This window comes from Diadema antillarum, unplaced genomic scaffold (assembly GCF_040938485.1).
Source record: "Diadema antillarum isolate AM-2024a unplaced genomic scaffold, OU_Dant_1.0 seq00001354_RagTag, whole genome shotgun sequence".
Lineage (NCBI taxonomy): Eukaryota > Metazoa > Echinodermata > Echinoidea > Diadematoida > Diadematidae > Diadema > Diadema antillarum.
In genome coordinates this window covers 601,683-712,173 of record NW_027272118.1, presented here as the reverse complement: position 1 = coordinate 712,173, position 110,491 = coordinate 601,683, and the positions used below count along the sequence as shown (strand labels likewise).

Sequence of the window (110,491 nt, the reverse complement as noted above, 5' to 3'; positions counted from 1 at the left end):
AAAAAAGGTATTCAGTCTTCTGTATTGATGATTATTTTGTCAATTAGTGGTTTTTGTGGAGTTTCAGATAGTGATAAAAAGTATGGATGATAAGTGCAGCGATAATTCCTATAGTTAGTTCAAAGCTGTGTTACAGATGTTTGATACATACATTTAGCATTGTGTGTGTGTATATACGTGTGTATACAGGTTGGCCATATGACACATGCTAGACAATTACTCTTAATTGATTAGCAAACGTGATCAGCTATGGAACTGAATATGGTACTAATGTATGATGTTAATGATTCTGATTAAACTGTGACGAGTTTAAAGGGATAGCGTAACTGTGTGTAAAAATAAGGCAATTATAAGGATATTTTAGGGCAATTTGATAACCATGCCTATAATAATTTCATACAGGTACTAATGCCTGCCTCATATTCAAATGATAGATCGTCATGTCAATAGCAAACTGACAACGTACGATGAATGTGTTATATATTGAACAACTGTCTTTCAAGTCCATAACGTTCCCCATATTTTCCCGTCGAGACGTGTCGCCGAGTGGTTAAAGGCGACGTCTCAGAGACGTGAGGTTGCGGGTTCGAACCCCACAAGATCACGAAACAAAATAATTAGCTACTTTACTGTTTTTTTTTCTTCAATTTTGTATTACATATTCGTCCATGTAGAAATCACGTTCGTATATAAACGCACCTATACACACACACAGACACACACACACGCCATATCCCTCTTTTTTGTGTGTTGGAGACCACATTGCTTCGACTGCAGCAACATTTTGCAGGTTGACTTTGTCAAACCGATCATAGTATGTAATGACGACGACTGAGGTGTTGTACTTTGAACAATTTTCTTTCAAGACCATGTCATTGTTTTGTAATTTGATGACGTCATTACACTGAAAATTGTGATTAAAGGCAAGGTATCAAAACCAGCCGATTATAGGTTTTATGTCTGCGGGACGTATTTTTCCCAAGTTGCCAGAAATGGCATAGCGACCTCAGTCGTTACAAGGCCGCTTTTCCGTCTAGCAATGCAATAGATGTTCACACGGCCACGTTAGTTGAGTGGGCATTGACTTTCCCCCCGTTATATCTATACAATGTTGTTGTTTTTTTGTCTTACCATTTCCGTGGATGACCCGTGGTCGAGTGGTTACAGATACGGTTTCGCATGCACGCTCAATATAACTTCAAGGTGCCTATATCACATTCTTTTCTTTGTCGATCACAGATGACTGTCATCTCATGACCACAAGCGTATCACCTAACTCGTCCTCAATGTGACGAGTTTTCATGTCTCGTTCTTCTTTCTTTCTGGACAATTTTGTGTCATCAATATCTCAAGAATGACATTACGGAATAACATGACATTTTCAGGGAACATGTCTCATGACAAAATCTAGCCACAATAAGGTTTTCATGACAGTAACATATCTATGACGTCATCTAGGCGCCATTTTGTGATTTTCGGACCATGTTACATGATCGATCATAACTTCATATCTAAAGGTCATGTCTGTATCATTTTCGGCGGACATTAAGTTCAGGTCACGCTCTATCATACATTTTAATGCTAATTACCTAAGACATTATTACGCGCGCGTCAAACTTTTAAAAGGCTCAAAACAACTTACCAATGGGAAATCTCGAAGTTTCAGACAATTTTAAGCGTTTCGCGCGTTCGCGTCCGTCCGCACATTTTCGCGCGTAGTGCGCGTAAGCAAACTGAAAATGCACATTTTTTGACAGATTTGGATTCCTGATACATTAAGTAACAATATCCATTGATTTCCGATCAATTTTGACCTATAACAAAGGAATGCGTTGGCGTCAAAGTTGAAATTTCGTGTGCGCGTCTTTGTGCAAATATAGCGAAAAACATGTCTTTGTTTATTTCGCCATAGCTCTTTAAAACGTCTGGTTACCCTATGTTTTTATTGCATATTACAAAAACATATGAATTGGAAATAACGTTTCAAGTATTAATATTTCCATAATTACATTATGACGTCATCATATCATCATCTGAAATCAAAAAAGTGGAATTAATTTTTTTGAGGTACTGTTTCTGACATTCATTTGCTCGTATCTCTGTTGTTTAAGCTCAATATTATCCCAAATTCAGATATGTTGTACTTTGAACATTTGCCTTTCAGGTCCATGTCATGGTTTTGAAATTTAATGACGTCATCATACCTTAAATTGTGATTAAAGGTAAAGATGCAAAATCGGACAAGTTTACGTGTAATGTCTATGGGAGGGGATCTTTTTTAAAACCATGCATTGACTTGACAACGTTTAAGCACCTTTATCTCAGCTGATTCTGCTTCATTTCCTCTGAAACTTAAGTATGTTGTAGCTGAGACAATAAGCTGCAATAATCATGCATTTTCTTCTTCGAAATCTCCTCATCAGGTTGACAATTTTGCAGTTTAAAACTGAAAATGAGAATGGAATGTGGACAAAACGATTCCCGATTCAGCTTTCACATACATAAGTTTACGTTCCTCATATTTTCTCGCCGAGACGTATGGCCGAGTGGTTAAAGGCGACGTCTCAGAGACGTGAAGTTGCGGGTTCGAACCCCACAAGATCACGAAACAAAATACTTAGCTATTTTACTTTTTTTTTTCAATTTTGTATCACATATTCGTCCATGTAGAAATCACGTTCGTATATAAACGCACCTATACACACACACAGACACACAGACACACACCATATCCCTCTTTTTTGTGTTGGAGACCACATTGCTTCGACTGCTGCAAAATTTTGCAGGCTGACTTTGTCAAACCGATCATAGTATGTAATGACGACGACGGAGGTGTTGTACTTTGAACAATTGTCTTTCAAGACCATGTCATTGTTTTGTACTTTGATGACGTCATCACATTGAAAATTGTGATTAAAGGCAAGGTATCAAAACCAGCCGATTATAGGCTTTATGTCTACGGCGCGTATTTTTCCCAAGTTGCCAGAAATGGCATAGCGACATCAGTCGTTACAAGGCCGCATTTCTGTCTAGCAATGCAATACATGTTCACGCAGCCACGATTGTTGAGTGGGCATTGACTTTTCCCCCTGTAATATCTATACATTTCTTTTTTCCCTTACCATTTCCGGGGATGTCCCGTGGCCGAGTGGTTAGAGAAACGGTTTTGCATGCACGCTCAATATAACTTCAAGGTGCCTATATCACATTCTTTTCTTTGTCGATCACAGATGACCGACACCTGATGACCCCAAGCGTATCACCTAACTCGTCAGCGTGACGAGTTTCATATCTCGTTATTCTTCTTTCTTTCTGGCACATTTTGTGTCGTGAATATCTCAACATTGACATGACGGAATAACATGACATTTTCAGTCAACATGTCTCATGACAATATCTAGCCACAATAAGGTTTTCATGACAGTAACATATCTATGACGTCATCTAGGCGCCATTTTGTGATTTTCGGACCATGTTACATGATCGATCATAACTTCATAACTAAAGGTCATTTCTGTATCATTTTCGTTGGACATAAAGTTCAGGTCACGCTCTATCTTACTTTTTAATGCTAATTACCTAGGACATCATTACGCGCGCATTAGCGCGCGTCAAAGTTTTTAAATGCTTAAAACGACTTCCCAATGGGAAATCTCGAAGTTTCAGACAATTTTAAGCGTTCCGCGCGTTCGCGTCCGTCCGCGCATTTCCGCGCGCAGTGCGCGTAAGCAACATGAAAATGCACATTTTTTGACAGATTTGGATTCCTGATACATTAAGTAACAATATCCATTGATTTCCGATCAATTTCGACCTATAACAAAGGAATGCGCTGGCGTCAAAGTTGAAATTTCGTGTGCGCGTCTATGTGGAAATATAGCGAAAAACATGTCTTTGTTTATTTCGCCACAGCTCTTTAAAACGTCGGGTGACCCTATGTTTTTATTGCATATTACAAAAGCATATGAATTGAAAATAACGTTTCAAGTACCAATATTTCCCTAAATACATTATGACGTCATCATATCATCATCTGAAATCAAAAAAGTGGAATTAATTTTTTTGAGGTACTGTTTCTGACATTCATTTGCTCGTATCTCTGTTGTTTAAGCTCAATATTATCCCAAATTCAGATATGTTGTACTTTGAACATTTGCCTTTCAAGTCCAAGTCATGGTTTGAAATTTGATGACGTCATCATACCTTAAATTGTGATTAAAGGTAAAGACGCAAAATCGGACAAGTTTACGTGTTATGTCTATGGGAGGTGATTTTTTTTAACCATGCATTGACTTGACAACGTTCAAGCACCTTTATCTCAGCTGATTTTGCTTCATTTCCTCTGAAACTTAAGTATGTTGTAGCTGAGACAATAAGCTTCAGTAATCATGCATTTTATTTTTTGAAATCTCATCATCAGGTTGACAATTTTGCAGTTTAAAACTGAAAATGAGAATGGAATGTGGACAAAACGATTCCCGATTCATCTTTCACATACATAAGTTTACGTTCCTCATATTTTCTCGCCTAGACGTATGGCCGAGTGGTTAAAGGCGACGTCTCAGAGACGTGAGGTTGCGGGTTCGAACCCCACAAGATCACGAAACAAAATACTTAGCTATTTTACTTTTTTTCTTCAATTTTGTATTACATATTCGTCCATGTAGAAATCACGTTCGTATATAAACGCACCTATACACACACACATAAACACACACGCACACCATATCCCTCTTTTTTGTGTTGGAGACCACATTGCTTCGACTGCTGCAAAAATTTTGCAGGCTGACTTTGTCAAACCGATTAAAGTTTGTAATGACGACGACGGAGGTGTTGTACTTTGAACAATTGTCTTTCAAGACCATGTCATTGTTTTGTACTTTGATGACGTCATCACACTGGAAATTGTGATTAAAGGCAAGGTATCAAAACCAGTCGATTATAGGTTTTATGTCTACGGCGCGTATTTTTTCCAAGTTGCCAGAAATGGCATAGCGACATCAGTCGTTACAAGGCCGCATTTCCGTCTAGCAATGCAATACATGTTCACGCGGCCACGATTGTTGAGTGGGCATTGACTTTTTCCCCGTGTAATATCTGTACATTTCTTTTTTGCCTTACCATTTCCGTGATTGTCCCGTGGCCGAGTGGTTAGAGAAACGGTTTCGCATGCACGCTCAATATAACTTCAAGGTGCCTATATCACATTCTTTTCTTTGTCGATCACAGATGACCGACATCTGATGACCTCAAGCGTATCACCTAACTCGTCAGCGTGACGAGTTTCATATCTCGTTCTTCTTTCTTTCTGGACAATTTTGTGTCATCAATATCTCAAGAATGACATTACGGAATAACATGACATTTTCAGGGAACATGTCTCATGACAATATCTAGCCACAATAAGGTTTTCATGACAGTAACATATCTATGACGTCGTCTAGGCGCCATTTTGTGATTTTTGGACCATGTTACATGATCGATCATAACTTCATAACTAAAGGTCATTTCTGTATCATTTTTTGTGGACATAAAGTTCAGGTCACGTTCTATCTTACTTCTTTTGATGCTAATTACCTAGGACATCATTAAGTGCGCGTAAGCGCGCGTCAAAATTTTAAAAGGCTCAAAACAACTTTCCAATGGGAAATCTCGAAGTTTCAGACAATTTTATGCGTTTCAAACAATTTTGCGCGTGCGCGTCCGTCCGCGCATTTTCGCGCGCACAGCGCGTCAGCAACATGAAAATACACTTTTTTTGACAGATTTGGATTCCTGATACTTTGAGCAACAATATCCATTGATTTCTAATCGATTCCTACAAATAACAAAGCAATGCACTTGCGTCAAAGTTCAAATTTCGCCTGCGCGTCTATGTGCAAATATAGTGAAAAAACATGTCTTTGTTTATTTCGCCATAGCTCTTTAAAACGTCAGGTGACCCTATGTTTTTATTGCATATTACAAAAGCATATAAATTGGACTTGACGTTTCAAGTATCATTATTTCCATAATTACATTATGACGTCATCATATCGTCATCTGAAATCAAAAAAGTGGAATTAATTTTTTTGAGGTACTGTTTCTGACATTCATTTGCTCGTATCTCTGTTGTTTAAGCTCAATATTATCCCAAATTCAGATATGTTGTACTTTGAACATTTGCCTTTCAAGTCCAAGTCATGGTTTGAAATTTGATGACGTCATCATACCTTAAATTGTGATTAAAGGTAAAGACGCAAAATCGGACAAGTTTACGTGTTATGTCTATGGGAGGTGATTTTTTTTAACCATGCATTGACTTGACAACGTTCAAGCACCTTTATCTCAGCTGATTTTGCTTCATTTCCTCTGAAACTTAAGTATGTTGTAGCTGAGACAATAAGCTTCAGTAATCATGCATTTTATTTTTTGAAATCTCATCATCAGGTTGACAATTTTGCAGTTTAAAACTGAAAATGAGAATGGAATGTGGACAAAACGATTCCCGATTCATCTTTCACATACATAAGTTTACGTTCCTCATATTTTCTCGCCTAGACGTATGGCCGAGTGGTTAAAGGCGACGTCTCAGAGACGTGAGGTTGCGGGTTCGAACCCCACAAGATCACGAAACAAAATACTTAGCTATTTTACTTTTTTTCTTCAATTTTGTATTACATATTCGTCCATGTAGAAATCACGTTCGTATATAAACGCACCTATACACACACACATAAACACACACGCACACCATATCCCTCTTTTTTGTGTTGGAGACCACATTGCTTCGACTGCTGCAAAAATTTTGCAGGCTGACTTTGTCAAACCGATTAAAGTTTGTAATGACGACGACGGAGGTGTTGTACTTTGAACAATTGTCTTTCAAGACCATGTCATTGTTTTGTACTTTGATGACGTCATCACACTGGAAATTGTGATTAAAGGCAAGGTATCAAAACCAGTCGATTATAGGTTTTATGTCTACGGCGCGTATTTTTTCCAAGTTGCCAGAAATGGCATAGCGACATCAGTCGTTACAAGGCCGCATTTCCGTCTAGCAATGCAATACATGTTCACGCGGCCACGATTGTTGAGTGGGCATTGACTTTTTCCCCGTGTAATATCTGTACATTTCTTTTTTGCCTTACCATTTCCGTGATTGTCCCGTGGCCGAGTGGTTAGAGAAACGGTTTCGCATGCACGCTCAATATAACTTCAAGGTGCCTATATCACATTCTTTTCTTTGTCGATCACAGATGACCGACATCTGATGACCTCAAGCGTATCACCTAACTCGTCAGCGTGACGAGTTTCATATCTCGTTCTTCTTTCTTTCTGGACAATTTTGTGTCATCAATATCTCAAGAATGACATTACGGAATAACATGACATTTTCAGGGAACATGTCTCATGACAATATCTAGCCACAATAAGGTTTTCATGACAGTAACATATCTATGACGTCGTCTAGGCGCCATTTTGTGATTTTTGGACCATGTTACATGATCGATCATAACTTCATAACTAAAGGTCATTTCTGTATCATTTTTTGTGGACATAAAGTTCAGGTCACGTTCTATCTTACTTCTTTTGATGCTAATTACCTAGGACATCATTAAGTGCGCGTAAGCGCGCGTCAAAATTTTAAAAGGCTCAAAACAACTTTCCAATGGGAAATCTCGAAGTTTCAGACAATTTTATGCGTTTCAAACAATTTTGCGCGTGCGCGTCCGTCCGCGCATTTTCGCGCGCACAGCGCGTCAGCAACATGAAAATACACTTTTTTTGACAGATTTGGATTCCTGATACTTTGAGCAACAATATCCATTGATTTCTAATCGATTCCTACAAATAACAAAGCAATGCACTTGCGTCAAAGTTCAAATTTCGCCTGCGCGTCTATGTGCAAATATAGTGAAAAAACATGTCTTTGTTTATTTCGCCATAGCTCTTTAAAACGTCAGGTGACCCTATGTTTTTATTGCATATTACAAAAGCATATAAATTGGACTTGACGTTTCAAGTATCATTATTTCCATAATTACATTATGACGTCATCATATCGTCATCTGAAATCAAAAAAGTGGAATTAATTTTTTTGAGGTACTGTTTCTGACATTCATTTGCTCGTATCTCTGTTGTTTAAGCTCAATATTATCCCAAATTCAGATATGTTGTACTTTGAACATTTGCCTTTCAAGTCCATGTCATGGTTTTGAAATTTGATGACGTCATCATGCTTTAAATTGTGTTTAAAGGTAAAGACGCAAAATCGGACAAGTTTACGTGTATTGTCTATGGGAGGTGATTTTTTTAGAAACCATGCATTGACTTGACAACGTTTAAGCACCTTTATCTCAGCTGATTTTGCTTCATTTCCTCTGAAACTTATTTATGTTGTAGATGTGACAATAAGCTGCAGTAATCATGCATTTTATTCTTTGAAATCTCCTCATGAGGTTGACAATTTTGCAATTTAAAACTGAAAATGAGAATGGAATGCGGACCAAACGATTCGTGATTCATCTTTCACGTACATAAGCTTACGTTCCTCTAATTTTCTCGTCGAGACGTATGGCCGAGTGGTTAGAGGCGTCGTCTTAGAAACGTGAGGTTGCACACGTACGGGTTCGATCCTCACAAGAGCACGAAAGAAAATAATAATTTTTTTTAAACTTTTTTTCTTCAATGGAGTACTACACCTTCGTCCATGTAGAAATCACGTTTGCATGTAAACACACCTATACGCACACACTCACACAGTATACCTTTGTTTTGCGTTGGAGACTGCATTACTTCGTCTGCTGCAAAATTATAGTTTTGCAGGTTGGGCTTTTCAAACTGATACAGTATACTGTAACAAAATGAAATTTGTTCATATCAATTCAGTAACACAATGTAGTCGTGGTTACTTTGTGCTGATTTATACATGTAACAAGCTACACATTGTAAAAAAGGTATTCAGTCTTCTGTATTGATGATTATTTGTCAATTAGTGGTTTTTGTGCAGTTTCAGATAGTGATAAAAAGTATGGATGATAAGTGCAGCGATAATTCCTATAGTTAGTTCAAAGCTGTGTTACAGATGTTTGATACATACATTTAGCATTGTGTGTGTGTATATACGTGTGTATACAGGTTGGCCATATGACACATTCTAGACAATTACTCTTAATTGATTAGCAAACGTGATCAGCTATGGAACTGAATATGGTACTAATGTATGATGTTAATGATTCTAATTAAACTGTGACGAGTTTAAAGGGATAGCGTAACTGTGTGTAAAAATAAGGCAATTATAAGGATATTTTAGGGCAATTTGATAACCATGCCTATAATAATTTCATACAGGTACTAATGCCTCCCTCATATTCATGTGATAGATCGTCATGTCAATAGCAAACTGACAACTTATGATGAATGTGTTATATATTGAACAACTGTCTTTCAAGTCCATAACGTTCCCCATATTTTCCCGTCGAGACGTGTCGCCGAGTGGTTAAAGGCGACGTCTCAGAGACGTGAGGTTGCGGGTTCGAACCTCACAAGATCACGAAACAAAATACTTAGCTACTTTACTGTTTTTTTTTCTTCAATTTTGTATTACATATTCGTCCATGTAGAAATCACGTTCGTATATAAACGCACCTATACACACACACAGACACACACACACGCCATATCCCTCTTTTTTGTGTGTTGGAGACCACATTGCTTCGACTGCAGCAAAATTTTGCAGGTTGACTTTGTCAAACCGATCATAGTATGTAATGACGACGACTGAGGTGTTGTACTTTGAACAATTTTCTTTCAAGACCATGTCATTGTTTTGTAATTTGATGACGTCATTACACTGAAAATTGTGATTAAAGGCAAGGTATCAAAACCAGCCGATTATAGGTTTTATGTCTGCGGGACGTATTTTTCCCAAGTTGCCAGAAATGGTATAGCGACCTCAGTCGTTACAAGGCCGCTTTTCCGTCTAGCAATGCAATAGATGTTCACACGGCCGCGTTAGTTGAGTGGGCATTGACTTTCCCCCCGTTATATCTATACATTGTTGTTGTTTTTCTGTCTTACAATTTCCGTGGATGACCCGTGGCCGAGTGGTTACAGAAACGGTTTCGCATGCACGCTCAATATAACTTCAAGGTGCCTATATCACATTCTTTTCTTTGTCGATCACAGATGACTGTCATCTGATGACCACAAGCGTATCACCTAACTCGTCCTCAATGTGACGAGTTTTCATGTCTCGTTCTTCTTTCTTTCTGCCACATTTTGTGTCGTCAATATCTCAACAATGACATTACGGAATAACATGACATTTTCAGGGAACATGTCTCATGACAAAATCTAGCCACAATAAGGTTTTCATGACAGTAACATATCTATGACGTCATCTAGGCGCCATTTTGTGATTTTCGGACCTTGTCACATGATCGATCATAACTTCATAACTGGATATCATTTCTGTATCATTTTCGGTGGACATAAAGTTCAGGTCACGCTCTATCTTACTTTTTAACGCCAGATACCCAGGTCTTCATTACGCACGCATTTGCGCGCGTCAAAATTTTAACTCTTAATGTGCCAGGCCCAAAACCCCTAACGTGCCAGAGGTTTTTACCTAACGCCAGAACGTTTCGAGACTGGACTGACAATGAAATTTAAAACCGCCATATCTCTGAAACTATTGACTGTTTTGAATTGAGTTCTACACAACATATATCAAGAAATGTTTGCTCTTTCGTGTCATGCAGTCAGTTTGCCACAATATCTATCTGAATCTGAAATATTGCAGAAATATTTGATACATCAAAAAAAAATATTAGAATTTTTTGTGTAGTATGGAAAAAAAGAGTCAGTCTTGTTTTTTCTTCAATGGAACGCTCCCTTGACTCTGTGAGAAAGTTTTAGAGCAACATTTCCTCTTTCAAATGATAACAAATTTGCCTTCTAGAATTGTATGATTCCAAAGATACTAGCAGTTTATTTTGTCTTGGCAATTTCTATTTCTGCCTAAGTAATTCATTCCCAAATCTGAGTCCTTTAGTCCCAGATCCTGTATTTGAAACTAAAGTAATTGTCCCGGACCCTGGAATAGTGTCTTTTGTCCACCTGAGAAGGAAGAACCTGCTAATCCTCCTTTTGTCTACGCGGACCGCGGGCGGGCGTACTCTATTGAAATCGGCAGGCCTTTGTCCACGCGCAATTCCTACGCTAGCGTGGGGATGATTAGTGACGTTCACCAAAACAAAAGGATGAAAGACTTGACCGACGAATGAAAGCTGACCCTCTTTGAGGGACAAAATCAAAGCAGCTTCCCGCAGGACAGCGTCCAAGCGGAACAATGCGAGTGGAACCGCATAGACAATACACGCAGAGTCAATAGCATACACACGCGTGGTTTACCTATGAGTCTTTTGATCCATACACATCTCGCAGAGGTTGCGCCCGCTGCGGATTTTCCCGATGTGAGAAAAATACATCTAGCTGAAAAATCGTGTATTTACTCAAAATTTTCCAATGTAAGCATGTTCATATTTTCAGTGGAAACGATGGCTATGCTAATCAGCTACCAGTACATATCATTGGCAGTTGCTTGGTGTAACACATTACGGTACCACAAGAACTTAAATGATCAATGCTTTTCTCGCTGTTCTTAGTCGCCGATCGGCGACCATGGCACGTCAGGACTAAGGTCGCCGTTCGGCGACCATGGCACGTTAAGAGTTAAAAGGCTCAAAACGACTTCCCAATGGGAAATCTCGAAGTTTCAGACAATTTTAAGCGTTTCAAACATTTTCTCGCGTGCGCGTCCGTCCGCGCAATTTCGCGCGCAGAGGGCGTAACTAACATGAAAATGCAATTTTTTTGACCGATTTGGATTTCTGATACTTTGAGTAACAATATTCATTGATTTCCGATCGATTTTGACCTATAACAAAGGAATGCACTGGCGTCAAAGTTGAAATTCCGCGCGCGCGTCTTTCTGCAAATATAGTGAAAAAACATGTCTTTGTTTATTTCGCCATAGCTCTTTAAATCGTCCATTGACCCTATATTTCTATTGCATATTACAAAAGCATATGAATTGGAAATAACGTTTCAAGTACCAATATTGCCAGGAAAACTCATGACGTCATCATATCATCATCTGAAATCAAAAAAGTGGAATTAATTTTTTTGAGGTACTCTTTCTGACATTCATTTGCTCGTATCTCTATTGTTTAAGCTTAATATTACCTCAAATTCAGATATGTTTTGCTTTGAACATTTGCCTTTCAAGTCCATGTCATGGTTTTAAAATTTGATGACGTCATCATACTTTAAATTGTGATTAAAAGTAAAGACACAAAATCGGACAAGTTTACGTGTTATGTCTATGGGAGGTGATTTTTTTAAAAACCATGCATTGACTTGACAACGTTTAAGCACCTTTATCTCAGCTGATTTTGCTCCATTTCCTCTGAAACTTTAGTATGTTGTAGCTGAAACAATAAGCTGCAGTAATCATGCATTTTATTCTTTGAAATCTCCTCATCAGGTTGACAATTTTGCAATTTAAAACTGAAAATGAGAATGGAATGCGGACGAAACGATTCCTGATTCATCTTTCACGTACATAAGTTTACGTTCCTCTAATTTTCTCGTCGAGACGTATGGCCGAGTGGTTAGAGGTGTCGTCACAGAAACGTGAGGTTGCACACGTACGGGTTCGAACCTGACAAGAGCACGAAAGAAAATAATATTTTTTTTTTTACTTTTTTTCTTCAATGGAGTACTACACCGTAGTCCATGTAGAAGTCACGTTCGCATGTAAACACACCTATACGCACACACTCACACAGTATCCCTTTGTTTATCGTTGGAGACTGCATTGCTTCGACTGCTGCAAAATATTGCAGGCTGGGCTTTTCAAGCTGATCATGGTATATTGTAACAAAATGAAATTTGTTCATATCAATTCAGTAACACAATGTAGTCGTGGTTACTTTGTGCTGATTTTATACATGTAAGAAGCTATACATTGTAAAAAAAGGTATTTGAATTGTTCCTTTAAGTCAGTCTTCTGTATTGATGATTATTTGTCAATTAGTGGTTTTTGTGGAGTTTCAGATAATGATAAAAAGTATGTATGATAAGTGCAGCGATACTTTCTACAGTTAGTTCAAAGTTGTGTTACAGAGGTTTGATACATACATTTAGCATTGTGTTTGTGTGTCCACGTGTGTATACAGGTTGGCCATATGGCACATTCTAGACAATAAATCTTAATTAATTAGCAAACGCGATCAGCTATGGAACTGAATATGGTACTAATGTATGATGTTCATGATTCTCATTAAACTGTGACGAGTTTAAAGAGATAGCTTAACTGTGTGTAAAAATAAAGCAATAATAAGGAAATTTTAAGGGAATTTGATAACCATGCCTATAATAATTTCATACAGGTACTAATAGCTGCCTCATACTCGTGTGATTGATCGTCATGTCTATAGCAAACTGACAACGTACGATTAATATATTATACATTAAACAACTGTCTTTCAAATCCATATCGATGTTTTCTAGTTTGATGACGTCATCATACTTTAAATTGTGATAAAAGTAAAGACTCAAAATCGGAGAAGTTTACGTGTTATGCCTATGGGAGGTGATTTTTTTTTAAACCATGCATTGACTTGACAACGTTTAAGCACCTCTATCTCAGCTGATTTTGCTTCATTTCCTCTGAAACTTTAGTATGTTGTAGCTGAGACAATAAGCTGCAGTAATCATGCATTTTATTCTTTGAAATCTCCTCATCAGATTGACAATTTTGCAGTTTAAAACTGAAAATGAAAATGGAATGTGGACAAAACGATTCCTCATGTATCTTTCACATACATAAGTTTACGTTCCCCATATTTTCTCGTCGAGACGTATGGCCGAGTGGCTAAAGGCGACGTCTCAGAGACGTAAGGTTGCGGGTTGGAACCCCACAAGATCACGAAACAAAATACTTACCTATTTTACTTTTTTTTTTCTTCAATTTTGTATTACATATTCGTCCATGTAGAAATCACGTACGTATATAAACGCACCTATACACACACACAGACACACACACACACGCCATATCCCTCTTTTTTGTGTGTTGGAGACCACATTGCTTCGACTGCAGCACAATTTTGCAGGTTCACTTTGTCAAACCAATCATAGTATGTAATGACGACGACTGAGGTGTTGTACTTTGAACAATTGTCTTTCAAGACGATGTCATTGTTTTGTAATTTGATGACGTCATTACACTGAAAATTGTGATTAAAGGCAAGGTATCCAAACCAGCCGATTATAGGTTTGATGTCTGCGGGACGTATTTTTCCCAAGTTGCCAGAAATGGCATAGCGACCTCAGTCGTTACAAGGCCGCTTTTCCGTCTAGCAATGCAATAGATGTTCACACGGCCACGTTGGTTGAGTGGGCATTGACTTTCCCCCTGTTATATCTATACATTGTTTTTTTTTTTTGTCTTACCATTTCCGTGGATGACCCGTGGCCGAGTGGTTACAGAAACGGTTTCGCATGTACGCTCAATATAACTTCAAGGTGCCTATATCACATTCTTTTCTTTGTCGATCACAGATGACTGTCATCTGATGACCACAAGCGTATCACCTAACTCGTCCTCAATGTGACGAGTTTTCATGTCTCGTTGTAATTAATATCTAGGAGGTAGTCTTGCTTATACAGTTGACTCCAGTTATAACGAATTCATATTTCGTTTTAACCGAACAAATAAACAACAGCAACAACAATAAATAATAATGACAATAATGATAATAATAATAATAATAATGATAATAATAATAATAATAATTGTCATAATCATAATAATAATGAATCCCGAATCTTTACTGAATCGTTGTAACCAGAATTTCGTTATATCCGTGTTCATTATAACGGGAGTGCACTGTATGCATCAAAACACATTATACGTGCCGAAGTGATTTCAGGAAACATCACGTGTGTTTCTGCCGGAATATTAGGTGGGAATTAACTAATAATATCACGGACTAGATGGGCAATGGTTTTTTTTAGATCTAGAAAAGGGGCAATCGGCTAAGGACCTTATGGGAGCAGGGAAGACATGGATTCTATACTCAAAGTGTCACAAAATTAGAAAAAAAAAACAGGCCGTAAACAAATCTTGGTTCTCAGTTTGCAATAACTTCTGTGTGTTGTCTGACATTGGCAAATTTATTATTTCAAAACACGCTCTGTCTCACAGGCAAACCATAAAATTGTTTAACATATATGCTTTGCATGAAATTCTAAGTTATTTCATTTGTGGAATTCCCAGACTTATCGCAATAAGAATTTGCATTGTGAAGGTCTTTATTAGAAAAGCAAATTTTCTAGGGCTTGAATTTGCTTGACGTTGGTTAAGACGGCTGATACAGTACAACATGTACTACTTTTAATGCAGACGAAATGTTACACCTGTTTCCATTTTTTAAATGGTTATTCTACACAATATGAAACTATTAAACTTAATCAATACTGTATTACAAGTATTCATTATCCGTCTTTATGTATTCTTTTGTTTGTATGTGTTTCATCTCTGCAAAATTCTATACTCTGCCAGGTGGTTGTTTTATGCATATAAAACTATACGCAGGGCCCCTTGGTAGTAGCATTTAGCAAACTGAAAAGGCCACCCTGCTTAAAGAAGATTGAATAAAAAACACAACTAAATAGATAAGTAAAATCATACATACATGATACATACATACATACATAAACCTTCGGAATACGGAGTATCGAACAGTAACCGTATATTTCACAGCTCTACGTGTAGGGCCTATAACAGGCATTCCCAAAACGAATAACACATTCATTACGTGTCATTATGTTTTATTATGTATTCAACGTGCATTATTAAATACAATCATGACAATGTCCTCTTATGACTTTATCAATTTATACACAATATAAGTCTGATTGAAAGCAAAGAGCAAGTAGCATACATAATAGGCCTATACATTGTATCTGTATAACTGCACTATTTTTTCGTAATTGCATTAGCGACAGTTCCTCATAACGAAAATAATCTTTGTGTTGCATCTTCCGGTAACTAATCAGGGCCATGTTGTATAAAACTTTCTTCGAAATCAAGCATAAGTCCAAATCAAGCATAAGAATCAAACATAACTAGGATCAAACATAAAACCGCTTGCATTGGATTTGATAAAGTTAAACTTAAGTCAGGTTTGATTTCTAGCCGATGATAAGTGTGGAGGATCCTAAATGCGGCACGTAATCCTGGTTTTTTACGTTTAATTTTTATTTTCGAATTCAACCATAGCTTTTTATGTATCTTAAGTTGATAAAAGACAAGTTATAATTGATTGAGGCACGAAATTATGTTTGATATAAAAAAGTTTACATGTTCGATTTTTTAACTTATGTTTGATCTTAAAGATTATATACAATAGGGCCCGTGGTACTTTCTAACAAACAGTGAGTTATGTATCCACTTATTCCAATACCCATCAATCCCATTAGAAAACAAACAAAAAACAAACTCTGACACCGAAACTCAACCGAGATATAATGCAATTGTGGGTGAAATAACGCAATACAAGTAGTGTTTTCATAAAAGATTCTATAAAGCATACAGGAGATTTTAGGAAATACATAGTGTACGTATAGTACACATAGCTGCAGAACATAGTATAAGGTGCAGAGTTCTCATCTAGTTGCCATGTGAGGCGCATAACAGGGAAATATTAAGATAATGATTACCTGTCACATTACTTTACTACGATAAGATATACAGTGATTAATCGTAGGTTGCTTTTTTAAGGAACATGTTAAGTTTGCATGAAAAATGGTTAGAAACTATGTTTATCCCGTACATGCAATTTGGTCTACATTTTTTATCATTATCATTACTATCAAACAGCAGTTTGCAGTTTATGAAACATAGCACCAATTATTTCGCGAGACCTGTCATTATACTTTATTTTTGGTAGGCCCATCATTATATCTTTAATTGTTTCCTTTGGTACCTCAACATTAAACTATCACGACATCCTCATTCGTCCAATTTTAGGCATGCTCAGTAAGTATATTATCCGTCGTATATAGTCATGGTATTCGTTATTTTGATATATCTTCATTGAGAAATATGGCAATTAGATAAATGAAATGACATAGCATTATGACAAGCGGCACGAGATCACTGAAAAAAAAAACCCATAAATATTAATATGACTTACACGGGTGTAATTATATTACATGCAGACAGCAGTACACACCACTTAAAGGAGACCTCCGGATGATTTTCAGACTTTAACATTTGAACATCTCAAAATTGGTTATATTGGTTACAGAGTTTCAGAACTTATAGTGATTGGGATGAGGAATAAGAATGATTTCAAAATTCATAACAAATCACAATGAACATGGGTGATGATATGGCAGCCTCACATAAGAACGCATGAGTGGGGACTCATTAAGAAAGTAAAACAAAAGAAGAAAGCATGCATAATACACAGGTGAACTTGTTACGCAATCGGCGGGTTGTAATGGAATCACATTGCTATATTTCTGAAATATGTGAGACTCCTATGGCCCCTCAGCTTTGGAACAATCTACCTGAATGTACAAAACAAACAGATTCAATAGAAAAAATTAAGTCCAAGTTAAAAACTCATTTGTTTATTGAATAGTCTCGTGTTTCATATTGAACCATCTCTGAAACTGTACCTTCTTCCTTTCCTATGTTTTTGCTAGCGTTTAGAGACACTTAATGTGAGATTAGTGCGCTGTATAAGTATATTGTAAATCATTATCATTACTATCTTCATCCTAATTGTTCACCGTATGTGGTTTTTGGTTTTTTTTTCAGATTATAGGTTTACCAGCTCAAGGACCACAATAAACCCAACAAATATACTCTATATATCGATTTTACTATACATGATGTGAAATTAAGAAGAAAAAAATCGTTTGTACTTTCCCTTGAAACAAGTCTCTCTTAATGCCCACCTCTGTGCCATTTCTATGGGGTATGCAGTGGCGGATCCAAAAGAAATAAAAATGAAAATGGGGGCGTGTGCCCCTTTTGATTTTGTAAAGGCGCCCCCCCTTTTTTTTTTAAAGTAATTCCTGGATCCGCCCCTGGTATGACAGGTTAAGGGTTACCTAATGGTTGCAATCGAGAGAGGCTTGCTGCCTGTTGGCTCACATTCGTTCATAATAATATTGATAGCCATCAGAGGACCTCATGTTACTCATTATTAGGAATTATCATTATTATTATTATCATTATTAGAAATATTAGCACTGTCAAGAATAGAATTAAGCTATTAAGATATCAAAATGTACTACAAACATACTCAAACTGGCTCTAGCGTTGAAATAACAACTAAATTCTAACTTACAAGGCATGCAAGAAGACATCTTCGAAAAGTGGACATCCACAGGACTGGACGTCGGAAGGAACGGGCTAGCCGTCGTGCCCGACATCGTCAAAATCATCATCGTCATTACTACCATGTAGATGCGTTTATCGTAGATACTTAATTTACAGTCTTTACTACCGATTTTCTAACTTGAGATAGGTACAGGCATGTTATCAGGCTGTAATCTGATTAAGTGGACGGAGTCTCTCCCTGTCTGTCTGAAAGCAATTTCCTAATTAATTAACTCCTCTGAATGATTATCCTTCTGCAAAGGACAGAGATGTCAGATCGATGAGGTGGGTGCTTAGGATGCTGACTTTTGTCACTAATATTGGTAGAAAATGAATACCATACAGTCGCCATGAGAATTAGACTTGCACTCTTCGGTCGATGTAATGACAAGTTTGAATTTCAGAGAGATTCAAGAAAACTAGTGAAAATAAAGCAGGCAGCAATGGTGAGGTACTTATAGTGCTGCATTTTGATGACATGTGAAGGTGTGTATAGTCTTTAAGTATCTGCAATCACTACTCATCAAGGACAGTTCAATTTCTCTCCATTAAGTCATTCATGCCAAAGGTTATTTTTTTCTTAATTACACTTTCATATAAGAGTAAGTGCTTGTGCTGCCGCCCTGTATGCCGCTTTGGTTTGACTATGGAGCTAGTATAATTATAGGTCCATGGTTTGACCAAAGAGGCATGCCAGGCGAACAGCTCGCCTACTGTACATGTATTCAGCGGCGTATCTAGGGAACACTGCGCCCGGGGCAAGCGCGAAAATCGCGCTCCTATATTTCTGAAAAAGTTAGTGTTCAACCCCAACCCCATCCCGGTAGGGACTTTAGAAAAGTCCACATGATATTCTTTTTCAAGCTCTTAAAAGGGGTCTTTTGAGGGTGATTTTTAATGTAATAAATTTAGATGAATTTTGGCGAGCGAGCGTAGCGAGCGAGCAGAAAATTTTTGTATATTTTGGCATCATCATCACGTTTTGTTCTCATCTTTGTCTTCTTTTTGGGGGGGATAAATTTTGGCGAGCGAGCGCAGCGAGTGAGCCGAAAATTTGTGTATTTCAGCTTACAAAAAATGGAATTCTTGTCATTTTTTGGCTGATTAACTCTTACATTTCTAATCAAGATATATAGTGACGGCCTTGGGCCTATAGATAACGATTTATACTAACAAACTGAAGAATTGAAAAAATACTCCAAATTAGTAGCCACGAGTGAGCCGAAATGTGCATATTTCCGCGCCATCATCACGTTTTGTTCTCATTTTTTTATATAAATTTTGGCGAGCGAGCAGAAAATTTTTGTATTTCAGCTTACAAAAATGGAATTCTTGTCATTTTTTGCTTATTAAATCTTACAATTCTAATCAAGATAATAGTGACGACCTTACAGATAACGATCTATACCAACAAATTGAGGACTTGAACAAAACAAACTCTACGCGCTAGTGAGCCGAAATTTGTACAATTCCGCGTCATCATTACGTTTTGTTCTTATCTTGTTTGATTCGGGTTTTTTTTGCGCCCCCCCCCCATAATTATGTTCGACACCTTTGGCGCTCTCGTTTGATCCAATGGGCGATCGCTTCTGAACGAAAGAAATAAAATTGCAGCCGGTGCTCCGTGTAACATTTTGCCTCCCCTCCCCCGGTCCGGTCGAAGTTTTTTTTTTCCTTCTTCTTTTTTTTTTCTTCGTTTTTTTTTTCCCGTTTTTTCGTTTTCGGCGCCCCCAAAGAGTGGCGCCCGGGGCACGTGCCCCCCTTGCCCCCCCCCCCCCCCCCCTAGATACGCCACTGCATGTATTCCTCTTTGGTTTGACACTGTTTGACTGACCATGGGCCTACACACACGTGGACATTTATCGCTCGTTAATTAATTCGTGCACCTGTTTCTGTCAAAAGCGTCAAAAAACATTTTGAACGTGTTTTCCTGCTTTGACCCAGTATTGTCCACCGACAGCCAGCCTGGATGAAAACAAGATGGCGCTTTGAGAAATCGAAAAACTATATGCGCCGAAGATAATAACTCTCTTAAAACAAGAAAAATGCATGTGCAGTTGTAGTGTATATTGCGAAATCATCGCTAAAGCAATGTCATTTGCGAAATACAAGTACTTTACAATTAGAAAAAGCAAATAATAAGGCAGGCTGACTGTGCTTATTTTTCCCCCATTTAGCGCACATTGTTTCAGAGTAAATATGGACAATAACAGTAGACAACATGCTTGTCTCACCATGCGGGGACGTTACATGCGTGGCCGCAAGTGTCCGCTTCAGTAATTACCAATTTTGTGACGCAAAATTTGTCCTTGTTTGAGGTTTGCTGATCCCCATTATTGGTGTTTATTCAAAGGCAGATGAGTCTGAAAAGGCACCTCAGCCGAATAGGTCCGAAAAGAGGGAAACGATTCATATTTTGTTGTGACGATGCACAATTACACAATCGTCATTGTCCAAACGTCTGAATGTACTCATTAAGATCATGCACATAATCAGGTGGCGGTGATGATGATGGGATAAAAAAAAAACCAAAGACCTCCGTTCATAGTCCATGCGTGTGGTAGGTCCATGGACTGACCCACTTCTTTGATCTGCTTCACTGAATAGTGCAGGAGGCTCCATGTTCTGCTGGTGGCAGAACTTTCATGATTTCGTCAGCGGCGATCACGCAATGATGCAAAATCTCCAGGGCGGCGCGATGTTTGTCGTAGTTGTACCAGTGGTCGCTGAAGGTGTAGTTCTCGATCGTGAAGACGTCCTTGATGCCTTCTTTCTCAAGAGATACTTTGTAATCTTTCAGTACGCCGGCATCCGACTGAGAATCCTTATGAGTGATGACAACTAGAGGAGGTTGGTCTTGGAAACAAAGAAGAGGAGAAGTGTTAGTGTTCAATATAAAAGTGATGATTATGATCTTCTTTATTCAGGGTAGTCTCTTCGGCGTTTACACTGCTCTACCAGAGGGCCCTGCCGGTCGTTTCTTATTACCCTAGCGTTGCCAGGTATACCCATTTATACGCCTTGGTCGAGAGGGACATGGTGGGTAAAAATATCTCGTCCAAAGACGTATGTACTGGGCGGGAATCGAACTCGGGTCCTCCGATTTGGGACTCGGGAGTCTTATTCACTATGCCACCAGTGTCCTCACAACATCCGACTTTAATAACAATGCTCATCAAACAGGTGTAATGACAGTAAAGACAATGACCCCTGAATAAATTTACAAGAACAAGAGACATAGAGAAATATCCCTCAAGGCCTGTATCACTTCGTTTCAGGGAGTGATCTCTTTCGCAGCCACATACTAATATTGGCAGAAAATATACAGCAACAGCTGCAATGACTTTCATTTTCATTTTCATCTACTTGTTTCTATATCCCAATAATATGAAATAATTGCAAAGTAGCAATATCGATTTGTATACAGGACGGTAAAAGGAGAGAAGGGTGTAGGTGTTAAATCATCGACTTTTATGACTTTAGAAATATATATCTTATGTACAAACCACGGACAGTTTTGTGAGATGATGACGTCGTAGCCTCTCTATCTTTTTTTTTTCTAATCACACTTTCTGGATCTTAACATTTGGAACTTAATGACGTGGCTATATGCCCTGTTAACTCCGTGTTTAAAGTGTATGAAAGCGATCGATTGGTAAACTCAGCTTTTTACTCACTGGTAACTTTCTTCACGGTGCCAATCAGGTTCCGCAAGTCTGATGGCTGAATGGACAGATTTTTAGCACTATATGGAAGACGGTCAAAAGATAAAAACAGAAAGAAACGGAAACCGAATTAATAATGCAGTTGAATGATTAAAAAGACATTTCATGCAAAGTGATTTAATGCTAGCACTTACCTTCAAGCGACATGATGAAAGTGTATCAAAATTAATTTGTTTTTATGACGTACATATCACTGCAAATGTTGATGCATTCTTATAAGGAATTCTCGAAAGTAACCTCATACTCTTTATGTCCTATTTGGCTGTCCGACAATGAAAAAAGTAATGAAAATCATAAACAATTAAAATCAATACAGTTTTAATGATACAATAAACCATAATGATTATTTGAAAATTGGGAAGTGATTAGGTGCGTCAAATACCACTCACTTCCACAGTCCAATACAGTTCACAGTATTACTGCATTCAATATTGAATTGGGGCATAAACTTGATTTTCTATGAACTACATATGACATAGTCATGGTATTATCATTCACTATTTCGTATACCCACTTCTATCATTGGACAGACAAAATCTATCAGCAAAATTTAACCGTGACAAAAAAAAAAAAAAAAATAGTGTGGTCGGATTTGGCCGTAAAATAGAATGAGTTCGCCTGTGAAGACTATAGGGGCAATCTGGCAACCTTGGTGGCGGCAACTCTGGCTGAAGTGTGTGTATTTATCAAACCTTAAGTCTCTTAATGTCTCTTTTCCAGTTGAGAAAAACACATTAAAACACCATAAACAGTGGTGGTCCTATAGGGCCTAATTGGGTCACCAAAACATCTCATTTCTTAAGATATGGTTGTCCGATATCTATTTCTGGTGGCCCCGGGCTACCGCTAGAAAAAAAAAAAAAACGTCGAGCCTTGCTACAGGAACATAGTCCTACACGAACCTGCTGCTGTTTCACAAAATGGGTGACCTAAGAAGTTACATAGTGCAGTATGATCGCGCTGGAAAAGGTATAGATTGTATCTACGAAATACATCATAATTATTATGTTGCGCCTCTGATGAAAGTCATCTTTCTGCTGTTTTATTGACTATGAACTCAAGCTCCATTTCACAACGTAGTGTGAGAGTTATTACCTCAGGACAAGAACTGCACAGTGTATCCTTTGGCCCTCCTGCGCTTTAAATATCCATTCCAGGGGTGCGCTGAATTTCTGGAAGAAAGTTCTATCCCACTCGACTTCTGTCCCATCTGCTCGCACACCAACTGGACATGACAAAGAAAAGGGGACAGATACAGTATTGTACATTAAAAAAGAAGAAGAAGAAGAAGAAGAAGAAGAAGAAAGCTCGTTTGCAAGCACGTTTCAAACAGTATTGACACACTGATATGCAATGATATGAGTGATCTTTTGGCAAACCAACAACAACAACAACCACAACGAAAATGCACATGGTACAGTAGTGTTCCATACCACAGCTGCCACAAACTCCATGCCTTGTTGTATTATAGTGTATACAGCATGGCCGGAGGAAGGGAGGGGGGGGGGGGGGGCAAGGGGGGCTCCCCCCCCCCCCCGCTTTGTGCACCATACAAAGGAATACATAAGATGTCATCACTTTGGCCCCCACATTCTTTTTATAACCCTGAAGTATGTAAGTGGCACTAAAAAGACATAGGTAGAGATCTTGAAGTGTGAGTGCGGTAAGGTTATGCTTTTGCGCTCAAGACCTTTTTTCTTCTTTTTTGCTTGTCAGCTGAAGAAACCCGGAAGTGGAAGGGGATAGATGAGCTGAAGACCCTTCCCCCTTTTTTTGCTTGTTAGCTCATAAAACTCGGAAGTGCCCCCACCCCACTTTTGAAAACGCTCCGCCAGCCCTGTACAGGATGTGAGCACGAAGCGAATTTGTGCAGTTATGTAGGTGCAAAATAATATAACCTCTTTGTGTCATTCAATCATGTCACGTGATCTGCAGCTTCCAGTTTATTAATGTGAACGTTTGATATTTGATTTTCACTTATTTCAGTGAAGTAGATAATCTTATAGAATGTAGGCATTGTTATGAACTACGATCATGACGACTGTTAATATTGTAAAAGGTTCGGAAGCAAGTTTTGATTGATGAGATTCCATCCAACTATAAAAGGTATATGCTTTCAAACACCTACAAAAGAAATTGTATACTTTATACCGTTTTCTCTTTTAGTTCTTGCTTCAAGGCACATTCAATCTCTAGTTACGTGGGAAATGATACTGGGTAAAGTTGGCATATGATGCACCACGCCGCGCCGTACCCCTGTGTACCGTCACACCCCAGGTTACGCTTACGGCTCTGGGTTACGGCATAGTGTAGCGCCATCTTGTGTTCGTAAGATGTGCAGTTACACACACTGCCGTGGCTGCCAAATTTTAGCAATCTGCAATAATGTTCCCAATTCCAATTTAGCCTTGTTGTTGCTTACAATGATACTTGCTGCATTTTCTTTTTGCGACATGTTGCTTCAATTTCGAACAGAGATTCTGGATGAAATATTTCCAGTCCACGAACTCGGCCAGTGATTGGACTAAGATAATAATAATAATGATAATAATAAAATAATAATAATAATAATAATAATAATAATAATAATAATAATAATGATACATGTTTAATCAACCATCATTGCCTCCAATGAAGGTAGAAGGGAGAGAGAGGGGGATGCTTTTACTGTTTGCGAGAGATATTATAATGGATCCATATCACTACTACATTTATTTTTACTGTTATGAATGGGGCCTATTTACTGTCTCAGCAACACTTCGAATTTACGAAAAGAAATATACATGGCTGCCATGAATAGCCACTAGCTTACCAAGCTGTGATTGTACTTCGGACATGTACTGCCTGCCGAAATCTCTCATCCCTCGATTATCGCACACGGCAAGTCCTTCCGAGATATCGTAAGCATTGCGTCTCCTGGTCGTCGATATCTGGCTCTGGTACCCCTCAGGCGCCGAATGAGTCCACAGACCATCTGTAGCTGTGGCGTAGAGGAATGAGTTGATTAATGCCGATTTACCTACACCGGGTCCGCCAAAGAGGCCGATTCGTGTTTGTGATGGCGGGTGTGTAGGCCGCTTGTTCGCCGCTCGAATTGTACTTCCAGGACAATAGTTTTCGATTTTCTCCTTCAGTGTTTTCACAACATCTACATTATCCGACATTCTGGAGAGACGATTTAGGAAACCTTCTTGACGCTAACAATGCAAAGTAACACCCGTACTTGTCTGTGCTTTGATAGATGCAAGCAGTGCAATTGCTAATCCATGCGTTGACTTGCTGCTCCGTAGGACCTATGAACGTCGGAAGTCAAAATACCAGAGCACAGGCCAACACACAGGCTTTGGCTGACAGCTGCACCGCGGGGAATCCCCATTGAGGTAGAATTGTGTCGCATCACAAGCACCGTTGACGTACTAAGTATACAGTAGAATTACCTCTCTTTCCCTCTCTCACACACACGCAGGCGCACACGCACACGCTTAAAGGGGGGGGGGGGTGGCTAGTAATTGATCAGTGGGAATCAGTGGGACTTATGAACATGAGAGTTCGGTTATCATTGTAAATGCATTTTTTTTTTCTACCAGGCGCTAAGTTCAACCAACGATGGTGGCGCTCTCCACATTAATACAACCATCGTAATTCCATCGTGCATTGCCTACTAGTATTTGGCGTAACAAACCGTTTATAAGCAACACATGATATTAGATTTTTTTTTTCTTGTAGTGCTATGGCCTTTGCATTAAGTTTTTTTCTTACACTTCGATTTCATTCTAATTTCCATCATTCTCCATTGTCAACATTTTTGTCCGATTCTCAATTTTTGTGCTTTGTGTATCATAGCGAGAAGTTTTTATGCCTCCGCCACGGAGTGGTGCCGGAGGCGTTATGTCTTCGGGTTGTCCGTCCGTCCGTACGTACGTACGTACGTACGTACGTCCGTCCGTCCGCACGTCCGTCCGTATTCGTTTACGCAATAACTTGAGTAATATTGACTGGAATTTTACAAAACTTGTTCCAAGTATAAAGTATGATGAGGCAATTACTTGATTAGATTTTGGGTGAAATCGGCCAAAGGTCAAAGGTCAAAGGTCAAGGTCAAATCATGAAATTGTATCTGTTTTACGCGATAACTCAAGACTGGATCAAGCAAATTTCACCAAACTTTGTCCAAGGATGATGTATGGTGGGACAATTCATAACTAGATTAATTTTTGAGTGAAATTGGACAGAGGTCAAAGGTCAAAGATCAAGGTCAAATCCTAAAATTTATCTTTTTACGTGATAACTCAAAACTGGATGAAGCAGCTTTCACCAAACTTGGTCCAAGGATGATGTATGATACGGCAATTAGTTGAGTAGATTTTAGTGACATTGGCAAAAGGTCAAAAGGTCAAGGTGAAATGCTAAAAATGTTGCTATTTCCCCATATCCATGCAATGCCCAAAGGTATTTTTTTGAAACTTAGTGTAGACATGTACTACTGCATAAAGATTCTCCAGAGAGAGCTTCATGTCATAAGGTCAAAGGTCAAAAGGTCAAAGATTTGGTGAAAATGTTACAATTTCACTTTTCTCACAAATGGTTCATTGTATCTTCATGGAACTTATCCACATGTACTGACTGGCAGGGATTATCTAGGGAATTTAGGGGTCATGGGTCAATAGTCAGGAGTCAAAGGTCAAGGTCAACTCGTCAAAATTTTACTATTTCCCTGATATACTAGTATATGCAATGCTTGCATTATTATTTTTAAAACTTAATATACATGTATTGCCTAATGGAGATTCTCTTGGAAATTTCCTACCAGAAGGTCAAAGTTTAAGGGTCAAGGTCAGGTTTAAATGCAAAAAAAAAAATCTATTTCATACTGTAATTACATTCTTTCTTTATACCTTAAGATTACTCAATGCATAAACTTATAAAAGGGTCAGTCAGAAGTCAAGTAAAAATCCTCAATTCCCAAATACAAATATGTACCTGCACTCTTTAATAGACAATTATAGCAAACGTAGTTCAAGGAAAGTGAACATTCAAGATATTTCTGACAAACCTGTCATTTCAATATTTTGCAGGTTACTTAGTATGTGAAACTGTTATCTCACAGTGTGAAGACATTATATTATACACCTATTGGGAGAATCATGCATTATGGCGGAGGCATCAGTCGCCATGCATAGCGACATTTCTAGTTTTATATGTGACCCAGCATCACCAACAAAAATTCGCCGTAGGCCTATATAGATTTTTGATTAAGGGTAGTTCGGGAAGAGCAGACTCTAAGCTTTAAAATAATATATAACTCAATTTAAATGGACTCTCCTAACTTATCCAAATAAAGAAAGCACACACTCTGGAAAAGGGTGTATAGGGGCCTTTATTGAAAAAAACAAGGCTCTGTGTATACAGGGTTTGTAAGCATTAAATCCGACCAAGCCGTGCTCTGTGCAATGAATTGGACAGAATGTAAAACTCATATAGCACCAGCAATGATGGGATCATCAAATTACTCTTCAAATTAAAATACTCCATCAACAAATTCTATCCATGTCTACTACCAACTTTCAAAGCAGTAGCTTCATCCTTTCAAAATTTATTAGAATTGAAAGTGAACAGTATATATGTTTTTTTGATATTTTTTTTTTTAGAAATGAAGGGAGGCCTCTATTAAAGACATATATACGTGTTCACACTATTCAACAAAAAGTGTTCTAGAAAAACTGCTGAAATTACAATTTTTCATTCGTTTTATGATCATCAACTGTAAAATAATCCAGAAGAAGAATTGTTCTTTCAGAAAATATGAAAATCTCAAGATTGACTATAGATTGACCCGTTTCACTTAATTGCCTAATTTTAGTCCTAGCCTAAAACGAGGACTTGCAACGTTTTGTTGGTTTAGTGCTGTGCGGTCACATTTAATCATGAAGTACATGTATATAGTTTACCGTCAAAAATGATATCGTTATTGCATGTTTCAATAATCGTGCATGACTGCGTAAAAGGGCCCTTGGTATAGTTGTTGTTTTTTAAACCTGTATGCCGTATAGATAATATAGGCCTATAGGCCATGCCTGCGAGTTCATTGAAGACATCTCCCCCACCCCCTTTTTTTTAGTGACGCGTTGAAGGTCGCATTAAAATCCCTATTTCGATTTAGAAACAAAATACAATTTTTTCGAATTATTCTATAAAATAAGGAAATAAAAGAAAATATCACCTGCGAGCATGGTATTAGTACACTAGGCATGGAGTTTCTTAAGGAGAAATAAACACAACAAAAAGTACCCCTCTCCATAATCAAACTGGGGTAACTTTTTGACGAAAAGGTTTTGGTCAAGATGAAAGGTAATTATTTTAACTCTAACGGTTTTATCGACTAACTTCAGTGTGAAATTGAGAATAATCTGGTCAGTCATACATTAATGAGCACGTCTTAAAACAAAGTAACTCTTCAAAAGTCTCGGGAGTCATTTTAGGGGGTCGGTGAAATACTCTGGTTGTGGTGCATGTTATAAAATTAGTGCTGTTGTTGTTTTATCATTCATCTTTTGAGCAACTTGTTCCTATCCTGACATCTTTACGGTTAGTTGAGCACGGTTTGGGGAAATGGCTTTGAATACCCTCCTATAACTGCAAACTCTTTTCTGTTTAATATAGTGAAGAAAAAAAAACAGATGACATTGGACATCGTATACCAACATGTAACAGATATGTAGTGTGAATATAAGAGGGAGTCATTGTACAGTGGTTGAGTTGACACACTGTTAACATGAAGCATGATATGCTAAAGTGTGTTTAATGTTGATATGGCATAATTAGAGGTCAAGCAATGTATGATGAAGCAATATAACAACAATAGGCCCTATACTTAAACTTTCACCATTATACAGGTACAGAATGTTTCACAGCAACTCTCAAAAATAACTTTTGTGACTTTTGAAAAGTGACAATTTATGTCTTTAACATGAGCTCACACATAGAAATGACTTAACAGAACACTCTCATTTCACACAAAAGTTAGTCAACACATAGGCCCCCTTTTATACCCCTGCCAAATAATTTTGCTCAAAATGATTCCTTCAAAAGTTGACCTATTTATATGCTATTGCTATTTCGAAGATACTTTATAATATTATATGGTGCATGTATGGGATGAAGGGTTATAGTTTGCCGACGTTCTGTTTGATGCCATGGATGTGTAGTGTTCTTTTGAAAGGAAAATGAATTTGAAATATAAGCCGATCTTAAAAGTTTTAAAGATCATCTTTCACTAATGATTTGCTGTGTGTTTCTTTAATGCTATTCTATAGCTTTCAAATGAAAATGACATTTTCTTCGGAGACTTTTATGTAGACATTCATATAACAGGGAATATTTTCCTTTCTCAAAATATGACAATTTTAGTCATTGGACATAATGTTTTGAACATAATGGTGTAAAATTCTTTGTAATGAAATCGCTACACCGTCCTACATGAATGACATTTTGCATGACAGTCGCACCAAAATACATAGGGAACTGCTGAGTGATGTGTTACGATATATAATTTCCTGTATACAAAATACAGTAAGGGATGAAGGAATTTTTCTGTAGATTTTGTGAACAATCTGAAGAAGAGAAAACTGAACAATAAAACCAATGGCATACCATTATTTCAAGTTGATCTTAACTTTCAACGATTCTTCTAAAGTCAGTGTTCATTATTCATTCATTCATTCATGATGATGATGATGATGATGCTTATCATTATTATTATTGTTGTTATTATCATTATCATCATTATTATCAATATTATTATTACCATAATTATTATCATAATAATAGTTATTATTATCATTATGATTGTTATTATTATTATTATTATTGTTATCATCATCATCATCGTCACGACATTAATAATTGAGAGACTCTTATAAAGCGCTCATTCTACCTAAAAAGATACTCATGGCGCTGTAGAACAGAGTACATTATGTATCACGTTACAACAGAGTATCACAGAAGACATAAGAACAATAAACAAATAAACAATATATACTAAATTATTACGTACATGACATATAGGTAAAAAGTTGTAATTCATCATTATGCTCATTCATTCAATCATTCATTCATTTATTTCATTTCATTTCCACACGGGCACTTGTTTCAGCCACAGGCTGTACTTCCACAAGTCCGTGCATCTTTAAAAAAAAGGACAGTTAACATGATACAGGAACATACAGGAACATCGATGGTGACATGAATCATACAGGAAAAAAAAATGAAGTATACAATAAAAACACATGAAACAACATCAAAAGACATCATCAACAGTTGATTTTGCAGGCTACAAATCACAAGGGCCCCATACCTCCCTCCTCCTTCACGTATCACACACGAACAGCTCTACGCAAGATCATTCTTGTTGAACTTTCACACAAAAATTAACAAATGTACACAAAGAATATAAATTTGATGAATTTAGAACTGGAAGCAGTATCGTTAGATGACAGTTATATTCAACTTAAATCTGGTAAAGGACAATCGATTCCATTCTTTAATTCCACGTAATGAAATACTGGTACGCGGCTTAGGTAACTCAAAGCACTTATACACATTACTTAAGCCATAATGCTTTGAAAAATTCTCCCGGTTTCATATCATATCTATTATGCAATCTTATACATCATATACAAAATTTGTTTATTTCTCATATTAGAAATATTATCAATTTTCAAATTATCAAACAAATCATGACTCCATTCCTTCTTTAATAGAATCCTGAGAGCTCTTATTTTGCAATTTTTGTAATTTGTCTAATCTCCCTTTTCCATCATTTCCCGAAATAGTGCTACAATAATCAAATCTACTCTATGTCATATATTTTAACTGTAAATGCAGTTTGTTGAGTAACACAACAGAATTCTCTTCAACAAAATATTCCGTTCACGTCCTGTCTTAGATGTGGCGTTATCTCCTGTCTGTTTGATTTGTTAGTTTACAGTATGCTCCTCCCCCCCCCCCCCCCCCTCTCTCTCTCTAATGTACGTTTTATCATCATTCTCCTGCATATTATTAAATCCATACGTTATTACGCGAGAGTAGGAATGCAGTTGCGTAACTTTCACTATGATTATACGTACTGTTCATGAGTAAACTTTTGAGAAATGAGCAAAAACGTCGAATGATGTCAACTTTAAGTCGCTGTTTATAGTGCATTTGGTGAGTCAGTAATCATATGTGTCATCTGCTAGTACTAGTACAGTATCTTATTCACGTGAGAGAAGGGTTGCACGAATGTGATTGGTCAACACTGGGCCAATCAAAACTGCATTCGTCAACGTGCTGCGTGCACCGACCTTGAAGTTAAAAGTTCTTTTAACTTGTACTGAATTGTACACACGTGCAGAGTGCTTGGGTGCTTGCATGTCGTCTATCTGCATGAACGACTGGCATACATAATGTACCAAAATAGATCTGTGCTCAATGTACAGGGATAGGTACATGCACAAGTACATTGCATCGCTGATGTTTATGGCGCGCCATTTGTCCAATAATTCCGAGAAACTTGGTTTATCGCCGAAAAACTTTATCAGTCGATAAACTCAGTTTATCGAAAGAAAAACTAAGTTTGTTTGTAATTTCACTCTATATACAGAGTTTATCGGTGAACTTATTTTTTTTTGCATGATAAACAGAGTTGCTTGATAAACCTAGGTTTCGCTTGATAAACTAAGTTTATTACTTTATAAACAGAATTATTCAATAAACTAAGCTTTTCGCTCGATAAACAGAGTTTTTCGAGAAACTGAGTTTATCGAAAAACTAAGTTTAACGATTGAGTCTGTTTATCAAGCAAAAAACTAAGCTTATCAAAAATCATGGTTATTTCAGCCTTGACGAAAGAGAGCGCTCGTATGGAATTGGCCGCAGGATTAGGACGTGGAGCTCAGCACGCACTGGCCGCAGGCTTGCGACAACAGCTTACCTATTACCAGCTAGTAGTCACAACGGCAAACATTGCCATCCCACGTGAAAAATATCTCAAAGTGCTGGATCTGGGGGGCATTTCAACAACGAGTTCGTCGGAGTTTTCACCGACAAATTTGCTATCAGCCAATCAGACGCAAGGATTTCATTAGCTTTTAACAGTTGTCAGTGTAAATCCTTGCATCTGATTGGCTGATAGCAAATTTGTCGGTGAAAACCTCCGACGAACTCGTTGATGAAACGCCCCCCTGGTAGCTCTTCTGTCTGCCCACTTGTAGGCCTAACTTCCGTGGCCATGTCAAAACAGCGAGTAAAACGACTGTTGAACTGACGTCTGTTGCGTTATGCAATTAATGAGCATGGTTAAGTTGATAACTTGTTTGAATGCAATATTATCAGTGTCACGTAATGCATGGAGATAGTAACACGGCACACGAGCAGTGGCAATCGCCATGCTAAGACCAAAGCGCCCACTACTGACAAAGCTTGAATAACCTTGATTACCAATAAACTAAGTTTTTTTTTTCCGAGAGAAACTGTGTTTATAGAGTGAAAAGCCTAGTTTACCGCTGAAAACTCAGTTTATCAGTAGATAAACTAAGTTTGTTGCGTGAATTGAATTTGTCGCCGAAAAACTCAGTTTGTCAGTCTATAGGCCTAAATTATAATTCTTTTAAGATAATTAACACTGTACTGCTTATTGAGCGAAAAACTAAGTTTATCTCGATTAACTTAATAGTTTTTAGGTTGATAAACTGTGTTTTTCAGTTGATAAACTGATCGCTCGATTAACACAGTTTCTCTCGAAAAACTTAAAGTAGCTTATCGAGTGATAAACTGAGTTTTTCGGCGATAAACTAAGTTTATCGAAATTCAATCTAGTATTGGGCAAATGGCGCGCCATAGACACATCCTGGTAGCTCCACTCCATGCACCTCGTTAGGGATACTGCCCTCAACGTTTGAAAAATGATCGAATTGCACAGCTAGAGCAAGCTAGACTGGCTGTACTTGTAGTAGTAGCTGCATCGGGTCCCCCCATTTCCATGCAGCCTAGCCAGCCGCAGGTAGGTAGGTGTCTTCGTACGGCTCTGTCTAATTCAATACTACAGCTTTTCCACACAGCACTACTGAGAGGTCATCAGTGGTCTGTCATTCACGCCATGAGATGTCAGGAAGTACTCATGGGTCGTTCCTCTCATCCACTGGCACTAAATCATTGATCTCATCTCTCCGTGTGTAAAACAGTGCATATTGTATTTATACTACTCAGTAACACGGTGTAGATGCTAGGCTTCGTCAACTCAGTTTTATCCGGAATACGAAGGAGGTAGGAGTGGAGTGCTGGTGGTATAGATAGACTCTTACTAGTGACCGCGACCAACCTTAGATCAGTGATTGCAGTAAAATTACTCTGTCTGGACAACGAGAGGACCGGTCCAATTAGGTAAGTAACCTAGAATATTTATAATATTGAGTTGGTGCATTTCATTTGGTCGCAGACGCCACAGAAACTGCAGCAGGCTGCCGGCTGTCCCACGGCCCACGACCCACCTGCTTCATTCCGACCGTTCTCAGACAGCTCGCCCGGCGGGGAGCGGTCGGGCGGGCGCAGCAGTTTACGTGGGATCAATCAATCACTAGTACTAGTACGAGTAGTAGTAGTACTGCACTGCGACCAGCCCGAACGCTCCCACAGCTCACAGTACTAGACCTCTCTGGCTCTGTGTATATCTACTAGAGGTTCTAATTAACTGTTTTTAGTGCATAGCCATAGTGTTAGATGTCTTGAATCTTGAATCTTGAAATGATAATCCCTGTAGCAGCTCGTCGAAGCTAAACTGGGATGGGCTGTGCGATGACGACGTTGGCCGACGGTGCTTGAAGTGCTATTATGCAGATGTAACTATTTACAATAAAATGTCATGTGCGTGCAAATAAAAATCAGGCTGCCAGGCTTACAGCATTTTGGACCCTACGGGAGGCTGCAACCTTCTGATAATTGGTAGGGCAGCCTTCTGGAAGGTGTCAACAGTAGGTGCAGTGACAGCGTTGCTTGGTAGGTGGTTCCAGATCCATACAGTACGTGGATAGAAGGAATATTTGTATGGGTCAATTGAGGCATCTGGTATCATGTATTTGAGCTGGTGGTCATGTCTGCCAATGTAAGGGGCTGGAAAGATGGAGGGCGGAAGTGATATATTGACAAGGTTGTAGTGGACTTTGTAGAACATGGTGCATTGTGCTGTGAGGCGTCGTGTGTGCAGTGTGTCCCATCCCAGTTTGGATACAAGGGATGTAGAGGAAGTACCCCATCTGTAATCCTGGTGGACGAAGCGAGCAGCTGCTTTTTGGACTCCTTCAAGGCCTTGTACAGTGTTGGTGTGGTATGGATTCCATGCCTCTGATCCATACTCTAGCTGCGGACGAACAAGCATTTGATATGCCCTGTTTTTGACAGCTTTGGAGCATGGGGATAATGTACGACGTAGGAGACCGAGAGTTTTGTTTGCTTTTTGACGAATGGCCTGGCAGTGAGTAGCCCAGCGAAGATCTTTTGAGACCGTGACCCCCAGGTACTTGTATTGTTGGACTCTGGGTATGGTCTCCTGAAGGAGCTTGTATTCACGGAGCGAAGGTTTCCGTTTTCTGGTAATAGTAAGAGTAGCACATTTGGGAATGTTGAAATCCATTAGCCACTTTTTGGACCACTCGGCGAGGGCATGGAGGTCTTGCTGCAGGATTTCGTGATCTTCCAAATGGTGAATTTCGCGGTAGATAGCACTATCATCTGCAAACAACCGCATCTTGGACTGGACATATACATTGATATCATTTACATAGAGCAGGAAGAGAACTGGTCCGATCACCGAGCCCTGGGGCACTCCTGACGACACGGGTCTCCAGGTTGATTGAGATCCTCTTACTGTGACTGCTTGTTGTCTACCAGAAAGGAGCGAGTTGATCCAGTGTAGAGTATTACCGGTTATGCCGTAGTATTGGAGTTTAAAGCTTAGCCGTTGGTGAGGAACTCGGTCGAATGCTTTACGAAAATCCAGGAAGATGATATCTGTTTGGCCCCTTGACTGAAGAGTACTGGACCAGTCATGAATGGCTGATATGAGTTGGGTGGTGGTGGAAAATTTCTGTCTAAACCCGTGTTGTATGTCAATGAGGATATTGTGGGAGGCAAGATGTTTGGAGATATGGCTGAGTACAATATGTTCCATAATCTTGGAACAGACACAGGTCAAAGAGATTGGTCGGTAATTTGCAGGATTGCATTTGTCACCAGACTTGTGGATAGGAGTAACTCGGGCATGCTTCCACTGTGTAGGAACAGTCCCTGTGTTGAAACTCTGTTGGAATAAGAAGGCCAAGGGTGGAGCAATCTCGTGGGCTATGAGTTGTAGTAATCGAGGAGGTAGCTCATCTGGGCCGCTTGCTTTTGATGGATTAAGTTCACGGAGCTGTTTCTCAACACCAGGCCGGTGGATGTGGAGATGACCAATGCCATGGTAGGGGGAGGTGCCCTGGTGGGGATCTGGGCAAGTGTCTTCTTTGATGAAGACTGACTGGAAGTAAGCATTCAGGCATTCAGCTTTGTCCTTGTCAGTAGCATAGAGCTTGTCATTCTGGTGTAGAGAAGGGATTCCCAAGTTCTCAGTACGAGAGAGTTTGACATAGGACCAGAAGGTTTTCGGGTTTTCACTGAGGCTTTCGCCAATCACGTTGTTAACATAATTATGGTGTGCTTGGTGTACTAATTTGGCGACTTTGTTCCTATGCTGTCTGTAAGATTGCCAGGCAGCTGTCGTAGGGTTTCTTCGAGCTTTCTTGAACAGTCGATCACGCTTTCGCATGTGCCGTTTAAGCTCAGGTGTAATCCATGGCAAGTGGTATCTACTTTTACTCATCTTGGATGGGATAAAGTCTTTGATGCATTTGTTGAGAAAATTGAGAATCTTGGTCCAATTTTCATCAACAGAATTGAGTTCCGGTGCTGAAGCAAGGAAGTCAGTTGAGAAGTTGAAGACGGCTTCTGACAGACCCTCGTGATCAGCTTTGTGAAACTGAAGGATCTTCCTAGCTGGCTTGGGTGCTGTCTTCAGATTGCCAGAGAAAGTGAAGGATATAATATCATGATCTGAGATGCCAGGATGTACATTAACGTCTGAAACGAGAGCTGGGTTGGAGGTTACAAGAAGATCTAAGATGTTACAGGATGCAGGGCGAGTAACTTCTCTAACGACTTGTGACAGTGAGTTTTCGAGTAACAAGTCTAATAGCTGTTGATGGTTGCTTGCACGAGAAGGGTTGGTGATGGTACCAGACTCCCAGTTTATGTCAGGGAGGTTGAAGTCCCCTCCTATGACGATGTTTGGGTGGCTTCTGTGATGTTTGGTCATCAGTTTAGATAATGACTGCCATAGCTGATCCAAGTCCTGCTTCCGATTGCTTGGAGGGCGATAAAAGCTTGCTATGAATAGGGGTTTCGCATTTGTAAACTGCAAGCTACACCAGAGTAGTTCGCAGTCTGCATCAAACTCAGGGCAGTTTGATACTAAAAGTGAGTTATGTACTGCTACAAACACCCCACCGCCATGTTCATCTCTATCCTTGCGGAAAACATTGAAGTCAGTGGGGAAGATGCTGTGTGTGGGTACACCATTGTCCAGTTTGGATTCGCAGCCAAGTAGTATATCTGGGCGATGTTGATCGATCAAAGCTTGAAATTGAGACTTCTTTGAGGTGCTTTTGAGGCCATTGCAATTTACTATGACAGTCTTGATACTCTTTCTCCGATTTTTAGATGGAGAGGAAAAGTACCGATGTGGTAAGCTGCCAGAAGCTGTAGGAGTCGGTGTAGATGTTAGGGGGGCAGGCAAACTAGCATCTTCGCTGGTGTCATGGAGTTGTAAGGATGAGAAGCGGTTGGCGGTTGTGAAGGTTGTGCCGTTCAGTGATGCACTGGGTTCCAGGTTTACAAAGTCTACATTAAGTTTGTACAATACAAGGGGCGCCCGGGGCCCCGGCCCGGGTTTATGGGATCAGGTGCCTGTTTCACACAAAGAAGCCCCAACTGGCCAAGTCGATCTTAAAATCAAGATTGACTAAACTGAATGCGGTGTATATGTTGATGTTGTGTGTGTCTTCAATTTTGTTCGACTTTCTAATGAAAATTTTTGGAGACATCATTGATAATGCAACTTACAACCCAGATTTAGTGTCCATAAATTCCAAATAAATGAATTATTCTGTAACATTAGCCATTGCATGCAGTGCACTGTAGGCCTAAAATTTCTTGAAATGAAATCCCAATGTCAAAAATTTGAAGTGGATGGTGACAGGCTATTAAACAACCAATTCTAAATTGTAAGATTGACTTAGCTTCTCAAATTCTTTGTGAAACAAGCACCTGGTGGCACTGGTGTACGACTAACTCAACTGTACGTGTGTGCATTGTGTGACTAGTGAGGCTACTCTTAGTATTTCTGCTCTGCACCAGGCCGAGTAGAGATGATCTACTGTAGGCCCTACATGGAGTCAATTAATGCTGAGCATTCCAGAGTCAAAGAGAGATGGAGAGAGGGAGATGCACAAATAAAAGCTTTTTCTCCAACAAGTTGAGATTGTTCTTTGGACTGCTGTTTACCAGTGATAATTATAAAAATATGGAGATTTCGGCCAGGAACATATTCTAAAACCAGAGTTTGCAAACATTTGAAGACGAAGTCGAAGAATGTACTGCTTTCCATGTGTGGAGCCGAATTTAAACTCCATCCTGTTTGGACACTGGTAGCCAGTGCAGTGAAGACTGCTGCCAAGAAATGGGATAATGTTGGAGAAGCAAGTCCTTCAAATATCAGTAGCACACATTATATGCATGTAAAGTAGGTAATTTCATCTATATCGTTACACACGCACACACACACACACACAGTGGCTTTGACTGGGCGCATGCAGGGGCTAAACTAGTGTTATATTGCTCTCTGTTTTAGACCTTTGCATCGAGTGATGTATGTGTACTGTTACAACGTGGCAAAATATTGCCCAAGATTGTCCTTTGTGTGGAATAACAAGGAAAAAAATGTACTGTAACATTCATAATGTTAGTGATGAACGTATACAGTTGAACCTCTCTTATCCGGCCTCCCTTTATCCGGATCTCTCTATTATACGGACGCAATCTCGCCGTGATTTTTTTTTTTTTTTAAAGGGGGATTCCCAACTCCTTGAGAACTCCTACACAAACACACATGAATTACATATTACTTCCAACATGATTAACATATATATTACATCAAATTTCCTTCCAAATTGCTTACCTTCAGACATTTTAACATCCCCAAACATCCCCAAATCATCGCAAGAACATGGACAGATTATGCGCTCGAATCCTCTCATATCGCATTGCCACATATAGGACCATACACAGCCGTCGATATGACTAGATAGACATGCATTGTTTCGAGTCATTGGCTGAGCAACGAATGATATTGAACTCTCAAAAATTGTTCACACACAGTACACACACAAAGAGGGAGAGAGAGTGTGGGGAAGAGAGCTTAACCCAATCGCAATGCGCTATCACTTTTTACCTTGGGACCGGTACGGTATTAGGTAATGTAGCTGTCTGTTACTGAGTGTAACAATGAAAAGGTTGCAGTATACGCATTACTACATGTGGTACTACAATGGGCTACATCAGTGCATGTGTATGTATATGTACATGTATAAAGCATTGAGTCTCCCGTATCCGGCCAAATCCCTTATCCGGATGAGCCCCGGTCCGGACTTGTCCGGATACGAGAGGTTCAACTGTAATTGAAATGTATAGCAATTGGAGATATTTCTTACCTGGCAATACTGTTAGGCTGCCTTTAATAATCAATATGGTAGATCTGGGTCCTGTTTTATCCAGCGAAAGTTATAAATTGTGAAATCACTGATATCACTGTTTTTGTTTTTTTGTTTTTTTGTTTTTTTGTTCATCATCATACATATTCTTTTTTCTCTTTATACATTATGATCAGGTTAACAGAGACTTTTGCTGAGACTGGAACAAGGACAGGTTCTAAGTTGGGCAGACCCTAAGGCCACTCTGAGATGAGTGGTGATGTGGGCGTCTTGAAGAGTGAGGTCGAGATGGAGGATCTCAATAAACAGGAGGACAGCAACCGCCAGGAGGCGGGCCTGGCCCAGGAGGGAGGCGGAACGAAAAGCTCGCCGAGGCCGGGCCGCTTCCAGGTCAATATCGTCAGTGAAAAGCCTCAGTCAGCCTCTAAGGTGGACAAGGAGAAGGGTTCTCCGGAGAGCAGTAGTGGTCTCAACTCAGATGGCCCGTCCAGCCCCTCTGGCAATGAGGACTTTGACCACTCCATGGCCATGCAGACCTTTGGCCAGAATACCATTGAGGTGGTGCCGTCACTGGACTACTATCGCAATCTTTTCTCTACATCTGCAAGTGCCAAGCAGAGACCCACATTGCACGAGCTTCATGAACCAATCAAGGTATTTGAGTCATAAAACCATGGTATTAATATACTTCATATTGTACATGATTTAAAAAGTAAGGATCTTTAAGTTTCAATCTTTCTTGTTCAATATGGGTTTAGTATGGACAGCTGTTTGGAATAATCAAAGTATAAGAAAAAAATAACTGTCGAAATTACATTCTATGCTGCATGTTGTTTCCTATGCTTAGCGAAATATTCAAAATCATTGTGGAAATTTGTGAGCAATTAGATAAAAATATTAGATATATGAGAACAATGTCCCAATAATATTCACAACTTCTCCTCTCACAAATTATGATTTTCCCATGTTAGTCAAAAAAGCCAAACTTGTACATTACATTCTATTAAACTTGTAATGTCTAAAAGGTAAAAAATCAAAGAGTGAAATATCTGAAATGCACTGTATGTACTATCATCTACAATATGCACAATAAGCCTACACATTGTGTACATATTGAAAGTTTTTTTAAAAATGGATGAGTGCAGGAAGAGAAGCCTGTTTGAACATCACAGTCATCTAATATGCTGTCTTGATTGCACCTCAGTAGACCCCTCATAAAGTGCAATGAATTCTGTATTGCATTTCTGACATACCAACCCCTATTAAAGAGTGCCCTGCAAAACACATCAAGGTCTCATGTTATCCTTATCCAAGACACGACTAACGGTACTATAATTTGCCACCATGATGTCTCATCATATTGGACTGACGTGCTCTAACCTTCATTCTTAAAAGGATCAATCTTCCCATGGCCAAAAAAGAAGACAGGCTTAAATTGTATTAAAGTCACTGAATGTCAGTAAAATAAAACAACAGACAGGAAACGATCACAGGTAATCTTTGTTTCTTTTGCATGTAATTAATGTATTAAAGCAGAGATAATGTTATTATAGATCTGTACTTTCGTATTTGCCGCACAACCAAGTCTGAGTCATGATGTAAAGTTTCAATGAAATGTAATTGGTGAAAGATGAGCACACAGAGCAATTATGAGAGTTCATGGAATGAATGAACAATTTAACAGCTGTGCAAAGAAGTTTCACTTCTGCGTTGACGGTAATCATTTGTTGTTGATTTTTTGTTTTCATTTGCAAGCTTGACTTTACCCCTTCTCCTGATATAGTCAGAGTAAGTCATTGTATGGAGATAATTGAATGGATATTATACATTTTATATGTTTAGAGAGCCAATGCTAATTATGGTGGTAGGTAAAAATCTGCTTGCCATGAAGTCTCAGAGATCTCAGATCTATTGAGATGATTAGACATGATTACAGTTTATCTGCTCGGCTGATTTTTTGGCAGCTGCCGTCAATGGGAATTTAAGATGGCATTTGTCTGACCTGATGCCCCACAACACGTTGTAAACCTAAGCCAAATTGTCTCGTGCAGTAAATCCGCAGTTCCTGCTAGAGAAAATCTTCTAGATCTTAGCGTAAAACGATGCTAATAGAGAACATCCTGATCTGCTATCAAATTATCAGGCTCCATAATGTCAGGTTGCTCAGAGCGGGATGGGATAGGACATTTCTTTTTTTTAATGTTTTTTTTGTGTTCTTGTTTCTGTGTTTGAAGTTGCTTGGTGTGCTCTGTTTCCCTGTGTGTGCCTGGAGAAAGTTTGATCACCAAGCTTGACATCATTGCAGTACCAGTCTCTCAAGCAATATATCTGATATCTTGTTGAGAAGATATGAGCTGCAGTTACATGTATATCTGTGCACAAATTATTTTCTATAGCATGCAGTATTACTTTGTGACTTTCGTGATATCCACCCTCTATTCTGCAGTGCATTTAAGTATGATTTGTGCACATTGTATACAAAATATTTGTCAGTGAATGAACTTGCAATGATTAGGGTCACTGAAAGTTCCGGATGTACAAGTGTACCAGCATGTATAACACATTGACATGCAGATTAGAAAACATATTCTGCTTTGAAATCAAATGAGAGTACATTTACGTGTTCTCAGTTTGATTTGAAGTTACACTGATTGTAACATTCATAATGTCACAATTCACATATTCAGTATTGCCATCTTTGTTGATTCTCTCGTAAAGGGGAATGAAACCCAAATATTGTGGATTGAGTATACCCATGCAGCAGTCTTCATAGAACACATCAGTGAAAGTTCACAGAAAATCAAACAATCCATTGAAATTTTAGGAATTTAGTGTCGGTTTTACCAAGGAGTTACACGGCTGGATGAGAAGACTATATGAGGCTAAATGTACACATTTGTGATGTTATGGAAAATGGAAAATGTAACTGTATAACTCTGTTATTTTTGCGTACAGATATGTTTTCACAAATTGGGAGGTCACAGACATTTTCGCGAGATGTTGTTTTTGCGAATTTAGACCAAGGCTGTTGTAAATGCGCTATTACCGTAGTAGCATACTGTATGTGGCAATGTTTTTGTGTGTTGTTAACTTTGCGGTCCTACAACATGTACTGTAATTCGCAGAACTCACAAAACTACAATGTGCAACAGAGCTACTTCTAAACAGTAAAAAAAAATATGATAAAAATTAAATGCAGACCACACAACAAAAACAGAAAAAAAAAACCTGAAACAAAATAAAGACAATTTGATTCAAATATTTTAGTAAGACGTATACATTTTCCTACAGGTATTTCTTTTGAATATACTTGTGTATGCACTTCAACAACAAAAAAAAAAGAGTAAAAACCTGTTACAGCTGTACAATTCTATTTTGTACTTTGTATAGTACTCCTTTTAATAATGTCAGACTTTTTTGAACAGGAATTGTTATTAAAGTCGTCATATTTGGTATACATTGAACAAGACTTTGCATTTGATTTTTTTTTTAAATATCTCACCATGGAATGGTAAAGTGAATTTTGTCCTAACCTTGTACAACATAACGTATGCTACACTCTCCAGGATTTACATTGTAGTGTTCCATAGATCTGAAAATGGCATTGACAACAATGCCTTTTAATTACCTCCGCCAAGGGAGGAGGTTATGTTTTCATTACCGTGTGGGCGTTGCTTTGTTTGTTAGTTAGTTCGTTAGTTAGTTTGTCCATGTGCAAAATAACTCAAAAAGTAGTTAACGGATTGGGATGAAACTTGCAGGAAAGGTTGAGAATGACACAAGTAACAAACGATTAACTTTTGGTAGAGATCCGAGAATTTTTGAAGAATTTATGAAGGATTTTTGATATTTTGGCAGGTAGGGTCAATGAACTTTGGAGTTCAGGCTGCGCGTATTTGAGGTTTGCCTGCGCGCACTGAAGTGCGTGCTCTAGTTTCCGCTGGGGTGAGACGCGCCGTGCAGCTGAGGGTTTATGACGTAACAAAGACTTCTATATTGGGAAATCAGGCAACTTCAGCACACAATGTTATAAATACGTGGGTGGAAATCAAAATGCTGATACCTCTATGGAAGAACAAGATCAGTGGTGGAAATGAGCTGCATGCTTGGCGGAGGTCTGCGCTCTCTGAGTGCTTCTCTAGTTACTTTTTTTTTCCGATCTATTTTGTTTTTCTCAATAAGGTTGTCAAGGGGACCAGTGCATGTGACAGTATGATTGAATGAATTGAAATTGTCATCTGTCTCTGCAGTAATTCACATTGCCGGCCTGTTGCTAACGGTGCTTGTTTAGCTGGAGGCACATGTACACATGTAGTATGCTATCAAAATCAATCACTGCAGTGTGCATTCCATTCACATACACGTGTACAATTGTAACTATGCTGCATGCGAAAGTTTCTTTGGGTGTCTGATTATAATGTCAGGGATATGATGCACAGGTCCAGATTATAGTGTGCACTCTTCTCTTAGGGGAGTTTGTGCCTCTTTGACCTTTAACATTTGTGTCACATAACTACTGCATATCAGTAGAAAGTGTATTTTTATACCTTACTGTATGATATGTTGTACATGAAACTATGCTGTATATGGTACAGTTTTGTATCACAAGGGCTTTAAACCTTCAAATTTTACATAAATGTATGGTATTATTAGGGTTCAGGAACTCATGTTACGGGTTCTGACTGAAATCTATGAAGTTTTATATTAAGATGGTTAATATGGATCCAAGTATGAAGTATCAAATGATTGGCTGAGAGCAATTACGTGAACACTAGAGTAGAGACCAATATTGGGGCCCCATTTTATTTTGTGTACGCTGCGTCCTCGAGAGTATAATCTAAAACTATTTTGCAATGTGATGCAGCAAGAGAGGAAAACGGCCAATCTGGATGCAATCATTGTCTAAATGTCTGTATCAACATCGCAAATCTAAAACTTCCTATTGATGAGAGTGTTACATTTTAGGTGGAATTAGCTATGAATTTTAATAGTAAATTGTTTATTTCATGCATTTTAATCCATCCATATGCTCCTTTGATGGTTGGGAAATAATGCTGTCCAGTGGACTTGTTAATACTCAAAATGGTGTCAGGTGCATTCATAATTGGTTTGTGACAGGGACCAATACATCTTGCCCTCGCCCCACCAACTGCTCTCCTCACGAGTAGTCTTCACTCCTACTACCCCAATGCTGAGCTAAAAGGATCCAGTAATTCAGTTCATCGCGCTTGGAACTAGTACAAATGGTACTGGAAACACTGTATTCCAGAGACTCCAACCCCAAGCACCTTCTGATCTGGAGATTCTCCCGCCCGAAACCCCTAGCAAACGGGAGACTCCAAGTTCATGTGTGCAAAGCGCGAAGTTCCTAGGGTTCTAGATGCTCACTGTGCTATCTAAGGCTTATTTTTTCAACATACCAGGCCTCGAAATAGGATTTTGGAGGGGCACGGCCATTTAGAAAAGGGCACTTTTTCCAAGAGGCCAGGGCACTTGGGTCAGTCAGAGGGGCACCAAGGCCACATTCGAAAGGGCATGTTGGGTGTTTATACGTGATGTGAATGCCCCATAGAGCTGTACGCTATCGACCGTGCTGCTACACTCCAGCAGCGCACGCACGCATAAGATCTCTCCGCAGCAGACGACGTTAGGCAGTAGGCCATACGCAATACGATGTAGGTTCTGTAATACAGTACGTTCTCAACGCACACACCGCGCTCGCCTTGGAGCACTTCAGGCGCCATTTTGCTTTGAGCATGCGGCGCGGGTCGGGCGGGCATGAATGCAGAGCGAGAGAGATGGCAATGCTCGCAGCCGTCCGACAGGCCTGGCATTTTTTAGCATAGTTTGCGACCACTTGCCCCGGTTCGCCGCTGCCTAGCTAGTACTAGTAACTCTATGGCCGCTGCGCTGCTGCGGAGGCAGTCGGGACGGTAAAAGCCGGTCGGGTGCAGACACATGTACACGTGTACACGTTGTCTTGTATCTCGGAAAGATACTTTGAGTTTGAATCAGATATATTGAATCAGAGTGAACTGAAGGTATGATATTTGAGTAGCATTTGAGAAAGGGCATATTATACGTCATAAATAATAACTTTCATTCTAAAAGGGGCACCACTGCCTCAAGAAAAAGGGCACATTTTTTTTTGGCCGTAACTTTGATCAAGGAAAGAAAGGCATTGCGGCCAACGAGAGGGGCACCGACGGCCATGGCCGTCGGTGGCCGTCGGTTAATTCAAGGCCTGACATACGATAGCGATATAAAAGTAAGAAATCATTTCCAACGGGAGACACAGAGCCAGGGTGGGAGAAATTAAATCTCAAGCGGGAGAACGGGAGATTCTGCAAAAATGGGTTTTCGGCGGGAGATCTCCCGTCGAAAACGGGAGAGTTGGAGTCTCTGGTATTCACTGCTGGCCCATAGCTGCATGCATAAGAAGCAATTCAACTGGTACTGTATCACAGACCTCCCAACCATTCTGAATTTGGAGAAAAGAATCTGAATTTTCAACTATTCCCAGCTCATGTTTCAATATGAGTTTCCTCTTTTTTCTTGACAATTTTACTATAATGGGAACTGCTCTTTCTTTCCCACTTCTGAGTGAAATCTTCAGTCAGAAAGGTTGGGAAGTCTGGTATCATACTAGTCAAATGATATGAATCTAGCATTGTGGTTCAAAAAATATGGTGCGTACCTCATTGGGTGTTCAACACCTGTGAATTATACTGTTTGATATTTCAAAGTGGAAACCAATCCATATTGTTTGACTTTTAATTGTTGTGCTTCTGAGCATGAGTCACCTTGTCCACAATTGTTTATTGAATTTGTGTGTACTCTACAAAATGTGAGTGCACATGGTTAATGTTCAATTTACATGCAGATTATGTCATAAAAGGAAGATTCATAGATTACATTTTGACTTTATGTTTGAAAAAAAAAATGTATAATTCACTTTATATAGTAATTCTGGGTTTTGATGGATATAAGAGACACACATAGATGACCAGGGGGGAACAAAAATCACAAACTTGCGCCGAAATACTGATTGTACGCTTTCAGTATTGAGAAGTACTTTTACCGAATATTAAAGTATACTTTGTAGTTTCATGCAGCTGTCAGGCTCACAAATGCAGCTTACCAGGTAGTAAAAGCTGTTTAGACAAATCAGTGGAAAAGGATGAAATATAAAAGCGTCCTGGGCCCCATTTCATAAAAAGTTGATATGATAGCAACTCTTGCTGGGATGACAATTGTCATAGTAACGACAAGAATCCATCTTCCTGATTGGCTGTTGCTATTGGAAGTTGTCATTCCACCAAGAGTTGCCATCCTAACATCTTTTTATGAAATGGGGCCCTGCACTGTTTACAGGTATTCAGAATTCATACAGCCAAAAGTACAGTATATTGTACAATTATGTAAATTCAGTATTGCTGGAATTGGATTCAGACCCTTCCATGAGATTCAGTGTGACATTGTAGTGGGCTTGATGAGGTAAATTCAGAGACTCCAACCCAAAGCACCTTCTGATCTGGAGATTCTCCCGCCTGAAACCCCCAGCAAACGGGAGACTCCAAGTTGATGGGTGCGAAGCGCAAAGTTCCTAGGGTTCCAGATGTTCTCTGGTGCTATTTAAGGCTTATTTTCTTCAACATATGATAGAAATACTCAGTAAGTAAGAAATCCTGTCCAATGGGAGTCAAAGAGCCAGGGCGGGAGAAATGAAATCTCAAGCAGAAGAACGGGAGATTTTGCAAAAATGGGTTTTCGGCGGGAGATCTCCCGTTGAAAACGGGAGAGTTGGAGTCTCTGTAAAATTCAGGGCTTCTTTGTTGTTGCGTGTCTGTCCACTTTTAATACATTCCCTCGGATTGTAAGAGCATGATGCCATCATACACATTGGAGGTAGCTATGTAATGGTATGAGATTTGATGTTAGATAAAGAGTCTCAGTTTTAATGAATGTTTCCTTTTAAGCTGGTCGATCATGAGTCATGGTAACACACCATGTCAGAAAGGAGATGTTTTAGTTATAAGGTTTTTTTCTTTTTAGATGTACAAGTGTATGGCAAAATGACGCATCTGGACCGGCTTGGCCTCACCGCATTGTGACAGATCCCTCAACACAGAGCAGTGTCCTCTGCTTGTGGTGTTGATAACTTCCAGATAGTGTAGAGTATGCATCATTTTAACCCTTTGTGTGCTGTGAGTGTTGATTCGCAGAGAAAACGCCATAGCGCTGTACACACACTGGAGCAGAGAGTGTTAATTTCAGGGGAACTTTGCAGAACAGGCATTACATGTACATGGGTTTTTGATATAAATCTGTACTACAATGATGTGTTTCTTTTTTGTTTTTACTCTTTTTTACTCCTTTTCTTGCTCTGGTCTACTATAAAGTTACTACGTTTTCTTGCTCTGGCCTACTAAACCTTGCTATTACATGTCATATGGAATGGTTCCTTCCTCATGGACTACTGTAATGTACAGTCTGTGTTTCAAGCAGCCAGATGTGTGGGGTACAAAATACTTACCGTACATTGTACATTGTATGTTCCTGTCTCATGTTACAGTACATGTTTTGTTAATGTCTGTGATTGTCCTAACATGCTTATCAATTGCCTTTTTTTTTTGCATATTATATCTCTGCTTTTAAATACTAACAACAACTTTTCACATTTTCAAGAAACTTCTGATGGATTTGATTTTCGATATCAAGAGTGATAGTCAACATTACTTTATACAAGTACATGTGGTAAACATACAAGTGTTGGTAGATATTATGTTGGAATTCAATGGAAATGAACAGCTCATGTTTGTAAATCTGTTCAGTGAGCTGGCAGTATCCATCAATTGACCTGAACATTGCAAAATAGTTTAACTGTACAATCTACACGATATGTTTTCTATGAAAAAGCATATATTTACAATATTTTCACATCCAGTCCAGTAAATATGATTATTGTGTCAAATCGTTGTCATACATCAAGTGGCATCAGACTTTCAGGTAATTTTAAGAATTCAAAAGAGAGATTTATCTAATTCCACCATTTAGAGTCCCCTAACACACAGCACAACCTCCAAGAGATGTTCATTGTTCATCCCAGACAATGGGGACTGAAAGGTTATGGCACAAAGTGTCTGGGGTGACTCTGAGCATGGACCTACAACGTTATAGGTCCATGCTCTGAGGTAAAGATTGTGCTGAACAGCCTTGCGTGAGTCTAGCACAACCTCTGAGAAATATGTAAAGCAATGACATCACCTCATATGATTTGCATAATGTGGTTGCTACGTACCGTGACACAACATTTGCCTCTGCGACAATTGCTCCAGTCTTATTTTCTCCAAGGACTTTTATTAGGTTAGGGTAAGGGTTGTGATAGGGTTTTAGGTTCAGTTTGATATATGAGGATTAGGATTAGGGTAAGGGTTTATGTTTTTTGGTAGAAATAATGTTTGGCTTGGTGTGCAGATATGTACAATGTACATTGTAATGGGAGCAATTGTCACATTAACAATCATCATGGAACCAGTTGCTACACATCTCCATGTTGTGAAAATACAATACTGAAAGTCTGGTTTTGATGAACCCTCACACACTATTTGATAAATTATATCATTCTATGCATCTACAGTGTATAAACATACATGTACATGGTCTACATGTTACATGTAGATATAATGTGGAATTGAGCTCAAGGTTCAGGATTCAGCCTCACATCCTCTTAGAATCATACATTGTAAATACATTCAGATATTGATTAATTCAGACATTCATTCAGACATTGATTAATTTGAATAAATGCCTATGTCCATGCCAAATAGACATTCTGAAATACCCGGAAGAAAACAGAGTGAGGAAGAAAGACATGTTATAGCAGTCTGCCATCATTTATTCTACAGTGTACTTGTACCTTCACAAGAATGCAAACATTGTAATTTGATACTGCCATAAATTTGACAGATAAGCCTATTGACCGTTTAAGTGTTTAAATTCCTCGTCATCCCATGTTATCTCTAAAAGCCATTACCTCTGTAGAATAGCAGAGATAGTAATCCTAATGGATGTCAGAAATTACTCATTTTCTGTCTTTCTTACTTTATAGCATGATGACACAGTTGCTCAGATAAGAATCTGTAATACATTAACCTTCAGTCCCATCTGAATATAATAACTGACTATTCCCTGGTACGTTGCATTACTTCAGAGTGCACAGGTTTACGTTTAGGTGTTTTTTTTAATAACAAGTTTACATAAAATTGCTTTTATTGCAGGGGGCCACATGTATCTGCTGAACCGCTACAGTAGTTAAAAGAACAAACATTATCCAGTATGTATAATCACCGTGCCAGTGTTGTGTTTTGACAAGGCATGCTGTGTAAAGGTAAATTGTAAGACGATTGTACATTGTAGGTATAAAGGTAATTCTGATTTAGCTTTGGAGTTGGAACAGTTCCTTGTACAAAGATTGTACACTTTGTATGGTCCGCTCATTGCAAGTACTGCTTCCTTGTTGCACAATACACTTGTACGGTGACCTGAGTTTAGGATTTGAATTACATCACTTCAAGAGATGTCTGCAATTAAAGAAATATAAAGTTGGATATTGATACAATACAAGACACAGACTCATGCCAGAGGGGAAGTTAATGCATGTAGGACTTCAGGTCCCGTTGCATACAAGTTTTGTAAAACTTTTTAAGGTTGCTAACATAAGAATGTAAAATCCGTTGCATGAAAACTCTGGTTGGGAGCTTCCAACCGGAATTTTGTGATTTCAACCGGAAAAAAATCCAGTTGGAGTTTTATGCAACCGTCATCAGATGACGGTTGCATAAAACTCCAACCGGAACAACACAGATCTAACAACACAGATCTATTAAAGCTACATGTACAGTCCATACAATCCACATCACTTGTGCACACACATCTGGTAGGATGATATTGATATTTTTCCTTGTTTTTGTTAATGCTGGGGAAAACAATTTCTTTATATATTACCTATACAATATGTAATTTACATTGTATGTTGGTATGATGCAATACATTTGTTCATGTTACTTTGTGTTATGATTTTTGGAAGAAAAATGAGAATGAAATAAATCAATTGAATTCAATTTGATTTGATTTAAAAGCAAAATTTGGGAGTAAAACAAAAAAGCCTGCCAGTAGTTTTGAAATTCCGTTTTGTGATATTATGCATGAAAACAAATTTATGTCTATAGGAGTGAAATTGAATATTGCCAACAACAACAAGCAATGTGAAAAACTTTGAGAACCAGAGCAGTGTACAGTTAGTGCTCCTTATGTTTATCCCACTGATTGCAAGAAATTAGTTAAACGACACTATTATACAAGAACAGTTTTGCTGTAGCGTCGTTAATTTTTATCCACCAAAATTTGTGGATGCCCAGACCAAGTTGTGAATCATGAATGTAACATATGGAAGGAACTGGCAGTCTCTTGGTCAACTGTGATCGGTGTTGAGTAGGCTGATTGAGAATACATGACATTGTACAGGTCTGCATCTCTTTGAGTTGCAGAGTCTGTGTACTATACAGGGAAGATTAAGGTTTATTTTAGGGACTGACTCTTGAGGACCATGTGTTCGTAGTGAGGGTAGCAAGGGGTGTCCCTCCAAAATCAGGAATCCTTGTTATTCTATTCTGTGTGAGCAGCTACCATGCGTCATTCGGAGGCACCTTTGCCATTGCATCAATGCTACAAACGTAGCTTCCATGTGCAAACAAATTTACTTATAATTTAATGCTGACTGGAAGTTTGGGTGTGTGATGGGGGGGGGGGGGGGTTGGTAGCACAGCTTGCAAGTTGATAGCAAAGGGAATGGGGCTGGTGTGCTCAAATGACAGTTACAGTTTATACAAAACTGGCATTACTTCATTGATTTTAAAGTATTGTGTAAACCGTGATATAAATGCGATCTGCAAACTTGTCACTTGCGGGGTTTGCTTTACAATAGGTAGCAGTGGTATGTTTTTGCAGGCATTGCTTTGTTTGTTTGTCTGTTTGTTTGTTGTTTGTCTGTTTGTTTGTCTGTCTGTCTGTTTGCCAAGTATCTCAAAAGTTATAGAAGGATTTGGATGAAATTTTCAGGAAAAAGTTGATAATGATGCGAGGAATGGATGATTATATTTTTGTAGTGATCTGGACCACAGTTTGGATCCTGTAGGTGGAAATGAATTCATTTAGATATTATTTGCTTTATATGCAGGTTATAAGATTTGTGTTGATTCTTGCTGGGTTCCCAGTGAATTTATTTGCATTTATGTGAGAACATTTGTATTGTATTGACATGGTGTGGCATGTTTTCAAGCTATTGTGGAAGCTTTGGACTCTTTTTTTTTTTTTTACATTTGGCTTCATGTTCTTGCACAGTACGCACAGCATTGTTTTGCATTGAAGTTTGCCCTTCTGTGTGTGTGTGTTTTTTTAATGCATACAGTAATGTATTGCTGCATGTATAGGAAAAAGAATCTGTGCAATAATGAAATGTAAAATTTTCAGTATGGATGGTGGAGATTTTTATCAAGTCCTGAGAGAGAGAGATTTACTGTCACTTCCAAAATTATTAATTCCTACTCGCTTACCTTTACTTTTGTTTGCTTTCAACATATCATTAGCTGTGTGCCCCTTTACTTTCGCATAAAATATAGCAAGGCAGATGGGTGGCTATCGATTACCCATTGAGGCTTAGTGTGTCTTGCATTGTTTTTTTGTCTTTCGTGAGTGGCATGGTGATCTGGTGTTGGTACTTTGCGCGCACTTGAAATGCAGCACCTTTAGGCAGTGTCAAATTTCGTTTGAAGATTCACATGTACAGTATCTGTTGTACACATACATGTATTTGTCTGTGGGATGAAACATGTAAAATACACTAAATGTATCTACCTGCCACATATTGGGTAAACTGTAGCAGGAGGACATACAGATACAATGTACATTACATTGTGTGATGTATGACTTCTTGTCGTCTTTATTCAAAGTCAATATTTGTATGAACTGTGAAAGCAGCAGGGTGATTTACTGTAGATAGAGTAAACATGAAAAGGACTATCGATGTAATATTCCAATTATACCGTGCATCTTCCTTTCGTTTGCATGAGGGAGAATACATGTATTTGCTATTCAAAACTATGATCTTGAAATTACTGTATCACAGACTTTGGCAACTTTGTTGCTATTTTCCCATCATTATACACAGCTACATGTTGTATGTAGGAATTCAGTGAGAAGACAAACAACTAATTGAAGGTTATTTTTCTTGACAAATTCTTTGCTGGCCAAATATCATTTCTGTGGGAGTAAGTAATTCTAAAATTTGATATTTAATTCAATAAAATCTCAATGACAGATATCAAGTACAGTGTGTTTGTGCCCATGATGGTGGCAATTGTATTAATTTTCATCAGATTGTACAGTGCTCCTTGAAATTCCTGTAACCCCTGAGATCGCACTTGTGTGTGTTGTACAATCTGTATGTCTTCAAATATTTGCATTTAATAAATTTATGTTTTTGCATCAGATGCCTTCTCCAATGGAAAATGTCCCCGAAGATACTGAGACCCAGCACCAGAGGGCAGCAAACTCAATGAAGTTCGGCTGGATCAAGGGCGTACTGGTTTGTATTGTGGTGTTGTAATAGATGCAAAAAGATTGCCATTAGCTGCTGAGTTTTTACAGACCTATATGAAATTTATCCCCATGCAACAACAACAACAATAAAATCCATTACAGAAGGTGATCTGAAATTATGTGGAAAATCGCTCATTTCATGTAGAAAAACAACAAAAAACAACCTTTTGAAATGTTTGTCTCAGATTTATTAAAGTTACCATGAATCTCCCTCAGGAATGTGCAAGTGTTTAAACCTCACTATTTCAGGCTAGCATTATTGGCTTCTCACTACCGTCGGCCTCCATTGCTGTCATATCAAATCATGTGTTTTAGATGATTTGTTAAAAATGAACACATACACTGGAATGCCAAGTCATTCATTTAGCTTTCCACATTGTTTGTTGTGTTGGTTTGATAGGAACTGCAGCAGTTATTCAAGGCAAATCTACAGTGTACGCTGATACGGTGTATTTTTGTTGTATGATTCCTCTTCGCATTCAAGTTTGCGTTGATGGACAGATTAAAATCGGACATAAAATAAGAGAGTTAAAGTGTCTTCACAGTTTCTCATACAATTGTATATCTTCAAAAGAGCTGTAATATTACAATTTTGTAACCATACTTGTAGATACAATATATTTAAGATGAGACAGACGCATCCAGGACCTCTTGTATAAAATCGATGCAATCAAGCATACTGTGAGTCAGAAAATTTAAACATGAGTTTACTATCAGCCAATCAGAATTGAGTATTCATAGACTTTATGTTTGATTTTCTGACTTATGTTTGATGTGCCAATGCTGTACAAGTCTCCCATTGACAAATCTCTGAATCAAACATTTGTGATCGTGAAACACAACCATTATGATGGAGGTGTAGTTGCTTATTAATAGTCATACAATGTAGACCCAGTGTATGAATTTTGATATATATCGTCAGCAAGGATACAAGGTATTTTATTGTCTGTTATAATGAATACAAAAATTAACTCACCCTCCACTGGCATAACAGGAAAAAAAAAACCAAATATGGCACCATTGGAGGAATTGTTAGGAGATGATACTATCATTGCCCTCATGTAATTAATGGCAAAAGTGGTATATAACCAGTATCATTGCTTTGTGAAAATATGAAGCTTCCAAAATAGTGATTGATTATTTGCTGAAACTTCTACCATTCTCTGATATACTGTCTATATGATTTTACTCTGCTTCTTAAAGTCAACATAAGCATGTGGTAGAATTGCACTTTCAAATCACACAAATCACTGATTCAAATGTCATAGGAAGTTTTCCAGTGTATATATGTATGATTAAATGCCTTGGCTATTTTCAAGTCTTTTTTATGCCTCCACCACAAAGTGTCGCGGAGGCATTATTTTTGTAAGCAAAAATATGTAAACCAAAACTGTAGAGACAAACAGTGGATTTTCAACCACAAATGTTACAGTTACGTATAAAGTACTTCGATTGCCAGAGGAGTGATACATATTTATAAAGTCATATTTGTATAGTATCTATTCAAAGCATCTCAATGAAGAAATGATTTCATCATTTCCAGGTAAGATGTATTCTCAACATCTGGGGTGTTATGCTGTTCCTTCGTCTGACTTGGATTGTTGGGCAAGCTGGTGTATGTAAGTACATGTACCAAGTTTCACTCATTATTCTGGGATACGTACATGTAGCTAGACATTTTGGAGGATTTTCATAAATATCAAAACAGAAGATGTGCTCTTTACATATGCACTTGGTGTAAATATCTGATTGGGATGACTTTTAGAGAGCACTTACCAGCAGGTACTGCTTACCAGGTACAGTTCAACATCATGTACATGTATGCATATTGTATGTGTTCTATGCAATCCCATGTATAGCTTCGATGCAATTTGTTAATTAGGCTACTACACCTTAGCTTGAACATGTACTGGTCCATAACTGCACGTACAGTACCTGCCTACATTTGAACAACTGACTATGGCTATCCATGGTTGCTGAATAGGTGCGAAAGGCCTTGGATAAATTTACACACCATTTTTGAAAGGGGCCTGCTTTTGTAGAGATAAGGCAGGGCTCACTTTGTTGGTGGATAATGTACATTGTATACAATAGGTGCTTGGAGTGATGGACATGCCAGTAGTAATTTTTGACCTCAGAGTTGACCAATTGAAGGTAAAAGATACCCATAGTGGACAAATCCATAGAATGTTTGTACAGGTGTAAAAAATATCTTTCTTTTTTTTAATGCTGAAACAATGTTTGCTTCTATGCATTTAGAACAGCTAGTGTCCAGAAGCTACATAATGTAGTATAAGAGGGACCCTGTGTTCTGTTTATAAATGATAAATGTGGGGGAAAGTTTTTTTCTTTTTTTTTTCAAATTTTACATAGAATATTCACAATTTGAAAAAAGTGACACAAGAGGCAGTATTGAGAAGGTTTGTGAGGGATGCAGGATAACTGATGATAACATGTATTTGTGTAGTCATAGTTACTATGTTCTGATGGACAAATGTGTGTGAAGACCTGCTTGACTGCTTTTTAAAAGCCCCGTGCAATTTTAGTAGACTAACCTCATCATCACAGCGTAACGTGGCCTTGTCTGGGATAAGCATGTAATCTATGCAGTCACAGTGTGGACTGAGTTAGCATGCCAGGGGTGGTAATGAATCAATGATCAGTTGGATATAGGCAGGAATTCACCTTGCCTGTACAAGGACCTGGTTGCCGACGCGTCGTTGCCAATAGTTTACTGTACATGTGATGGAGAGAGTGTTTAAAAGTAATCATACTTGTGCTTTCCACTGCAGTACTGTAATCATTCTATGTGTTGCTCTGATAAAGTACTTGCAATACTTTGATTACATTTTAATAAAGAGCGTACATGTAGGTACACTACCAACTAAGCCTTATTATGTCCATGTTCCACAGGTTAAAAACAAAGAAGAAAAATAGAAATGTGGATAATTAAATGCACACAGTCATCTATCAGTATGTTTAGTTTTTTTAAACAATGTGTGTGTGTGTGTGTGTGTGTGCTCATGCCATTGTGTGTTATAATACTGTGTGATATTTATGTAACCACAAAATTTGGTGGCAGTGTGTGATAGTATGGTATAATATTTCTCCTCTATAAAGACATGCAGCCACATTGAATCGTGTATAGAGTCAGAAGAAATAGAAGGAAATGAAAAGCATGTTTTTTACCCCAAACTAAGTCTTTTGCTGCTGTTATTATGTAGTCCTTGGCAACATTGAATTAACTTTTAAATGTACATTGGATGTATTTGACAAAGATTGAATAGAACTGTAAGATTCATTTTATCTGCACAAAATGAGAAAAGAAAATAAACAATTTTTTAGAGTATTAATATTGCAAAAAGGGTGACTTTTGAGTTTATGAGATTTAGAGGCTTGGGATGATTTAGCAACAGAAAAAAACCCCAAACAATTTCCAACATATGGCTCAAATAAAAGACAAATATTTTGTTATCTAACCTATGAAATACCAATTATGAATTCCTAGTAGATACAAAGAATAAGATGCAGCACCAAACCGCAACAATATGGGATCTAGGGCTCAATGGATTATTAAAGGAGAAAGAAAAAAAAATGTTCTTCACAGATAGCTTCTGAGGAACATTGTACAAACGTGCAAGTGAAAATACCTAGAAAATCTCCACTTGAGGTTGTTTGTGACAAAAAATTGTAGTATTACATGCCCATCTTGCATCAATGTTAAACCACTTCGATTATTTTGCTTCTGTGCCTCCCACAGTGTATGCAAGCATCATTGTCCTGCTGTCAGCAATGGTCACCACACTGACCACTCTCTCCATGTCGGCCATCTGCACCAACGGAGAGGTCAAAGGGGGTGAGTGAACACCACATTTCCGCTGCCCTTCATCCATCCCTTTTCATCGGTCTTTTTATCCCCCTGGATACCTTTCACAATAATCAATCCTTTGTATTCCCAGGCATGTAGGGTAAAACTTGCCAAGCGTTTTCAATCATCATTCAGTAGTCCATCCAAACTTCACCTTGTTGTAGATTAGCTTGAAGCCTACTCAGATGTAGCAATGTGCCTCAGGCCAACAGGAAGGCCATGGTGACGCAAAATGGATGAAGCAAATGTACAGACTAGGTGATCTCTATTCACTGACAATATTAGTTTTCAGACACCCATACCAAATAGCGACCGAAGCAAAGTAAGGGCTAAACAGCTTCAGCGCCATTTGATTCATTTCAATTTCAGTTGCAAATGAATTCCATGCAATTCATCTCAATTCCATTCCACGCCATACCACTCGATTCAATATTGATATATTGATTTGATAAAGGGGGGTTTGCAATGTACTCTACTGTTACGCACAACCCGAGAACAATGAATGTTCCTTGACAACAGGAAAGTTTTTCCTACCTAGCAACTATTCGTTTATGTCTCGGGTTTATCTGAAACATTCGACTCACTTATAAAATGCTGTTAAGCGGGCAAAAGAATTACACAGAATTAATGACAGAATTATCCATGAATCAGGCATGCCATGAGTTGGGTAATATTGGTTCAGATCATTCCAGTTCAATTCAAGTGAATTTAATTCAATTCGATTCAATTCAATTCAATTCATTTAAATTTAATTCAATTCAATTCAATGCAACTCAATTCAATTTAGTGTATTGATTTTATCAAGCACTAAATACTGAGTACGCGTGACTACGTGAAAGCCAGTGGCCTGGAGATTATGCTTCCTGTGCAGTCAAACAGTTTGATCTGCCCAGTCTGTCAAATGTTTTCATGTTTTCCATATTTTTCACAAGTGTTATTTTATTCATTATTGTAAATTACTAATAGTGAAATCAGAATTATTAAGTGAAAGAGAAGTGCAGTTTGACAGAGACAGAAAGAAAGAGAAAAGAGGTGCTCCTTCAACAATTTTCTAGAAACATCCCCTCCCACAAAAAAAGCAAAAGAAAAAGGCTTAAAGGGAGGATATAGTATTGGTTGAGGTGAGGATTCAGCTTTTAACTTTTTGCGAGATACTGTATACGCCGAATATTTCGTGAGGTTTTTATTTTCGCGAATTTCGCGAGTCAGGTGCTATTTGCGAAATTAAAGACACGCAAAATAATGACTCTCATCCTGATATGAATGTGACACACACATATAGCAGGGCTCGACACTAACGGTGGCCCGGTGGCCCAGGGCCACCAAAAACGCACGTCGGGCCACCAAAATATCAGAAATGAACTTGATTTTTGTGGCCCGATTGGGCCACCAAAAAAGTCGGATGTTTGCCTTTAATTTTGGAAATGAACGGTGGTAACAATTGGCTGCGTAAGATGCTAAAATAAATGTCAATGTTTGCTTTTATTTTAGAAATGAATAACGGTAATATTCGACTCCGTATAATACTAAGATAAATGTCGGATGTTTGCTTATACTTTTGGAAATGAATAACGGTAACATTCAGTTCTGTACAGTGCTAAATTTAATGTCAGATATTTGATTTTGCTTTCGGAAATGAATAGGGATAACATTCGGCTCCGCGGCTGGAATGAATGTCGAATGTTTGCTTTGACATTCGGAAGTGAATGATAATAATATCAACTCCGTAAGATGAGAAAATAAATGCCGGATGTTTGCTTTTACTTTCGAAAGTAAATAGCAACAACATTCAGCTTCGGAAGATGCTAAAATAAACATCGAATGATCCCTTTGACGTTCGGAAATGAATAACAATAATATTCAACTCCGTACGATGATTAAACAAAATAATGTTGGATGTTTGCTCTTACTTTTGAAAGTAAATAGCAATAACACTCGGCTCCAGAAGATGGCAAAATAAATGTCAGATTGTTGCTTTTACGTTTGGAAGTGAATACCAGTAACACTATGCTCCATACGATGCTAAAATAAATGTCGGATATTTGCTTTTACATTTCGGAATGAATAGCAGTAACATTCAGCTGCGTTTGATGGTAAAATAAATGTCTGATGTCTGCCTTGACGTTTAAAAATGAAAAACGGTAACATTCAGCTCCGTATGATGCTAGAATAATTGTCAGATGATTCATTTCACTTTCGGAAGTGGACAGCAGTAACATTCGGCTCCGTACGATGATGAAATAAATGCCGGATGTTTGCTTTTAAATTTGGAAATGAATAACAGATTGTTGCTTTTACATTTGGAAATGATTAACGGTTTCAATCGGTTCAGTTAGATGCTGAAATGAATAGCGCATACCGTAAAGTTCCGTGTATAAGACGCACCCGTGTATAAGACGCACCACTACTTTCGGACCTAAAATTAAAAAAAAAAAAAAACCTAAAATTTCCACGCAAATATTGCGTGTGTCATACATGTTATTTCAGCTCAAAATTTCCCTAGAATGCAGCATGTATTTGCTCTATTTTTCATTTTCTTTTATACTTTCTTTTAACGGTATTCATCGGACATCGGCAAAATATGGAAAACGCAAAATGCGAGACTTGTCTCAGTACTCACTTGCTATTGTTTCACCTTTCAATCGTGGTACATGTGTCATGCATATCGTACTCATGAGTGTACAGTACGATCTTTGCTGTCATATATAGCAGAGGGTGTCTCGCATATTGACGCATGTCAGACTGGAAGGTTCATTACGAAAAATAAGAAAAACATCAACAAGTGTAGCAGAGGGATCATACGGTGAGACGTACGGTGCGTACGGTAATTACACTCACTGTTGTTTAGGATTACCAGTAACATGTGTCTCTTGTACCATGCTTGTATGCACAGTGCTAGCCTTTTGCAAAAGGCAGCTCGCTATAATTTCAGCACACGCTCACAGAGAGCAATGGACTTGCACACACAGCGCGCAACGGGCAAGCGCGCTACGATCCGATCGCTGTGTGCACGCGAGTCCATTGCAAAAGCCTCTCTGCACAGCTGCTGCCTTTGCCAAAGGCTTGGAAATGCCAGCTAGCTAGCTAGCTACAGTGTAGCTATGCTATCCTAGCTGGCCTCGTGAAATGAAGAGCAAACGAACGACATGGATATTATGCATGCATGCTTCACACATCGTTCATATTTACGGTGACATAGTGTCGATCCTACTCCGTATTTTACAGCTTTTGTCTAAGGCCATATTGATACTAGTACATTGATAAGTTTTACAGTATCGGTAATTTAGTAATGATACCTGTACATCGCGTATTCCAGCTACTAGGTTGGCTGTTGGTAGCTTGGTAGACTGACATCGGTAGCATACAGCAGTGCTGTTACAGCTGTTGTCTATGGCCAGATTGATACATCGTTACTGCACAAGGCCGATGTAAGTTTATCTCGTATTTGCAGCTTTTGTGTGTGTCCAGATTGAAAGATCGCTCATTTATCCGTAAGTTTTAGTGATTGCTTACCTTCCAAACGTCGATGGGCATACATGGCCCCAAGTTGGCCTTATAAAATTGGGTGTACATGACGGATTTTTTTCCGTGATTCGACTGTACCCGTGTATACGACGCACCCCCGATTTTCAATGTTTTCCGACGAAAAATTAGTGCGTCTTATACACGGAACTTTACGGTATTTGCTTTCATGTTTGGAAATGAATAGGGATAACATTCAGCTTCGTATTGAAGATGCTAAAATGAATGTCGGTTGTTTTCTTTTACATTTAAAAATGATTCACGGTAACAATCGGCTCTGTAAGGTGCTAAAATACTAGTAAGTGTTGGATGATTGCTTTTACAATCAGAAATGAATAACGGTAACTTGCGGCTCTTTACAATGCTAAAACAAAAGTCGGATGTTTACAAATGTCTGTAAATGCTCCCACTTTCGCATTTCAAACAAAAGTTTTGACCACGAAAATAGCATAAAATTTAAATATAATCTATAAGCCTATTTGCTAAATCTTAGAACTCAGAATAACAGTAAGATGATTGAATTTTCTATTCACTAATGTTGGACATGGGTACCTGTATTACTTCAGTAATGCTTAATATTTATGTTTCTATGTTTAGTAGGACCGATTTAGTTTTTTCATGTTTTTCTTGATTTTTTTTTTGGGCCACCAGATATTACTTTCGGGCAACCAAAAAATACATATTCATGATTTTGGTGGCCCGATCGGGCCACCAAAAAGAAAAGTTAGTGTCGAGCCCTGCATATAGGATTACGTGCATTCAGTACAGAGCTCCATGATCGCGAATTTAACCACTCACGAAATTGTCGGGAAGTCCCGATTCGCGAAAAATTAGACTCGCGAAATACATGCAGTACTTGAGAACCACTTTATGAAATGTTAAAGAGCATACAATTCTAAGAAGAGGTCAAAGTTTAGTTGATGAAAATCTGTTTTGAAATGGCAGAGACATCCAAAAACAAAGTAAAACAAAACCATCTTCTTTAATAAAAGGTTGATCTCACCTTTTATCAGGATCACATTAAGGAAAAGAAGTTTTGCAGCCATTTACATATTCATAGAAAAATAGCAGCCCTGTATGATTAGACGTACTGATTTATTTTAAAGGGATAGTATAGTTTTGGTTGAGACCTAATTTCAGGTTTCTAACATTTTTGGTGAGATAATGAGAAACCTCTCATGAAATATGAAAGAGCATGTAATTCTATGAGGAATTCAACGTTTATTTGATGAAAATTGGTTTTGAAATGGCTGAGATATCCAAAAGAGCGATTCTAATAAAGTGTGGGACCCACACTTTATTACGATCGCTTTGTTTTACTTTGTTTTTAGATGTTTCAGTCATTCCAACCCAATTTTCATCAAGTAAACTTTGAATTTCTCTTAAAATGGTATGCTCTCTACTATATCATCTACTGTAGTGTTTTCTTGGTATCTCGCAAAAAGTTAAAAGCCCAGTTCTCATCTCCACCAATACTGTACCATCCCTTTAAAATCATCTATAGTAAAGGAAATCGTATCAAAAATCCACTTTTAGCAGCATGAAACAAAATGTTTCTTTGATTCTATATTTCTATTATTTCACCTTTGAAAAATGTTAGGTGTTTTAAATAGTGAAAGTGTTACACTGCATCCATAATTTGAGTGTGGAGATATGCTTGTAATTGGACAGCTTATTTGTGCCTGTAAGGAGCATAATCCAATGCTTGCTTATTTCTGAGTGAGAGCTGTTTACTGCCCCTCTTTAATGAATTAGATGCTTGATTGCCAATGAGTTCTGAAACATTAACTCAATATTGAAGCTGAGGAGCAGCTGTTTTGTTGAATTCCGAAAAGCAGCAGAGATAAATTTATGCTTAATTTCATCAAGGTTAAACCTTCCTGACTGTCGCAATTAGATTTAATTCAGCTCTCAATTTGTCGAAACGTATCACGTGTACAACACACACCGATAGACGGACAAACACTGAAACATTTCTTGTTGGAGCGATACATTGTCACAAACTGTGCTTCAACTTCTGGAGTCCTGAAGAGGGTGTAATGGATGTAGACAATTCAATTTAATACAGATGTTTGCCAGGGGCAAGCCTAAATGTTAAATAGTTTTCCCCCCGTGTGACATCACTGATTACATAAGCCCTGCCTGATATGCTCTGACGACAGCTCTGTGACAAAGATATTCATCTACGGAGAGTGCGTGGGGCTTTTGTGCACACACTGCATGTATCGATAGTGGAAAAATGGGTTTCTTTACCGTATGCAGTGATCTGTGTAGCTCAGTGCGTGATGATGAAGAAGTTTTCTGCAGGATGCAAGATTCTAATGGCAAAATACTTCATACCTGCCCCCCCCCCAAAAAAAAAAAAAAAAAAAAAATCTATATAGCAGTTTATGTTTGATGTACAGCCTGTGTATGTTGAATGCATATTTTAGTAGTAAGGATAGAATATGATACCTCCAGAAAGTTAAAGGCAGGAGACTCTGAACATCAGTTACATTGTAAATCTGCCTGTCTGTCTGTCTTTCTCTTTCTGTCTGTGTGTCTTTCTGTTTCTGTCTGTATATTTCTCTTTCCCTGACTGCCCTTGAACTGTCTTTTTCTTTCTACCCGTCTATCTGTTTATGTCTGTCTCTCTGTCTGTCTCTTCCGTATTCTCTCTTTTGATGTTTCTACGTACGGTGTATGTCAATATACAGTAATATAGTTTTTAGAAAGGTTTCAGCTCTGACTCTCCATCACTTCACTATTACCTGACCCAGGGCATTGATTGAATATCGGCAAATTCACGATTTGTCAGATTTCAAACCAAAACATCAGACTGAGTAGTATTAAAAGAGAGTAGTATCAAATTAAGCGTTATTAGGGAACGCTCGCTGAGCAATTAGCCACAATGCATTCTATAATTTGTGTCTGAACTAGATCTGCGGAGCGAGCAAGCAACTGCAGATTCTGAAGCTAGTGTAGAGAGAGTGTATTTAACAAGCAGTGGACTCTGTCAGGATTTGATTAGCATACAAGTCGAGCACCGCGAAGGTCCAATTAAGCGATTTCAGCAAGCCAACACAGCATTATTGTCACTGACGCTTTAAAGTCCTACTTACGGTGCAATGGCTGTGTGCTTTCAGTCAGTGATTAGTGTTCAGTTTGAGTTTGCCAGCTCAAGAGCTTTACACCTGTACTTTGGTATCTTACACAAAGCTATAAAAATCAGTGCATGATAAAGTGGTCTAAAACAGGGGTGATGTACAACAGCAAAGATCCTCCATGACTTTATTTGTCGCTAGAAACCTTTGTCTAGTTTGCATGTTCTGTAATATAAAAGGGAAGGAAACCCAAATTACATATGTATGTAAATGGCATAAAAATGCAGAGATACAAGTTGTATCATAATACCTGTACATCTAAATCAGTGAAGTTTGAAGGAAAACAGACAATCTGTTCAAAAGTTTTGAATCTTTATAAGTTTTGGTACCGCCGTCACTGGATAAGAAGACTTACAACAATTTGTAGTGTCACTATAGGACAAAGATATAGAAAAGGATCAACATATTATATATTATTATATTTTTAGCATAATGAGATAACACTTGACTTTATATCATAACCTATTTCAGAAGGCTTTTGGGGAACAGTATTACCCATAGCATATGTTAGTAACTTGTGGAAGAAATTTTTTTTTCATTATTAATTAAAAAGAAATTTTGTAGAGTTCTCTTAATATTTTGTTGAATTATATAAAATCATGGTTATATATAGATTGTCAGAATTAGCAGATCCTACTTCTTAATACAGTGACGCAATCTTGTTGGCTTTGCTATTTATCCAGAATGTGTAGTTATTCATTTAATGTGCAGAATATGTAGATCCAATCAACCAGCACTGGTACATTTTACAAGACAGAAAATGCAGACCCCCCCAAAAAAACAACAACAAACAAACAAACAACGCATACACACAAAAATCGCCTTTAGTAGAAACATCTGCATCCATGTATTTTAATATATGTGAGAAACGTTCTACCTTATATTCACCAGGATCATATGTTGAACAATCTGTCACACCGTTTCTCTTTCACACACCAAGGTGGTGCGTACTACATGATATCACGCAGCCTGGGACCGGAGTTTGGCGGCGCCATCGGCCTGATCTTTTCGGTCGCCAACACGATCGCCATCGCCATGTACGTGGTGGGCTTTGCAGAGACGGTTGCCCTCCTCCTCCAGGTGAGAAAACTCTCATAAATGTTGATTGCAGGTTTGTTCATGATAAACTGCTTTCCAGTTGATGCTCTTTCCACTCACACTGTAACCATGTCTTAATATTTGTCACCTTTCTCTTTCTTTTTTGAGGGAAGGTGAAGTGTCATAAGAATGTCAAACTAATCCAGTAAAGTCCCCAGATATGCATTTCTGTGATGTCCTGCAGTGTAGAGTAACACTGTAGTGTTACTATGTGAACGTTTCCCCATTTACAGTAAGTAGGAGTTGTTCGAGAAAAAGTAGTTCAGTAGTTGTAGCAGTGGAGTGATAGAAGTAGAAGTAGCAGTAGTAGTTGTTTTAGTAGTGGTTACCTGTAGCAGTTTGATTGTCATGTACATGTAGCATCAAGTATTTGTGGGAGTTGCAGTAGTGGTTATCATTGGCAATGTGTATGTTGTCCCTGCTTTTAAATACCTTCTGATCTTTCTGTATGATACAGTGCTGTACTAAATTACAACATTAAAGTTTTGCTCATCAAACAAGAGGACAATGGAAAATACATTTCATGGTTGTCACTTCCCATAAGCCACCTGTACTGAGTTCGCAAAAAATTAATGAGTGGTTGATTAATTGAATTAGTAGTAAGCCAATTAAATGACTCTGCTAAATGTGTGTACTTGTTGCATTTTCTAAATTGTAAGATGAATAGACACTTTTCTGGCTGAACTCAAATTCTCCTACCTCATTGTGTTGGCAATTAGATTTTGAAGTTCATTTTCTATCACAGTGTCATTCATCTTCATTCATCATTTTCTGTGGTTTGGAAAAATTGGGACTCATAGCTTGTGACACATGTTGAAGTGATACATGATTTAATGAGGGGTTTTCACCGGAGGGGGACTTTGTCGCGAGCAGCCATGCCAAGATAGAGAAGCTTGAGACTAATTCACCTCAAATTATGAGATTACTGAGCAAGGAGTGCGATGGGAATCTGTATTCTGTCCTCCTCTGATCCAAGGAAATAAACCCCACCCCCTCCCATCTAACTTTAGTGACTAAACCTAGACACCATGTACAGTATTTGTAATTCAGTGCACAGCCCCTTCCCTGTGGTGATACTCTCACTAACGTCTTCTTCATGAGTCTAGGGCTGCGTTTGTAAGATTTTGCGTGCCAAGAAACATGGTTTTAAAACATGATTTTGAAACATGGTTTTGACACATGGTTTGACATAGGAGCGTTTATACGATTTTTTCCTGAAGATGTTTCTGGCGAGGCTCACTTGGACTCAGATTTCCTTTTTGCCCATCTTGTCCTTTGGCATTTGGTCAAATATGGTGCCTAACTATGACAACATTTTAACTGTGTTTGAGATTTCAAAACTTTGTCTTTTGATAGTGAAACATGGTTTTGAATCGCACATCCACAGTGCATTTCAAAACCATGTTTTTAACCATGGCTACCATTTATGGTAAAATGTAAACCACAAAACATGGTTTGAAAACTTGTATTTCTAGCCAGAAACATTTACTAAAAATGCACCCTATAAATATTGCACTCTTGTTCCCAGACACATGTTTGACATAAGACAAAAGTAGCAATACACAACGTGTAGAATTGTGACATACCTTTAACTTGTTGAGGACGGGCTAATTTTGCTACGAACACGTATTTCCATAGAAACTTGCCCGAATATACTCGGGACTCGTCCTCAAGGGTTAATTAACCAATTTTTGCAAGGACAATCAACCAAGTGAGGCAGGTATTCTGTGTCAACAGAGCTCGGTAGTACAGTAACTGGCGCTTGACTCTGTTTGCCGAGTTTGCCATGGCAACGGGAATTTTTGTGATGGAGTCACATGATCTCTTGTAAAGATAGCATCGATTGCAAGCGTGAAAGGTTCTCAAGGGGGAGTCTAGGGCACTACGAAGAGGGGATACCTTGTCTAGGTGACGCATTAGCGAGCCGTAATTTGGGCAGGAACTAGTGATGAGAGCTGCGTGAGTCAGCCCACCGCTGATTGAGGGTCTCATCCCTAACCGCTTCAGGCTTTAAGGGAGCATATCATGCAAGGTTTACCTTGCCCTCGCCCAGAGGCCAACATCACTAACCCTTGTCTAACATCACCATCTGCAATTAAAACCTCTGTTGTAATACAGCCATTTTGAATAGATCTAATGTGAAATATTATGTCTGTGCTTGTCAGATATCTTGGATAATCCGTCCATATCTTACTCAACAGTTTACTGCTTGAAATGCCTGCACATAGATATGGTGTCAAGTGTCTGCTTGGTTCAAACTGGTGACAGTCTGCTCCAGCTCGCACATTGTTATCAAAATGCCAAGGCAAAGTATCACAAGATGACATAGATAGTGAAGATATTATTTCTTTCAATCTCAGCGCGTGGAACCCACACGATACTCTCTTATCAAAATGAAGTAGGCAGGAAGTGTAATAAACAGCCAGAGGTAATACCTAGTACAACAGGGGGGGGGGGGGGGGGGAGGGGGAAATAAGGGGGTGCTTGGATCTGAGCAGAAAGTCACTTTCTCACTGTAATATGGGATTTTAACTGATATGCCACACAAACGTCACCCCCACCCCAAGATACTGCATGCATAGACTACATCTAGTACATCGAGTATCTCATGTAGCTTCAGATTGAAAGATTTCAAAAGAAGCTTTAATATCGACGGAAACACTACAAAAGCCTCTGTCACCATTTATCTTTTCTTTTACTTCTATTGGAGGAGCACAACATGTTTCAAAACAGGAAAGAAAAGAGAGATAGAATGTCTACTATTACTTCTATATCAGTGGATTAGGTTTACAGTGCATGATGAAGAGATTACTACTGACATTTCCAAAACTGCTTTGTGAAACTGAAATAACTTTAACTGTGGTTTGTGTATCTCTCTATCTTGGCAGCTATAGTCTTCCCTTATCAAGTTTTGTTTCCAAATTGCAAGTTTGCTTCCATATTGCTAATTTGCTCACCACAGAACCATATTCTACTTTGTCTTGTTGAAATGTAGCAGGCAGTCGTACAGGGAGTGCAATTTATTGCTGTTTTCTGACTCAGTAAAGAATGACTTTCCTGTAGAATGTTGAAGACACATCAATTTTAATGCTTTTCAGGGTCAGAGCAGCTGTAATTTATTCATAGAATGTAATAATACTTGTATAGAAGTGTAAAATGGCTTCATATGACAAGGGTGTGGCCTTCAGTTTGACAACCACACCATCAATACTGTGAATTTTGTCACCTGACCTCGACTTTTGATTTTTTTTCAAAACTGAGTTTTGATCCCTTCCCCCACCCCCCCACAACCACCTTTGCAACCACAAGACCCTGTCAATAGTGGGATTCACACTGACGCAAATGTGTGGCATACAGATCTCGAGATTTGCGATTTTTGCCAGTGTGGACAATCCCACTGAATGACGTGATTAGCATCATGATCCAAATCCTAAGAAATCTTGCGATTATTTTGGAATTACTGCGATAATTCGCACTGCGACATGTGTGTGGATGCTATAGCAAAGAATTCTCGATAATTTTTTTTTTTGTCCTGTCATTCTGAACACACATGATTAAACAGCTCACAAACTCAAGGGCAAGGGTCAACATTAAGTTTTGGTGAATTTCATATACAGGGTGCACAGTTTGGTTGACAAATTATCGCAGTCAGCAATTAGTGGGATATGTCTGTCAGTCTGAACTATTGCAAAAACTCTTTGACATTTGGATCACGATCATTATCCTGCTATTTTGTCTGTGTGAATGCGACTATATGAGAGAAAATATAAATCTCCCCTCCCCTTCCCCTTCCCCTTCAACCAGGGCCAACTTTTGCGAAACAAACTCTGTGCCAGCACAGAGCCAAACTGGAAATGTAGTAGAATATACAGTATAGCCTTATTACCCAATGACTTCCCAACCGAAAATTTTCTTATATCCCGTATGTAAAAAAACAACAAACAAAAAACAAACAAACACACAAACGAAAAAAAACAAACACCCCAGGTTTCCTTTAAAAAGCAATCAAGTACCCCTGAGAAATATTGGTGCCTTACAAAATGGGGCATATTTGCAAAATTTTTAGTCTATGATTCATTCCTTCTGATTTCATAAAGGCACAAATATTTCTCAAGGCAATGAACATCCATACCTCTTGTAATAGTTGTTTGTAATTATAGTTTATTCCCCATCATAATGATTTCAAAACTCCTTCATGCCATTTAAAAAATGTTTTACGTGTGTCGGTTGCAACTCTCCCACACATGGGACCTCTATTGTATTGGCCCATCAAAGGGACAGAGTGTTTTGCCTCTTTAGGGGATGGCATGACCGCACAATACATGATTTGCTGTTACCAGCAAAACTCAATGAGATTCGAACCTGTGCCAAAACTGGAGCGATTTGATAGCAAGGAGGCATGTACCTACATTGTAGATACACAACCGACCTTGCTACAAAAGCCCACCCGGCTGTACTTTGTATTGAATATATATATCTTCTCCCTGTAACACTGCATATATTGTTTTTCACTCATACATAATGTATTCCTATCCCTCTCTGTATGTTTTTTTCACCCAATCATATATTCCTATCTGTATTTCTCTCTCTCTGCAAACACAGGACTATGATGCACAAATGGTGGACCTCATAAATGATGTGAGAATCATTGGGGAAATCACTGTCGTCATTCTGCTGGTGATCGTCTTCATCGGCATGGCCTGGGAGGCTAAGGTAAATCATATACCTTATGAATTGTCTCATTTTGATTAGAAATTTGAAATGGTGGTAGTCAAAAATTGTGCATTTTACATAGAACACTTGTAGCATGTGATTGCAGAAATCATTGTTTGTTTTTGAGGAGATGGAGGGGTAGGGGAGGAATAGGGGTGCTCTTCTTGATTTAAAAAAAAAAAATTCACTATGATATATAGATGTAATGTGTAATGTCCTCCTCAAATGTGACTATGTTGTTTCATACGCTCTGACTCATTAACTGCATTGTATTTGTTCCCATGTGGCAATGTATTACCAAAAGTTTTAGCATCTCATTTTATGCATTGTTGATATTGCCTGCCTTTCATATTTCATAAAGTCATGTATTTTAATATGACATTCGATTATGAATTTTGTATTCACATGGTTTGTCTGTCAGGGGAAGTTTCATTGCTTGCTACTGGTGGTGATGATATTCACTGGTAATGAATGAAGTATATTTCACTGCATTCCAGTTTATTGTTTATTTATTTGGTAAGTTGTTTGTTTGTTTATTTGTTTATTTATTTATTTATTCGTTCGGTCGTTTGTTTGTTCGTTGGTTCATTTATTTATTTATTTATTTATTTATTTATTTATTTATTTACCTATCTCTTTCTCTTTTTCATTCAGATTCAGCTAGTTTTGCTGGTAGTGCTCAGCATCGCCATCTTCAACATGGTGATTGGAAGCTTCCTTCCTCCCACAGCGGCAAAGGCAGCGAGAGGCTTTACTGGGTACCAAGGTGAGCTGGATTTCTCTCCACTGGTCCCCTTCTCCTCTGCTGCAGCATCCAACCAATGATTTGCATAGATGCTGACCAGCACAATGTGATGTATCCATGGGCGGGGTTAGGAAATGCTGTGATTATTCAACCAATAATTTGCATGGATGCTGACCAGCACAATGGATGTATCCATGGCTGGGATTTGGAAATGCCATGATAGCTAGAATGGCAGTAATTGCCAAGAGGGTGTCACAGGCCTTGCCATCAGGGGGGGGGGGGGGGGGGGGGGGGGGGGGCATTTCATGAATCATTTTGTCTGTCAAATTTGTCGGACGAATTTGCATTCAGCCACTCAGATGCAAGGATGTCAGTAGCTAACAGTCTGTCAGAAAAAAAAAATCTTACAAAATGCTTCATGAAATACCCCCCAGGTCGGCAGGTCTGCAGTGATTTTTTCCCCCCGAAAAAACTGACTCAACAATTATTGTGACATCATGCAGTTTGGGTAAGGTTCTATTAATAGCGCAATCTTTTGTGCAAGTTAGCTTTGTCACTTGGCATTGAGGAAGGGGAAAGAAAAATTGCATGCATCATGCCATCATTAAAGTGCTGTGAGGTAGTCACAGTGTATGTGCTCACCATCGATAGGTGATGCTTGTTAGTACTTGTTTGTTTTTCATTTAGAAGAACAATGAGAATCAAAATCCAATTCTTTTGTCATCATCAGTAGCCTTTCTTCATCCTCTTCCTCTTCTACCAATGTAGGATGAAAAATATGAAAATATGTCAAGGGGTATGGGAGAAATTATAGTGGTTGCTGTAGCTCCCCTGGTAAAATCATTGAATTGTTATTTGTTTAGAATAGCATGTTTGATAGGCTAAATTGTTTTGTTTTCATTTTGTTTTCTTTTAATCTGTATTGATAACAAACATGTGTCACTGAAAATGAAATTCCATTTGAATTGAAATTGAAATCGTCCTTTCCGTGGCAAATTTGACATTTCTGATATCCATTTGAATACTGTACTTACATGTATTCTTTTTTTTTATACACCTTTTCCTCCCCATTATGAACATGCATGCAAACATGCACACACTCAAACATTTACACAACACAACAAACATACATTCACACACACACCCAACTCAACGCAACACAATTTATACATTCACAAACATGCATTCCCTGCCATCAATGGGGCACATGTATGTTATTGTACATGTACAGCCATATACAACTGCAGGTCTACACTGTATCTTTTGATACTGTAAATCAATTGTTTTTATTTTCTGCTGCAATTATCTATGTGTAATTAGTTGTTAATGGAATATTGTATTTTGAAAGAGAATTGTATTTGTGGTATCTGAATATGTAATAAGGCTCAATTTTTTGATACACTGTTTAAAGTGAATGATTATTGTATCGTATTGTTTTGTTTCGTTTGTATTATGTATTTATATCAAGAACCCGCAATTCAGCCTCTGGGCTGCTATGTATTTTCCTTTTGATGAAATAAACCAATATCTATCTATCTATCACCACCACCGCCACCTCTATGCAGCTGATGTGTTTGTGGAGAATCTCAAGCCAGGCTTTCAGGACGGAGAGTCCTTCTTCTCCGTTTTCTCCATCTTCTTCCCAGCTGCCACCGGTATTCTGGCTGGTGCCAACATCTCCGGCGACCTCAAAGTAAGAATCGCTTCAAGTGAAGGGCTTGTCTTTCCAAGTGAACTCACTGTGCATGCCAAACTCTTTCTATGTTTGACCTTACGCTCGATTTATGGAGCCTAACTTGTTGAATTGAGCATAAGTTCAATATTGAGCATAAGCCCTGTTTCATAAAGGCACTCACGCTTGATTTCAAGAAAAATCAAGCAGAACTTTCAGTAGATTGAGCGTTACTCGCGATCAATCGCAAAGCTGTTTATGAAACGCAATTTGCGATTGATTGCAACTTACGCTCAATCTTTATGAAACAGGCCCCAGTTGTCATATCCGCTGGGGTATGTTTCAAGCTCTTTGGCACAGATGTCTGGAAACTTAAGGGTGGTATTCTGAAATCCTTCCTAGGAAAAATTTCTTCCTAAGTCAGGATTTTTCCTAAGTCTGGAAACTAAGGGTGGTATTCTGAAATCCTTCCTAGGAAAAATTTCTTCCTAAGTCAGGATTTTTCCTAAGTGGTGGTCTGAAAATCTTCCTAAGTTTCTTCTTAAGTAAACTTAAAAAGAAACTTAGGAAGGGGGCGGGAATATGCAAATTTCTGATTTAGGAAGAAGTTGGTATTCCAGAATTCACTTCGGAAAGAAGTTTAGGAATATATTCAGGAAAGCTCCACCCCTGTCCTAAGTACGTTGTTAAGAATAGCGAGATGCAAAACATCGTGATAGGAGTGCTTGTCAATCACTGCGCGCAACATGTACTTTGATGCGTGAAATGGGCGTGAGAAAGGGAACATGCCGCGCACTCGTGTATTTGACCCTACGTCATAGTAATATGCGATTGTAATTGGTTGTTTCCTTATGATACGGCATATTGTTTTGGCTTAAGAAAATATACATCGTATGGATATGGGATAAGGATGGCCTAATTTGCATTAAGAAGTGCCTAGGAAGAAATTTCAGAATGCCAATTCTGTCTTTCCTAGGCACTTCCTAAGTTTCTGACTTAGGAAGAAACTTAGGAAGAAACTTAGGAAGATTTTCAGAATGCCACCCTAAGTGTCAATGGACAGGGATTATCTAATCCCCCTAAACCCGATTGGATTACCTCTTGTACTATGACATCTTTAAAACCTGAGTGGGTTATCTAACTTTTCATATCAAGTTTGGGTGGATTAGCCAAGGATACATGAAATAGCTTGACAGATTACAGTGAAATGTCTAACAACGTTTTAATGTTAAGTGTGTAACAGCTAGGCAGGCCTAACACAAAAATGAAGGAATTGACTAGCCCCAACCATATTACAGTATTCCCCCATGTCCCTTCGTGCTTGATTTCTGAGGCTTAAAGTTGCGTACCATATTTAATATGCTTGTATGCAGGAACTCTCTTCTAATCATTGCATTTATCCTTTGTTTTATTACTTTTTGATTTTTAGTACCTTTTCAGTTTTGTTGTTGGTCTATTTATTCTTATGCATTACAAGTGATTTTAGTTGTCATTGTCTTATCACGACTTGTGGAGCTTCTTGCAATTTTCTAATAGTTTTTTTTTTTTATTCCTTTTTTTTTTATTATTATTATTCTCTTTTTGGCCAGAGTTTGAGCGGTACATAATTTCTGTGACCTGAATGGGTATAGTGAAAGTGTATATGAACAGCAAGGTTTGTCCTGACATATGTCAGTCCTTCTATTGTCGCCCTACTGTTAATGTTAGGAAGTAATAGGGGAAAGAGATTGGGCAGATTGGGCGGACGGGTGTTACAATAGGAAGCGGGCAATAGTCTGGCGATGGTAGATAGAATGGGCCAACCATTGGCTGTATTCCAACTGGGTGTGCATGCAGGTGGCTTGAGGAAATATCAGCGGGTATATGTCTGGATTGTACAGAGTGCTGGTGGCATGTATGCACAAAGCACAATGGAGTGAGCACAATGGTATGATTATAGTCAGGAAGAGATGAAGGAGAGATACCGAAGTGCAGAGAGGTTATCCTGGACCTTATTATGTGTACATACCAACTTAGTTTACAATGTTAGCCAATTGCACTTCTAGTGTACCGGTATACTGTAAAAGCGGTTCGTGAGAGTTCAATTTTTGTGAACTTTGCAATACACTATTGGGCCGCGAATTTATCCACAGGCGAAGATATTTGTGAGCAGACTGGAATTAATGCGCTTGCGACAAGCTCCAGTGTCAAATCGTGATAAACAATATTTTGTGAAAATGTCTGTAACCCCTGCGTTTGCAAAAATATCTGTACACGAACAAAGCAGCTTTAACAGTACTCGGTTTTCAGAGCTCATGTTTCTATTTATTTTATGATGTGGACATGTACTTGTCTTTTAGCAACCTCTGGAAGGGAATGACAGAAGAGATTACATCATGGAGTGACTTGAAAGGAATGAGATTACGGTTGGGAGTGGAACTATAAAGCTAATGAGATTACTATAGAATATATAGAGAGTGATCTAAAATTATCGAGATTTGTATAGAGAGTGATTTAATGTTAATGAGATTTTTACAGAGATTGATCTAAAACTAATAAGATTTCTATGAAGAGTGAGATGAAATTGATTACGTTACTGATTCCTCCATTCACTTTACACAGGAAATTAACTTTGTTAAGAATCAACCCGAGTTTTCCTCAGGTAAAAAGTTTTATAAATGCGACAGGCCCCCGATGATTTTGTAATGCCCAAAGCTCACTTGAGGTGAACTGGACCATTTGGCAACCGACCATACATTCTGAAAATGTGGAGTGGGTACGAGAAGGCTCTTTCCTGTAGGCTGCCTGCAATGATAATGGGTGTCTAGGGGTCAGCTAGTTATCTAGTTAATGTGTTTCAGATGGTTCATTCTACACTCATGACATTTTTATAGCATGTCAGAAGAAATTTATTTACCTGATATTGTGCCAGTAAAAAAGTGATGTAAAACAATGTGGAATTGAAACAAATGTAGAAGAGGTTAAATATTTCAATAGTCACAGCAGTTGAAGCTGGCCCTGAGGTTTAGAGCACAGCTTGACATGTATTCTGTATATTTGTGTTACGAGATTTGTCTGTGTGTGTGTGTGAGTGTGTGTGTGTGTGTGTGCATACAGGGAGGTTGGTTGCGGTTGCAGGGATTGGGAAAGAGTATCAGGTAATCATCTATAAATGCCATATATTACGGGAGGGGGGTATTTTTGTGAATTTCACAAGTCGCTTGCTTTTTCTGAGTTTAACAACATTTGAAAATATTAACTCAGATCCCAACATAAATCCAACATTCTCATAAACATTTCTCTGTTCATTACTGTACTCCACGATCGTGAATTTAACCACTTGCAAAATTGTGGGAAAGTCCTGTTTCACACAAACTTAGACTCACCATTAAATATAGCATATCTAGTAGTTGGTCAAATTTGACCCTTGACCTTTAACAGCCTTTTACATCAATCATTGCCTGCCATACAGAGAAGAAAAGAATAAATAGCATGTTTATTGCAAATGTATTGATTATCACTGACCACAGGATTTTGTACATTTGCAGTGGGTTTCAAATGCCGCCGTGGGAAATACCAAATTTTGAATTAAAGGAAATTGATGTAAAAAAAAAAAAGGAAGCTACAGATTTTGGAAAATTTGAACCCTGCCTCCTGAGCAATGTGAAACATCCATCTTGGGTCCCATAACCACCAATTCATTCTCATACGAACCTTCATTGTTTTCATGCCTACTGAATGACCAAGCTTATACTTTCCATGACTTTGTCAGAGGAAATCAACTACCATTGCAGCAGAGGATGTGTTTACATCACACTTCATCTCTACATCTTGAGTTTTGAAGAAAGTGGTGTTAAGTATAACAACATATTACTGACACACAATGAATGAAAAGAAAAAAAAAGAGGAAAAAAGTGTAGTTTACATGACCACAGTACAAAGTCTTTAAAGTTGAAATCATTCTTGTTTTTTTGACTGATGATCCTTTGATGTTTTCCTTCTAGGATGCTCAAAAAGCCATTCCAAAGGGCACCCTCCTAGCCATCTTAATATCATCCATTATCTACGTGGGCCTCTCCTGGTTGATCGGCGGCTGTATGATCCGCGAGGCGTCCGGCATCGTCAAGGATGTCGCTTTTGGAAACGTCTCCTCTGTGTGCTTCAATGGCACGATGGATTGTCAATACGGCATCATCAACGACCTCGCTGTGAGTAACAAAATTTTGGGAAAATTTAAGGAGAGATGAAAAATGCAAAAATAATTATTATGTTGTAAACAGATTGTGTCGGAAGATTGATATAGGGACGTATACTCTTGATCAATTAATACTGTTGAGGATTGAAGAGATTGTTTTGACAATAAGTTATACTAAAATTGGTTGGTGTTTACTAGACTAGACTGTTAAATACATTGGATGGTTAACCATTGCCTACAGTGAGTGGCAGTACCCGAAACTTCATAGAACCACTGCTATTACTTTATGTTTTTAGCCAAGTGGAGCAGATATTAAATGTTAGAGGGTCTGTTCATACAGCTGTACCTGTGTGACATGTGATGAGTTCAGTAAACTGTTCAGCTCTGTCTTGTTCTCTTTGAATTATTCTTTAGTGATGCAGGAGAGATAGAGAAAGCATCATGCTTTGTGTACCTTGATAGAAACTGCCAGTGGGTCAACTAACTGTTAATAATAAAATCTTCAAATTGTGAATTTCTCAATCAATTTCATTGCTCAAAAAAATTATAGCTTGAGAATGGATTGTCTGATTTTCCTCGGCCTGCGCTGATGTGTTTCGGCTAATGTTTCGGCCTCACAAAATCTACACATACAGGTGTATATGTTTGGGGTATTTTCTCCTTCTTGACAAAGAGGCACATTCCATGAATATGTGCATTTTCCATTATTGTTTCTGTACTGCTGTCAAACATTGTTACTCTTGTTTGTTTGTTTTTTGGTTTTGTTAAATTCCAGGCAGCCAAGGTGATCTCAGCTTGGATGCCCTTGGTACTGGCAGGCATCTTCGCTGCTTCCCTCTCCTCAGCCCTTGCAAGTTTGGTCAGTGCACCTAAGGTGTTCCAGGTGAGGAGCAGCGTGCAACCCTTTTTTAATAGGGGCTGAAATCCTGTTTAAGCTGAAAGTTTTGCTGTGGTTTCATTTTCACAAATTTTGCAAATCGTGTTTGGACCATGAAAGTAACATGTGAATATAAAAACATGTAATCAGGCTGTGACAGAGCTGGATCGCTCTCAGCATGTAACTACTGTACACTTGTAGGTCTAACATGTTGCATGGGTCATGACGTAGCGATACCTCTTGGGCATATTACATCATACTAGTACAATACTTCAAATGCAAAACATACTCCAATTTGAGTTTGTCTGTACATGGAATCAACGAGTAAAAACATTTAGTGGTGGCCCGTATTGTCACTTGCTACTCATTCTTACTTTACTTTTTGAAAGGTGAAGTAACAATCATACTAGACCCTTGCAACTGCAGATTTGACAACATGCCAAAATGTCCCACTTACTAGCAATTTGTGAAAATATCTGTACACGAAAAGTTTAGCTGGTACAGTAACCCAACCCATGGAATAAGTCACAGTGAGTTGAGGAGTGTCACTCCTCGCACCAGAAGAAGAGAATGACATCAGCTGAGAGCTAGATGGGTGTTAGCACAGTTATGATATGTCTGTGGCTTTTAGGCCTTTCTGCTTCTCAACCACAATATGTCATAAGGCCAAGTAAACGTGTAAACTGTGCAATTGTTATTGTTAAAAGTTAGATCGTTGGAGTGCTTTCCCTCCTAGCATGTATCCTCGATGTTCTTCTACTTTTCATTGCAGGCTGTGTGTAAGGACAAGATCTTCCCCAAAATTGAGTTCTTCGCTGTCGGTGTTGGACCGGGGGATGAACCCAAGAGGGCGTACGTCCTCACTTTCTTCATTGCAGCTGCATTCATCGCTATTGGTAAGAAATGATGGGAAATGAATCAAAAGGAAGATGAATGTAACCATGCATGTTGTATATAATGTTCATTTACTTCGTGTCATGTCAACTCCCCACTTCCCCCCCCCCCAAAAAAAAAAATAAAAATAAAAATAAAAATAAATAAATAAATAAATAAAAAATAAATAAAAAAATAAAAAAAATAAAAAAATAAAAAAATAAGAAAATAGAAGAGAAAAAAATTAAATCTCAATATTCTGGCAAAAGAATTGTCTGTGTCTGCCTTGATGCGTACTCAAGAACCGTTGATTTTTGAAGAGCAGCTTCAGAAGGGCTTGTCATATTGTAATGGTTTGGTCTTGATCTTGTCTACAGTTGGCCACAAGGACAAAAGATGATTTCCTGACCTTCTTCAGATGAACATAACTAACACGATTTTAAAGGGGATGGCTAGTAATTGATCAGTGGGATCAGTGGGAATGCTGGGGGATGATTGTTCCAGTCCTTATGGGATTCATTCAAGAGTTCATTGTATATCTATTGTTGTGTGAAAATGATTTGCTTCAGAACGGTCTCATATTCAAATAATGTGCAGTTTAATGTTAACGGCCCGTTAACGATCGCCCTGTCACTGTACAGGCATGCTAACTTGGAAACATTAAATTGCACATTACTTGAATATGAGACCATTCTGAAGCAAATAATTTTCACACAACAATAGATATATAATGTACTCTTAAATGAATCCAACAAGGATTGGAACAATCATCCCCAAGCATTCCCACTGATTCCCACTGATCAGTTACTAGCCACCCCCTTTAAGTACTACAGTATTGTTGTTGTTGTTTTTTTAGAAAACTAGAATACTTATACATTTTAAATATCAGCAAGCCGTATTGACTGTAACTAATCTGCCATCTCCACTTGCAGGTGATCTTAATACTATTGCACCACTCATCTCAAACTTCTTCCTGGCCTCCTACGCACTCATCAACTTCTCCTGTTTCTCCGCATCCTTGGCCAAGTCACCTGGTATGTCATCTGTTTCCATGACAATCAGTGGTTTGAATGAACAAGGACAGACAAAACTGGTTGTTTTGGATTGAATTGGTGAATTTGTGTTTCCGCGACCGCTGAAGAGGCAACACGGAACGGTCTGCTTTGAGTTCCCTTTGAAAAACTAAGCAATGAGGACAAAGTACTGTACCTTGCTGCGGGGCATGACTGCTGCAGGGAGGAGACTTGAACCCCAGACCTCATGATTGATAGTCTGTAACATGATCCACTGGGCCACAGCAGACCCTCCTCATATTTCCAGTTACTGTGAAACAAAAAATATAATTTTGATTTATGTAACTCACTGTACCACTCTGCCATTCTGGTTCTGTACTGCAACTTGTAGGAAAATCTGCAACACAGCTGCACCAAATATTTCCAAAAGCACTTCACTCATTAGAAAAAGAAAAAAAAAAATGGTAGCTGCCTACCAGCAGTAAGTTTGTGTGAAGTACACAGCAGTGACACCACCTGTTTCCCTTTTGTCCATCTTTCGTTCTCTCTTTCCCCACATCCTTCCTTCTGTCCATCCAGGCTGGAGGCCTGCATTCAAGTACTACAACATGTGGGTGGCCCTCGTGGCCTCAGTCATCTGTGTGGGGGTCATGTTCCTCATCAACTGGTGGGCAGCTCTCCTGACCATCGGCATCGTTTCTGGACTCTACCTCTATGTGCATAGCACTAAACCAGGTCTGCCCATCTCATTCATTCATTTACAGGGGAAGGAAGAGTAATGTAGAATCAATTTAGTCAATTATCAGTCAATTGTTATGTCACTTGATCACGTGGTTTGTCAGTCAGTTATTCAGTTGTCAGTCTCTCATCCTGTCAGTCAGCTAATCAGTCAATAAGGGTGCAGTAATGCTCAACTTTTGGGGGCCATAATACGCGTTTTGAAATGTGATTAGTGCAAAACACAGTTGCGTCCATGCTCATTTTGATATAAGCGCCATTTCAAAACGCAGTTTCAAAACACACAAAAAGGTGCGTTTACGATCAGCAATTCTGCCTATTAAATCACATTTCATTGGGAAGCATAAACGCAAAATCACATATATAGGCCCTGCGTGCTTAAGTGACGTCAGCTCAATGCCTTTCCGGTTCATGTGAAAGCCAGGCGTGCCGCCCTTTTGATTGCTGCGAAATGTATAATTTGCAGGTGCTGTGCTTTTTAGCTTGAGCTCCCTGTTGGTACATACTGTACGTACACAGACATGTTAATGCATAAAGACCTCACTACAATACAATACGATTTTGTCAACAATTTGCTGATAAAATAAATACTCATATTTCCTATCATTGTCTACATACAGCCTACGTGTGTGTACCAGTAAATAATCAAAATGATATTATACTGTATTAGACATGCTAAACATGAAGCTAGTTGAAACATGAACATTGCACGCGCTCAGTCCAGAACTTCTGAGAAAGTGCACACCTCAATTTGACAGAGCAATCGCAAACGTTCTCTCCCATGCTTGAAAAAAGTGAGCATACACGTAAACTGTGCTCCCGTGAACGACGTTTTGAATCAGCATTCCAAAATGCTGATTGTGCTTTCACAAATTGAGCATAAACGCACCCATAGTTAGTCATCCAGTTTGTCAGTGAATGAATCATCTAGTTACTGTAAAACACAACATTTTCGTGGCATGAAATTTTCGCCAATTGGAGCCGACAGCCTTTTTCTCGCCATGAAATTTTCGTGAGTTGCCTCTAACATTCAATGCATATAGTGTAGACAAAAACCATCATGTGCATTTTAATTTCGCAAATCTTGGCTCTCGCGAAATTCGCGAAATTAAAATGCACGTGAATATTCCTCGTTTTACAGTATTCAGTCAGTCAGTCACCTAGTCAGTCTGCAAAGGTTGTTAGCCCTGTGTATCACCTGCTGAACTGTATAAAGAGTAATTCCCCAAGGACATGTGCCGTCGTGAAAGGGAAGGAATATAAGTGTTGAGATGGCAAGAGTCAAACAAAAAAGTGACAATGTTTTATCCTTTTAACCAACAGAAATTAACTGGGGATCTTCCAACCAAGCCTTTTTGTACAAGCGAGCTCTGCAGACGACTATTAAACTTGGCAATGTGCCAGAACATGTGAAGACATTCAGGTGGGTATTGTTATTCTTTCTAGGCTTAGCCCCTAAAGATACCCTTCATAGGTTTATACAATGTAGTCACTTTGTTTCATACAAGTTGGCTTAATTCCCAGATTGTCTGAACACCAATGCAGCTAAATTCATTTGGTTTACTCTCAATTTCATGTAATGACTATTTGGTCTAATAGTCACTTTGGCAGATTGTCATTCACCTAATGGTCTAATTGCCACCTCATTTTTCTGTTAAAATATAGACTTGGTGATAATGGACCAATTAGATATTAGATAAAATTGGCATAGCCTAACTGGTAAACTAGATGAAATGGTAATTCAACCAAGTGATGGTGGTTATGCACAATAATTTTGTAGATGAAAAACGATAAGACCATGTGGGTTGAGACCAAACTAGCATACCTATGACACAGGTGAATTACACTGGAGTTTACCCCTTCGTAGATATAATTCATGCATTCAGAATATATGTGATGTACAAATCAGCCTTGTTGTCAGAACTTCTGAGGTGTGAATAATGAAAACTTATTATTTTCATCACATCTTTTGTGTGTCATTGAGTCTGCTCATGCTAGTGCTGTGTTCCAGATTATATACAATTGTATTTCCCGAAACATTAGGAACCAAAACAAGTTGAAGAAATAATTACGAGATTATTGTAACCACCAGATGTGCTTAGATAATCCATGGACATCTTTGGCATCTATGTAATTGGGCATCTTAGCAATATCTCCAACTAAGAAATAGAATTTGAAGACGAAGAAGAAGCATTGTATCCTTTTTTCTTTTTCTTTTTAAATTGGGAGGGGGGATCCCACATTATGATACAATGTATCAATTGACTTTACTATGGTGTGACTTCTTTGTCCTAATGTGGTTATTATTTCTCCACTTTTTGTGTTTTCCCTATGGTTTTTGTCTTTTTGCCAGACCTCAGATCCTACTCCTCTGTGGACCACCAAACTGCAGACCAGCTATGCTCCATCTTGTCTCCCACATCACCAAGAACACCAGTCTGCTGCTCTGTGGCAATGTCATACTGGTAAGAAAGCATTCTGTCAAAATCTCTTTTTGAGGTCACTCCACAGTCTTTGGTCTCTCTGGGACAATGTACATTCGTCAACCTCTTCAGCTAATGCTTGTCATCATGTGGTTTAAGCCTTTCTTGTCACTTTACATTCTTTAGTTAATCCTGGTCATTATTCTCTTATTTTTTATTCATTTATTTTTTTTGTCGGTTAAGCAGTGCTTGAATGTCATACTTTTTTAGATAATCCAGACAATCCTGTCTCTTTAACTTGTCATTTTCATTTGACATTCTTAACCCATCGAGGACGGTGTAATGTTGCTACAACACGCATTTCCCATAGACGCTTGCCCGAGTATACTCGGGATTCGTCCTTAACAGGTTAACTAGTCCTCTCACCTGTACATTTCCAACCATTCCTTTTCTGTCTACATTTCTAACCACTCCTTGTCATACATTTTTATCCACTCTATGTCATTGAACATTGTTTATAACTAACTTCTCATCATTGGGCACTTTCAAACCATTAAAGGTCATTTTCTGTTTCTACACATATTGCAATCTTTCCCTAGAAATAAAGAAACCATAAACCAATATCTTTCACTTTCTTATTTTATATTCTGTAACCTTTCTTCGTTATAAGGTATTCATCTACCTTTCAGCAGGAATTTCCAGATTCTCAAATTTGACACAAAGTTTTATACTTTAACTTTATACGTTATTCTGAAAGTGATTTTTGCTTGTGTCCTTTCCCCCAGGGAGAGCAGTCTCAAGTGTTCAGACAGCTACGGACTGCGGAGTATGAGCAGTGGTTGAATTACAAGAAAATCAAGGCATTCCTCGCCTTCACCACTGCACCAACACTGAGAAAAGGAGCCCAGCAACTTATGCAGGTGAGGTTACTTCTGAATGACCACGGAAGATTTTATTTTGGTTGTGGTGAAATGGTTTTTAGGGGCAGAATTCTAGTTTTCAAATGAGCACAGATTTTTAGCATCAAATTCTGCACTCTTATATGTTTTCTTCTTGTATAATGTTTTGTGATATCAATATTTCAGAAATTCCAAATGTCTCAACGATTCTACCAATATGTACATACATGTGTCTTCATCATTTTGTAAGATGGAATAAGTTAGTCATTTTATTAATATCAGCGACGTCAAGACAAATTATAGACTTGTCCTCTTATTTGTGACAGGTCTGGCATCTATTGTAAAAGAGATTACCACAACAGAACCACCAGAACCTTCACGGCTGGCCCTTTGCAAGTCGCATCAAATGGCGAAGTGGCAGTTGCTAGTAGTGATCAGCCATAAATTTGGTATTACAGTGTGAATTTACATACTGTATTTGTGGCTGATCTGTTACCATAGATCTTTGCATTTCAAGCACTAATCTGTATTACAGGAGGTACTGTAAAAGTGGTTTCTTTCGTGGTGGTTTTATTTTCGCGCTTTTCGCGCTTTGAGGTTGAACCGCAAATTTAACATCACGCGAAAATGTTTTGAAAAGTTGTGCGAAATCAACCACGCAGGGAAATGTTTTGAATTCGCCGCTTGTTGCAACGCTAAACTGCGCGCATGCACACATGAAGATTCCGTGCATTATGGATATTACAGCTTTACAAGCATGTTATAAAGTACTCGAGAGACGGGATTTCAGGTAAGCCTGCATTTAAAGGGGAAGGCTAGTAACTGATCAGTGGGAATCAGTGGAAATGCTGGGAGATGATTGTTCCAATCCTTATGGGATTCATTCAAGAGTACATTATTATATCTATTGTTGTGTGAAAATTATTTTCTTCAGAATGGTCTCATATTCAAGTAATGTGCAGTTTAATGTTTCTAGGTAAGCGTCCCTGGTCAGTGACGGGGCATTCAACTGCACATCACTTGAATATGAGACCATTCTGAAGCAAATAATTTTCACACAACAATAGATATACAATGTACTCTTGAATGAATCCCATAAGGATTGGAACAATCATCTCCCAGCATTTCCACTGATTCCCACTGATCAGTTACTAGCCTTCCCCTTTAATTTCCATTTCTATTTAATAAATAAAAGAATAATTGGATTATAGTTTGGGTTTTCATGTGCAAAATAAGACAGATTTTGCCGACCGTGAATTTAAACACATGCGAAAAAGTCGGCACCGATGGAAACCACGAAAGTATCTGTACGCGAAAGAAACCACTTTTACAGTACTGGGTTGCTTGTCTATTGATATGATGTAACAAAATTTTGATTGTAATGATGATTATGATGATAAAGATTAAATTGTAAAATCCCAGTTGGAAGCTTATTGATATCCTGGTTTTGCCTTTGTTCTCACCGAAGCTTGGAGGCCTGGGCAAGATTCGTCCAAATACGATCTTCATGGGCTTCAAGAGGGACTGGAAAACATGTAAGATCGAGGATGTCTTGGACTATCAGGGTATTATACAGTGAGTCTATTTCATTCCTGGACCCTGTTTCATAAAGCTGTTCGTAAAGTTACGCATGACTTTATGAACGACTGAAATATGAAGTGCTAATACATGTGCCCATTTTTTTCCCCTTACGTTTTAGCAAAGTACGACTGTATGTCAATATTTCATTTACATTGCACATTGGGGCAAAAATACACTTTCAACTAAAAATGTGTGTTAAAATATTTGAATAATCACTATCATCTGCAGATTTCAACTTTAGCTATTGAAATCAACAATGATTAGGAAACCCGCTTGGCTTGCCATATTTAAGTCGTCCGTAAAGTCGTGCGTAACTTTATGAACAGCTTTATGAAACAGGGCCTTATTCCCAGATGTATTCTAATATGCAATATGCATTAATGTGCATTAATTATGTTGATTAAGTGCTGAAATAAAATGATAAAAATTTTTGATGTGTCAGATATTGAATTGCACCAACACTCACCACACCGTGACTTTGTCATAAAAATGTAGATAAGCACGTAGTATTACATATTGCATCACATTCGAGTCTTGCGTGATTGTAATGACAGAAAAACAGTGTTGCATTTCCCCTGGTCATAAGGTGAGTGATAATGGCTTTTGGACCTAGTAGCCAGAGCTGTAAATCAAGTGGGAATTGAGGTCTTCAGCTCTTGCAATTGTCATAGGCAGGATCTGTTTACAAGGATGCAATGGGAGACCAGAATGGCTGGCTAGAGGCAGAAAACAAAATTTTAAGGAACTTCCTTACCAGCAAACATTGATCCGTTGAGGACGAGCTGATTTTCCTATGATATGTGTATATCGTGGACACCTGCCTTAATAGTACACTTGGGTCTAAGCTTCAGCAGGTTAGTGAGGACCTATATGCACCAGCACAAATGTATGATGCTCCTTGTATCTTTCTAGCGATGCCTTTGACCTAGAGCTGGGTGTGTGCATTCTGAGACTGAAGGAGGGAGTCGATGTGTCTGCTGCCCTCAACTTTGAAAAAGAAGATCCCAGTGCCACAAAGGAAGAGGTCAAAGGTTAGTGAATCATCGTTCTCAAGTACTGTAGCAATGTAGACCATTAAACGCTGATTGTAGTTCAATTCAAAGCAATTCTGGATAAGTGGGGATACCTGTAAAATAATTCTATACCAGTTGTGCAGAAGAAGAAGTGCTGCTTTTTGAAACCTCAGAATTTTAATATAGTAGATGTTTTCATGAGCAGGTCAGGTATAATAAATAGGTTTGGTTTGAAAACAAGAAAATGTGCATTTTGATGTTGCTGTGTAATGTTTTCTTTCAAAAAAAAACAACAACAAACAAAAACAGCATACTTCATCTTGGAGATGCTTTAAAAAAAATTAATTATTTGATGGATGCTGTAGATTATATCTATCAGCGTTGTAGTGCAGCCATAAGTCAAATTTCATGGGTCAAGATGAGACTTCTGGTATTCAAAATCCAATTGTGCTGTATGAAGGATTGCTCCCATCCCTAGCACGCAGTGCATAAAATTCAAGAAATTATTTAAAAGTCTGTTATGTCACAAAATTCAGGACTATCAGGTCTGAGTGAATCTGCGCCCAACACTGTAGGAAAATTATGTAAACTTGTGTAGCATATGAGTGCAGCGATTTTATTATTTTTTTGTGAATTTTATTTGTCAAAACTGACCATGATTCTTTACAAACCCTCAGTGATGGTTGGGGATCTTTAAAGGCATGTCATACTTTACCCGTTGAGGACGAGTCCCGAGTATACTCGGGCAGGAGTCTATGGGAAATGCGTGTTGTAGCAAAATCAGCCCGTCCTTAGCAGGTTTAAATGACTTTCATTTGTCTATTTCTTGTTTTTCTATTATCAATATGTTTGTAATATACCTGAAATTTTAATGTCGATATTCTTGTTTCATCGGCTCTGTAGGAATGGCTTGTGAGAATAGCTGATTTAAATTTGGGAAAATAGCCACTGCATGATTACAAAGATGAACTAAAATTGTGCTGAAAGTCTTACTTAAGTGAAATTTTATGACATTCAAAATGAATTGATATGATATATTTTATATATCATATATATTTAGACAGTTGTAGCAAACACATCCCAGTCTCATGCTGATGACACCTCAAGCATGTGATCACACCTTGTAACTTGTTCCATCTCACATAAACCAGGTGAGAATGACGTCACCACCCCGACCATCACGGTAACTGATGAGACCGAAAGAGACAAAGCCGAGCAGGACGGGGCAGTGGGAGGGGTGACAGAGAAAGAGGCTCGAGAGTCGTCCGCACTGGTCCAGAACTCGGACGCTGACATGAATGGCCAGCCGGACCAGACGCGACCCCTGCTGACCAGCGAGAAGCTGGTGCGAAACATGCAGATTGACCCCGTCATCAAGACCACGCAGAAGTTCCTGGGCAAGCAGCCAAAGGGGACCATCGACGTCTGGTGGCTCTTTGACGATGGAGGTGGGTTCTTGGGGTGATGGGAATTCATGGATGATGATGATGACGATGATAATGATGACGATGACGATGATGATGATGATGATGATGATGACGACGATGGTGATAATGATGATGATGATGTATTATGAGTGGATGGGTAAATAGATTGTTGATTAGATTTAGTGTTGGCAGGATAATGAATGATTGGATAAATTGAAGGATGCATGAAAGATTGGATGAATGGATGATAGTGTATTGATGGACAACAGGCTGAATGGGTGGATCTATGAAAGTTAAACTAAAAATAGCCAGATTGATGTATGGATAGATAGTTGCTGGTAGATAGTGTAGGATAGTGGATGGGTCCATAGAAGAATGAAATGGATAGTTGTGTGCATGTGCTGCTTCACAGAAAATAGTGTGCAGTATGAGATTAATGAAAGACTCACACATTCACTGACCCCTCCATTTGTGCCACTGACCAGGTTTGACCCTCCTGCTGCCCCATCTACTGACCCAGAAGTCCAACTGGCAGAAGTGCAAGATGAGGGTGTTTGCCAGTGGCAAGAAAGAGCGGATGGACCATGAGAAACGCAAGTAAGTCCATCCCCAGACCACTTTTTGTTACCACCGAAAGGAAGGTTTAATGCTTTCCAATTATTGTTTCCTGTTTCTCTATGATTGTTGATACTGGTGTCATTGAATGACAGGGTATCAAAATAGAGCATTGTGAATGGTTTGTTGTTTTTGTTGTTTTTACTTCTTTTGTGAAATACTATTGAACAAAGTTTTTTTTTTTTTTTTTAACTATTCAGGAGGGGGTGGTTACATGGAGCCTTTGTGTAGGCCATTAGGATAATAATCAATTTGGCAGCTTTATTACACAATGAAGGATGATGACAAATGATATTTGATCAGTACAGCATATCTTGGAGATAATAATCAGAGAGAATTGCTGTGCTATTCTGTACAAGTGAATTTATGAAATTAACATGATCATTAAGTCACCTGAAAGTTTTGCCTTATATCCTCAAGACGTGATCTTTACTTTCTTGACTAGATAATAGACAGTGATTACCTAGAACTAGAATATTTAAATGGATCTAAACCAGTACCTTTAATAGACAAAAAAAAAAAAGTGTAATGCTGATTGATGTATTTTACAATGTGCCAAATGATAGAAGACAGTTTTTAACTTTGGGGCATATTTCTTTTCTTTTCGTTTTCAGGGGGTTCATCAGTCAGGAATGTACAAAATGAAGCCACATTGCGTGTCTGTCTTTGATGACATTTGTGTCTGTGTGTTTGTTTTTCTACAGTATGGCCAACATGCTGAGCAAGTTCCGCATTCCTCATGACAGCGTGACAATCATCCCAGACATCAGCAAGAAGCCTTCGGCAGCAAGGTACCCTTAAGGGCCTCCTTCTTAGGCCGCATTTGAGCGCTCCATGAACAGAGCTGAAGCAAACTGATCCATACCTTTACTGTACCATACCATGCCAGATTGGGAGCATTCTAGTGCTCTGTGAAAAAAGCGTACCTCATGAGCTATTTTTGGACTCCGGTCAGATGGGTAACAGGTTTTGTAGCAACCAGCATAGTCACGTACGTGGTAGCGTGATTACAATGTAGGCTACATACAGGTGTCCGTAACATAGAGAATTGACTCTTTGTATTATTATTGTACACACATTCTTCTCATATCAACATATATTTTGGACTACTTTGTTTTGAGCGCTCTCTGGCATGGCATGGCATGGTATGGTACACTTTTGGAGCACATTAGAAAGTGGTCCACTTTTGGTTCCGTATGGTATAGTATGATACACTTTGGGAGCATTTGAATGCTCCTTTGGCGAGGATTCGGTGCGGTATGGTACATCTTTAGGAGAGTGCTCAAATGCACCCATAGCCAGAGGCCATTATTGCCAGTACGACTTCTTGCCATGGTCATTTACTGTAATGTCAGCTGCCATTGCAACATACTGATCAGATTTGAGGATTTTTACTCTTTGCCATAGTAGTTGCTGCTAATGTAATTCACCACGACAGCAAGTCTTTAATACAAATTGACTACACAATATCCTGAAGTATAGTGTACAATCTGTAGCTCTTACACTTATATATTTCCATTTACTCTGCCAAATGCTACTATGAATTGCTAATATGCTGGAACATCAAATGATCGCTATTAAAGTAGGCTGCTAGTGTGTGTGTGACATTGTCACATACTGGGAGTTTCCTGTGTGGAAAAAACAAAAAGAAAAACAAATAAAACAAAACAAGAGAAGGAATATAACAAAATGTAAGTATGTGTTCTGTCTATGTGTTACATTTTGCTTGATCTCTACAGTATAGAGAAGTTCAACAACCTCATCAGACCATGGCTGTTGAAAGATGACGAAGACCCTAAGTCGCATCCCTGGAAGATCACAGAGGCCAACGTGGAATCTTTGAAGGAGAAGGTGAGATCCACAGGGAAAGGATGCAAGGATTTCACTACAGTAAAGAGAAAACTCTTCCCTCTGTTCCAGAGTTGCCAAGTTTCGCTGATTCTGCAGGATTCTCCCTGAAAATATCAAAATCTGTTCATGTCTGAATAAGAGAATATTAAAATCTCCCTGATTTGGGATTATTTTCGCCCATTGAAATGCATGTAACACACAGATATCTCCCTGATTGCTGTGTGGAATCTTCCTGATTTGGATGTGGGAATGTTAGCAGACCTGGAGTTCTAGTCAGTGTATAATAAATTGAGTGAAATTAAAGAAAAAGATTTTGAGAATTTTTTTTTTTTAAATTGAACAAGAAATAAGAAATTAGAATGTTAAAGAAAATTTATTGTGATTTCTACAGGAGTATAGGTGCCAATCAGAGTCACATATGCAAATTAGATGATGATGTCAATGCCTCACAACTTCCCAATTTTGGTCTCTCCATTTGAAATAACTTCATAACAAATTCATTTTTTATTCACTGGTGAAACAGCTATGCCAGAGAGTACTAAAGTGTTAAAGGAAGGCATAGCAAAGGTGATTTGTTTGTTGTGAGATCAGTGGATTTGAGTTTGTTGCTCTGAAGCATCAGGTATGATTCTTTATTTGTTTGTTTATTTATTTATTTATTCATTCATTTATATATTTATTTATTTATTTATTATTTATCTTTCAATTAATTAATTAATTTATTTATTTATTCATTTATTTATTCATTTGTTTATCTCTTTTGGGGGGGGGGTAATATTTACATTTACGAGCCACATCCTGCTGAATCACGCCTTGTGCTGCCCTAGTAGTTACAGAATCTACATCCTCTTTTGTCCTGCAGACCATGAGGCAGATCCGGCTGAGGGAACTGCTGGAAGAACACTCCAGGAATGCCTCGCTGATTGTCATGTGAGTTCAAACATATTCACCCATTCATTACAGTTGCATGTGTGCTCTGAAAAAAGCTTGTAGCATTGATACTCTGGGGTCTGTTTGGGGATGCTTTCTGAGATGGATAAACCACCACTAGCATTAGCAGTGGCCTGGTGGCCCGATCGGGAAACTACATTTCAAAATGATTTGCTGTGTTCCTTTTATTTCATGCCATTGCATTTCTTTTTTTCAGGCCACCAAATTTGCAACTTTATAAGATTTTAGTAGCCGAAGGGGCCACCAGAGAAAAAGGTTGGTGTTGAGCCCTGCGTAATGTTCAGTTTTAGCAACAATAACAGATCCAAATTCTTTGAAACAAAGTGAAGAGGTGATAAAAATTAGATCTAGATAGTTAGTGCCTTGTCTTTGATGAAAATCTGAAACACTCTGACCTTGATTAAATTAAGGGTGAATATCTGTATTACAGCGCTGCACACTTAACCCTTTTTTTCTACTGGTCCAACCTGTCTGTCGGACCAGTAGGTATCCAGGTTTTCTATTTTTTTACTGGTCCATTCCTGAAAAAGTTACTGGTCCGACAGTGATTTTATACTGGTCAGGGATCGTCGGACCAGTGCCAGTGTGCAGCATTGCTGTATACATTGTTGCCGTTTTCTTGATTATAATAACTTCTGTTATATCAGCTTTACAATGACTCTCCATTGATCTATCATGCAATGCTGTGCAGATATATTAAACATTACTTGCAATTAGCAGATGAGGTTTCTCTATCAATAAAGCACTTGCAAACATGCAGACCTTACGCTCACCATGGCAGTGTCTGCAGTGGTCACAGACCTTACGCCCACCTGTTGCCATGGTGTGTGCAGTAATATGAAGCTGCAGATTATTGCACAGAGCCTCATGGCACAGGGCCAAAATATTTCTGTGTCTGATATGCCACCACACAATTCATGTGAAAAACTTAAATGTTTTATCTTTGTAAGGCCAATGCAATGATAATCACCTGTCCCTGTGAAATGTTCCAAATGTGTTGAGTAAATCTCCAAGCAGTACGATAAGATAAGTGTTGTGTTTGGATTTTTCTCTTTTTTATTTGCCTTTGCTGCTTTGCTTCTTTTGATTTTTTTGTTGTCTCTCTTTTCCTTTCCTATTTCTTTTTGGCTTTAATGAAATGATACAATAATCGTCACCATGACTGTAATGATTCGATCATTGTTTTCATAGGTTTTGCCTTACAATGTAACATTACCTATTGTGCTCTTTTGAAGTGACAGAAGTGTAATATTGTTCCTCATGAAGCAATGCTTGCTCCTCCCCCGCCCACCCCTCTTCAGGTCCCTGCCGATGCCTCGCAAGGAGCTCTGTCCGCCCATCATGTACATGAGCTGGCTGGAAGTGCTCTCCGACGACCTCCCCCCCATGCTGCTGATGCGTGGCAACCAGACCAGTGTGCTGACCTATTACTCATAGTGGCCAACCTATGCCCCAGGAGAATGCCGATTGATTGTACCACCGCTCTACCCTATCATCAGGCTTCATAGGCATAAATGCCTGGCATTGCAATTAGAGGACCAAAACAACTGAGATACCTGCATGGCAAGATGTCTCCTGTGTGTCTACTGTGACAGCATTCACAGAGCAACTTAGATTTCTTGCTACCTATCATGCACAAATTGCTTGTTTCTGCTTACCTTATAAGTTTTCTGATCATCAAATTTGTGGTGAGATGAATGTTGTAGCAACGAAGAGTATCTTAGTATAATTATTTGGTACAGGGTACAACTTGGCTAGCAGACAGCTACAGTCTGTAGCTGTTTGAGCATACCTAGGACTTTTGTCCTTTGTTTTTATTTTTTTATTTGTGGTTTAGATTATGTAAAGCGCATGTATCGCTAAAGCTAAACAAATTCCAATCTACAGGGTACAGTTGATTCAAAGAAATTGAGCAGTGGATTGAGTGGAAGGGTGAGCTGAAACATTGTGTGGCTGCGTGCAGAGCAATCTTTTCAATCCTGTGAGGTGTACCAGTAGTATGCCACGTTCTGATGAAAGTACCAGGCAAGGTTGTTTTGATATAGACAGTGTGCTGGTGCAGTACTCTGTAGTAGTCTGTACACCCAATTTTAAACAACAACGATGATGATGACGATGATGACGACGACGATGGCGACAACAACGACGACAACAACAACAACAACAACAACAACAACAACAACAACAACAACTACGGGAATACAGAGCATGTGTCCAGTATTCTGAGTTTGTTTGTTTTATTTTTCCAATACAACTTGACAATAAACAAATGAGATTTGCGACAGATGCTTAGTAATTAAAAAAACGCACACACACCCACAAAAAAAAACCACTTTGTTGATATTGACAATAGCTGTCTTTGTTTCATGCGAATTTGAAGCAAAGATTGCTGAAGATCTTGAATCTCATTTCACATTATTGAGTCGAGGCGGACATTGTTAGGGAACCTGATTTGTACTCTATGACCTCGGGGAAAGATGCCTTTCTTTTCTGGGAGGGTTTTCTGCCAAAAATTCAGTTGAAGATTGATTTTTCTGTACCAAGTGGAGGCCCCTCCCCCCCCCCCCCCCCTTGTTTCACTTTGCCCTGCATGCAGAAACTCTCTCCCCTCATTTCTGGCAAGTGAACAATTACGGAGGGATGAGGATATATTTCTTGGTACATGGGACTATGGCAGCATTGTCTTTGAAATGGGAAAATGGCAATATTTCACCTGCTCAATACCAAAGCACAAAAAAAAAGGAAGGAAGAGAAAGGCATTAAATCAACTGTAAGGTAACATTTATGCAAAATGCAAAGAGTATCAAAATGAAAACACGTTATATGAATTTTTATTGTGATAAAGTATAATGGTAAAAAATTCTTCCTCTGGTGAAGACAGTGTAAGTTTGCTTCGTGATTTTGATTATGGTGGCCTTTAGTTGCTTTTGTATCGCATTGTTTTTTAAATGTAGTTATAACCAATGTCTCATGATAGCAAAAAGATCTTCTGTAATTTTTTCTTCGTGTGAGATATTTTAAAGCAATGTAGTTGCAATTTGAAGTCAGTGTAGAATCAGATGTATTACGTAGAGTAAATATCATTCTGTTTGATCTACGGTCCAAATGCCAAAGTATTAAAACAGCAGGGATAAGAGCATCAAAGATATATTATGTTTAACAAGCACCTAGATTTTCGTGACAGTTGCATTCTGTATACAACATGCAATTTATGCTGTACATAAAAATGCGGTCAAATGTGACATATACCAATGTATTGTATTATGGCAGAAAAGTGTCATATAATATTTGATAAGATCATAATTTCTGTGATGTGAAATTAGAGGAGTATCGGCAAGAGGTGAAACTTGTTATATAATGTCAAGGCTCAACATTAGCAGTGGTCCATTGGCGCAGGGCCAAGAGAAATGGATGTCATGCCACCACTTTTTTAAGATATCAAATGTTCCAGTGTGGGTGTGTACATTGTTTAAAGATTTTTCTCATCCAGAATAGGGGAGAATAACTGGCGGCTTAGTGCTTCATAACTGCACGCATTTTAGCTAGCTGAGATGACAAGGGAGCAAGCCATGTCACCGCTAGTCTTTGTGGCTAAACACAGGCTTTATTGAGACCAAATTTGACTAAAATATCATTCTCACTGCCAAATTTTTCACATCGCAATTTTATCTATCCCATGATAGAACTAGGTATGACCCTCTGTTGAATGGATATTTGATGTCAGGGAAAATCATGCTTAATGCCTCAGTTCAGTGATTATTTTGATGTTTTATCAAATTAGTCCAGTTTTAATGTTTTGTTTTTTCTATATTTGCACTTCTTAGTCACATCGTGTGATAATTGAAGCACTTTCTCATACCTGCCTATTTTTACATATTTATCATATCTTCATGTTATGTATATGAAGTAATTTAGAATTTTATGTTTTTTCCTTATTCTTTGGGGGCCACCAAAAATGAAATCCAAGGATTGGCCACCAAAGAAGATTAAGAGTTGGTGTCAAGCCTTGTATAATGTGTATGCAAGTAGTAGAATATTATATGAAGTTATTCTTGTGTATAATATGATAGCTTGTGCTATGAGGTAGGCATGAAAACTAATCTGATGTAAAGTATGAGTTAAGAAAAAAATTGTTTATTGTGTGATCAGTCTCAACGTTTATGGAGCAAATTCATGAAGAGATATCTGTGTGTCTGCAGTGGTCTCAAGCGAATAATGTACAAAAAGTGTTCAGCACAGTTCAGTTTTTTTTTACGATATTTCATGTGATATAAAGTGGCTGAAGTATTCATATACATATATGTTACCACTTGAGATTTTGTAGCCAAAAGAAACAGAAAAAGGTATTTTTTCAACTTTGCATATAAAAAGCAATACTGGTTCATGTGGTTATTTTTTATTCTTTTCAGCATTAGTGGCTGTATATCGATATTCAATGCTAATTTTGGCCTGTAAAGTTGTGGTTTTAGTACAAGCTGCCTTGTAAAATTGTAACTGGAATAGATTGGATTTTTGTTTTCTCTGTGAATTTCCATCAAGGAATAGATTGGGGCTATGATGGACTTTTATATAGTCCAGCTGCGAAAGTGAGTAATGACATTAAGCCTATTGAGTGCGTACATTCAATGTGCCCAGCCTTAGTAAAAGTAATGGTAGAAAAAAATGGAACTCCCCCAGCGAGTGGGGATGGTGCACATTAGCATGAAGACCTGAATGAGTCCTGGTGTCTCTGGATTTTCAGATTATAGAACTGCCAAGATGGAGGAATTTGTTCCCATATCGTGTGAAGACATCAGAGTCTGTGTGCTGCTTGATGGTTGTTGATATGATATGATACGGAGTATGTCATATGTTTAGCGAGTGTAGATTTTTTACAAATCGGGACCTCCCTACAATTTCACAGCTGGTTGAATTTGTGATATCAGAGCACGGCTATGGATGGAAAAATGTAGATGTGCACGTCGAAGTCATGTCTGGATCAGAATTAGAATTTTGCGCATTTTGAAATTGGCGAATAGCGCCAGCCTTGGCAAATTCGTGAAAATAAAAGCCCCGCAAAATATATGGCATACACGGTATTCATACATGTACGTATGCTTTGAGAACATGCTAGTGACAAAGCAAAAGTTAATTTTACTTCTGAGCAATATTCAGTACCACACAGTTCAGCATGTCATCGATAGAGCTATGTTGCCATCAGATTGGTTAATTTTATCTTGACATTTGCATATACAGTAAACCTCGCATGAGTCGAAGCTCTCGGGACTGACAAAAATGCGTCGACTTAAGTGAAATTCGACTCTCGCGAGAGTCGATTTTTTTTTCGACTCACAGTTATGTACATGTAGTATAGGACATTTGCATGCATGTGTGTGTGTGTGTGTGTGCGTGCTTGTGTGTGTTTGCATTCAAATTTGTCTGTTCTTGAAGATAATGTTCTTATTTTGTTCTAAATTGAACATGGAATTTGTATCAATACTAGTACCTAGTAGTTAAACGTAGTTCGCTGAGAATGTCTGCGCTAATGTGGCAATGTGCATGTGCTATGTCTATGGTGCAACATAGGTAGCCATCTCTGTCAACCTACCCTGAGACAAACACTCTCCCAGGCCCATCCTACCTCCATTGAACAACACTATACAGCCAGCCGGGCACGCACAAACAAGCTCCACCCACTTGGCCTGTCACTAAAATATTAAAGCAGCGATTGGTTGACCAAGGAGTTCTGGCTTGACATGGATAAAGTATGGATGTGCTGTGTGTATGGATAAAGTACATGGATCGATGTGCTGTGTGTATACATACATGTGTATGTATTCGACATGCGTGCAGAGCGGTACGGTGAGTGTGCATGCTTACCTGCAGCAGGCCAGGGACGGGGTTCTGCGACATGCCGATTATTTTGTTCTCCTCTAAATGTAATGAGAATGCCAGACAAATCTTCTTCGGCTCAGGTGATGTAAACTACGTGTATTTTGTACAAAAGGGACTGACTGTTTTACTTCGACACAGCCGAAATTCGACTCTCGTACTTCGGCTTATCCAAATATTTCTTAGAGAAAATACATAGGGAAAAATCGGGACTTTTTATTTTGCTTCGAGTTAAGTGATTTTCGACTCACTCGACGTCGACTTATCTGAGGTTTACTGTATATCTACCAATAGTCGGTCACTTGATCAGAATTTGATCAATCATTCCACCTCTCTTGAGTATATCTGTTTATCTGACTATCCATCTATTTCATTAGCTTTCTGTTTCTTTTTGTTACTTATCCATCCATATCCTATTTGTATCTTTGCCATTTTACTTTGTTTGACTGAGTCCGTCGACTTATCCATCAATCTATCGATAGCTGTGTGTGTCTTTCTCATAGAATCTACGATGAAGTGCAACTCTGCATGTGTTACTGCGAATGAGAATTATTTATTTCCTGCCGATAGCATTCATCGTAGAAGTATAATGTATTAAAGCGGACACTTGAACACCTTGCCAGCAGCTGTCTGTACCCTTGTGTCCCATCCAGGAGTAGTAGCCCCTTGCAAATGTGGCAGATTTGGTGTGTGATGTCCCTTTCGGTCTACATCTGGGTCTGAAAGTAAGACTATGACTACTGCTGTGACATTTCCACATTCCAAACATATACTGTAAAAGTGGATATTTTCGTGTGACTAATTTTTTCGCGCTCAGCCGGGTAAGAAGAGTTTCGTGTGTTTTTAATTCTGCGAAATTGAGACATCAACTACTAGAAGATACGGCAAGCAAAAATATTCACAGGTTTTTATCTTCACACTAGTTTCTCTTTGCGTGATATGCGCGAAAATTTCAACACTGAAAATGTCCACTTTTACAGTAGTCAAAACCAATGTGCCTTTCTTTTGAATTGCATGAACATGTAAAATCCTAATGTTGAGAAAAAATGTGTGATTATTATGCGCAATGTAACCAAGATTATTATCATAACGGTGTGGTTGTGTTGTGTATCAGTTAGAAAATGATTTCACTTTTAGGTGATATTGTATTTTAGTTGTTATCAATGATATAGCGATAAAGAGCATAACATAAAATGTTATCATGTATAGGAAATAATGTTGTGGATAATGTTACATGAAATAAATGAATATGCACATCAGTTAAGGGAATACACGCTTTATTACTTTGGAATGGGGTAGGTTATACAACTGTCCTCTAGTAGAAATAGTCAAGTGGAATGGTAGATGGCAGTATAATATGCAAAAATGTGTCAACATTGTACATGAATGTACTATTATCATGAGAAGCATGAAATTCCTACTTCAGCATCAAGAATCTCTAAATCTCAGAACTACAAGATTGTGGAAATAATCTCGAGTAAATACTGCAGATTTCTTTTCTGCAAGCTGCTTCATATTCCATTTTTGTGTGTGTCAGAAAGGACAGAAAACTCGAGATGTAAAAGTGATCACACAAATGAAAGATTTAAAAGTGCGTTCATAGGATCATTAAACAGAATGTGAACGTGTCTCAAGACCTCTTTTATTTTCCTCCGGCTATAAGCACAATGGAGTGTAGACCAAAATCATCATTCCACTGGTCAAATGTTCTCATAGTTTGTGGGGAAGTCCCCAATAGGGATGTCATGGGCAGGCAGAAATCCATTCATCGGACCCATCATTACAAGCCTTTGTGCAGACAACGACAACAAAAGGTTTCAGTTTGAAAGAAAAGGATTATTTATGCAGGAACAAATCTTACCAGATTTCACCCCCTGTATTTTTAAGATCGCTACTGCTGTGATCGGAATTGTAAAAATCACTTGAATAATGTCTTCTTCTCTCTTTTTCTCCCCTGGCTGTGTAGGTGGTTTACAGTATTACTAATTAGACATACCATGTGGTTTAGTTGAGCATATGAGCCATGTAGCTCTGCAGTCACATCTCAATGTCATTATCAAACTGAGTTCAATAGTAGGCCTACATCACCCTGGACTTCTTTCTAGGGATAATGTCTGTCGTACATCTCATTTGGTTATTTGCTTTACTGTAGTGCATAAAGAAAAGTACAAGTTTGTATCAAATATGTTGATATCTTTTGGTACAGCCCATTGTGTCTGTAAAGTAAGCCATTTCTTCCAAGTCTTTTCTTAGGTAATCTCAAGTGCAATGTAGCAGTATGGTATACAAGAGATTTATCTGTTTCCTCTTTCACCAGGTATATGATAGGAAGAACTATGTAGACTGTGATTGGCTCTAGAGACAAAAGTTGAAACATGACCCCCAAGACTTTTTATTGGATGTTCTGGGCACCGCTTTATCAAGAGTCAAATTTGATTTTATCTCTTCTTACTACATGGGCTCCCATAGTCTTTGCAATCAAAATCATTTGTATGATTAATTTCCACTCTTCATAAAAACAGGTTTCTGTGGTCTAGGAAATATGGTGAACATGATCTTTGGTATGGTAGAAAAAGCCACAAATGTGTCAAAGGGTAGCCATGTTGTAACACTCATTTCACACAGAAGCATGCACTTAAAAATCAATCAAACAAACAAACAAACAAACAAACATTCATTGACACCTGCATGCCACTTTGATGGGATGATGGATTCTAGCTTTTTTTTTTTTTTGTGGTAGAGTAATGAAACAGATGCTTAGAGAAAGTTGCATGTTTTTATAACTTTCTAGCACACAAGAAGAAGGATTGCATCGAAGAGTCGTCGGCTTGTCTCAACTTTGTCTCTAGAACGAATCCACTCATTTTCTTTGTTAAATTGTTTATGCATCATTAAAATGAATACCAAAAAACAAACAAAAAGAGCAAGATCTTAAAAAACCCATGTCAGCGTGCCCATGTGTTTTGTTTCCTTGTGTAGTGTCTTATCCTGATAATAGGGAGCTTTTATTTGCAACATGGACGTTCAGAAGGAAAAAAAAAAAAACATTCTGCACATGCACAAAATTGCTTTATCTAAAATCAATCCATCTATTTATAGCTCACGTCATCTGAGTTTTCACTATGCATTCTGGGCTATTTTTGCATCCACTCAGTCATGACGCAGAGAGCTACTTGATGCACTGATCATATGGGGGCACCATTTTACTTTTTATAGGTTGCAACTTCGCGTAATCTAAAGCTACTCTTCAACACGACACAGGGAGAGAGGAGAACGGCTAATGCAATCGTCGTCTTAAACGTCCGCATCGCAAATCTAAAGCTCCCTACTGTTGCTGGAGACCATGGTAATGTTTGTTGTCTGATGACCCTGACTTCAGAGATCTTGTCTAATTAGTTTTCCCAGTTGGTGGCTCAGTCACTTCTGTTCTTTGTTCACCTTGTCCTCCACAGTAATCCTCTTTTATGATCACATCTCAAGAAGGTCAATCTGGCACAATGCCTGAAAATCATTGTGATCATGGGACAATAATGGATGCACATGTTTGTTTATTTGTCTGCTTGTGTGTTTTTGAATCACATTTATTGGTATTCATTTGATGCAAAGTCAACTTTTCTGATGACTGAGTATAAGACCCCGTTTACAGTGCGGGGCTGGGCCGAGTCGCGGCTGAGCCCCGCAATTTTGTCCGTTTACACTGCCAGGCTCGGCCGCGCTTTTAATTCAAACCTTTCAATATTTTGTCGTAGTGGCGCTCTGCTTGTAAACAAACGCAATTTGGTATAGTCTGGTTTTCAGACCCTTTGCCAACTGAATTCTGTGGCGACGAAGTCGTCGTTCGGGCAAAGGCCTTTGCCGAAGGAAAAATTCTTTGCAGGACAAAACCACCGTAAACTATACTAGTTTTCGACGTTGAGGGGGTTAATATCCTGAATAGCGAAATAGTACGGGCAGAGGGTTTGGAAGACAGACTAAAATTGGCCTCGCATTTGGCCCAGTTTGCATTTACACTGAGAAAAAGCGGGGCTTGGCCACGGCTCGGCCGCGGCCGAGACCACCTCCAGAGCGTGGCCAAATGCACGGCCAATTTTGGCCCCGCATTTGGCCTTTTGCGCGTTTACACCGAAATGAAGGCGGGCTCAGCCGCGGCCGAGCCTCGCACTGTAAACGGGGTCTTAGTTTTGACCACCCCGCATGATGCAGATTACCCCTTAATGTTTAGACTTTGTTACAGTTTCACACAAATTCTGTCGATGCATTCATGTACAATGGCTTTACAGCACTCGAGTACGAAAATTGTGGGGCACCTTCATTGACTACGGTAGATGCAGGCACTAGAACTTTATAATAAGCCCTCCTACTTTCCACCATTCTAGGGGGGGGGGGGGAAGGTAGAGAAACCCAGTAGATATAGCGCCTACAAGAGTATTGCAAGTCTACAATAATTATGTACCTTGGACACATTATTGTATACTGTTGCCATGGATACCTAGCTCCATGCTATTACCTAAAGAGACCCCTGTGTCTCTACCATTTTGTATCGTTCATCTTTAAAGGACAAGTTCACCTTCATATACATGTTGATTGAGTGAATGCAGCAATACAGCTTGTATCAACAGAACATATCATTGAAAGTGTGAGGAAGATTAGACAATCAGATCGATCAAAAGTTATGAAATTTTCAAGTTGTTGCACAGTCACTGCTGGATGAGAAGACTGCTCCAGGTTATGATGTCACATGCATAGAACAATATAAGGAAAATATAAAGAGAATGCCACAAATGTCATTTTTTGAAGAAGTAGGCCCTACAGATTGCCTCAACTTGTTCAAGATACTGATGTATGTTAAGGGTAATATTACATGTACAGAGACTCCAACCCTAAGAACCTTCTGATCTGGAGATTCTCCCGCCTGAAACCCCTAGCAAACGGGAGACTCCAACTTGATGTGCGCGAAGCGCTAAGTTCCATGCTGCCGGGGTCCAACTCTAGGGTCCTAGATGTTATCTCGTGCTATCTAAGGCTTATTTTACAACATACGATGACACAGAGTAAGAAATCATTTCAAGCGGGAGAAATTTTGCAAAAACGGGCTTTCGGCGGGAGATCTCCCGTTGAAAGCGGGAGAGTTGGAGTCTCTGCATGTATTCCCCCTGCCTTCTGAAAGAAGCAAGTCAAGAACTCTTGAATATTCTTTATATTTTCTTTATAGTGTTCTATGCATGTGACATCACAAAGTGTAGTACACTGTAGTCTTCTTATCCAGCGATTGCAGCACTGAAACTTCAAAAATTCATAACTTTTGAATGGATTGTCCAATTTTCCTCAAACTTTCAATGATGTGTTCTACTAATATTGCTGCATTGTATGAATCCACATGTATATTACACAGAGGTAATAGGTGAACTTGTCCTTTAAGTAGGCCCGGCAAAAAAAAAAATAATTCAAATTACCATCATATTAAAAGACATTGTATCTTCCATAGAGAGAGGATGGTCATCATGCAATCACACAGGAATCAAATATTGTCCTCCTATCTGTGAGGCAGATCCAGTTCAAAGGAAATGAAATTGTTCCGACTCCATCTCCTGAACTTCCTTGCTCTATCATTTCTGGTTTGATAGTGGAAGAATTTAAAAGATTCTCTAATTTCAGAATTCTGGACCCCCAGGGGACGCATGACACATGACGCACACTGTACAGTTTGGTGCCATATTCCATTCGGCCGTCAGCCTCGTGGAATCCATCATTTGCTTGTATTACACAAGAGCAAGGGCAACAATTTTATCTGGTAATGTTATCTCATTGGTATATTAAAGATCTTCCATGAAACCATAGACCACTAATTCATATGTCAGAAATGTTGGTCTATACACCACACACACACACACACACACACACACACACACACACACACTCAAACACAAAAGGCCTCACTAAAGAGAAACATGTCTACAATGTGTGATATGAGCATATTGCATCCATTTTATTTATTGTATGTAACTTTTAAGTACATATCAATGATTGCTTGCAAGAGCCCTCCTACACAACCCGACAAAGCATATAATTTTACTCATTCAATCCGAATATCACTGAAGCACTGCAACAATCATAATACAATGTTAATGTCTTGTCATAATTTGAACCCATAAGACAATTCCAATTGATAAAGATACAAGTGCATGCATCTTTAATAATGTACATTTTGTACATGTACCAGTATCCCACATAATTTGGTTCAGACAATTAAGAAAGACATGCATTGCTCACCAATACAAACTAACTTAATTTTAATATGCAAATCATGTACATGTGTATATGCTCTACCCCTTGTTCATTTCAGACATGACTTGTAGCAAGTCATGTGCAAGTGCTGCACACTACAATTTGTAGTTGCCACTTAACTTTTTCAGTGTGTGTGTGTGTGTGTGTGTGTGTGTGTGTGTGTGTGTGTGTGTGTGTGTGTGTGTGTGTGTGGTGGGGTGGGGTGGCCCCAGCCCAAGGTGCCAGGTGTAGTGGTCATAGATATAGGTCAAGGGTCAAGGGTCAGGCTGAGCTGAAAATCTACAGCTCACAACAAATCACTGAGATGTTATCAGCAACTACCAAGCACAGGAAACTGACTTCGTATCCTGCAGAGATAAGTTGAATGTTATGATGCAAGGACACACACACTGGACTATCAGTTTGTATCAAAATACTTAGGACCAGTAAAATACATTTGTTATACAAATTTTGTTAATAACATATAAAGAGTTTGCAAAACAATTAATATATACTGACAAATTTCAAAATTCCAGGCAAGAAAAAATATTTTGCTGTAGCAAAATAGTTTGGTTAACACAGTGTTCTTCACAACCACAGTCCACTGAAGTGTTTATGCTGTGGATAGGGTAAACGATACAAGGCACACCCGCTATCATGAACACATGCTATATTATGACCACATTTACAATGACATTTTGTTGCTATGAAGTAATACTTCAAGTCCCATAATTATTCTTTAATATATCAATAAACTTTATTTGTTAGGCTAAAATGAAAGAAAACTGCCAGTCCCGAGGACTTCATTATAACAGGAGTTGCCTGTATCTTTATCACACAGTACTACAATAAGCTTGATCTCCTTCTTTGGAAGGGGGGGGGGGGGGGGGGGGGAAGGGAGTTGTGTGCAGGGGTGTCAAAACCATGTTTCTCCACAGGTGATGAAGAACTCGGGCCAAGGCCAATTAATCATGCAATGTATGATTGCATGTACATGGAAGACACTGATACAATGTACTGACCACCGGACAGCTTTCTTGTCACACCAGTGACATATGAAATTTGCTGAATGTCAATGAATTCATAGATTTTTTTCTTGTACTGCTGTAAACAGGCCTACACCTCAAGTGAAGTAATCTTGTGTATAGAATGAATGAAGACAAGTTCTTTACAACAGTACCCCTTATACAGTTGTACATGGTTCCTCCCAACGTATACTGAATATGACATGTATAGTTCCACAGACCATCACCTACATGTACGTATGCAGACCTAGACGTGAATAAAAAATTGACTGCTGAATGGGCATATTTGTTGATACTGTCTCAAATATTATTTACAGTGCTTTTTTTCCCCAAGCAGTCAAAAAGTAAAAATGCCGTATACAAGCATGCATGATTAAGTTTTTTTTTTTTTTTTTTTTTTTTTTTTCAGTACCACAGGCATTATATCACTTTAAAAAAAAAATCAGATGTACATGTATTTTCTACAGTACTAGACTCTTTGAGAAACTCTGTAGGACCAGTGAAATCACTTCGTTACATCAAAACTTTGTTATACCAGGGTTTGAAAGACAATAATACAAAGAATCTTTGAACTCTTGAGGCAAGACAAAAACCTAAAAACTCTTTCTTAGACACATGTAACAAGAGTTTGGCATACAATGCAACCCCTCTTATTCAAACATGTCAGGACCAGGGCTTATCCAGATAAGGAATTTGGCCGGATATGGGAGACTCGATGATTAATACACGCAGCTGCTTACCCAATGAACGATCGCGTGTAACATGCCTTTAATGACAAATTTTCTGTCCATGTCCCTGCGGTGATTTGGGGGGTAGTGAATGTCAGAATGCATGTTATTTTAGACAAAAATTTGATATGAATGTATGTTTACTTCATTATGTTAGGAAATATATGTCATTTATGTGACTTGTGTGGAATTTTTTTTGAGTTTGAAACCCCCTCCTCCCCCCCCCCCCCCCCATAATTACTGTATAGGCTGTTATTTTCGCAAGGGTTTCATTTTCGCAAATTTCGCGAATCACAGTTGGATCGCTAATTCAAAAACACACAAAAATGTGGCCATATGCTATGGTAATAGCACATTTACGATAGTGTCATTGTCAATTCGCGAAAACAACATCTCGCAAAAATATCTACGATGATTTATTGATCTCCTCATTCGTGAAAATATCTGTATAAGAGAGGTCGGACTGTACTAGCTTTCTTTGTAGCAAGAATCTACAGTATCATAACATACAGTGTACATGTAAAGCTGTACCTGTACCACTCTGCGCACACTCGCAATGTTCCCATACATACTGCATTCCCGTGCCAAGCTACAGAAAACAAAAATGTCAAGACAACATTGTACAGTTTGGTATTACAGATGTCAAAAATGAGTAACACAACATCACAATGTACTGTTACTTGACACTTACTGTACATTCACAAGAAAAGATACAGCCTAACAAGCCAGTTCATAATTACCTCGCCTGCACATTTCCCAAATGACCTTTCTTTTGTTCTCACTTGGCTAGGCACTTCACTTGTTTTCAAAGCAAGATTCACAAGACTGCCCTAAATGAGCTTGCGTACACCAGCTGACCAGTCCATTCCATTGTTTTGCATGGAATGCATTAACAAACTTTTTGTACAGTCACTGCCAAATAAATTCTAGGCTTTGATGAAGACTTTGTTGATGTCAGGTAGATGTGTTAGCAAGCTCCATTCATTAGGATTATATGAATAATCATCACAATACACATGCTTATCTCAGTGAATTACATGTACAAGACCATTAACTTTTTCTGCTCATACTCAAAGCATAAACTGGCTTATAGTCTTCAAAACACATGATAAATCAAGCATCATGATTTCACTATCAAAAGCAGCAGATACAAACTTTTGGTACGTTAACTGTTTGGGCACTGATTCTTTTTTCTTTTCTTTTTTTCATTTAGACTTACAGCCTATTTGTACATAGCTTAATATAGGATGTTGAATTTCCCAACATGGTCATTCTTTTATTAAAGCAAAGAAAAAAAAATGATGAATATGCTTACAATACACCATGCAATGAGCATACCAATTATTTACTGCATAGATGGGATTTCAGTTTTATCCCCTTTAGATTTGTACACGACTTTAATTCTGAGTATTCCAAAGGCTGGAAAAAGATTACTGCATCAACGATCACCAAAAGGCTGTGATGTCTACAGCAGAGAAGAGAGAGGTTCTAAAACATCAAGAGCAAAAACACAAAGTCGGTCAGAAATTACTTTGCTTTGTCATGAGTGCAGGTGAACAAAAGGTCAATATATGCTGTTCAAACACTGATCAAAAAGCTGTTTATCACTCCATTATCAGGTATACCAGTTACTGCCCTCTACAACAGATAAGAAGAATTCTTTGTGTCTTGAGTGGACTTTAGTCAACATTAAATTCATACCAATGCAATGAGCAAGAGGTACACAGCACATAGAGACATAAAACTTTTAAGGTTGTACTCACTGACCTAATTCCACAATGACTGGTTTAAGGCATGAAGGGAAGTACTTACAGGGGTATGTGACCGTGCATCACAAAACCAACAAAAAGTCACATGCACTGATTTTGTGTGAGGATTGAAAATAGGTGAAATGGGTCAATCTAGCCAATCTTAGAGTTTTTTAAATATTCTGAAAGAGCAAGTCTTCTTCTACAATATGCTTAAGTTTTGGATCACAAAACCAATGGGAAATTAAAGTGTTTTAAGCAGTTTTTCTCAAACACTTTTTTGTTGAATAGTGTGATTAGGTGTGTCTTACAAAGACTTTTTGTAGTTGAGTTAATAGGCGAGTCCCCTTTTCATTTCTAAAAAACCCTGTACACATTCTTCACTTTCAACTCTAATAACTTTAGAAAGGATGATGCTACTGCTTTGAAAGTTGGCATTATTAATCTACAGAATGTGTTAATAAAGTATGCTCAATTTCAGCTTAATCTGATCATTCCTTTATTGTTGTTGCTCCGGTGGTTTACATCCTGTTTTTAGAGATTAAGAGCATGAATAGACCCTGTACTTCAGAGCCTCTTTCCTCAGTTCACACTTTTCCAGAGTGTGTGCTTTCTTTCCAACATTTAGATAGATTAGGAGAGTCCATTTGAATTGAGTTAGACATCATTTTAAAGCCTAAAGTCTGCTCTTTCAGAATCTGCTCTTAACTAAAAATCCATGTCTGGTGACTTTTTGTTGGTTTTGTGATGCAGGGTCACATGTATTCTTTTACAGAAGTGTAAGATCAAACTTGTGCAGTAGGGCGGACGTCCACTTGGGCGCGGACAAGCCCCGGAAGGGTTGCGGAAGCAAATTTTGTTATTTCGGCATCCTGTCCGCGACAGACGCGGAATAACTTTGTGAATCGGCTTGTCCTGGGACATTCCTAGGACTGTCCGCGGACTGTCCGCGGACTGTCCGCGGACTGACTGCGGACATTCCTAGGAATCTCTCCGGAAGAGCGCGAAATACCTCGGAATATGCTAATCGTAGCCGGGCAGCGCGGAAACATCTAGGATTACACCAGGAATGAACGCGGACAATCAGGATGCCTTCCGGACAACACAAGTTAGGCATGCGGACAAACTGCGGACAATACCAGGAAAATGGAAAGGTATAAATTTGGCGCTGACTTTGACTTTTCCTCATTTGACTGCTAGCCGTCGTTGATGCTCCTTGTTGTGCTTCCGCAGTAGCGGCTGATATTATTTTAATATGATTGGTCAATATCATTTGATAAATGTGACCACCAAAAGTCGAAGAATAGGATTGTCTGCATGTCGGCTGACGACTCATTTTTTTATTTTTTTTTATTTGTCTCATCTGGGAGAACAATTTTTTCTCTGCCTATAGTCACCTGGATGATATTTGCAAACTTTTTGAACCATATATATATATATATATATATATATATATATATACATAAAAATGTAAATGTATATACATATATATATATATATAAATATATATATATATATATATATATATATATATATATATATATATATATGTATATATAATCATGCTGATAAGGTAGTCCACGTGTGGGCAAGATAAAAAGATAAGTAACAAAACTGCAACAAAGTTCATGCTGTATTCACCAACGATTTATTTCTTCACAAGAAATAAACCGTTGGTGAATACAGCATGAACTTTGTAAAGTTCATGCTGTATTCACCAACGGTTTATTTCTTCACAAGAAATAAACCGTTGGTGAATACATCATGAACTTTGTTGCAGTTTTGTTACTTATTATATATATATATATATTCTTTATTCCCTTTTTTTAAGACATGTGCTTTATCCATCGTGAAGTATACACATGTTTTGTCTGATACTTCTGTAGAGCATGCCAAAATGATCCTAATCATTACATTTTTTTTCTTTCTCTGATATTTACCCTTGTGCATCTCTAACCCTCTCTTATTTTGATCACTTTTGAACATTTTCAAGTCCGAGAATTTTTTTTCATGCTTAGAGCTTACTTGCCTATTGTCAATGAAGTGTAAAAATAGGGATATATTTTTAACCTACTTTAATTTACTTTTTTTTTTGGGGGGGGGGGGTTCAGCTGGGCTGTCAAATTGGACAATCGAGTTTATTTGCAACTAAAACAAAAAGAGAAGAAAAAATATTAGATAATAACAACTACGAAAATCATTCAGGTAAAGAATATTTCTGAAATGATTTGTGATGCTTAATGTGTACTTAAATATATACACTCAGCAAAAAAAAAAAAAAATAAGACAGAAATTTAACACTTTTTCGAGTTCAAGATTTATTGCTTTTTCTCTCATTTCACTTGAATTTTGAAGTGACAGAAAATTCTTCATTTTCCTCAATCATCTTTATCTTTCATTGTTATTTTGGGCTTCAAAGATATTACATTGTAATGAGACCACAGGTATATCTTTGCAACTGAATTCATGCTTTTCAGTGTGATGAATTTGTCTTTTGTTCTAATATGTTGTATCATTAGAAAGCATTTACGTATGAATAACAACTTGTTCATTCAAATTCATGATTTTCTTCCGTCGAGATGTTTTCATTGCAACTGATTGACAAATTGCCCTACATCGACGTATATAATACATTAACATTTGGCCAAAAATTCTATGCTTTTTTTCTGAGTGTACTTCCACCTACTTTTGTGATTTTTCAGCTGGGCTGTCACATGGGACAACCTAGTTTGTTTGCAAATAAGATACGAAAACAACATAAAGGAAAATGTACTATAGTAAGTAATAGGAACCAGGAAAGTCACCCAGATGAAAAATAATGTCTGAAAAGATCAAATCAAAACAAACTTACTAGGAAGTTAGGGGGCTGATTTCACTTCTTTCTGGTTGCTTTTGGCACAGTCTCTACTACCTTATTCTTTGCCTTCTGGGACCGGAAATTCCTTAGATTTAACTGTTCTTCATCACTAGACGAAAGGTGTGCCTGTGATGGGGATATTTGCATGGGGGCCTCGCCTCCCTTCTTACTCATTTTACGTTTCATTGGCATGACGCTCGCGGAAAGTGTCGACATTTTCGAGTCTGGATCACAAAATTTCCGCATCGGTTCCGGACACTTGCATATATAGATCCGCATCGGCTCCGCGCTGTCCTAAAACATTCCTGGTGTCTTCCGCTTTCATTCGGGAAGCTTCCCCACACCGCGGGATTCTTTCCGGAGCGTGTGCGGAAGGAGCGGAAGGGTTCCGGACAAGCGGGACATCCTCAGGACATCGTCAGGACAAGTCGCCGAAGGTGTCAGGAAGTTCATTTCCGCGTCCAAATTTTGGTCTCGATCAAAATTTGGACGCGGAAATTTTTCTCTCTCCCGAAGGTGCGGAAACGCCCGGACATGTTTAGGACAGTGAGCGGACACGTTCAGGAACGTGCGGACAGGTTCCCGAAGGAGTGCGGAATACCAAATTTGCATTCCGGAGCTTGTCCGCGTCTTGTCCGCGCCCTAGTGGACGCCTGGTCTTAGAGTGTAACCCTGTTGTGTCAAAGTTACAGGTACACGGAGCTTTGCCTTTCAGTGGCCACTCACTCTTCATACTACGTAAACACATGACTATAAACCATAACCATATCCATGTACGAAGCAAGCTGAAATTTTTGCAGATATTTTCGCGAATTGCTTCTTGTGGGACATTTTTTAGTATTGTTAATTTTGCAGCTGCGAGGGTCTAGCAATCATTACTTCACCTTTCACAAAATAAATTTGAATGAATAACAAGTGACAATACCAGAACTGGATGTTTTTTACTTGGTGATTCTCTGTATATAAATTAGAAGTGTGTTTTGCAGTCGAAGTACTCAGCACTTGTTGTACTTGTTGCACTTGTTGTGCCCAGATATCACTATATCATGTCCAATACAGTGTACTAGACCTACATTTTATGTCCAGTTACTCCAGTTATAGTTGCGCATGATGCAAAGTTGACATCACTTGATTTTTTTTATTACAGAAATTATATTTTCACACACTGTTGTTTTCACACGTTTTTATATTTCTGTGTTACTTTACAGATTACAGGCGATTTGCAAAAATCAACAAATTTAAACCATTGCAAAAATTTCAGCTCATAGAGTATTATACAAACTAGTGCATGCTCTATCATGTACTAAACTAGACTATAGAACAGCAAATTAGAATTATCCCCGAGTGCCATATTTTTTCCCAATTGGGGCCACAGGCTGAGGTGAAATAGCATTGCATGAAGGATAACTTAGTATTTGGAGTTCTATAGTCCGGTACTGGTGCATCAATAGAACATGCACTATTTGTCATAGTAAACACACCCCTCCATCGACATGCATTTTCCATAGGTCAAGGCCCTACTGGATTTAAACTTTACGACTGATTTTGTGCGCGCAGAGTGTTGCGATAATCTATATATACATAATCTTTGATCTTCGAAAATTGTACAGCTACATATGCGCAATGCTGAGTAGATGTGAGTGTATTGTATACGCCATATATTTACCAAGTCTACATTTTCACAAATCATGACTTTCTAATGATTGATTTCGCAAGTTGTTAAATTTGTGATCGTGGAGTCCTGTATTGAATGGAGAAATGGATACGCATACGTCACAATCATATCGGGGTCAGAGTCAATATTTTCTTGTCTTTAATTTTGCGAATAGCACCTGACTCGCGAAATTCGCGAAAATAAAAACCTCGCGAAATATTTGGCGTATACAGTAAACTGCATACTTTCTGTGTCCTGTGCTCCACGTGCTCGTATACTGAAAGGCTTTGCCTGATCCTATGTCTCCCTGCTGTGTACCACTGAATGGACTATAAAAGCATAGGCGCTCTGCACATGTTTCAATACAGGCATGACCGTTCACTATACCAAAAGTTTTGCACAATCACGTGATGCAATCTAACCAATCATAACACATATTGTAGTTGACCTATTAACTATAGTCATTTATGCACAACAAATG

The 110,491-nt window shown here is 38.5% G+C and overlaps 2 protein-coding genes across 2 annotated transcripts; one reads left to right on the top strand and one right to left on the bottom strand.

The window, feature by feature from the left end:
- Window positions 1–20,241: 20,241 nt before the first annotated feature.
- On the bottom strand, window positions 20,242–25,457 carry LOC139708603 (uncharacterized). Its single transcript, XM_071620544.1, has 4 exons — window positions 24,989–25,457; window positions 23,272–23,401; window positions 22,129–22,196; window positions 20,242–21,307 (listed from the first exon to the last, which is right to left on the bottom strand). Exons 1-4 carry the CDS (start codon window positions 25,338–25,340, stop codon window positions 21,048–21,050), a joined length of 810 nt encoding a protein of 269 aa, XP_071476645.1. The 5' UTR covers window positions 25,341–25,457; the 3' UTR covers window positions 20,242–21,047.
- Window positions 25,458–33,261: 7,804 nt separating this feature from the next.
- Window positions 33,262–91,352, top strand: LOC139708602 (solute carrier family 12 member 2-like). Its single transcript, XM_071620543.1, has 25 exons — window positions 33,262–33,594; window positions 39,185–39,662; window positions 52,558–52,653; window positions 54,211–54,286; window positions 56,428–56,523; window positions 64,141–64,280; window positions 68,901–69,011; window positions 69,666–69,777; window positions 71,322–71,449; window positions 75,412–75,615; window positions 76,378–76,485; window positions 77,252–77,375; window positions 78,285–78,386; window positions 78,945–79,100; window positions 80,427–80,526; window positions 81,457–81,568; window positions 82,312–82,446; window positions 83,894–84,000; window positions 84,919–85,037; window positions 86,171–86,467; window positions 86,932–87,043; window positions 87,766–87,852; window positions 88,801–88,912; window positions 89,775–89,842; window positions 91,165–91,352. The coding sequence occupies exons 2-25, from the start codon at window positions 39,258–39,260 to the stop codon at window positions 91,298–91,300; spliced, it is 3,243 nt and encodes a 1,080-aa protein (XP_071476644.1). The 5' UTR covers window positions 33,262–33,594; window positions 39,185–39,257; the 3' UTR covers window positions 91,301–91,352.
- The last annotated feature ends 19,139 nt before the right edge of the window (window positions 91,353–110,491 follow it).

Excerpts from the sequence above, each read along its gene's own strand:
- LOC139708603 (XM_071620544.1), bottom strand. The coding sequence starts at position 25,340 with ATGTCGGATAATGTAGATGTTGTGAAAACACTGAAGGAGAAAATCGAA. Across the intron at positions 22,197-23,271 it reads TGTGCAGTTCTTGTCCTGAG|TGCTAAAAATCTGTCCATTC; the intron begins GTAATAACTCTC and ends TCTTCCATATAG. Across the intron at positions 21,308-22,128 it reads CACCGTGAAGAAAGTTACCA|ACCAACCTCCTCTAGTTGTC; the intron begins GTGAGTAAAAAG and ends TTTGTTTCCAAG.
- LOC139708602 (XM_071620543.1), top strand. The coding sequence starts at position 39,258 with ATGAGTGGTGATGTGGGCGTCTTGAAGAGTGAGGTCGAGATGGAGGAT. Across the intron at positions 69,012-69,665 it reads GCATGGCCTGGGAGGCTAAG|ATTCAGCTAGTTTTGCTGGT; the intron begins GTAAATCATATA and ends TTTTTCATTCAG. Across the intron at positions 78,387-78,944 it reads ATCCTTGGCCAAGTCACCTG|GCTGGAGGCCTGCATTCAAG; the intron begins GTATGTCATCTG and ends CTGTCCATCCAG.